Here is a 142,991-nt window from a genome sequence, read left to right as displayed (position 1 = left end):
GGAGACCGCTCTGCATTATGATCGGGTGGTCACCACCTTGGTCGCCGGCTTTCACACCCAGCCGAGCCGTCTGGCTACGCCCCAAATGATCGTCTAAGCCTTTCGATTGGTTTGTAACTCGGGTCTAATATCGAAATATTTGGGAGTTAGGACATGTTAAATCCGTGTTCATGAACAAATATACATTATGCAACAAAAACGCTTTACTTACTTTAACTTTTCTAGGCTGATGACAAGGCATACACCTATTCATTGCAATATTTCTAAAATGTAAATAAATCATGGGCAATGGGCATAAAAAACAACAGCGATCCACTAGAAGCTAGTGTGGAAATCCACTGACGTAGGTCGCCTCGTACTGGCGCAGCTCGTAGCTCGTCCAGCAGCGCCAGCGTCTCCCGCACCCGGCCGCCCGCCTTGCCCGCCTGCACCATCAGCCGCTGGAAATGGCTGCGCTGCCGCTCCAACATTAGCTTGACCGCCTGGTCGGCCCGGCAGATGCGCGCCGTCCGACGCACGCAGTGTACGTCTTCAACAGCGCCGGGATGTCGTACGACACGACCGCGTCCACGGCGTCCACGTCAATACCGCGCACTATAGCCTCGAGCACACCAGCGCGGCCATCTCACCTAGCGCGCGCCGCCGCTGGTACGCCGGCACTACCCCACAGAACTCAGTCACGCGCGCGCCCAGCACAGACAGCGGTAGCTCCAGCTGGTGCGCCACCTCGTTCCAGTTGACCAACACGAGCGAGCGTCGCCAGTCGGGCTGTCGGAGCAAATGGTGCATCACCAGCGGCTTCAGCGGCTGCGGCGCCACCACGTTGAACGACTCGCTCAGCTCGGCCGGCGTGGTGAACCTGCCGACGAACTAACCGGGCAGTGCGACGGCGGCGGCCGCCGTGCCGGCCGCCAGCAGTCGCGGCTGGAACAGCGACATTCGCTCCAGCTTCTCCGGCCTCCGGGTTCTGTGACAGGGTGGCCAAGAACGGCAGCTTCTGCAGCGGCAGGTGAGGCGCGCAGACGGCGGCGGCCGTCAGCCGGCCGGCGATGCAGGGCGGCGGGCCGTGGCCGCCGCCACCTGCTCCACCGCTTTCAGCCAGCCCGTCTCGGCCATCTCGATCACCCGGTCGGCTTCGTCGATCACCAGGTAGCGCAGGTGCGCTAGCGAGAAGCCCTCGGAGCTGGTTATGTGATCCATCAGCCAGCCGGGAGTGCTCACCACAATCAGCCAGGGAGACCGGGCCGCGCGGCCCCACCGCCACCAGATGGCGCCCCCTCGTGCCACTGTGTCTCCACCAAGCAGCCGGACGCAGAGCGGCGTGTCGGCGTTGTACTGGCGGAACACGGCGGGCACCTGAGCGGGCAGCGTCTGTGTGGGTAGCACAGCTAGCGCGCGCACCCGGCGGCCGGCGCCGCGCCTGCACTACCGGCAGCACAAACGCCAGCGTCGTACCGCGGCCGGCCGGCGCCGAGACGCAGAGGTCGGCCGGTGGCAGCGGCGACTCTGTGGCCGCCAGCAGCTTGGGCAGCACGGTCACCTGCACCAAGAACACCTGTTCGATGCCCTCGGCGGCCAGCCGGGCGCGCAGCTCGGGGCAGAGCGCCGGCAGATTGGCCGGCGCCGGCCGCCGGTCGCCAATCGGCTGCGGGTGCGCCAGCCAGTCGGGCAGCGCACGCGGTGCACGGCCTGTCGGCTCGAGCGCTCCACCTCGTCCAGCACGGTGAAATCGTCAGCGGCGGCGTCTCCGTCCGACTCGGAGGTGTCCTCACTGTCGTTATTGGCGACGGCGGCTGCCGCTGTGCGCTCAGTCGGCCATCACAGCAACACTCGCCGATGATTAGCGTCATCGAAACCGTCGGACGACGGTGGATTCACCACCGTTTTTGCAGCAGAGACTGGAAAAACCTCAGCAATAAACAAGGGAAACCTCACAACATGCCACAGCCTGCAATTGTGCAAATTGTCATTATATTTCTCACATGACAGAAAATATTTGTTGCTTTATTCTAGGAACTGGCATGAAAAACATAAGCTAAATCAAGCTAAGTGAATTATTATTGTATTTCAACATGAGACTGGGAAAAATCCTTGTCACTGTCAACATGACCAGTGTAACGGACGGGCTGCATGAACATTTCGGCGCATGATCTGAAAACTCTGTGTGCAGAAAGTTCAGCGCTGAGGTGAACAAATAACATTTTGGCCGCAATTTGCCTGGTGCCTTCACAATTTTCCAAAACTAACTCACAATACTTACAGCCAGTTTTAACATGATCCCTGCATGACTCAAGCATGCAAGATACACATGCATTCAATATCAGCACAGTGCACACACAACAGTTATGGATTCATTTACATTTTACAACATTACTATTATTTTCTTTCCCTTCAATATTGGCAGCATGACTTGCTGAGTTCAGTGGCACAATATTATGACAGCAAGCTTGTTCGGGTTCGCAACTATACAAACTTTGCACGTTTTGCTTCAAAAACAAGCCTTTATACATTTCTTTCATGCTATTCAATTTCTTTTTAAAAATTTATTGTCATTTATCTTGAAAATCTTGCCAATTCGGTCTTAGCAATGTCAATGCACCTTCCCTATTCCACACAGCTCAAGCAAGTTCCACCCAAAAGTAGTAGTGGTATCAGTAGCTGGCGCCTTGCCATGTCAAATGTAGCTGAATATGTGAAAACAGTGACATATTTATTTAAAATCTTGAGTCCAATGAGCCTACCCTCTCTGCCTCTCCTTCCAGCATTTCTTCAAGCACCTTCAATTTTCGAAAATGACCTTCCATCATTATTTTCCACTTCCGTCCGAGCAATGAACTTGTAAGCTGACCACTAGTTGCCTCTATCATCTTGCTGTTGGGTGCTTGTAGCAAAAAGATAATATTAAACGAAAAAACTAACACCACAACACCAAACACCCGTCTTGTTGGTTTCTTTTGGTCCTGCCTGGTGACAAAGGCTCTTTCTTTACGCAATATCATCAGTATTCCTCTTCTAATCTTGAAGCCCAGATGCTTTACAAATTGGCCATGAATGATACTAAATTATTATATCAACTGAGAAGCGCAAATCACGATAGTTCGTAACAAATGAGGCCAATTATTCCAACACGACATCAAAAAAATAGACGGGGTCGCCTGTCTATTTTTTTGGGCTGTTTTTCTACATATAATGGCGCAGATAAACACTCCATTAATGCCGCATTTGCCGTTGGTGAAACTCGTTGGCTATTTTTCTGGCTGATACTTTTTCACGCCGGCGGATATTTTTTCGCCTGGTTGGTGAAACTCGTCGGCTGGTTTTTGACAGAAAAATTGCGCCGGGCTGCTATTTTTCTGTTGGTAAAACTGGCCTCTGGTCTGGTTGACATGTGACCCAGTCAAGGCCACCGCCTGGGCCGGAGCCAGGGGACGTCATTCTTTGTTCCGGCAGCAGCCGTCACAATGGCAGCCGCTCCAGGTTGGCGTGTCGTCCCCCGGGGAGGGGGAGGAGAGACACGGGGCGGGGGGAGGGATGATCGGGAGGCTACCGATACGCCCAGGTCAATGTGGCTGTGGTTCCAGGGAGACTGGGGGTTTGCCATAGCTGGTCGTGATAAAGGTCGTATCAGTGGCGATTTGAAGGAGATTGGTGGGCACAGAAACACGAAATATTGGTATATTCTTTAAAATCTGTATGGAGAGAAGAAAAAACAGAGAGATGGGTAGAACCTGTTATAAATTACCATAGCATTTTGATTCGTAACACATGGTTTGGAACTCGTAATCTCGGTTGATTCCCTGGAGTAACGGAACCTTATATCACACTCCACGAGCCCCCGCACGCTGATACATTACCGACGTTTAATCATTTGTCCACAGAGTGCCGGTTGACCTTTCGCCGCTCCTTCGGCTGCTCGTCGGTAACGGAGCCAAAGTTCCCGGGACCGGGCGTGAGGCTTCATCCGCCACGCATTCAGATTAGGGGCGCACTAACTTTGCGCGCCCGATGGCGACTCGGTGGGCGCAAACGGTGCCGGCTAGCGGACAGATGAGGGACCGCAGATTGGGTGTGACAAGTTAGCCGGCGCCGCTCGGTCACTGGTGGGCAGGTCATTGACCCGTGAACCCACTCCTGATTTCTTGACGAACACTATAGGCAGGACCTTGAAGCTCATGGAAACTTTGCCAATTTTTTTTTACATATAATTGCTATGAACAATGATTATCTCGGTGTTTGATAGGCACTTGTTTCTAAATGATGCATGTTTGCATGTTTGCTTTCAATCCCTTCCTTTTACATTCAGATATGTACTTTGCATGTTTTAGGTACATTTGTGGTTTGAATGCATAGATTACCTTCACCCGAGAGAAATGTTAGTTCTGGGTTGAAAGCGCTTTGAACAGTAGGTATGTACAAACTATACTGTTGGACTGCAGCTGGCACTTTAACACAAAGCACAACAGCATCTGGACATGACAGCCGCAAACAAAAGGGCTGTGTGGTTGTGCAAGATAGCTAAAATAATGGTAGCTTGAAAGCACCGAATTACAACATACACATTTATTTGCCAAGGAAGCGTAAGTGTTTCTTATGCCTCAGGGAAGGGTCTCGAAAAAAACATTTTCTGATCCATAAGGCAACGTTAATTTTAGTTAACACGTAACTGTCTTTTTGTTTCTACCAAGGTCAGGATAACACGGCCCGTGACTATAGACTGTCATCTCCAAACGCGGAAAAGCTAACACTTTATAATTTCGAAACATTGTCTCTTCTTTATTGTTCTGAATTCTGAATTCTGGTTGACTCGTGCGATGGCCACAAATTAGATAGTTCTATGGCCTAGCGTGCGCCACGTCAATTAACTGCACAAAGTCTAGCATTCGCGAGTCGCAATGGCAAACAACTGCTCTCAATTAGCTTGTGCCTCGCTGCTTCCTGCAGATCAGATCATTAAAACTGTTGGAGTGCGCAGCTCTAACAAGCTGGTTTCACGATTGTGTTGCAAATTGTCTGCTCTTTTCAGCAGTATCATTAGTGTGCAGTCACCGAATAAACTTTCCCCGGTTGTTACAGCGCTCGACCTAAGCTGGTTGACCCCCTGGCGTTCACGCAACCCTTCAAAGTTTAATCAGGCTTCTTGCGGTCGCCACGGCGCGTGGCATACGAAGATGCCGGGTCGATGGGCGAGCCCGGCCGGCTCAGGGGTGGCCGCTGCTGCGCCTCTCTCCTTCTCCATTGCTCTCTTCTTCTCCCTCTGTCTCCCATTCTCAGCGCCATACGGCACTGTTCGACGACCAACTGGGAGCTTTGGAGACATCATCCAGCAGAGCAGACATTCAGCGATACAGAGCGAGCCGATCACCGTCACAGTTCACAAAAAGACCCGCACCAATATCACTTCCAAATTGAAACTCTAAATTGAAACCAATGGCCCACAGAATCGGGGAAGAAAAAGCCCGCACGAAGAATGAAGGTGGAACACGTCGCAACAATTGCTTCTATCGAAACACTTCGCTAGTTGAAAAAAAATGTGTTCTGGGCAAAATTGTAATGAAACAAGCAGTCATTACAATGTCCAACCATCCAGGGGCGGCGCCACGGGTTTTCGATAGGGGGGGACGGGGACCGAAAATCGAAAATCCCAAAAGTAGATACTGATCGTGTATGAAAAAAAAAACGAGGCACGTAACGCCGCGAAACTTGGCAAGGCCCAAAACACATCGAATGGTGCATCCCGCTTCCAAACTTATCCTAGGACACCTAAGATCGATCACCTTTTCAAGCATCCTTGCCTCTAAATCAAAATTTGCAGTCTTGCCAACTCAAAGCTGGTTTCCTACAAGCTGCGAATTGCTTAGGTATGAGTAGCAGTGCCAGCTATTCTTACGTTTCGTACTTTCAAATTTTCGATCTTACGTCTGGTCAGCTTCAGGGCTTCACCATCATATAGTCATGGAGGAAAAGTGGGAATGTCTTCTGCTCTGACAAGTGCGCCAAAACTGCAATATAATTTCAGAATCATGACATCACCACCTGATCCATATGCAACGGGCAGGGTGCAGCTAATGGCTAGCCGTCAGTGGTCATGTCATCGGTGGTCACTCAAAAGGCCATGCTAGGTCATGGAAGGTCACCAGCCGTTATTTGATCACACTTTCTGATGGATTTTACTTGCCAAGAACTTCGCGGGAAAAACGAGCGCATGCACCGTTGAAAAAATTGAGTGAAAGGGTCTCAGGTCCGGCGACCTCTGCAGGTGAAATGCCCCAGGGTAGGATTCCGGTCCTTGTTGATTAACTTCGTCAAAAATGGCAGTAGAGCTGTGATGTCGGCACCATTGTGTTCGTCATGATCGAGCTGGCACGACCTGCATCGTTCTCATATTCATTCTCCAATCGTAACAACTACAGCAGGGATTGGCAAATGGCGGGGCACCCCCTTTGGGAGGTAATGAAGGTCTCTGGAAACCTCATCCCACATCTCTTTAGCATTAGTGGCTCTTCTTATGGAACAGGTTTCTTGACTGGTCTGTTTCACCCCAGAATTCAAAGACTAGTCAAGGTAAAACCGAGCGCACCACAGTGAGCACAATTTGATAAGCTGGTGTATCTCAATTTTCATGTAGAACCTTTCACGTATCACGGACCTAAAACCCTTTCGTGCACTCATGCAAAAGCAACTGTCATGTTTCAACAGCTGGTAATAGCATTTTCACAGCCGCTGACGTAAGAAGGGGAGGGATGGGGGGCTCGATTAGACCCCCAGCCGTTCGGCCGCCGACCGAACTTAGGTTTGCAGAAAAAAAAACGAGTGCTATCGAACCCCTTGACGAGAGGGAGCCGATGCTATATCCAATTAGTCTTGGGCTACTGCGTGCTTTTTTGGTCCTGCCTGTGATCTATCCGAACACTTCTCCCCACAAGTGCTGGGGTTAAATGGCATAGATTTCAAATGGTTCCTGTGGTAGAACTGCCATGCTTGAATTTGACTAATTAGGAATGGAAATTTTTCATATAGTAACGGAAATCTATGGAATTTCAGTGAACTTGGTTTTATCGGCAATGGGGTCTGGCAGTGGGGTGGGGAGATGATAAGTAATAACCCTGCCTGGCGCCCCAAAAAGGGGGCACGATCCCCGAGGCCCTGCCGATCACCTTATAACTACAGGCATCACAGCTCCACACCTTTTGCAGATGGCCAGGACCCCCTGCGATGCATCCCAACAGCAATCTTTATTCAGAACCTGCCTTGATAAACCAACGATGCATTAAATGCGACGGATAGCTCTATAATGCATTGTTATCAACTACTGAGCGGGCCTCGCCGATAGGGGGGTACTGTACCCCCCTAACTTTCGATAGCGGGGGACCTGTCCCCCCCGTCCCCCCCGGTGGCGCCGCCCATGCAACCATCTCTAGGCTAGGTACCGATTAGTATGCCGAACACAGCAGAAGTGTGCTCGGTCTGTGCGTTCCGTGCAGCTCCAATGACCATGCGGTTTACCAACTAAATCAATGATTTACAAGATCATGGAAGGCACGCTGCCGCCAGCAGGCTATATAAAAGTCAGTTACTGCTTATCCAGGCCGGGCAGTGGGTACTGGTTTCCAGGCTTATCCTTCAGGATTTCCAGCGAAAAGTTATAGCCGCTTTTCCTCAAAGACAAGTTTTTGCATTTATGTTCGACTGTCAGACACTTAAAAGCATGACAAAGAGCTATGACACGCTGGCAAATAAACTGAACTTACCTACAGTTTTGTAGCGAATTGATATATTTTCTAAGCAAACGCGCTCAACACATCACCCAATAATCCACATTACTTTCATTCACTTCACTCTTCACGAAAACTCTTCACAACCTCCAAAATCGCCATCAATGCCCCAATAGGTCAGACCATCCTAGCGCAAGATAATATCACACTCGCGTGCGGCGTATAACTAGGCACCGCCCAGCACAGTTTTGTTGGACATTTCTGCGTAAAGGTTCAAAGTCTCCACGATATTTGGCTTTCATCAAATTGATAAGTCAAACCACAGACTTCTCTATATATGGACTGTGCGCTGATCCGAGGAAATCAGCATTGGAGGCCCAAAAATAAGTGCACTTTTATCCATCTTTTTACAATGAAAAGGGTGTCAGAATATTTACAAATTTCGATATAGGATAGCCCATACTTTTATCTACCTGTCAGATTACATTTTTTTTGTTGAATTCAAAATAAATAAGAAATAAATGTATATAAATGAGAACATGTTTTCTCGTTCAGTTAGCCATTTGTTCACGCTGGAGGTATATACTTCACAAATGCAGCCGTACTTTGCGCGCATTTTCTTGCTTTTGAATGTTGGTTGCATTGTTGGTTGTCGTTGCTAATTTGTCGGAACTCTATAGTCATTTACGTTGGTTTTGAAAAGGGTTTTGAGAAATAACGATACATTATATAGGGCCACAAGAAGCAGTAAAAATAAGTAAGAAATAGCTCGAAAAAAAATGGTCAAAAAAGGAAAAAATATTATCGATCACTACCTCATCACGACCGGATCAGAAAACGTGTGGTGCGAAGATGTCATTCCGGGTATCAAGCCAGAGTCAGGGCAAGAAAAATGTGAAACGAAACATAATTTCTAGCAAAAAGGCAACTTTTTAACCTCCCGTATAACTAAAAGGAAAAAATGTTCACAGACGAAACCATCAATCGAGATAAGAGATAACGCTGAGGACAATCAGATTTGCAAGTTTACTTTTGCAAACACTGACTCCTGTGAGACTCACACAGCAAGAAGAAAAACAGGACGCTATCGACGGCGCCAGTCTCAGCATACTTCCTATAATGCCTAGTGCCTTATTTTATTCTGGAGAAAAAAAGACTCACTGAAAGGAGCTACAAAGACTTAACTTGACCAGCAGTTAATGTGAAAAGAACAACTCGCCATCGCAGTTCGAAGCTACGCCGTGCTAAAAAATGCCATACCCATGGCAGTAATACGCCACTACATCCAAAAGAAGTAAGCTTATTCAATCAAACAATGAACTTTATCCAGTGTGTCGTATGGTGTTGTAGTTCATTATGGTCTGGATCAAATCATCTCGGAAGAATGCTCGATGAAATGATGGAATTCGTACCCTTCGCATCAATGTTAAACGATGAAGGTTGCCGCTCTTAAATGTTACCGCAAAACTTGCATCGGGATCGGGAAGCTCAAGAATACGCCAGTCTGCGAAGAACGGACGGAAAAATAGCGGTGGAGCAGAAACAAGATGCATAGGACTGATTGGAGTATAAGTAGCTGGGACAAACATCTGTGCCGGTGGTGGCCTGTTATTACAGGAACTTCTACTTTGGATATCTCGGGAAACTGGCAGGTCACCATTTCTAGGCCAGCTGTGGACATTTTTGATGGAGAAGCCAAGAAATGTGCCAAGGGCGAAGAGCATACTGTAACTAACGAGCTACAGAATATGACGGAGGCGCCGGGGGCACTAATCGTTTGGCCGAACGGGGAAGAGCACTCGATCCGCGCCCCGGCAGGTTACCTGTGCTCCAGCTTCCGAGCTGAGATGGTCGCCCTCCGAGCTGCTCTCTCCTAGCTGCTGGAGAACCCGCCGCACGCCGAAGACACCATCGTAGCCTGCACCGACTCGCAGTCCGCCCTCGCCGCCATCCGAGGTGGCTGGGCCGCCCAGCACTCCTCGCTCGGAGTGGACATCTGGAGAGCCCTCTGGGGACGGACAGCTGGAGGCCTGTTGGTCTACCTACAGTGGGTGCTCTCACAATGCAGGTTGGAAGGCAACGAGAGGGCCGACACCATCGCCAAGAAGGCAAACATACTCGACTAAAAACAAATCCTTATAGACGTCCAGAAGGCCCACTGGGCCGCCGCCAGAGTGGCGAGGGCTCGCACCGTCGGGGCCTGGCCAGCCGGCTGGTTCCACCAGCTGACGGGGATCGACTCCCGCCTACCGTTGCCCGCGCCGACCGGCCAGCGGCGGTGGACATCCACCAGCTCCGCGCCGGCCACTGGACAAGCTCCTCCCAATGGCGCCACAGAGTCGGGTTGGCGCCCTCCTGGCTGTCGGGGTGCAACCAGTGCGACGACCGACAATGCAGAGCCGCACTCTACCCGTCTGCTGAGAGGAGGCGGACAGCCCAAGCATGTCCTCCTGCGGTGCCCGGCTCTGATGGGCACCCGACATCGCCTGATGGCGACCATCAACCCCAACATGGAGGAGGTGCGGAGCGGCAGCATCGTGGTGGCCCTGGGGGCCGCCCACAGGTCCCTTCAGAGCTGCTCGGCTACGTCTCCATGGGACGAAGGGACACAATAAAAGCAACAATAGCTACAGCATGACAACGTGATGGGAACGACCGTCACAAGAGCATCATTCAGCAGCGAGTGGAAAACGAGCAGACGGAGGGATACGTTGCAATTGGTGATGCGCATGTGCGAATGTGTGAAAGTGCGACTATGTGTAGATGCGTGGTGCGAAAAAGTGGGTAGCAGAGAAGAACAGTGAAGACACCGTTGCAGCAGACACACATTTTCCCGTAAAGTCCCCCATCGGCATTACCGCCAACCTTTACTACCAGCGCGGTCGGTGCACTGTCGCGCGAGCTTGTAGCCAGCCATGTCAGAGATGTGAACAATCCAGCACACGGGGAAGAAGAAAGGGATGATAGCCACCCTTTTTCGCTGGATTCCGCGGTGAAAATGGACTAACGCCATTTTCAAGCCCACTGGTGCAATGTGAGATGAACTTGACATGAGGACATCAATGGGTGTCGATGAACGTGAAATGATGTTCCAATACAGATTCATATCGACCAGAAGCCTTTCTTATTCTGAGCTACGAGCAATAGATACTACAAAAACAAAATATATTACATAAAATTCAGCCTGTCGACAGGAAACAATAAAAGGGTATTGTGTTACAACATATGGGTTCATATTACGGCTTCAGAAATTTGGGCCTCCAATGCTGATTTCCCAAATCAGCGCACAGTCCATATATGGAGAAGTCTGTGGTCAAACCAATTTCAAAATGTGTACGTGTAGCAGGGTTGTATACGACTCAGTCAATAGCAATCAATTCAATCACGACAAATTTGGGAAACCAATCAAATCAATCAAGTCAGAGCAGTTTTCGGGAATTGATTCAATCGACTCAAACGCGACAATGAAAGGAATCAATCAACTCAATCAAACGACTCAAACCAAGACATACATTAGGTTTTTTGCCCCACCAACTTGGAAAAGTGTCCATAGCAGTCTGGTGTACCTACCTACCTACCTACCTACAGAAGAAACATAAAAAATATTGTCAATTAAAATTATAAATTGCCATGCCATTCAAAGTTTCTATGTAATAAGGAAGGATACCTTGTGATGGACAGGTGGATCATGATATTGAGGTTCAATGGGTAGAATTGGAGCAGAAGTTTCATTTAATGGGTGCAAAATAACCCAGTAGTTGACTCGCCCCTTAACCCAAATCACCACCTTTCACCTAAAAGTTGTCAATTTAATTTTGGCCATATTCCAACTCCATTTACACTAAATATCAGATACCTATTGCAGTTGAAAGTTGGCTGCTCGGATTTTGGCAGTGTTCGTGATTTGGCCATTTACCCTACACCATGTCTATTTCAATGGATTATATATATGCATCAATAACATATTAACCATAGGGAAATAGAAATAAATATCTTACCTGCATGTGACGGTTTTGGTTAGACAGAGACTGACGGGCAGCCTGAAAAATCTTTCCACACAATGTGCATTTGAGACGTGGGATGTTGTCAGATTGGGAAGGAAGATATTTGAAGTATTTAGCGGTCCACGACTCTGGACGTGGCATTGTTAGGTACCTATGTGAAGAATTCAAAACATTTGTGTTTGAATTTTATTGCAATACAATTTGAAACTGTTAGGACTGGGGGATAGGGATGAGGATTAAAAATATATTTAAAAGGAAATGGAGAGGACAGGAACTCTGGAACCACAGTATAAGTTAAGGACAAAGGAAGTGGGAACGAGGAAAATTAAAACCCGAAAACGGCACGGTGCGACTGCATGAAAACGTTTTGCCAATAAGTATGCTAAGCTTTTATAAATCCTTATTCTACGTCTTTTGATTTTTTGGTAAGATGACGTCATTGATTATCATGTAGTATGGTAGATCATCATAAAATAAATCGGTTGTACAACACCAATTTCGTTTTTAGTTATTATTTTATTTGAAATAAAACCACTTAATAATATTCGGTAAAAATTTCAAGGAAAATGAAATATATTAAATATGTTATGCTTAGGCTCTCAGGAGAAAAGGATCAACAAACATTCTGCTGCAAATTAAACAATGCAGCAAATTAGCTATTAATTAGGCACGTAAACGAAAATAGCGAGACGAAAACGGCGCTTTTGTTTCAGTTATTTTTGTAGGGGTTTCAGATATTTATAGAGTTCAGTGGGTTGTTTCTGCTGAGGAGATGTGGAGATGTGAATTATTAATTAATCACACTTTATTAGTATATAGGGCCTTGCACTTTATCATCTCGATTAAAAAAAAATGTTTCCTGCTGAGTGCAGAAAGGTAGGTAGGTGCATCGCCAGGTTCTATCACCAGGATTGGTGCAGTTATTGCAGTTGAAAGTCAAAGTTGGCTGTTCATGTTTAGGCCCTGTTCTTTATTTGGCCATCTACCCCATATTGCAGTTGTGATGACAAGCAGTTTTCAGTGTAGTTTTGTGATCTTTGATGTCATCAATTGCTGTCATTATTTTTCGTCAACTAAAAGTTATTTGAACTTTCCTTCCAATCGACTCAATCATACGAGTCACTAATTTTCAGGAATCAAATCAGTCAACCAGTCGCTAAAGTCAAACGAGTCAGTCAACCAGTCATCTCGAAAAGTCAATCGACTCAATCCAATCAACTCAAAATACGCGTTGAAACAAATCAATCAATTCAATCGACTTGATTGGTATACAACCCTGACGTGTAGGTGCTCACCTACCCAGTATATAGTCATGTGCCCAACGTTGCAGTGAGTGCAATTCGTAAGCGAGTTATCTTCTGCAACGATGATCTTTGGTTAAATACATATACCCTGAGGCTTGAGTCGTGAGTAGCTCAGCGACTTCAAAGCGAGCCTGCATCTCACAAATGCGGCCAGTCTTGCTTGGCGAGAGAGCTATGTCTCGTCTGGACCTTCCAAATATTGTCGCTTAATCTGCGCCCAATAATAGCGCACTCAGAACTGTGTGGTCTCTAATAGCGGCGCAAACAAATCACACGGCGGCGGCCGCGGAGTCCGTTCGGCGCCGGGCACTGCCGCCGTCGTAAACTGAAGAGACCGAGGAAGGCGAGGACGGCCGACGACCGTGGTCAGGATTTGTGGTGGCTGTTGGCGAGTGATGTCTGATCCCCCGGAGAGACCGTCCGCCCATGGTGGCTGTCTGACGGTTACCAGCCAGCGCTGAACTCCGGAAGCAGTGTGGTGGTTACGATCGGGACTGAAGACGTCAGGCTGATGTCCGCTGCTGAGCGGGAGTGTGTCTCATGGCTGTCTGCTGCTTATCGGTCGGATGTCACGCTGTCGACAGAGAGAGACGGCTGACATTTGGCTGTTATATCCGTATTCGCCAGTGCTTACTTACTTTATCAGCTCTGATGGCTGGTTGGCGAATGCCTACAACGCACAAAGCGTAGAGCTGTCTGCCTTTTCTGCCAGTGGGACATTAGGTATTTAAAAATTGTTTTGTAATCTGCATGTGTTTATATAAAGCTTGAACCCCTACCTATTACCGTCACCAGCATGCGCCGTCATTTTGTCAGCTAATTGTCATTTGTCGCCGAGTGCCATAGCGCCGGCGTCTGTCGAATTTCGCGAACAGTCGAGTGTGTGGCTGCACGTGTTGTAGCTGCCGGCCTGAGGCGGTTCCGGTCATCCGGGTGGCACATCAGGGCCGCCCCGTCCACTGCCAGGTCACCATTGTATCGGCGGCACGGCCGAACGCGCACACTGAATCGGCGACCCCGCTGCCCACTGAACGCCACCCTGATAGGCCTTTTTGTTCGCCCCACGAGGTCATCCTAGAGTGATATATGACCAAACGCGCAGCGCTTTAGTGTAAAGTATGACGCACGTTATCTCGTGGCTAAATTTTGGGAGGCATAAGATAGGATTTCCACCTACCTACACGTTAGCTATTTTAGGTGGAACTCAGCTCATATGATAAAGAATATAGACGAGACGGCCAGTGTTCATTGTCAGAAGAAACATCATGTGACCTGTAAAATGAAATTGACGTGCAATGCTATTGAAAGTTAATGATAATGATAGCAATAGCGAATCGACGCAGGACGCTGACAGAAGCATGTGACTCGAAAACTTGCGATCAACCGAAATGGTAGCACAAACGCTTTTAGCTCTAAAGTAGTGGGCAATTCTTGTCGTTCGTGCGTTCCAGTCCACGTCTGGCATTATTCTGGGGATGCGCTCATAATAAAAGGGCATGTAGTACGAGAGCGCCCATTTGTTGACAGGGCGACGAAGTTCCTTGTTATCGGTACGTGACCGGGGAGACAATTCGCCGATATCGTCGTTTTTTGTGGCGGTACAGTGTGATGAGAAATTCCCTATCGTCATTAGGATAGATCATGCTGCAAAAAATGTTTAGGAACGATGAAAAGGCAAACAAATATTACGCCCCATTCGTAATTAAAGCGATGGATTGAAAGCTCTTTTCGGAATACATTCGTATTTCTTACAGCCGAGGCTGACGGTGATATCACGCAAGCTTTTCATGACGAGTGTTAAGGCCTGGCTACACTATGCGTTTTCTGCGTTCGTTTTTTGCGAGTTTGCGTGATTTGCGGAATATCGTTCTAGAAAGAAACGACATTACGTTTTTGTTATATGTTTTTCATATAAACTTTTAATTAACATAAACGTTTTATTAACTTTTATATAAATATTTAAGAAGTTAAATTAATAATAACCTTTTTTCTATAACGATATTACGCAAAACACGCAAACTCGCAAAAAACGCACGCAGAAAACGCATAGTGTAGCCAGGCCTTTAGGCTCGAGCCGGAATTTCAATTTAGAGGTCTCTCTTCTCTTCTCTTAACCAGTTACCATGACGCGTATAACGTGTAAATAGCCCAACCTGCCACTACCTCTGTGCTGTGTCACCCGTGCCTCCCAATTACCCTCATCACCGGGTGTGTCTGTGTGCTCGGCGCCGCCGCCGCCGCTGCCTCCCGTCCGCCGCCCGGCCTCGACCGCCCATGGGAGTCGTGGCTGTGCTGGCGGCGGCTGTGTTACGAGCCGGCCGGGCCGCCAGCAACGTCCCCCAGCCATACGAGCGGCGCCGACACACGGCCGGCGCGTGTCACGGGCCATTTGAGTGGGGCCTCCGGGGGCCGGACGGACGGCGGCGCAGATCGGAGATCGCTCTGCCCCCTCCCCGACCCCTCCCCAGTCCGGGAGGGAATCGGACACCGCCGGCGGGAGGCAGCTGATGACAGATGCCGGCAGGGCGGCGCTGACGAGGACCGGCAGAAACCAGTGGTTTCAGCGGACCTAGACGACGCACTGGGGACGCCGGTGGAGACTTTTTCAACCGATTTTGGCCGGTCTCTACTCAAATGTCCTAACGCCGTGAAGGGCTTCTCTCTCTCTCTCTCTCTCTCTCTCTCTCTCTCTCTCTCTCTCTCTCTCTCTCTCTCTCTCTCTCTCTCTCTCTCTCTCTCTCTCTCTCTCTCTCTCTCTCTCTCTCTCTCTCTCTCTCTCTCTCTCTCTCTCTCTCTCCCGCAGACCGCGCGCCGGTGCTTACATAATTACATGCAGAGCGCTTCGCGACCCTGTAGTTCCTTATCGCGCCACTAGATGTCTCTCATAGTTGACGCCTGTACATGCTGTACCGCAATGCTCGCCCGTCGTGCGGCACAGCATGCGTTTCCAACTCGCGAGGGCAGCGGCGCCCGAATGCTTGATGATCGAAGTTGTATCCATGGACTCGCGACAAAGGACGTTTCTGAGAGACTGACAGAACTTGGTAGCTAGCAGTCAGCTTCCTTTATAGGGGCGTGAGGACCTTTCACTAGGGGTCTCTCTCTCTCTCTCTCTCTCTCTCTCTCTCTCTCTCTCCTCTCTCTCTCTCTCTCTCTCTCTCTCTCTCTCTCACTCTCTCTCTTCAGCGGCTTCTGTCGATTCCAAACAAAGATAAGCAAAACGTGACTACATTGGTAGAAATAAAGTTAATAAACCGTTTCTTTAATCCAGTTGACTGCAAATAACTTGAAAGACAAAATAAATTGATTCAGAAAACATCAATGGTCGTGATTTCCAAATTCCAACTCAAGCTAGTTTTGCAATCCAATGAAGTGTAATTGGAAGCTGTAAAAAGCTGCAATTGGAACAAAGAGTGGTTCCATTCACCAACAAATATAAACACACCAGTACCTAATTACGGAGCGAGCGAAGCGAGCGTAGTCTTTCCTTAGATTAACGGAAATTTCTGAGTATGAGCGGCCGGCCGGCCGGCCGGCCGGCCGGCCGTGGTCACGCTTTTGCGAGGCTTATATCTCAGCAACCACTTGACCGATTTACACGCGGTAATTTTTGTAGGGTAGCTTCATTCCTTCTACCAAGTATTGGACTATTCCCGATGCATGTGGGTGACCCCTTATGCACGTGCCACGTGCAAAACGAAGAGGTGTCACTTTTGTAATTGTTGCAATATCTCGGTAACTACTTGGCCGATTGCGCTGAAAGTTGGCTATAGGTAGGCACCCACTAGGCACTGCATATACATGTGCCAGAGTTGGGGTGCTGCTGCACGTGCGCACGTGCAGGGGTCGTTTCCAGATCTCGAGAACGGCTCGACCGATTGCGCTCAAATTTGGTACACGGTTAGGGACCGGTTAGTAGGGTGCCGTGCACAAGTCAGTTGGGACCCATTTTGCACGTGCGCACGTGCAGGGTGCCGCTTCCAGATCTCGAGAACGGCTGGGCCGATTGTGCCCAAATTTGGCACATCGCTAGAGACCAGTTAGTAGGGTGCAGTGCACAAGTCAGTTGGAGGTACCCCCTCGCAATTTCGCACGTGCAAGGCCCACCCTCTCGCTCGCTCCGTTAGTCGCCCCAAAAGGCGTTATACTGGTACCTATGTTTACAGGTTACACCATAGCAACAAAACATACAGCAACAGCTCTGGGGCCGCTGCGGTACTGTTTTTCTTACGGTGTAAAAATAACGATCCACGTGATCCACGTATATCACACCGATCCATGCGACTGAAAAACTAACGGAAAAGTGCAACAGACGTGGCCGGTGCGACGGGTATATCCCTGGCTGTCGGCCACAGTCGAGTAGTCTAACTTCAACTCGAGCTTCAAGGAAACTCTGCGGGGAGTCCACTTCAAGGAACAGGTAGATCGCAGTGTTAGGAAATGGACCCGGCAACAGTCTTTTCTTGGGTTCACCCTGCTGCGTAATGAACATTTTAGTGGTGCCTACTTTCATCTCTGCCCTGCACCGTCATATCCAACGGTACATTAGGTAATTGAGCTTAAGTGATAGTTTGCGTGTAAAGTAACGCGAGTCCAACAGAAGATAATAAATCAATGTATATGTAGCGGCATGTGTTGTTGTTTTGCCCAGAAACAGAGCCTCTTAGGAACAGTTTTCCTAACCTGAATTTTAGGGATTTAGAAGCGCTTATGGAGGGAAACGTTTTAGATTTAGCAAGGTTTTGTCACATGGTTTTAGATCGGTTCGAGTGTTTTGATCGATGACGTTTTGTTTATTGTGTTATGTTCTAAGCAACCTTTTAGTACGTATAGAAGTCTATGACATGTGTTTTTGGTGGACACGCCTGTCATCTGAGTTTTATCCATATTCATTGTATGTATAATGTTTTTATCAAGTGTCAATAAACTAACTAACTAACTAACTATAGATTAAAAACTGTGAACTAAGTCAACTAATTAGGGGAGACCCGGGAGGTATGGGCCCCCTGGAGGTATGGGCCATCGCCGTTTTGAAGAAGTTTAGCGTATTGTTTGCAATTTGACCGCTTAATCTGGTAGCAGCCATTTCGTTATACAACCCACGTGATTTCCAAAATCTTCCTCAGTCTCCTTTGGCAATGAGCGGTGATAATGCGTTTTTGCCCTCTTCAAGTAAAATCCGGTAGATACAGAAAATTCGTGATTTATGTGAACCAGGCTTGTTTTATAATGTCACACCATCGCTAACATAAAGTTCAAAGCATGCAAATTAACCCGCGCCCTGCTGGGGGTCCTGGATTTCCACGCCCTGCTGGGGGGGGGGGGGGTGTTTGAACACCCCCCCCCCCTTGTAACTCGGCTCCTGGGCCACGTAGCGATACGCGGAAGGCGGCGTTCGAAAGAGCGTAAAAAATAATGACGAAATCACTTCGGTCAATTTTTTGGTCAGGTCAAAGGTCAGGTCACCAGAGGTCATTGAAGGCAAAATTTCGCCGATTTCCAGGTCGAATGTCGAAAATTTCCAAGAAGCCAACGCATAACTCGGGAACCAATAGAGCTACAGCGCCGCGGAAAAGCGCATTCGATAGCCCTATTAACGCCCTTTCTGAGTAATTCTCTCAGATTTGACCTAACGTCAACGGTTTTGCCTGCAGGGGGCAAAAACTGCAAAAATAACCGATTTTTTCGAAAACAGTTTTTCTGCAATAACTTTTGACCCAAGCCTTGTACGAGCTTACTTTTACCGGCATCGTGTTCCTCTCGTCAAGACGCATCGAATGAACTATAACTTGACCTTGAAAGGTCAACTTGAAAATTTGACCTCAGGTCAAGGTCATGACCTGACCGGAAAGGGTCATGTTGCATATCAGTCGATCCGTATCGTCGAGCTGAACACATCTAAGGAGTTTTCATCGCTCTAGCATGCCTCTATCAAAAGTTATTTGCGAAAAACTGTTAGATACCATTCGTGACCTAAGATGACCTCAGGGCATAAACAAGGGTCACGGACACCATTTTCAAGTTCAGTGTGTCTAAACCACTTGTAATTCGGTGTTTGGGAGTGTTTATAATGTCTTTCATCCAAAAGAGGCGCATTTCAATTTTCTCCCATTGACTTATAATGGGGAGGTCGCAAAATTGACCTGACCTTAGGTCATCGATATCAAAATTCTGAGATATACATTTTGTACATGCTATTGCTCTTAGCAATCGCTGAAAGTTTCAAAGCGATCGGTCACTCGGTGTAGCTATGACAGACATTGAAAGTTTTTATGAGGTGAGGTCACTTCAAGTGACCTGGTGACCTGACCTTGAATGACCTTGGTCTGAAATTTTCACAACATGTGTAGAATTGATGTATGATAAGGTGTACCAAAAACGGCGGCGCTCCGCGCCGCCGTTTTTGAGATATTCGCGAAAAACCACAAGGGGGGTGTTCAAACACCCCCCCCCAGCAGGGCGCGGGTTAAGACTGGGTTGACGATATAAACTTTTTTGCAAGATTATTAGCTGAGATGCGGCGCACATTTTGGCGTCCTAACCGGGAGGTTCGGGCCACCCATCCCCGGGAGGTTCGGGCCGGCCCATACCTCCCGGTTCAACTCTGCCATGGGACAATGGTTATCAAATGAATACTTAAACGTGTAACAATTTGATTGAATTCCTCAGTGAAGACAGAATGTGCAGGAATTTTGCACCTTTGCATCAATTAAGCAGCATGATTGATGCACAAGAACATGTTTGTGTAGCCGGGTGTTCGAGCTCCTCCCTACCCCTCCCCTTCCTCGCCGCCCGGCGGGTCGGCCGTTCGCGGCCCGCCGCTCGCCTGCTGCCGGCCGGTCAGTCAGCTGACCGCCCGCGGCTGCCTGTGCTGTGCGGGTTGCCTACCTGCGAGGGGCCGTCCGGCTCCGTGCAGCGCCGGCCGGGATGGGCATTGGACAGTGAGAGTTGGTCGGTGACCTGTGCTAGTCTCCCGTTAGTTTCTGAGGAAGGGGGATGTGAGCTTAGCGGAGATTGTGTTGTATCGGCATTCCCCAATAATTGACCTTCACAGTGGGTGCCAGACTGTCAGTGTCATGCCGCAGACATGGCAGCGAACGACGACGAAGGGATCGTTTTCAAACTCGGATCTCCAGACGGCGATCGAGCGCATCCGGAGAAAGGAGATCAGCATTCGGGAAGCTTCCCGAACGTACAACATCGGACGGCAGACTCTCGACCGGTACCTCCAGGCCACACCGGAGGGAGAAAAGGCTAAGAAGGTGTCGAAGACCTTCTCTAACACGGTCTTCAGCCAAGACGAAGAAAAGAGCCTTTTCGACTACGCGGAAAAGAGTGCGGCCATGCACTTCGGCCTCACCAGTAAGGCCTTGGCCGAGCTCGCCTACGACTACGCTAAGAAGCTGGGAAAGAAGCTTCCCAGCGGCTGGGAGGATAACAAGGCTGCTGGCGAGGAGTGGTGCTTCGCTTTCCGGAGAAGAAGCGGACTCTCCCTCCGGACTCCAGAAAACACGAGCATTGCTCGGTCTCAAGCATTCAACCCAACCAACGTTCAGCGCTTTCATGAGGCCCTCTCCGCTGCACTCCTCAAGCACGATTTCGGCCCTTGCTCAGTCTGGAACCTCGACGAGACAGGAATCACAACTGTCACGAAGGCGCCCAAGCTGCTCAGCCCGACCGGAACCCGTCAGGTAGGAGCCGTTGCAAGCGCTGAGCGGGGAGTTCTCATCACCGTGTGCGCTTGCGTCAGCGCTGCGGGCCGAGCGCTCCCCCCGGTGCTGCTGTATCCGCGAAAACGAGTGCAGCCTCACTGGGCGACCGACGCTCCACCGGGATCACTCATCCTCGCGAACGACTCGGGCTGGATGGACAAGGAGACGTTCCCTAAGGCGCTTTCACACTTCATCAGCCACATGGGCGCCACGGAGCAGAACCCGCAGCTCCTCGTATTCGACAATCACTGCTCCCATGTCACCCTCCAGGTCATCAACATCGCCCGGGGGCACGGAGTTGTGATTGTGACGCTGCCGGCGCACTGCAGCCACCGAATGCAGCCTCTCGATGTGTCGGTGATGGCGCCGTTCAAGACATTCTACTCTGAGGAAATAAACGCCTGGCACCACCGCAACCCAGGCCGGACGATTTCAATCCACGACCTCGCCGCCCCGGTCAACAAGGCCTTCACCCGCGCCTTCTCCATGGTAAATATCACGGCGGGATTCGCAAAGTCCAGCGTCTGGCCTCCGAACCCGACGGGCTTCACCGACGCGGACTTCTTGGCTGCTCTCCCCTCCCGTGCCCCTGCTCCCACGGGGGAGACATCGAACACGGAGCGAGCGGCCCCGTGGTCGGCCGAGCCAGGACCGTCGACGCCGATGGCAGTGACGCCACAAGACATTCGCCCGTTCCCCGTCGCTTGCCCCCGCATGCGAGGGGGCGGAAGAGGGCGCGGCAAACGCTTTCCCGTTATCCTGACGTCCAGTCCGGAAAAGAAGAAGCTCGAGCACGTCACCGCCGCCGCCAAGGCTCGCCCGAAGGCCAAGAAAATTCAGCTGGACGAAGAGAAGCAGAGAGAGGAGCAGACAGCGGAAACGGAAACGAGCGACAGCGACGCCGACGTCGACCCTACTGAGATGGAGGAAGAGAGGGTCGGGCTCCTCAATGACCGCCGAGCCGGTCGCCGAGCTCTCCCCCGCGCAGATAGAAATGGGCGACTTCCTCCTCGTGGCCGTCAGAGGAGCCGGGCGACAGGGCACGGTCACCTCCCGCTACGTCGTTCAGGCCCTTGAGGCCTTCGACGAGGATGACCCGGACTGGATCCGAGTGCACGGGTACCGAGCTCTCAGTCAAACGGTCTTCTAGTCGATAAATGAACTTGCGTTTTTATGAGTTAAGAAAACTGCCATGTGGTCACGGGTTGATGACCTCAAGCAATATAAATTATTGTGTTCATTTAATGATCTCTACTGTACTGTCATGTGGTCAGAGGTTGACCTCAAGCAATCGAAACTGATGTGTTCATTTTATTATCTGTACTGTCATGTGGTCACAGCTTGATCACAGGTGATGACCTTAATCAATAAACCGATGTTTTCATTGAATGTCCTCTTCAATAAGTTATCTTTTGTCGCCCCCGCGTGTGCTCGAAAATTTAACCAAAATTGCATTCGAACATTGAAACATTTTTTGTCTTATGTCAAGGAACGTGATTGATTTTATCAAAATAAATATGTGGCCAAGTGACCTCCATGAAGTGGGTTCTTGGTCGTTTATGCGGTACCTGGGCTCTTGTAAAGCTCAAGGTAGCTCCCAGCTACGAGCATTGTCCTCAATGCCGAGAATAAAATTCGAAACATGACACCGGCCCATACCTCCCGGGCCATGGCCCATACCTCCCGGGGTATTTTGATGAGTCGAAAAAGCGCATGATTTATTTAAAGTTATCTCCAGACAAAATAGTTGATTCCAGATGCCTGATATGGGGTACACTTTACAGGCAAAAGGCAATTCCCCGTACCAAGGGTGAAAAACCAGGTCTAGCCACTAACCACAGGAAGAAAATTGTCATTTCACAAAACCGGCCCATACCTCCCGGGTCTCCCCTACATAGATATGATCATAAACGAAGTAGGCTGAGGCTTACTTTGGTTCTGGTTTTTACTGACATAGCCTAAAAGACACGAGTTTGTATTATGCAATACGTATGTACTGTGTAAGAAATCCACTCCGTATTACGTATAGGTATCTGGTTCTAATCACTTCTGTAAACAGCATTCCCGACGAAAACACGATGAACTGTCATCCATATATTGCAACGTTGGCTGATGGGAAAGACTGGATCTATGGGGCGGCACATGACGGTCCGACGGCCGGGTGTTGACGGATGGCCGCTGTTTGACGGGCCGTCACTGGCGGATGACGGGTCCGTCTGCCGCCCCGCGGCCCGGACTGACTCAATCCGGAGTCACCGTCCCGGCCACCGACACCCACACATACAAACATACATATCCCTCAAACAGCGCGAGCGGTGAGCGCTACAGTCGCCAATCGACGCTCACACGCGCTCACCCACGCTCACACGCGTGAGATTCGCCACACGCTACGCGGCACCGAGGCTGATGACAGTGTCGTGCCATCGAGGTGATAAGCCGACCGAATCGGAAAAGACAATGTGAACGGTCTACATATGCGAGAGTGTAAGGAAGAATGAAATATAACCCCCACTCATAATATGCATCCTTATGAGCCCTTGTACTAGCATTCACACTGAATGGCCACAGTCGTGCGAGCAGGCGGATATCACGGAGTCTATGCGTTGAGCAGATTATCTGAGAATATGTTTGGCATCAGTTACTGCTTCTCATTCTCCGAAGGCTGACGCATCTTGCGTCCAAGCTCGACGGGCGACTCCGCCTCACTCACCGACTCTGACACGCTTTGACTCGAGTCTGGACCGACTCCGACTCTGACGCTGCCACGACTCCACCACCGCACGGCCCCTCCACCGTCAGACAGAGTCAGCCATCTGGCGCGACACCAGGGTGGCGAGTGTGTCGACCCGGTATCCTCCGGGTAACCTCTCCTCCCCGCCCTACACCCGGGACCTGGACATCTTCTCCAGTCGAGGACAGCCGCTCTGCCGGTGTAGCTTCAACCTTACTCTCCCCTGTCGCCGCCTGTGTCCGCGGCGGCGGCTCTGTGTGTCACTTTTTGAAGGGAAGGATGCGCGCCACGAGCCTGCCGAGCGGCTGGTCGCCGTCGTACTGCCGGCTGAGATAGATGAGCCGCAGACCATCCTGGTCGAACGAGTCGAGCACACCCCAGCGGCGGAAGGTGCGCAGCGCGCTGCGGATCGTCTCCGCCGACAGACTCTCACCTGCGGAACGGGGAGAAATGGGAGGTCAGGCCACGGTCAGGTCTCGTCAGGTCTGGTCTGATCTGATCAGGTCAAGTTGGGTTAGGTGAGCACTGAACACTTTAACAGACATTTGTATAACGCAAGAAGGTCACCAACAGACTCACAAGACAATCATCCAGCATAAACAGGCAACTGAATAGCACACAATCCAGCACAAAGTCGCGTACACAGGTAGGATTTGTTGACAGAATAGCTCCTAGCGGATGCAAGACATGGCAAATGTACTAAAAAGGTTAAATGAAGTTAAGCCGCAGATAATTCCTGAAAAGACACGGAGGTCAAAGAGAAACATCATCCAGCCCAGTGCAAATGACGTCGGTAACTTATCAAATCACCTGCTGTTTTACCGCCCCTCCAACACACAACCCGCGGCTGTTGCGTGTCAGAACCAGGCGGTACGGCGGCTGAAACTAACTACGCCGGCCGGCCGGGGAATGGAACTCCCCGGCTGAGCCGTGCAGCCCACCAGCGTTCCCGACTGGTAATCCCGAGATCAGCCCCGACATTTGCCCGGCACCGGTCCGGCTCGGAGCTCAGCTCGCAATTCGACAAATGCTCGGCCGGCCGGGCGCGATTGTTTCACAGTCCCACCTCGGCATACAAATAACGAGCCTATTGCTGGCTGAAACGGGGCCGGACCGGCCCAGAAATAGCGACCTCAGATTGGACTGGGACCGGGCCGGGCCGGGCCGGCCGGGACCCTGAGGCCGGCTGACGTCGCGCACTGACCTTCCCCACCGTCAGGGCACGGTCGAGGTGCGCAGCGCGGGGTACCCACCGCAGTTCCCCGAACTCAGCCGCTGGCACTCGGCCGAACCGCACTGATACGGCGCTTTGAGCTCTGTGCCGCCGGCTCCAGCGGTAAACAGCTCCAAAGTCGGGCGCAAAAAGCCCGCTACAAGCCACTTCATTATGGGGCTGCACGGCGCACCGGTATCGGCGGCCAGGTCGAGTCCGGCGGCCCGGGACAGCCGGCGCCGCACCGCGCCGCCGCCCAGCCGCCGCTGCTGCTCCATTAGAGCGGCTCGAGCCGACCGCTGCGCGCTGAATAACCCAATACGGCGCCGGCGGCTGCATCCGCTGCCGGCGGCGGCCGCGTCTTCGGCGAGCAGCAGCCGCTCCGAGCCGGGACACGGAAACGCACTCGACGGTGCGGTGAATTCGGCGCGCCGCGGCGAGTCCGGTGCACCACAGACGCGCCGCGTCCAAACGAGACCGCCATTGTAACGGGACATTCTCAGAACAGAGCGTGAATGGATTATATAGAAAGTTATTGTTCAGTGAATTAACGGACATCGCAAGCATTGTATTGAATTAACAGGAACAGTGCATAGACGTGCGCTATGGAGAGGAAACCATTAGCGAAGGGGAATATGAAGCTCAATTCTGGCCGCAGCATCTGCAGCTTATCCCGCAGCTGAGTATCCCGCCGTTCAGCGAGTTGAGTATGACTGTTGGGCATCTCTCCTCCCCGACCATTCTCTGTCACCACCGCACGAGTTTTGTAAGCCGCTCGATGGAACACCCACGGCCAACGGCCCCATCCAGACGACACAACGGCAGCCGTATTCATCCACCGGGAAACATAGCAAAGCTCTCTGTCTCCAGCTGCCACTCGCGGAAATTCACCGAGGAAATCCTGGCATCGTCCCACGCCCGACGGCAGTCTTCAAATATCCGGCTCCATCTTTTAGAAAGGTATCCGACCGCCTCAGCAACGTACCGAATAAAAAACTGGAGCAACTTCGGCACCAACTCTTTCGGCTCCATGCCTCACTTCTCATTCGGTTCTGGCTGCTTCCTTTCAAGACAGTCAACACAATGCTAATGAATATCTCGTATAAATACGCGCTATTTGTGTACTGGCCATTGGTGAGCGTCGTTGAGCACATTGCCATTTGGGCGGTGTTATTTCAGCGCGGCGCGGCCCGGGTGCGTCCATCCGGCTCTCTGCCCGAAATCCCCGGATCCGGGCCGCGGCGGCCGGTCGGCCCCTCCGGACCGCCGCGCCGCCACTGGTCGCAACACAGCGCACCCACCCATCTGGCCGGAAAGATAAGCCGGCTTCAAGACATTGCCAGCGGCCGTTTTTCGCCGCCGGCAGAAAAACAGATCCAGTGCGCGGCCGACTCTGGCGGAGACAACATGGCGATGATGGGCCGCAGTAGGACTGAGCCTCACCCGCCAACGCACTGACACACACACCGACAACAAACCGGGGACGAGCCGAGGATGCCTGCAGATGGCCGGCTTACACACACGGCAGCTTTACGAGCGGAACGAAATGAAAAATGAAAAACATGAATGCACATAAAGAGGAACACGACGGATGAGGTAAACACGAGAGGCGCTAACAATGACTTGTGGATTCACTTTCTTGCCGGCCGCTTGAGAAAGTGTTCGCAAATGTAAAATTTGTCGGCGGTTTAGTCTCCGCAGTCCGCAGTCCACATACGGCCGACTCGTCACCGATTTAGCGTCGCAAAAGCATTTTGTAATACCCCTAAAACTGATTTTGCAAAAAGCATAATTAATGCCAATAAGCTAACAAAAATGTAGAGGCAAAGATACACATGGCAAAGATAAATATAAATTTGCGTGCAAACTAGCTTATAATAAACAAGCGTTTATATCAGTGGTATCTCATCAAGCGTTAGACGCGTTTACATAGGGTTTTGTTGCAAGCTTATATCTCCGTCCGTGATGTTGCAAAAGATGCCAATGGTAAAAGATTTACAAAATGATTCCCTCCAAATATTTGAAGACCACTGCAACGAAATTATCGCCAAATTAGCGAGCTAGAGCCTCGTCAAATATGCTATGTAAACCGGGTTACTGATAAACGCTACCCGCAAGTAACACATAATATCGAGGTCCCTAGACTCTGGCGTCCTGGCACAGGCGCCATGACCGCTGCTCGGTCTGCCCCGGCACCATCGCAGGCCCGCTGAAATCGGCCCCACTCCGTACGGGCCAGCGGGCCATTTCGATTCCGCCCGACTGTCAGATGGCCAGGCCGGTTTAACGCCACGGCCGCCGCGCGCCGCACCGCTTCACAGAAGAGCCTCCAATTTGTCGTGTGAGTTATGTTTACATGATACCAGTCGGCCAAAATATGAGTTATGTAACGGAACGAAAAGTTTGGCGGTACATTATGTATACGGGCAGGTTTTCAGACTCAGGAGTTATGAAATGTATTTAAAAAATAGCGCAGGAAAATAAGGTTACGGATCGTCCAACAGCAGCTCAATAGGCGGGGAAAACAACATGCATAGATCAATACTACTGAAAGCATTCGATATTACAAGGTCCAGATCATTCTCTGAGGCAAGGCATATTCAGCTAGTGGGTAAATACAAGCGAGCATTATAATGTACGTACTGTGCACTTTAGTAATATTGGATCTCCATTCACTGATGTAAGATGACACCAGGCACAAAATCATACAAAAGCCAAATGACACTGCACAATGCACATGTGCACAAGTTACAGTTAAAGGCGACTCTATCCTCGGCATTGACCGACAACGCTTCAACATGCCACAGTCATTCCCAGAGAGACAGCCTGTTGTGCCTGTTGTGTCGCGACTGTGCTCGATGTCACCTGAAGGTGCATGTTTAACTATTGCCACGCCTGGACAACAGAACAGTCAATATCACTGTAACTTATGGGCAATTTAGTCTCGATATGTGACAACACTCGACAAATCAATAACATGTAAAACGTTTAAGTACTGTTTTTCCTCAGTCAATGTGCTCGCCGCAGCTATTCACAATCAATTTACTTTCCGAACTGCATCTGTGCTGTGCCACATGAACACTGTAGAGCGCAGTTATAAATAGCACCAGTTAACCACCCAATCGACTCGGGCCGGATGTTCAAACGCTATCCCTCCTCCAACTAGATCAAACTACAAGGAATCGAATTAATCATCCACTCAGCAGGGAATCGCCGATATTGGAGCTGGTCAACTCCAGTCGTAATTGGATAAGTGACGCACTCGGCGTGTGTGATTTTGCGCACAACTCTGAGCGAAGGTCATTAGACAGCCTTCCCCTCCTCCACATCCATCCAAATTAGACAGAAATTGGCTAACGAGGAACATGGCTGATCTTCCACTGGGATCTCGTATTGAAACACCGCACGTTTGATTTAGAACAGCCAAACATACCGACATCAAAACGGTTCGGAATGAGCTCGATCGGCGGCACCCCAGGGAGGGCGTTCCCCGGATGATCGGCCTGATTGACAGCCGGCGACCTCCTGATGCGGCCAGCCCGGGAGAGCGGCGATACATCGCCGTGGACCCAGTCGTCCGCAGGATCGTATGCATGCGTCCAAATATTTGTCTAGTCAGTAATTGCTTACGCTTCGAGTGGCCATCGGCAGCTATTTCAAGCTGCTACGAGCATGATAGGCTCGGCATTGCCGGTCACAAACAAAGCTTATCCCCTCGGTAGCTCAGCATGAAGTTATATCCAAGATCATGCCGACACTAAATCTATTGAAGCCGAGTATTTTTAGCTGACCGAGGCGGGCCCGGCTGGCAGGGTGACGTGCCGCCTGACGGACAGTCGCCAGAGTGTGACGTCACGTCAGCCGGGTGACGCCACGTCACTCCGGTCGCGCCGGAGATGCCAGGCGGCTCTGAACGGGGGCGGCCGGCGCAGCGCGTCAGTTTTTAGTCAGCCGCCGACGACGACGATGATGGAGCACCGCTGAAGGCGGCCGCATGGATTTTCTGCCCAGCTTCTGGAGACACGGGGACGGGTCGAGAGCGAGAAGAGAAGGGGAGAGTCGAGGGGAGGAGGATGGCGACAGCGCGCACCGTTCCGTCGAGCAGCGGTGTATTTTCGGAGTCCCTGAAGGTGGCACGTCCTGCCGCGACCCGCGAGGTGACTGAAGACCGCAGGGCAGTCTCTCCCAGTCCTCCCACATAAAAGGAGGCGTCTACTGGATCGACCGCGGTCGTAAATCATCAAACTCACTGACCGGGCACCCCGAGGTAGCCGGGTCGAGGGTCAGTCGGGAATAGCAACTACCAAGGTGCAGAGTCGACGGATTTTATTAGCGGCTCCGACTCCGTCAATAACTTGACTCTGACTGACTGCGACTCCGACTAGGCAGCCCTGGCAGCAATAACCAATCCAGGATACTGGCCCATCGGTGAGAAGGAAACACCTGCTGGATAAAGGAGACCGATCACCCCGGCCGGAGACCCGCCCGACCGGGTGGGAGAGCCGATCGCCCGGGCCCGAGAGCCGCTCGCCCCGCTCTCTCAGGTCGGAGAGCCTCCCGCCCGCTCGCCGCGGCGACCTGTGGCGACCCGAGCAGCCTCCTCTGCCGGCCTTGGCTCGCCATCTGCATTACAATGCGCCGGTCACTGCGGAGGCGGCAATATTGCGACAGGGCTGGGCGGCGGGCCGTCACCGGGCGCGGACCGGAAGGTCGCCCCCGCCGCCGCCGCCCCACGATGGCCCGCTGGCGTGTCAGTGTCGGTCGGCCGCCAATCTGGTCCCGATCACCACCGCGGGCCTCCGGTGATCGCGACGCTCGACGACGGCACGCCACCGCCGGCAGCGAGCCGCACGCACTCCGCGCCGCCGGCGACACAAACAGACTGAGTGCCCGGGTAGGAGCGAGCATTGCGTGATGGGTGAGTGGAGCACAGCTGAGGACTGGAGTGGGTGGCAGCGGAGTGGATGACATTGTATATGATTCGGCGTCTGTTAATTTGTGAAACACAAGCTGGATGGTAGAGCTGAATTGGGATTAACTGGATCATAATCACGCGCAATAATCTTGTTTGATTCAAGCATAAACCTCCGCGAGTTTAGAGTTACTCGGCGCTACAGCGACATGCATTTCTCATTTCCTCATACACTGCAGACGCAGCCCAGCAGCCGATGTCTCAAACATTCCTCATGTCGCGACCCTTCGTGACTCTTGTCGTCTAGACAGAATACAGACACCGGTGATAGGTGAAAAAATAACCACCTCTGCCGCCGCTGTCGCCGACTCCGATCCCAGTCCACTCGTGGTCAGCCAGACGGGGAAACACACGACTGGTGCACAGCGGTCACGTACCGACGCTCCCGGAACCGACCGACTGATTGAGTGCCCCTAGTCCGTGACACGTAGTCGGTGCGACACAGCGACACCCATCACTGTCCGCCACCGCCGCGATCCGACCACAGACAGTACGGGCGCGCCGGTCCTGGGGGACGTGTGTCTAGTCCATGTGGCCGGCCGGCCGCGGGCCTGGTAACATACGGCCACCGGCGGCCGCTGAGACAGCCGGTCTCTGTCCGCAGTGAGACACCGCCGCCGGCGCCGCAACGCTGCCGCAGCGCTCTGAAACCAACTCGCTAATGACGAGCGATGTCGAGACATCAGGACCCCCGCTGAGGGGGAGGGACGGAGGGGGAGTGTTTCCTTGCCGGGCGCTGCTCGGTATCTCTCACCGCGAGAGACGTGACTCGAGTGGAGCCGACCGAATGACGACGGTGAACAGCGGGCCGGAGAGATATGGAGACGGGAGGGAGAGAAAGAGACAGGGATACGGAGAGAGAGGGAGGGAGGGATATGGAGGGAGAGAGGGAGGGAGGGAGAGGGGGAAGGAGAGAGAGAGGAAGAGAGAGAGAGAGAGAGAGAGAGAGAGAGAGAGAGAGAGAGAGAGAGAGAGAGAGAGAGAGAGAGAGAGAGAGAGAGAGAGAGAGGAGAGAGATATGAGGTCGCCGTGGAGCGAGCCATCAGTGGACAATACCGCAATACCGCAAATAAGGCGATGCCTCTAATACAGTACGAGACTATTCACTATTACGAGGAAACTTTCAAGGATAAAACGCAAAGTCAGTCTGCTATTTCCGAATAGCAGCATTTCAGTATCGATAATTCCCGAACTCGAAAGAGGATCTGTCACGCGAGGTCAATGAGTCCAAATGAAAGACTAGCCTGCAGTCCACACGGCCTCCCGAGTCCCGCCACAAATTCAAGCAAGGAAACTCTCCATCAAAACTCCGGCAGGCCATACGTAAATCAAGCTCATTAACCTGTTTATCAGAGCCGGTATCAGGTGACAGCCACGTCGAGAGCAACGGTCGGCAACAGCGACGGTACCGACACCGACACCGGTGGCAGGGGAGCGGCCGCCGCGGCGCTACCCTGGGGATATTCGGCAGTCCGATCTGTGACCGGCCACGGCGCGGCGGCCGGACCCACTCGGACGGAAACTCGCCCGGCAGAGACACTCGTCTCCAGAGCGCCACCAATCTTTATTTATGAGCCTTTTACGGGAGATTGTTTTCGCTGGGTGTACATCAACAGGCGATGAAAGCATGAAGCCGCTGCGTATGATAGTGCTCCCGCGGCCAAAACACGACTCTGAATGACGCTATCCGTATGATAAGTGGCCAAAAGAAAACAGAATCAGCTTATCAGATGATGGGATACGTATGCTGTGACGTCAGCCCTCCGATATTGACGCAAGCCGAGACCGTAATTCCAAGATGCATATGATAAAAATTATATATTGGAAAATGTAAACAAGAAATGAATAATGCTACTTATAAAAAACACCGAACTCATGATAATAATTCACATCAGAAACATTTTGATTTAAGAAAGAGAAAGACGGGGAAGAAAAAGTGGAGAGAGAGAGAGTGAGAGAGAGAGAGAGTGAGAGAGAGTAAGAGAGAGTGAGAGAGAGTAAGAGAGAGAGACGGAGGGAGGGAGGGAGGGAGGGAGGGAGGGAGGGAGGGAGGGAGGGAGAGCAAGAGCGAGAGGGAGAGCAAGAGCGAGAGCGAGAGCGAGAGCGAGAGCGAGAGCGAGAGAGAGAGAGAGAGCGAGAGAGAGAGAGAGAGAGAGAGAGAGAGAGAGAGAGAGAGACGGAGGGAGGGAGGGAGGGAGGGAGGGAGGGAGAGCAAGAGCGAGAGGGAGAGCAAGAGCGAGAGCGAGAGCGAGAGCGAGAGCGAGAGCGAGAGCGAGAGAGAGAGAGAGAGAGAGAGAGAGAGAGAGAGAGAGAGAGAGAGAGAGAGAGAGAGAGAGAGAGAGAGAGAGAGAGAGAGAGAGAGAGAGAGGAGACGCTTTCATTTCGGTTTTAATTTCTACTTAACGCCTAGCAACGACCAAAAACCTCACAAACAGCATCTTAACTACAAAGTTCAGTGCCGGCAGTAATGGCCCCAATCTTGCACAGTCAAACACCGATTCTAGTAGGGCCAACTTCTTAACAACTTTTTATCAGACCCTTGCAAACTTATCAAACCTCCGGAGGCAACATAACGACAATGTGCTTCAGAGCACTGAATCAATTTAAAAACACATCATTAAGATATTCGAAATTCCAGTTGGCTGCACCGTTAACTTCACAGTACCAAGCCTAACCTCCATCAAAGCGCTGGAACGATACAATCCGTAATACTCGTACGTTGCAATTCCATCAATGAATAATCCCATTCCATCAAGGAGCAGTGTCAATCACCATAATTGTAAATGACTGCACAATTAAGGTCCGATCGATTTCCACTTAGCCGGTCCCAAAATGCTCAGTCCTGCCCACTGGGGCAAGCCCTGACCATCGGACTCGCGCCCCGCGCCTATGCCGGCGGCTATTAGGCTAGCGGGGCGCTCAGACGCACTTCAGAGACCGCCGGGCGCCGAGACTGTTTGCCAGTCAACTCAGCGGCGGAAATCAAACCGAATTCGCGCTTTGTACGTGACACTTTTGCAGTCAGGAATACGTCAAACTGCACCCGAGAAATGTGCAAATGAGGAGGCAATGAAACGCGTCGTGCATCAATGCTCACAAACGAATAAATAGGAACAAAATGGAGGCAGAAGAAGGATATTCTATTGTGCTATTATTCGAAAAATATACGAAGAACGAGACGAAATCAACGATAGCAGGATGCAATACCTAAGATGGGAGCTGCAATTGTGATAAAATACAAGACGTGATATTCAACGCACGACAGCTGATCATAGACTAGATCACATAAATGGCTTCATAGAAACCGTGCGCTTTTATGTGACGTATAGCATTAAAAAAAAAAACGCAGTTCAAACTATGACATCTTAATGTCCTTTTGTATCAGATACATAGCAGTTTGACTCCTAAAACCCTTGGCCGGTATTTCGTTCTGGAGAAGTAACATGAAATACAAATCCTGGCAATGAAGGTAAAACCCATTTGAAACCACAGCCATCTTTTTGATATTATGGCATACCATACATAGCGAATGACGATCTTTTTTTTTTGCCTGAATAATTTATGAAAAATGTTCACTCAATGGAAAAGCAAAACTCGTCCATCAGACAATTGTACTACCACATGGTAGGCATGCTTATAACATTGGTTAAACTACCAAACACAGGCGAAAGCGTGTCTCTAACCAAATTATCGTCTGTTGTAGCTGGCGTTGGAGCATCTTACGCTGGGCTGCGCCACCTACCCTGCACTACACACCCCTTAACCATCTGAGTTTGAGAAGTCTTTTAACGCTCTGGGCTGTCCAACCGGCGTCATGATGAATTTTCCTCCACCCTGGACAAACGATCTCTCCCCACCACCCTCCCATGTTATTACGAACAACTACCATTGATTCACCCACGGGTAAGACCTTCCACTCCTGCCCTCCCCGCTGCACTCACCATAAGCCAGCATGCCGAGCATCAGTTTGTTCTTGATCTCGTAGAGCACATCGAGTACAAAGTCCTGTTCGGCCAGCTCCTGGCCGACCAGCCGGTGCAGACAGCAGGCGGTGATGTAGTACGTGTCGATCACAGGCGCCACCTGGGACTGCAGGAACAGCAGCTGTTCGCGACTGTCGGCAGTCAGCTGTACCTGAGGGGGTGGGTGGAAGGGTGGTGTCACACAAAGCATGGAGAGTGTAATAGAGGGGAAAACATACAGACGCTGGGCCTACCATACCATTGGGAAACATGGGGATTCGTCAGGATGAAGAAACGGGGTCATCCGACGCGTTGAAGCCTATCAGAGATAGCGGTAAGACAGACAGAGAGAATGAGACAGCCATGTAGAAGTCACCCCAGGTGAATATGTTTCCCCTGACGTTTGTATAATTATCGGAAAAACGAAAACCGATACGACCAAAGACTTTTCAGGTACGATGTTACCCCAGGTTGAGCCACGTTGGTTTAGACCGCATATGCCGGCTCTGTTCGTAACTAAACACAGCTAGCTGTTGACTGACCATGTAGAATGTCTCGTTGGCCGGGTGACCGAAGTCGGTGTCGCCGTCGCTATAATCACTCTCGCTGTCCGCCTGCTCAGTCTGGTCTCTGAAGCGGGCGAACGCTCGGCTGGCCCACTCCTCAGACTCGTTGGCCGGCTTATCCTGTTGGGGCGATGGGTTGGTGTGAACTTTGCCCAGATAGCTGTTACACTCACCAGGACTGAACGGAACATGCAGTGGTTAGCTGAGATCAAGAGTCATCATAGAAAAAGTTAAGAAAAATAGACAAAGAACACGTTGTGCGAGGTGAAATCCGTTACCCTTACACCACCATTTATCTTTCACTGAACAGCCAGCTGCAGCTTATATATGAATGTATTTTTGGTGTAATGCATTCTTCAATGCATGAATTTCATTCACGCCTTGGAAATAGACCTAGTCTGCAATCTATTCATTTACACATTATCTGTACATACACGGGATGCCTAGCTACAAACTTCACACTACTTCCTTCGGTCCATTCGTCAGTTCATCTGTCCTTCCTCTCTCTCACCTGTACGCTGACCAGCACCTCGGCGCTGGTGAGCCGGTTGAACGGCTCTGTCAGCGCGTCCTCGATGGGCCGACAGGGCGGCGCCAGCAGCAGCTCGTCACTCAGCAGGTCGGCCAGGTGGGCAGCAGCCGTCAGCAGCTGGTGCTGGCCGACCTCACAGTCGCGGGTCGGGCCGGCGTCGACCAGCGCGGCCAGGTCGACCGTTAGCAGGGAGAGGAGGGAGGCGGCCAGCACGGCGTCCACTCCCAGCGGCTGGCTGGCGCCGTGCGAGTAGTAGGCCAGCTCCAGCACGTTGGGCAGGATGGTCACAGGACGGACAAACGTGACCTCGAGGGGAGGCCGGTCCGGGCCGCCCGACATCTGCAGACGCTCCTCGGTGACCAGACCGGGGCCCAGCAGAGACACCTGACGGCGGGAGTGGGTAATTAGAACCGAACGACGGCGCTAGTGAATGAGAAGGCCTGGACTCAACGTCTCGGAAAAAAAAAAATAAGAGAGGACAAACAGGTGTCACATGTTCCGATAGGCGATACGCATTACCCAACCATATTCTGCTGGATATTCATTGAAACTGACATCAACAGACGCATAGCCTTATTTCCTTTTTAACAACAATGAAAGTCACGGAATTTTGTTTTGTCCCTTGCTTGTCCCGTCCCAAAGTCCACCGCAATCCGTTGCTCGTTGTCGCCACTTACCGCCGATCGGACCACGTCGCCCGTCTCGCCGGTGAAGCCGACGTCGACTCGCCGCGTGCGCAGGTCGTCGCGGGTCTTGCCGAACGCGTTGGTGAGCGCGCTGAGGGTACAGCCGCTGCGGAACCGGTGGAGGAGCAGCAGAGCCACCAGCTGGGTACTCATCACGGCGCAGCAGCTGGCCGCGTCTGCAGAGGGAGGGAGAGGGAGGGGCACATAGCGGGTCAGTAATGGACGCGACAGTTGGGGAAAGAAATGTCTCACATAATACCGAAACCGTACCAAACTAGCTACCCTACCTCATCGTCACGTAACAATATTAGGTCAAACATGAAATGGGATGAGAGCATCTTATATAAATATCCATCACATGTTATGATAATGACGAAGGTGACAAGACTACAGCGCTAGGCTGTAACTGACGCGGGGTAGACATTGACTCATCTCTATACACCCCGCCACGTCACACCGCCCCGTCGCATCCCTGCATGAATCTCCTCACCAGCCAGTGCGAACCTCTCGTCACCTACTCCTCACCATAGAGAACGTGCTGGGCCAGCGCGCTGACAGCAGACCGCTGCTGGAGGTCCACCTGGTCCAGACCGAACAGCGAGCTACCTGACGAGTTAGAGTCGGGAGACGACGAGAGAGGCACAGAGTCCAGCAGCGGCGGCGCCGGCCGCGGGTACCGGCCCGTTGACAGAAACTCCTGAGGGCCGAGAGACGAGGGACCGGTCAGCGTGGCAGTTATCAAGATTCCTTTACTACTCAGGTTGGTTCACTAGGGAAATAAAGGCGCCGTGGTGACGTCATCAGAGGAAATCCTTCACGTTCAAATGAAGGGGTCATTCGAATTGCTGATTTTGGCTCGATAATAGTCCTATTTTTTAGTTTCAGCCCCATTTATCGTAATGAGGCGAACTCATTGTTACATTGGTACAGCTTTTGATGCATGTTTTTTTTTTCTCCAGCTCACTCGAAAGATGATGCAATTCGAATGCATGCCTATGGGTTAAGGGAGATTCTACCGCCGTGGTAACGTCACGGTAAAGGGATTCTGGAGCTCGTGAACGGGGGCTGGCAGTTACATATAAGGTGGCAAGGAAGGTTTTTCCTCAATTACTTGCAGCCTGCTTGATATTTAGCCTTGAAAACATAAAACTGGCTATATAGTTCCACAACATAGCAATAGAATTTCTGATGCAAACTATCCTCAAATATGTATTCATTTTAAACATTGTTTACCAACGTCTATGAATCTTGGAAGATGTCTTGACACCTCTTCTCTTATTGGCGACTGCATATCATAGATCATTTGCGTGTACTGCCAGGTCCTACCAGTCTCTAGTCTGCATCCAACACCCCCGCCGCGGCCAACTCACCGACAGTTTGAACGGCTGCGCCAGGTCGAGCCGCACGGAGCCGTGCCGCCCGCGCAGCACGGCCCAGATGGCGCGCACGGCCGCCGCCACCGACTCGCCCTGCTTCGGACGGCCCAGCTGCTCGCCGATGAAGTTGCCGTCGATGATGCGGTCGTAGCTGACGCCGACCGGCACCAGCAGGGCGTCGTCGATACGCTGCTGATTGAACGCGTGGACTACGACACTGAGGAGGCCGGCTGTGGGCGAGAGAGGTGGGAGTTGTTCGGTGAGAGCACAGACAGATATAGGCAACGACAACTACAGGATTTTAATGCATCACAAAAAATCAGTTTTATCAGCATGATATCCGTTACAGGGTAGGTCACACGGTATCATGGATGAGATAATAATGGATTGGTGTCTTCGCAGTTTTTGGCGACATTGAGCTCAGGCCTGCCATCTAGCGGGAGAATTATCGCAAGTTAGGAGCAAGCCGAGTGAACGCCGCTGATTAGCATTGTGACACACGGGAGTGTCGTGTAGTAGCAGGCTTGTTTTGCAATTTTTCAAAAGGTTATGTCCTTATATGTCAGCAAAAGCGAAGAAATCAGTAGATTTATGTGCAGGGTCAGTAATAAGATAAGCAGTTCCATGTTATTTCATTATTAAATCGTGAAACAGGGAGTTATTGGAGGCTTCGCCAGCACGTGTCGTTTTCGCTATTTTTCACATGAGTCTTTACTTGGCCTAAATCAAACAAATTGTCCGATCAAAGAACAAAATGAACGTAAGTACTATAGTCACCGTGCTATCTATAAGTCTAATGAAAAAGTTAAACGGAATTGCTAACGTCATTGCCGCTCAATATGTCATTCAAGACGCTCTATGAAAAGGACCCAACCAGTGCTGCGTAGTCGATGAAATATCAGTGACTTTGGCTCCAACTCCGACTCCGGTATCCAAATATCGACTCCGACTCCTTCGGGCAGAACTGTCGATTCACACAGACTCCGACTCTGACTCCGATTCTGCAGCCCTGGTAAGTCTGTGGAGTCGATGACTTTTCGGTGATGTTCGACTCATACTCCGACTACAGCTTTTAATAATCAACCGACTCCGAGTCGGAACAGAACCGCTGGCTCTGACTACAACTCCGCAGCCCTGGCCCAAGATAGCCGCCTAAAACAACTTTGATGTGTGATCTTCTTCGTACATTGTGAATGTTATTTTAAACAAGGAGTGGAAAAGGGAGACGAAGCCTTCACAAACAAGGATCTCCTGTTGCGGATCAATCAGCTGCTGGAACAGAAAGGCATAAACACCACGCATCTCATTTCATCGTTTTCCTAACGACTCCAATGTAAGCACTGATCAATGCAGTGCGAGCATCGACGTGACATTTGTGTACCAAGTTTGAGTGTTATCCGCCCAGCCGTTCTTGAGATATGGAAGCGGCACCCCGCACGTGCGCACGTGCAGTAGCACCCCCATAGTGACACATGGAAATGTATTGGCCACTGGGTGCCTAACTATTGACGAAGTTTTACTGTAATGGGCCCAGCCATTGCGGAGTTACTTTATGTGGAACAATTTCGACACCCCTAAGTTGGCACGTGACACGTGCCGTAACATTAACTAAGATGAAGAAAATCGGGCGAAATTCGGAGAAGAAGAAATAAGCCTACCAAATGTGTATGACATATTGTCAAACTGCTGTATACCATTGTGAGTAAATGGCCATATAAAAGCTCGTACAAGCCGATGGGACTGGGCGTTTCAATACACACCGTCTTACACATTTTATTTTCGTTATTACCTAAAGGCTGCTTGACGTTTTTGGCTTTCAAGCATTTAGGACATTTTTTGTCGTCTCAGGTCCAGTAAGATTACCTCCAACTCGTGGGAATATGCACTTCGAGCCAACTAACACACCACACCCACGTGTGTCATAATGCTGAGAGATGGCGTTCACTCGGCTTGCTCCTAACTTACGATAATTTTCTCGCTAGATGGCAGGCCTGATCCCAATGTCGCGGATCCCAATGTTAATTTCCACGAGACACCAATCCAGTGTTATATCATCCATGACGGTATCGAGTAATCGTAAGAATCGACGTGGCAAGAGTCGTAGCCCTTGAAAGCAGAAAAGAGCACAAGAGTCAGCATCAATAGCATCAATAATTCATACATGCTAGTGCTACTGAGAAGCTGATGAGACAGCCGCTATGCCGGACCCTACCTTTTGGCGGTCGGGGCCTGCCGTTCCTGGACCGTCCTCCTTCGATGAAGAACTCCATGTTGTAGCCCCGCGCCAGCGCCACCTCCATGTAGTTCTGCAGGATGGCGCGGTACAGCAGGTCCTTCCGACCGGACGCCGTGTCCAGGCGGCGCTTCACGAAGAAGGCGCCGAGCCGGGAGAGCAGCGGGCCGAACAGCGGGATCCGCAGGTTATCCCCGGCGGCCACCAGCGGCGCCTGGATGCCGTAGTTGGTGCAGACGAAGCTGAGCAGGATGTAGTCCAGGTGCGACTTGTGCAGCGGCAGGAAGATGACGGGTGTGCCCGGGCTGGCCCGCTGCGCCTGTTTGACCGCCTCCAGCTGACCCTTGTGGACGAGCACGGAGCCGAGCATACAGCGCAGCAGATGCAGCAGCGCCCACGTACTGAACCTGCCGGCCAGGGAGGGGGTGATGCTGGATGAGGGGCAGAAAAATCAGGTGGCAGGGTGTAGGGAACGTCGAAAGAGGAGATGAAAGGGACGTCACGGGGAGAGACTAGGTCAGACGAGGAAATGGAAGGAACTTGTCTTATCCAAGAGCATTGAAATAATTGAGGTTCAGTTTTCATAGAAATATTCACCTGCACACACTTGTCTTATGATTCACTTGGGTTACTTATCATTTTCGTAGGATAAAGCGCCTGACAAATTGTCTGAAACTACCATGAAAGCCCATTTGTGAAGGAAATAGTTAATGACCACTCCTACCTGAGTAGGACGATGCTGATAGTACCTACCTCAGCATGACGGTGCTGATAGTGGTGCGCATCCCGGTCAGGATAGCCTCAGCGCGCGCGTACAGGACGCGCCGCACCAGCTGATCCGCCTCGGGCGACTCTGTCAGTCCGCGCGACTCCAGTTCCATCTCCACTGACTGCTCCAGGGCCAGCTGGACGGCGTCAGTGTCCAGTACGGCCTGGAAACGTGGACAGTGGGGGTCAGTGTCCACTGTCCAGCACAGGGAGCAGATCGAGACAGGAAGGTCAATTTCCAGCACAGTCAGGGACATGGATATAGGGGACACACGGGGATACTGTCAGCGGTACACGCTAAAAAGGAGAAACGTCATGGTACTGGTATTGGCGCTGAGGATACGAGTCGTACAGTCTGGTTTCAATGGACATTAGACATTCACAAAAAAGAGGAGCGAAGAACAGGAAAAAATAAGAAACCGGACACAGTATGTCGCATCAAATACCGTATCGCACAGGTTACTCGCATTTCTAGGTTATCGACTTTCCCGCTTCGTCGTCTTACTATCCAACAACGCTGGTCGCCTCACCTGGTTGCTGATGTCGGCCTTTGGCTGGCGGATCTCCCGAGTGGCCGTGTGACTGATGAAGCAGAACGTCCGCACTAGGAAGCTGCGGTCCGGGTCCATCGTGTTCACCCGCAGCAGGTTACGGATGCCTAGCTGCATCACCTGGGGGTCCAGGTGTGCCTTCTGCGCGGGCACGGGGGGGGGGGGTTCTGTCAGACACAAGCACGGGGTAGGGAGGTGGTCTTAGTTAGGCGCTGGGGAGAAGGCACAGGGTGGGGAGGTGGTCTCTGTCAGACACAGGGGGAATGCTGGTACGAACAGCGTGACAACAACAGACAGCTGCAAGATAAGTACAATAAGTTATTCATACTCATAACTCAGTCAGTCAGTCCTGAAAACAGACGGTCCTTCATTAGTTGATTACGGAAGCAGTTGTCACATTGACCATAGACTGATATAGGTAGCATAGCAGCAGAATGCTGCACAAACACAAACCGTAGGAGCAATGTAGGGGCGATGCAAGCAGCCTGAGACCAGCCATTATCGCATCACTGCACCCGACACCGTGAAAGCTGATAAACCCATCGCACCACTTCAGCCTTATAATCTAATCGTCAGTCGCCAGTGACCAGTTACCACTCAACACATCTGCCTGGGATCATAACGTCCAAATCTGTCACTCACATCACCGGTCATCGTAGATCACAGTCAGTCACGTCAGCGGTCACAACCCGTCACATAACTGGTAAGCCACAGCACGTCATATCACTGGTCACAACCCGTCACACCATCGGTAACAACTAACAACCCATCACAGCAACGTTCACATGACAATCCACAGCACGTCAGATCACTGGTCACAACCCGTTACATCATCGGTCACCGTAGGCTCAATTCGTCACATTTTCGGTCACAATCCCTCATATCACTTAGCACAGTCCACTACATCACAATCACATCCCCACACACCTTGTGTCTTAGGCAGCGCGGAGTCCCCATAACTACCCTGTGTATATCCGACCGTCCGCCGGCACCAACTCGACCCTTCTGAGGTCTCGTAAGGGAAGGGGAGGGGATAGAAGGGGAGGGGCGCCCTTCACCTGCCCCGGGGTGGCGCGATTGGCGGTTGGCCAGACCCCGCCCCCGTCCCGAGTCTGACGTCACTCGGCCCCCACCGGCAGCCGACGAGAGGTCGTCGCGCGGCTTCACTGAGACTCGCTCGTAGGAATGAAGGAGAGACGGAGACAGGGCTAAATTGTTAAATCCAGAAAGATGAAACTTATAAATGAAGAAGTATTTTCCAAGGCGATTTCAATGTCGTAAAATGTGACTAGATCACGGTACTAAAGCAAATAACCCCAAAGAAAACGTAGGTATCTATTCGGTCCGGTTGTCACAAGTAGGGCCTTGACAACACCCACCCACAACATTCCGAGCCCGACACTCACGGCACCGACTCTGTCACTGGCACCGCGGGATCACGAGACAACACCGGCTGCCAGGGAAGTCATTACGGTCCCACAGCCTTGACTAGGGAGGTGAAGGTCGCGTGTTGTCCTATCGTGTTTTATTAACGTTTCTAGGCTGTCACGCAGTCAGAGGAAGTCGGCGGTACCCGGCACAGGCAGGCAGAGAGACCAACAGACCCCACGCAACACTAAACGACACCAGTCGACACCAACCGACACTAACAGACACCTGCCGACAATATCAAACATCAACCGACATCAACCGACATAAGTCGGCACTCGGCACCAACCGACAATGACATCAACCGACACATTACATACCAGCGGACGGCAGAGATCAACCGATACTAGCAGACACCAATCATACCAGCCGACATCGACAGTTCATGGTTAATGTGACGAGAATTCCTAGAAACAAATGTCCCTTTCATCACCGGCGTCGGTCAAGGCACGGGGTCACCAGGTCATGACGTTAAAATTGTCCCGACGCCCGACAACGCCAACAGCCGTCATCACAGATCAGACGATAGGCCGCAGCCGAGCAAATAATTATGGTGACGTTTTCATTTCCTATCCTTGTCAATAACACTATATTAGCACGCCATATTCTCATTCACAGCCGACATTTGACGGAACGGTTCATATGTCGCATTCTTGACTAGGATGAAAAAATGCACAATATTTAATATTTATCATTTCTGCACATACATACATTAGACAATGCGCGACATACGCACTACGCAGTGATGATAGGACAGCGTGACCCGTACCTTTGAGTGTGGCGTGCATCTGGGACAGCAGCCGCCCATGTAGGGACGGTCGCCGCCGCCGTCGCGGCCTCCCAGCTGGATCATGGGCGTCACTTTGAACGGCGCGAGGGTGCTGCCACCCGAGCGGGCCTGCCGGGGGAGAGGGGGAGTCAGAGGTTCTGGCGGGGTTCCCAGAGGCGGCAATAAGACGGGGGAGAGTCACAAGGGAAGACAAAAGGGTAATCGCTCAGGACAATCACTAGGGGTAGGGGACAGTCATACAGCGAATGACTGTGTCACGAATCAGGCTTGTTAGTAACGCCCTGCCCCAGACAGGCAGCGCGGACTGAGACAATGAAGCCACGGGGAGCCATAATGCTCAGTTTAAAGCAGCGGTTTGCCAACTGAGTGATGTGCACACAAAGATACTAAGGCTGAAACCAGGGAATCAGTAAAATGCCTAGGTTCGCGTGTTAGCAAGTGGAAGCCTCGGGCAGCTAAAACTAACTTAGTCTCAGCAAAATAGCCTACCTAAAAATTGTGGTCGCACAATGTTGAACAAACGTTGTTTGGTCTAACTTTGGGCCGTGTGGGTAACTTTGTTCCACGAGGAAAAAAATGGCTAAATTTTAATCAGCTTAATACCCATGCGCGAGAAATGGCATTTTTGGGCCGGAACCAATGAAGTAGTCAATGATAAACCCAGGGACACAAAAAAATACGTCATCATGTCGATTTTGGATTTTCTAGATTTTTTTTTGGTGAAGCTCCTTTTTTTCACCCAATATTAAGGTTTAGGTAGGTCCCTGTATGGGGCTCAGATGCTACCAGCCGAATCGATTTTTGCAATTTGCCTGAATAGGACATCATGTGAACTTTGCATTCGACTATTGGTAATTTATTTTCCTCAAACATTTTTTTAAAATTTGGGGGTGGTCAATGTTTATACATATTTTTTGCCGTTAATTCAATAACTTTGGGCCACCCGCAGGAAGGGTAAATCCAGGGGTGATTTAAAGTTCCGACACCATATGATGAAGAGGGTCGTCGTGTCGTTCGTTGTGTTCCGTGCCTTTTATTGTGTGTGGTTCGTCGTGTCGTTGGTTGTGCGTAAATGTCCCAGCGGGATACGTAAGCGATCTACAGTCATGATGGTGTGCATCATCCCGTGACTATGTTTGTACAATGTACAAGTTTGCTGTTCCTTTTTTAAAAGCCCCTAAGTGGACCAATGTATCCATAACGACCGCTAACATTGATACTTTTGGCTTTTCCATTGTTTTATTGATGCATTTATTCATATGGTACAAAGTTATTTTTGTGCGGGTAACATTGTGCCACTCTAATTTCAAAAAAATAAATCATATGTCATTATCCAAAAAAAATTAAGAGTGACTATAGGTGACCAGCAGGGATGTCACTGCCTTACTGCACAATTTCCTGAACATTTAACAAAATAATTTGGAAGTAATACGAAGAAAAGTCAAAAACTGGTACAAAGTTAGGCCAAACAACGGCCTATAACAAAATAGAGCACCGGGAACGGCTAAAGCGGTAATACTAAGCCTAGATCATGTAAAAATAACAATTATCCTGCTATCATCGACCTGTACAAACCCGATACAACATTCACCTATACGGTAGCTGATACCCATTCAAGGTCCAAAACAGCCGCAACTACGCCCCCCCCCCCCCCGCCGTGGACTGACCCGGGGCACCGAACACGGACACAGAGCACGGCCGCCACGCGCAAAACTAGGCCCCGGAGTCGACTGCGACCCATATTCACGCCCCCCGCTATCATTCTTATCTTGAAACACGCGCCAGTGACAGTTTACGCTGCAAAGTACCAGCACGTGCACTGCGATAACTGGCAACAGATAACTAGCGTAAAATGCTGGCAGACAAAATCTACATTCGGTAATGAAACCAAAACAACGAGCCTTTCTTGTATCGCGCATTAGTGTTCCCGGACAAATTATTGCATTATAGATGTTTCCGTCAACGGATAAAAGACCCCTGATATAATGTCGCATCAATAGTCCAGCTGGAGGGGGGGGGGGAGGATCGCTGTATGAATTCGGCGAGCGATACAGGTCGCATCCTCTATCCAAGTAGGAATGTCATACCTATCCTAAATCTAACACCACATCTTGTCCAGATTTCTAGAATTTTAGAACGAATTTGTAACTCTAATTTTGGGCGGCATAGATCCGAATTTGCTTGACAGCCTAACAGCCACGTCTATCGTTGCTTACAAGTCACGCCTCACAAATGAATGACTTTAAACGACCAGCCTGCATCTAACCAAGGAGTATGCCACGGCTTCAACTTAATCAATCACGATGTCTTGTCGGTATCGCCCGAAAGCGCGTACGCCGCGCTCTCCTTACCCAGGACGGGGCGGCGGACGGCGGCCCGTCCGCGCGACTGGCGCCGCCCTTCCTGGCCGGGGCGGGCGGCTGCAGTCGCGGCGCTGATACGGTTCCTTGCTGCTGACCTCCGAACAGGGTCATCTCCGTGCGCCGGTCCCAGCGGCTCAGTCAGCGCTCAGCAGAACACCTGTCTGCTGTCCAAGGCCCCGCAACAGGCAGTGCACATGCTGTTAGTACCCAGCCAAAGGGAAAAGCACTCATCGAAGAGACAAACAACTATGTATATTGATATAGACAAGTAGAAAAACACGGAACAAATAGTGCATGGACGCGTTTCGATTATTAAATCTTCATCAGCATGACATAATCACAGAGAAAACAAGATATAGCTATATCTTGTTTTCTCTGTGATTATGTCATGCTGATGAAGATTTAATAATCGAAACGCGTCCATGCACTATTTGTTCCGTGTTTTTTTTTTCACAAACAACTATGCTATGACGCTTTGCTCACTAAGGGTGCTATGTTGCTGAATGAGACTGAAAATAAGTATACCACACTTATTTTTTCATCATATAGGTACAAAGGACTCAGGACTGGACTCATCTCACATCTGTTGAAAGCAACCAAATTATTTTGAAATGCCAGTTTTCATCTGGAATAGAATCAAATAATTCAGAATGACACTCTTTAATCATCTTATCCAGGACCTTGCACTACTTCAGTTCAGCACAGCACCATGTTAAGGCCTGCACACTGCACAGTGAACCCTTACTGATGACATCTAGTTGATATCACCCTCTTCATCAGACTGCAAAGCATGGCAATCTCAACAAGATCCTGCCAGTGCAGAGGCACAGCACCTGTAACCCAGCCCTTGGTGGTAGAGCTTTTGTTACATAATCTATAAAGATGCACTTGTGTGACAAAATTGTAATATAAAGGACAATGTTATCCCTGGCCAACCCTTTTGTGTCTCCAGTGCGCCCTTTTCCGACAAATGCTGCACTTGTGCAGTATTCACTGTTCAACACAGTAGGTCTTGTTTGGGTGCGGGCTGGCACAAATTTGTCAGCCTAGCTGGTGTGTCTTGTTGACCGTTGGCTGTTGCCTGTTCCTATGCCGATGCTTTGAGCTGGTCTGTTCGCAGCCTGGAAGGAAACTGGTGCTTGCATCACACCACTGTTGGAATTTACTGCTCTGTAAACTTCAATTTACCTCCTAAATGGAATCAGCAATGAATGCCTTCTGACATAGGGTCTTCATTACGTCCATAACCTATCGAGCCTATCTTGATCTACTGACTGCTGTTGTGAATTTGCATGGACGTCCAAGTCTGTAGCCTTGTCCTTGTGCGAACCTTAGACAGTATTGGCCTGAGCCAGAAGCTCACAAGTTTCGTGTATTTAATGGGTAAATTACTAAATGTGTGTATAAATTACTAAGGAATAATATTTAGTCATTGACTGACTGCTTACCACATAACCCCCGGCGAAAAAGGCATATGCTTATTACACCCAGCGGAAGGACATGCTTTGAATGTAACGGAAGTTGGCACAGATTCAGCACAGATTCAGCACAGCACAGATTCGGTAGGGGGAAAAAAGGCCCCGGTAGAGGGAAACCTTTATGACCCGTTTTCCCCTAGAAATGACGTCACAAAGAGGTAAAAATGGGTATCAATCGAAAGCTCTCGTTTACCCAGACACAGTCCTGCAGGAAAATTCCACTTTTTCCCCATAGGAAAGTTTTTACGGGAAAATCAAAATTTTGGGTCAATGGGGGGTCCCCCCCGATTTCGTTCAAAATCGGCACACAGGTGCCCCACCACCAGCCGAGAAACTTTCCCCAAAACGGTCCCCGTTGCATTGACGTTTAAGGCCCTTAAAGCCCCGTAAACTCGTAAAAAATCCGTAAATTCGCCCTTGTACGGCCAAAAACGGGGCGCTAAAGTAAAAATGGGTATCAATCGAAAGCTCTCGTTTACCCAGACACAGTCCTGCAGGAAAATTCCACTTTTTCCCCATAGGAAAGTTTTTACGGGAAAATCAAAATTTCGGGTCAATGGGGGGTCCCCCCCGATTTCGTTCAAAATCGGCACACAGGTGCCCCACCACCAGCCGAGAAACTTTCCCCAAAACGGTCCCCGTTGCATTGACGTTTAAGGCCCTTAAAGCCCCGTAAACTCGTAAAAAATCCGTAAATTCGCCCTTGTACGGCCAAAAACGGGGCGCTAGGGTAAAAATGGGTATCAATCGAAAGCTCTCGTTTACCCAGACACAGTCCTGCAGGAAAATTCCACTTTTTCCCCATAGGAAAGTTTTTACGGGAAAATCAAAATTTCGGGTCAATGGGGGGTCTCCCCCGATTTCGTTCAAAATCGGCACACAGGTGCCCCACCACCAGCCGAGAAACTTTCCCCAAAACGGTCCCCGTTGCATTGACGTTTAAGGCCCTTAAAGCCCCGTAAACTCGTAAAAAATCCGTAAATTCGCCCTTGTACGGCCAAAAACGGGGCGCTAAAGTAAAAATGGGTATCAATCGAAAGCTCTCGTTTACCCAGACACAGTCCTGCAGGAAAATTCCACTTTTTCCCCATAGGAAAGTTTTTACGGGAAAATCAAAATTTCGGGTCAATGGGGGGTCCCCCCCGATTTCGTTCAAAATCGGCACACAGGTGCCCCACCACCAGCCGAGAAACTTTCCCCAAAACGGTCCCCGTTGCATTGACGTTTAAGGCCCTTAAAGCCCCGTAAACTCGTAAAAAATCCGTAAATTCGCCCTTGTACGGCCAAAAACGGGGCGCTAGGGTAAAAATGGGTATCAATCGAAAGCTCTCGTTTACCCAGACACAGTCCTGCAGGAAAATTCCACTTTTTCCCCATAGGAAAGTTTTTACGGGAAAATCAAAATTTCGGGTCAATGGGGGGTCCCCCCCGATTTCGTTCAAAATCGGCACACAGGTGCCCCACCACCAGCCGAGAAACTTTCCCCAAAACGGTCCCCGTTGCATTGACGTTTAAGGCCCGTAAAGCCCCCTAGACTCGTAAAATATCCGTAAAATCGCCTTTGTACGGACAAAAAAGTGGTGCTATGGTAAAAATGGGTATCAATCGAAAGCTCTCGTTTACCCAGACACAGTCCTGCAGGAAAATTCCACTTTTTCCCCATAGGAAAGTTTTTACGGGAAAATCAAAATTTTGGGTCAATGGGGGGTCCCCCTGATTTCGTTCAAAATCGGCACACAGGTGCCCCACCACCAGCCGAGAAACTTTCCCCAAAACGGTCCCCGTTGCATTGACGTTTAAGGCCCTTAAAGCCCCGTAAACTCGTAAAAAATCCGTAAATTCGCCCTTGTACGGCCAAAAACGGGGCGCTAGGGTAAAAATGGGTATCAATCGAAAGCTCTCGTTTACCCAGACACAGTCCTGCAGGAAAATTCCACTTTTTCCCCATAGGAAAGTTTTTTACGGGAAAATCAAAATTTCGGGTCAATGGGGGGTCCCCCCCGATTTCGTTCAAAATCGGCACACAGGTGCCCCACCACCAGCCGAGAAACTTTCCCCAAAACAGTCCCCGTTGCATTGACGTTTAAGGCCCGTAAAGCCCCCTAGACTCGTAAAATATCCGTAAAATCGCCTTTGTACGGACAAAAAAGTGGTGCTATGGTAAAAATGGGTATCAATCGAAAGCTCTCGTTTACCCAGACACAGTCCTGCAGGAAAATTCCACTTTTTTCCCATAGGAAAGTTTTTACGGGAAAATCAAAATTTTGGGTCAATGGGGGGTCCCCCCGATTTCGTTCAAAATCGGCACACAGGTGCCCCACCACCAGCCGAGAAACTTTCCCCAAAACGGTCCCCGTTGCATTGACGTTTAAGGCCCTTAAAGCCCCGTAAACTCGTAAAAAATCCGTAAATTCGCCCTTGTACGGCCAAAAACGGGGCGCTAGGGTAAAAATGGGTATCAATCGAAAGCTCTCGTTTACCCAGACACAGTCCTGCAGGAAAATTCCACTTTTTCCCCATAGGAAAGTTTTTACGGGAAAATCAAAATTTCGGGTCAATGGGGGGTCCCCCCGATTTCGTTCAAAATCAGCACACAGGTGCCCCACCACCAGCCGAGAAACTTTCCCCAAAACGGTCCCCGTTGCATTGACGTTTAAGGCCCGTAAAGCCCCCCTAGACTCGTAAAATATCCGTAAAATCGCCTTTGTACGGACAAAAAAGTGGTGCTATGGTAAAAATGGGTATCAATCGAAAGCTCTCGTTTACCCAGACACAGTCCTGCAGGAAAATTCCACTTTTTTCCCATAGGAAAGTTTTTACGGGAAAATCAAAATTTTGGGTCAATGGGGGGTCCCCCCGATTTCGTTCAAAATCGGCACACAGGTGCCCCACCACCAGCCGAGAAACTTTCCCCAAAACGGTCCCCGTTGCATTGACGTTTAAGGCCCTTAAAGCCCCGTAAACTCGTAAAAAATCCGTAAATTCGCCCTTGTACGGCCAAAAACGGGGCGCTAGGGTAAAAATGGGTATCAATCGAAAGCTCTCGTTTACCCAGACACAGTCCTGCAGGAAAATTCCACTTTTTCCCCATAGGAAAGTTTTTATTTTCCCGTAAAAACTTTCCTATGGGGAAAAAGTGAAATTTTCCTGCAGGACTGTGTCTGGGTAAACGAGAGCTTTCGATTGATACCCATTTTTACCATAGCACCACTTTTTTGTCCGTACAAAGGCGATTTTACGGATATTTTACGAGTCTAGGGGGCTTTACGGGCCTTAAACGTCAATGCAACGGGGACCGTTTTGGGGAAAGTTTCTCGGCTGGTGGTGGGGCACCTGTGTGCCGATTTAAAACGAAATCGGGGGGGACCCCCCATTGACCCGAAATTTTGATTTTCCCTTAAAAACTTTCCTATGGGGAAAAAGTGGAATTTTCCTGCAGGACTGTGTCTGGGTAAACGAGAGCTTTCGATTGATACCCATTTTTACCCTAGCGCCCCGTTTTTGGCCGTACAAGGGCGAATTTACGGATTTTTTACGAGTTTACGGGGCTTTAAGGGCCTTAAACGTCAATGCAACGGGGACCGTTTTGGGGAAAATTTCTCGGCTGGTGGTGGGGCACCTGTGTGCCGATTTTGAACGAAATCGGGGGGGACCCCCCATTGACCCGAAATTTTGATTTTCCCGTAAAAACTTTCCTATGGGGAAAAAGTGGAATTTTCCTGCAAGACTGTGTCTGGGTAAACAAGAGCTTTCGATTGATACCCATTTTTACCCTAGCGCCCCGTTTTTGGCCGTACAAGGGCGAATTTACGGATTTTTTACGAGTTTACGGGGCTTTAAGGGCCTTAAACGTCAATGCAACGGGGACCGTTTTGGGGAAAGTTTCTCGGCTGGTGGTGGGGCACCTGTGTGCCGATTTTGAACGAAATCGGGGGGACCCCCATTGACCCAAAATTTTGATTTTCCCGTAAAAACTTTCCTATGGGAAAAAAGTGGAATTTTCCTAAGGGACTGTGTCTGGGTAAACGAGAGCTTTCGATTGATACCCATTTTTACCATAGCACCACTTTTTTGTCCGTACAAAGGCGATTTTACGGATATTTTACGAGTCTAGGGGGCTTTACGGGCCTTAAACGTCAATGCAACGGGGACCGTTTTGGGGAAAGTTTCTCGGCTGGTAGTGGGGCACCTGTGTGCCGATTTTGAACGAAATCGGGGGGGACCCCCATTGACCCAAAATTTTGATTTTCCCGTAAAAACTTTCCTATGGGGAAAAAGTGGAATTTTCCTGCAGGACTGTGTCTGGGTAAACGAGAGCTTTCGATTGATACCCATTTTCACCATAGCGCCCCGTTTTTGGCCGTACAAGGGCGAATTTACGGATTTTTTACGAGTTTACGGGGCTTTAAGGGCCTTAAACGTCAATGCAACGGGGACCGTTTTGGGGAAAGTTTCTCGGCTGGTGGTGGGGCACCTGTGTGCCGATTTTGAACGAAATCGGGGGGGACCCCCCATTGACCCAAAATTTTGATTTTCCCGTAAAAACTTTCCTATGGGAAAAAGTGGAATTTTCCTGCAGGACTGTGTCTGGGTAAACGAGAGCTTTCGATTGATACCCATTTTTACCATAGCACCACTTTTTTGTCCGTACAAAGGCGATTTTACGGATATTTTACGAGTCTAGGGGGCTTTACGGGCCTTAAACGTCAATGCAACGGGGACCGTTTTGGGGAAAGTTTCTCGGCTGGTGGTGGGGCACCTGTGTGCCGATTTTGAACGAAATCGGGGGGGACCCCCCATTGACCCAAAATTTTGATTTTCCCGTAAAAACTTTCCTATGGGGAAAAAGTGGAATTTTCCTGCAGGACTGTGTCTGGGTAAACGAGAGCTTTCGATTGATACCCATTTTAACCATAGCGCCCCGTTTTTGGCCGTACAAGGGCGAATTTACGGATTTTTTACGAGTTTACGGGGCTTTAAGGGCCTTAAACGTCAATGCAACGGGGACCGTTTTGGGGAAAGTTTCTCGGCTGGTGGTGGGGCACCTGTGTGCCGATTTTGAACGAAATCGGGGGGGACCCCCCATTGACCCAAAATTTTGATTTTCCCGTAAAAACTTTCCTATGGGGAAAAAGTGGAATTTTCCTGCAGGACTGTGTCTGGGTAAACGAGAGCTTTCGATTGATACCCATTTTAACCATAGCGCCCCGTTTTTGGCCGTACAAGGGCGAATTTACGGATTTTTTACGAGTTTACGGGGCTTTAAGGGCCTTAAACGTCAATGCAACGGGGACCGTTTTGGGGAAAGTTTCTCGGCTGGTGGTGGGGCACCTGTGTGCCGATTTTGAACGAAATCGGGGGGGACCCCCCATTGACCCAAAATTTTGATTTTCCCGTAAAAACTTTCCTATGGGAAAAAAGTGGAATTTTCCTGCAGGACTGTGTCTGGGTAAACGAGAGCTTTCGATTGATACCCATTTTTACCATAGCACCACTTTTTTGTCCGTACAAAGGCGATTTTACGGATATTTTACGAGTCTAGGGGGCTTTACGGGCCTTAAACGTCAATGCAACGGGGACCGTTTTGGGGAAAGTTTCTCGGCTGGTGGTGGGACACCTGTGTGCCGATTTTGAACGAAATCGGGGGGGACCCCCCATTGACCCAAAATTTTGATTTTCCCTTAAAAACTTTCCTATGGGGAAAAAGTGGAATTTTCCTGCAGGACTGTGTCTGGGTAAACGAGAGCTTTCGATTGATACCCATTTTCACCATAGCGCCCCGTTTTTGGCCGTACAAGGGCGAATTTACGGATTTTTTACGAGTTTACGGGGCTTTAAGGGCCTTAAACGTCAATGCAACGGGGACCGTTTTAGGGAAAGTTTCTCGGCTGGTGGTGGGGCACCTGTGTGCCGATTTTGAACGAAATCGGGGGGGACCCCCCATTGACCCAAAATTTTGATTTTCCCGTAAAAACTTTCCTATGGGAAAAAAGTGGAATTTTCCTGCAGGACTGTGTCTGGGTAAACGAGAGCTTTCGATTGATACCCATTTTTACCATAGCACCACTTTTTTGTCCGTACAAAGGCGATTTTACGGATATTTTACGAGTCTAGGGGGCTTTACGGGCCTTAAACGTCAATGCAACGGGGACCGTTTTGGGGAAAGTTTCTCGGCTGGTGGTGGGGCACCTGTGTGCCGATTTTGAACGAAATCGGGGGGGGGACCCCCCATTGACCCAAAATTTTGATTTTCCCGTAAAAACTTTCCTATGGGGAAAAAGTGGAATTTTCCTGCAGGACTGTGTCTGGGTAAACGAGAGCTTTCGATTGATACCCATTTTAACCATAGCGCCCCGTTTTTGGCCGTACAAGGGCGAATTTACGGATTTTTTACGAGTTTACGGGGCTTTAAGGGCCTTAAACGTCAATGCAACGGGGACCGTTTTGGGGAAAGTTTCTCGGCTGGTGGTGGGGCACCTGTGTGCCGATTTTGAACGAAATCGGGGGGACCCCCCATTGACCCAAAATTTTGATTTTCCTGTAAAAACTTTCCTATGGGAAAAAAGTGGAATTTTCCTGCAGGACTGTGTCTGGGTAAACGAGAGCTTTCGATTGATACCCATTTTTACCATAGCACCACTTTTTTGTCCGTACAAAGGCGATTTTACGGATATTTTACGAGTCTAGGGGGCTTTACGGGCCTTAAACGTCAATGCAACGGGGACCGTTTTGGGGAAAGTTTCTCGGCTGGTGGTGGGGCACCTGTGTGCCGATTTTGAACGAAATCGGGGGGGGGACCCCCCATTGACCCAAAATTTTGATTTTCCCGTAAAAACTTTCCTATGGGGAAAAAGTGGAATTTTCCTGCAGGACTGTGTCTGGGTAAACGAGAGCTTTCGATTGATACCCATTTTCACCATAGCGCCCCGTTTTTGGCCGTACAAGGGCGAATTTACGGATTTTTTACGAGTTTACGGGGCTTTAAGGGCCTTAAACGTCAATGCAACGGGGACCGTTTTGGGGAAAGTTTCTCGGCTGGTGGTGGGGCACCTGTGTGCCGATTTTGAACGAAATCGGGGGGGACCCCCCATTGACCCAAAATTTTGATTTTCCCGTAAAAACTTTCCTATGGGAAAAAAGTGGAATTTTCCTGCAGGACTGTGTCTGGGTAAACGAGAGCTTTCGATTGATACCCATTTTTACCATAGCACCACTTTTTTGTCCGTACAAAGGCGATTTTACGGATATTTTACGAGTCTAGGGGGCTTTACGGGCCTTAAACGTCAATGCAACGGGGACCGTTTTGGGGAAAGTTTCTCGGCTGGTGGTGGGGCACCTGTGTGCCGATTTTGAACGAAATCGGGGGGGACCCCCCATTGACCCAAAATTTTGATTTTCCCGTAAAAACTTTCCTATGGGGAAAAAGTGGAATTTTCCTGCAGGACTGTGTCTGGGTAAACGAGAGCTTTCGATTGATACCCATTTTCACCATAGCGCCCCGTTTTTGGCCGTACAAGGGCGAATTTACGGATTTTTTACGAGTTTACGGGGCTTTAAGGGCCTTAAACGTCAATGCAACGGGGACCGTTTTGGGGAAAGTTTCTCGGCTGGTGGTGGGGCACCTGTGTGCCGATTTTGAACGAAATCGGGGGGGGACCCCCCATTGACCCAAAATTTTGATTTTCCCGTAAAAACTTTCCTATGGGAAAAAAGCGGAATTTTCCTGCGGGACTGTGTCTGGGTAAACGAGAGCTTTCGATTGATACCCATTTTTACCTCTTTGTGACGTCATTTCTAGGGGAAAACGGGTCATAAAGGTTTCCCTCTACCGGGGCCTTTTTTCCCCCTACCGAATCTGTGCTGTGCTGAATCTGTGCTGAATCTGTGCCAACTTCCGTTACATATGCTTTGAGACATATTTTGACGCACTTGCTTCAAAATACATGTTCTTGTATTCGCTCAAGAACAAACTACACCAATCAGGTGTCTTAATAGAAGTCCGTTGTTGGCGGTCCTCAGTTTCGATTGGTAAAATTTGTATGTAGGCAGCTTTTTGGAAAATATAAACACAATCATGCAGGTTGAATGTGGATCGTGGACTTGCTTGCGGGAGGTTCAGATTATTGTGATTTTGATTTGTATGAAATTATCAGTGACTGCGTGACTACTGACTGTTAGTGCCTGGGCATTTAGTGGGCATTTATACAGCTTTTACTCGTCATAAATACGGTTAGTTATTTTACTTTTATTCTGAGATCAGGTATCAGGAGATACATTCCAAAAATGATACTTATATCAATATAAGTATCATTATATTGATATAAGTATCAATATAATGACGCGACGCGAAGCAAGCGGCAAGCCGCTTGCTTCGCGTCGCGAGGATATGGCTTGCGCATAATTGGCCAGTTCGAGTAGTAATGGTTTTGTGTAATAGTGACTTGTAGAAGCCTTGATGTACGCGAAAAGGTGAATGATGCGGTCCAAATGGATAAAATTCAAATAAATGGGTCATTGACCAAACCAATTCAGACTGATAAGCTACCTACTTGGATATGTGGTTCAAATAATTTACTACACATAGGTTATGTTTATAATAACGTTTCAGGCATAGTCACGTTTCAGGCACAGGTACTAAGTTGTGAGTGAATCGCAATTAGCAAATCCAGCTGGACTGAAGTAATTAGGTACAATAGTGAAAATTGGGTAATGACAAAACAATTCGTAAATCAATTCTCACCTGTGCTTTGTGTGGCTCTTAGCGTTACCCACAATCGCCACGAGGAGGCGGCCACAATGAATTGCAGATGGATCTCTTTTTAACAGAAAAGAGACCCCGCAGGTGGTTCAAAGCGTAACCGATGCCTGCGGGTAGAGAAACTGGGCGGTGTCCTGCCGGCTCACAGCACGTCCCGGTAGACGACGTTGGCGGTCCGTCCACCGCTGCCCGGCGGCAGGACGAAGCGCAGGTCCCGCCAGCGGCCGACCCTGGACGCGGCAACATAGAGCTGTCCGTGGCCGAACACGGGCTCTCGCAGAAGGACGGCCACCCGCCGGAGCGTCTGACCTTGCGCTTTGTTGATTGTGAGCGCAAAGGCGGGCCGCACCGGGAACTGGCGCCGCCGCCACTCGAACGGGAAGGCGTCGTCCGGCGGCTGCAGCGTCAGGCGGGGGATGAGAACCCGGCGACCGGCCGCGCTGCCGCAGGCCACGGTCGCCTCCAGGAGCCGGCCGCCGTGGACGGCCACCACCAGGAGCCGGGTGCCGTTACACAGTCCCCTGGCCGGGTCGATGTTTCGGAGCAGGATGACCGGCATGCCGGGCTTCAAAAGCAGGTGATGAGGCGGGAGGCCCGGCACACACAGCCCGTTGAGGTACTCCTGGGGTACCGGCTCCTGCTCCTCCCCGACGGTGTCGTCTGCGCTGAGGCACTCCACGGCCTGGCCCGGGAAGATGTCGGTGACATAACTGTTCACCGAGTCGACGGTGCTGTTAGTGGGCGCCAGCACGGCGCGGGACGCCATGCTGTCGGCGTCGGTCAGGTTGCCGAAGGTCCAGTCGATGACGGCCGGCAACTCGGCTTCCAGCACCAGCGCCGGCGGCAGGGTGACCCGTCCCTCGGCGTCTGTGGGCAGCTCGCCGTTGCCGAGCTGCAGCAGCCAGGTGGAGAACTCCTCCAGCTCGGCCTGTTGGTTCTCCTCCTGCGCCAGCCTGGCGCGCATGTTTTCCCTCAGCCGGTGCACTCTGAAGTGGCGCCACAGCGGCGAGCGACGGAGACTGGCGTCCACGATGCCTGCCTGGTTGGCGTGCCGGACGACAGGCAGAACCTGCCGGAAGTCGCCGCCCAGCACCACCACCTTGCCGCCGAACAGCTGCTCGGACCCCGTCAGGTCGCGCAGCGTCCGGTCGAGGCCCTCGATGTGGTGCCGGTGCGCCATCGGAGCCTCATCCATCACGATGAGGCGCGCTAACCGGATCAGCTGGGCGAGCTCGCTCTGGGCGGGGATGTTAAAGATGGCGGTGTCGTCCGGTCGCAGAGGAGCTTTAAAACGGCTGTGAAAAGTCCTCCCGCTGTCCAGCAGTGTAGCGGCGATACCGCTGAACGCCACGGCAAGTGCCACCAGGCCCTTGGCTCGCACCGCAGAGATGAGCAGATTGAAAGTAAATGTCTTGCCAGTGCCACCTGGCGCGTCCAAGAATAGGGCGAGCGGCTCCTGGCCGTCGACCGCGGCCAGCACCGTGTCCACCGCCTGGCGCTGATCCGGCAGTAGGCCTGGCAGCCGCTGGTCGACGGTGTGCTGAAGGTCGGCTCGGTCGAAGTCGACCTCCTCCCGTATAATGGGAGGCAGGCGCCGCAGCTCCTCGGCCCCCTCCAAGGCGGCGGCCGCTGCTTGGTGTTCAGCTGGCACGGGCGGCAGGCCGAAGTCCTCCAGCGTCTTGCCGGCCCGCTGGAGGGAGTCGCTGATGCGCAGTAGCACCAGTCCCGTCACCGTCTCCGGCGGCAGCTCTGGGTGGCGGCGGGCGAAGTCTTCTCCCATTGCTGCCTGGAACCGGTGGAGGAGGGCTGCGGGATCGGCCGGCGCGCAAAATAGCAGCACCACCACAAACAGCTGCCTGAGCTGGCCGGGGCGCTGGGTGCGGACGGCCTCAGCCAGCGTCTCCGCCCACTCCTGGTCGTCCTGGAGCAGGCCACGCCGCCGACACGCCTCTTGGTGTGTGTCGCACACCTGGCCGTCCACCGTGCGCAGATCGGCGAATGTCGTGGCGCCGGGGACGTGATGCAGCAATACCCGGAGGTAGAATACATCCCCGTGCCTGGGTGTGAGACTCACCACCCGGCCGATGGTGGGCGCCGCCTGCATGTTGCGGCGCCGGTGCCACCGCTTCTGGCCGGCGTCCCAGCGGTACTTCTGGGGGAAGTCCGGGTAGAGCACCCGGAGGCACTCGGGGTCCTCGCCGGCCGACGCCCGGTTGTAGGTCATCCAGGCAGTCAGCTGCGTGTGGCGCGGCTCCCCAGCCACTGCCTGCCGCTCCTCCCCAGGCTGGAAGAAGATCAGCTGATGGTCTTCGAGATGAACCTGTAGCGCCAGCACCGCTGGTGACCGGTCGCTCATCTCGAAGCTGAACAGCCGCCAGCATGCTTCGCTCGCACCAATGGAGCGGAGGTCTCGGAAGGCTGCCACCTCGTCCTGACCGGCCTCGATCAGCTGATCTGCGCGGACCATCTGCCGGTCGGAGCCCTTGTAAATGTACATAAAAATGTACTTAACTCCGTCCACAGAGGAGCACACCTCCACGTTGATGTGACACTCGTAGCGAAGGCTGAGGAGCGGATTGTAGGGCACGACCCACTGGTTCGTCACCATCCTCCCATTGTGCTCCGCCTGCTGGCCGCCGTCCTCGGGGCCGCGCCTCCGGTACTGGGGGTACGTGCGGTCCTCCTGCCAGATGGTCTCGTGGGAGAGCGGTTTCGGGAACCGTTTGGAGCACTGACCGTCTTTCATGCAGGTGGCGGTCGGCCGAGCAGCGCCGCACTCGTTGTGAACCATGCTGGTGAGGACAATCTGCTGCAGACGGGCCGACTGCGGCGATTCGGTGGGGTCCGGCAGCTCCGCCGAGACGATCGTGTCCGCATCGGCGCCGGTCCGAGGCCGGTCCTCCGGCTGCAGGATGAGCAGGAGATGACAGTGAGGCAGGCCTGCAAACAAAAAGAAAATGTCAGACTCACGATTTTGATGCGTTCTAGTGTGACCTGGAATCGCTTGACTGATATTTAAAGATGCGTAGCTTCGGTACGTTAGTATGGTAGAGGGTACGCAAACTGACACGCAGCGGTATTTTGTCGTTTTTAATACACTGCCACGGACTTTATGTTACAAAATGGGTGCCCTCAGATTTAACTTTTAAGTGAATTATATGGCAACGCCAGCGCCTATACTGGCCGGAATGCGACTGGTTGTCGCAGATGATTTGCGTTAATACGACAGAAGCTAGGCAACCCGCCATGGAGCCGTATATTGCTGGATAGTCTAACAATAAGTAAATTTATATTCGCCCTCAGAAGCTAAAGCAACGCGAAGCATTTCAGACTGGTATAGCTCAACCGATTGTCGCAGATGATTTGCGTTAATACGACAGAAGCTATAGGCAACCCGCCATGCAGCCGTGTCTTGCGGGACAGTCTAACAATAAGTGAATTATATGGAAACGCCAGCGCCTGTACTGGCCGGAATAGCTCGACTGGTTGTCGCAGATGATTTGCGTTAATACGACAGAAGCTAGGCAACCCGCCATGCAGCCGTGTATTGCGGGATAGTCTAAAAATAAGTGAATTTATATTCGCCCTCAGAAGCTAAAGCGACGCGAAACATTTCTGACTGGTATAGCTCAACCGATTGTCGCAGATGATTTGCGTTAATACGACAGAAGCTAGGCAACCCGCCATGCAGCCGTGTATTGCGGGATAGTCTAACAATAAGTGAATTTATATTCGCCGTCAAAAGGTAAAACAACGCGAAGCACTATGAACTTTACACGACGAAATCTTTCTCACGTTGACTTCTTCGATCATATTTATTTGGCCGTTAAGGCGTGAGCTTTAAATCGGAATAAATGTGCATATTGGTGGGGTGCGTGTCACGTCCCCCCGCGACTGAGCTCATGTCTGTTCAGGTATTTCTGTCAAAGCCATGTTGTGACTTACCGCGCTTCTGAAACTCGATGACCCACATGAAGGCGCTCGGCTTGCCGAAGACGGCCTGCTTGGTCAGGTCCCCGATGATGCGGCGGAGCTTGAGGTGGAACACTCGCGCCACCAAGTCGGGTCGATCCTCGGGCTTCTGTCCGGGCAACAGGGCGTTTGCGATCTCCGGCCACTTCGGATTACACGTGATGGTAATGAAGAGGGTCGGCTTCCCCTTGGCCCTCACGATGGCCATGGCGTCCATGTAACTGCAAAGTTGAGGAAAAATGTAGATAATATTAGATGGTTGTTTGAAGGTAACATTTACCGTAGAACCAAAAGCATGACTATGGGCAGAAAATAGTCCAAACACAAAGCTGTTGACGGTTGTTTGAAAGTGACATTTGTCGTAGAACCAAAAATATGACCACCTGGCACCTGTAGGCAGATTATAGTCCAAACAAAAATGAATTGGCGAAAACTAACTTATTCGTTAAATGTGAGCACAGGTGTTTGTTCGTTTTTTAACGTTGCTATGCTGACTTGAGTGCATTATGATGCATTCAAGCAAATTTAATATGAGTGGTAATAGTGCAAATAAGACTTCAGCGAATACAAAATAGTTGTTAGTAATTTAAGATTGGTGTTTGTTTGCGTAGCTCACCGTTGCCTCATATGGCGGGGTCCACCGATGAAAGTAGCCGGCAGAACGACTCGTCTGCCGACGACCGGTACACCAGCCTGCTCACGTCCCTCCTCGGGCTGCTCCTGCTGGCCGAGCTCCGCGTCAGCCGCCACGGCGTCACGGACGCTCTGGTAGAGGTCCGCCCGGATCTCGCGCTGGTGAGTGGAGATGTACTTCAGCCGGATGGCCTCGACCTTGGCGTAGGCCATACAGACAAACTCTTGAAACAGGCGACCGGCGCGGTGGAGGCTGTCGTCCTGGTGGGGCCTGATCTGGAGCCGGTACGCGTAAAACTGGAGCGTTGTCACCATTCGCTGCCGCTCCCTGCCGGGCTGCGGCGCCTGAGCAATCGCCGGGTGCCACCCTGTAGTCCCCAGAGGAAACAGGAGGACGAAATGGAGTGGGTCACACGCTCGGTGGCTCTCATCGATGGTCTGCAGCACGCCGGTCCCGCCATCAGCTCGGCGGCGCAGTACCAGGTCGTGCTGTCCGGGCTCCTCTCCCATGAGGACCGCCACCTCGCGCAGTCCCTCGGCGGCGTTGTAGCGGCGCGCGTGCTCGCCGGCGGGTCGGGCTGCAACGCTGATGATCAGCTGCCGGTGTTCCACCTCCTGTGCCAGGACCTCGGCAGCCATGATGAAATCGTGCACCCAGGGGTTGACTTGGCGCAGCATGGCCTGAAGCTGTCCCAGCAGGTCCAGCAGCCGGTGCTGCACGGCGGCAGAGGTCGCTGCCGGCAGGCGCACATGACCGAGTCGAATGGCCGCTTCAGCCTCCGGATCTTCGGCCAGCGGGTCGCTTATGTATATCTGGGCGAAGGAGGGTGGCCGGTCTTCAGGGACTTCCAGCGGCCCAAGTCGGTGGTACAGCCGCCCCTGCACCACCACACACGGTGCGTACCCGCCGGTGCCTGCAGGCGGCGGCACCTCACGCACGGACAAAGACGATAGGGCCAGCGCTGAGTTGAGGTGCCGGACGTACTTCCGGAAGGTGCGCGCCTCTAAGGTGTCATCAGTCCAAAGGCGGCGTAAGACTGGCGGCGGGGCCGGGAGCGGGTCAAGGCGGACCTTGCCGCCTGCACAGCAGAACGTGGCGCGCTCACCCGCCCACCGCAGGGCTCCGCACGACGCACACACTTTCACCATCGCACCGACATCATCGGCCTCCACCACCTGCTCGCCGGACAAAACGTCCGCCGGCCGGCGGGCCGCAAGCGAGGCTGGCCTCGCACGGGCGGCAGCGCGCTGCTGCTGATGGCGCCGGGCGTCTTCAGCACGCTGAGCGTGCCTGGCGTCCTCGTCCTGTTCCTCGCGATGTTGACGGACGCGCGCCGCGGTGGCCTCACGCTCGGCCTGCGTCGCTTCCTCCTCATGCGCCTCGCGCTGCAGGCGGAGGCGCTCAGCGTTGGCCTCCAACTCTGCCCGCCTGGCCTCTTCATCTTGCGCCGCTCGCTGCAGGCGGAGGCGCTCAGCGTTGGCCTCCAACTCCGCCCGCCTTGCCTCTTCATCTTGCGCCGCTCGCTGCTGGCGGAGGCGCTCAGCGTTGGCCTCCAACTCCGCCCGCCTGGCCTCCTCCTCCTGTGCGGCTCGGAACGCGCGCTGCCTCTCGGCGTTGAGCTGTCGCACCCGGTCGTCGTCCGCGCGCTCCCGCTGGCGAGCGGCCTCGGCCTCCCGTACCGCCTCCCTCTGCCGGCGCGCTCGCTGCTGGGCCGCGTTCCGTTCGGCCTCAGCTTGTCGCTCCGCCTCGGCCATACGGGCCCGACGACGGCGCTGGGCCGCTGCGTTAGCGGACACCGCCCGACGCATGACAATCACGTAATCGGGTACATTTACGAAATATGCAACAAAAAACGAACTACTTACAACACTTGAAAACAAAACACTTATTACTCTTTGGATAACTATCCTGGTCTAATCTATCGACTAAAATACGCCAACGTTGTTTACATTCATATTTGCCGCGCTACCAAGACAATCAAGAGTTTTTTTCTAATTCCGACCCCCAACAGACACGATATGGTCTGAGCACAGAATCTGGTAGCATCACGTGACTTGATTAGGACAGTTTATTGATATTTTATTGTGAAGTTACCCAAATACTGCTTGAGTTAGCACTCAAAATACACTTTGAACTTTTAATAATTTTGGTTGGGTGAAAACATTGCAAAACACAAAATTCATCAGAATAGTCATGTGAGTGTTGAGAAATGTCACATGCGCGTCAGATCTGTAATTTGGGCTTATCTCAAAGATCCGATCTACCTGTTTCTTAAAGGCATTTTATTTCATGACGGGAAGAAATATCATTTTCGCAGCGAACAATCTGAGCCTAGGGCACGTGCTCTCTGCTCGGCGCCGGCCGCGGCCCAAAATGCTGCAAAGATGCGCCCGCCACGTGCAAACCGGCGAGCGCACCCCCACCAAAATTTAATACGACAAACAGATGCACGCGTCCGACTTGAGCCCAAAATTCCACCCCCGTAGCCCGCACCGTTCCGGAGCAATAGCTCGCCAAGCGTGACTGACGCGTTACATACATACATACGTACAGACATTTTGATTTTTATATATGTAATATGTCCTGGAAATAAAAGAAAAAACAGTCAAACCTGACCTAACCTTACCTATTTACCTACAACCTACCAACCTACAACGGCATTGGTAGAGCAGACGTCACACGAAGGGTTGCCACTCAAGTCACCGCTGAAAAGTCTCTAGAAGGTCTCTAGGGCTAGTGATTTTAACCTCGCAGCACGCAGGGGCGGCTTCAGGTACGAAATCTAGGGGAGCACAGCCGGTCGGAAAATGCCACGGAGGGTGCAGCCACAGGTGCAGCTACAACAGCTCACTGACTCACTGCAAATGCGAAGGTCACGGGTTCGAATCCCACCATGGCGTTGGCTCAGTGATCGACTTTATAGTACTTTTTCGAGTTTTAGGGGGTCGAGTTCAGCAGCATGAATGGTGCTACAGCCCACTGACTACTTCAAATGCAAAGGTCAGCGGTTCGAATCCCACCATGGCGTTGGCTCAGTGATCGACTTTATCGTACTTTTTCCGAGTTTTAGGGGTCGAGTTCAGCAGCATGAATGGTGCTACAGCCCACTGACACATTGCAAATGCGAAGGTCACGGGATCGAATCCCACCATGGCGTTGACTTAGTGGCCGACTTTATCGTACTTTTTCGAGTTTTAGGGGGTCGAGTTCAGCGGCATGAATGGTGTTACAGCCCACTGACTCACTTCAACTGCAAAGGTCAGCGGTTCGAATCCCACCATGGCGTTGGCTCAGTGATCGACTTTATCGTACTTTTTCCGAGTTTTAGGGGTCGAGTTCAGCAGCATGAATGGTGCTACAGCCCACTGACTCATTGCAAATGCAAAGGTCAGCGGTTCGAATCCCACCATGGCGTTGGCTCAGTGATCGACTTTATCGTACTTTTTCCGAGTTTTAGGGGTCGAGTTCAGCAGCATGAATGGTGCTACAGCCCACTGACTCATTGCAAATGCGAAGGTCACGGGATCGAATCTCACCATGGCGTTGACTTAGTGGCCGACTTTATCGTACTTTTTCGAGTTTTAGGGGGTCGAGTTCAGCGGCATGAATGGTGTTACAGCCCACTGACTCACTTCAAATGCAAAGGTCAGCGGTTCGAATCCCACCATGGCGTTGGCTCAGTGATCGACTTTATCGTACTTTTTCCGAGTTTTAGGGGTCGAGTTCAGCAGCATGAATGGTGCTACAGCCCACTGACTCATTGCAAATGCGAAGGTCACGGGATCGAATCCCACCATGGCGTTGACTTAGTGGCCGACATTATCGTACTTTTTCGAGTTTTAGGGGTCGAGATAGGCATTATGAATGGAGCTACAGCGCAATGACTCACTTCAAATCCAAAGGGGACGGGTTCGAATCACGCCATGGTGTTGACTTAGAGGCCGACTTTATAGTACTTTTTCGAGTTTTAAGGGGTCGAGATAAGCAGTATGAATGGTGCTACAGCCCACTGACTCTTTTCAAGCCCTCCCAGGCGCCATTGTGAGGGCCCTCAGAAACACTGGTGTGGGCACTGAACACAGCTCACTGACTCACTGCAAATGCGAAGGTCACGGGTTCGAATCCCACCATGGCGTTGGCTCAGTGATCGACTTTATCGTACTTTTTCCGAGTTTTAGGGGTCGAGTTCAGCAGCATGAATGGTGCTACAGCCCACTGACTCATTGCAAATGCAAAGGTCATGGGATTGAATCCCACAATGGCGTTGGCTCAGAGATCGACTTTATAGTATTTTTTCGAGTTTTAGGGGGTCGAGTTCAGCGGCATGAATGGTGTTACAGCCCACGGACTCACTACAAATGCAAAGGTCACCAGTTCGAATCCCACCATGACGTTGGCTCAGTGATCGACTTTATTGTACTTTTATGAATGGTACCAGAGGTGGAGATCTCGGGGGGTCGGGGGTCAGGATCCCCCCTGAAAACGAATTACTGCTATGTGAGTCAATGGTACTGCATCCAGCCCGCCTCCATCTGCCCGACCTGGACCCCCCACCCCTGAAATTTGGACAGATCTCCATCCCTGAATGGTACTACAGCTCACTGACTCACTTCAAATGGAAAGGTCATGGGATCAAATCTCACCATGGCGTTCGCTTAGTGGCCGACTTTATCGTACTTTTTCGAGTTCTAGGGGGTCGAGATCACCACTATGAATGGTATTGTAGCCCACTGACTCACTGTAAATACAAAAGTCACGGGTTCGAATCCCAGCATTTCGTTGGCTCAGTGACCAAATTCATCGTACTTTTTCGAGTTTTAGGGGATAGAGATCACCAGTATGAATGGTATTGCAGCCCACTGACTCGCTGGAAATACGAAAGTCACGGGTTCGAATCTCTGCATTTCGTTGGATCAGTGACCAACTTCATCGTACTTTTCCGAGTTTTGGAGATCAGCAGTCAGCACTATGGATGGAGCTACAGCTCAATGACTCACTTCAAATACAAAGGTCAGGGGTTCGAAACCCACTATGGCGTAGGCTCAGCGGCCGACATTAGCCGTTTTCACTACGGGCTATCCGGCGGGTGCACCTGATTTGACCAACTCTGCACCTAATCTCTTTTACAGCAAACATCTTCATTTTATGAATTTATTTCAGTGTTTTAATCGATCATGCTCTCTAATAATACGACAAAGCAGGCATATAAGCTGTTAGTGTAACCCTAGCTCATAGCTGATAGCTACTAAGAGACACACTGAACCTGTTTTGACCAAATCTGCACCTGACCTGCACCAGATGTGCACCAAATGTGTATCAGATGGCCGTCGTGAAAACGGCTATTATCTTTTTTCAAGTTTCAGGGGGTCGAGATCAGCAGTATGAATGGTGCTACAGCTCACTGGCTCACTTCAAATACAAAGGTCACCGGTTCGAATCCCACCATGACGTTGGCTCAGTAGCCGAAACTATCGTATTTTTTAGAGTTTCAAGGGGTCGAGAACAGCAGCATGAATGTTGTTACAGCCCACTGACTCACTTTAAATACAAAAGTCACGGCTTGAATCCCACCTTGGCGTTGGCTCAGTGAACGACTTAATCTTACCTTTTCGAGTTAAAGGGCGTCGGGATTACCATCATGAATGGTGCTACAGCCCACTGACTCACTTCAAATGCAAAGGTCACGGGATCGAATCCCACAATGCGTCGACTTAGTGGCCAACTTCTTAACCCTCGCAAGGCGAGGGGGGTTGATGCACCCCCCCTCCCCCCGAAGATTTTTTTGCAACTAGCGTAAACACGGCGCCCGTAGCGCCGCCAAATTTGGCATACCGCCATGGGCGTCGCCACCACTACGGACACTACGGACAGTGTCCGTACAAGTTTTGGAAGGTCCGAAAACTTATACGGAATGTCCGTACAAGTTGCGACGACCGAGAATGAGCTTTGCAGGAAAAATGGAATGCGTGAAAGCCGATGATACCCAATTTTAAGGTCCTAGGTCATCGGGTGTCCTTCCAGGTCAGGTCAATGACCCGAAAACCGGGAAAATCGGGACCTGTTAGAAAGTCGTAAAGTGTGGCTGCTACGTGGTTTTCCGGGGTGCTGATCACGAATATCGTGTTAGTTTTGATCAGAGATGATGTCTTTAAGCATTTGGACCATGTCGGGTCAGGTCAGGTTAGGTCAACCGGTACGGGTTGTGACGGGTATTCGTAATACGCGTCAACCGCCTCTGACAGCTTCCTAACATGTTACGAAGGCACCAAAACTAATTCGTAAATGTTCAAATGGTTGCTATATTCGAATTCAGTTTCAAAAACTAGTCTAGAAACATGTACAACTCGAAAAAGTGAACCGAGGTCACCCGAGGTCACCAAAGGTCAAAGACCTGACCTGACCTTCAGGTGACCTTGACACCCACCATAATGTATAGGATAGGAGCAACATCAAATCACATGTTTGAACGTTTGAAACCACGAAAAGCTTGCAAACGTGCGGCTAATGCGAGCCGACATACGCCGAATCGCGATTCCGGCCAAACATGGTCTCGGAAAAGAGGTCACAGGTCAAAGGTCATTTGGGTCAGGGTCATGAAATTTTCAGGGTAGGTGCAAAATTGATCTATGCGAGGGTACTGAAAGTGTCGTCGCGATCAGCCGCTTTTTACGCGAGTTATTCGCGAAAAACCTTAGGGGGGTTGCATCAACACCCCCCCCCCCGCCCTGTGCCGGCGAGGGTTAATACTGAATGAAGAGGCCGATGGTAACCCTGCCGAACGTAAACAGGTAATGGACGACCAAAAGCCGATCATCGTGATCAGCGGAGCGTGCTGTGGCAGGTCTCATACAGTCACCTTTCAGCTCACAGTCTCATCTCAAACTGGGCACAATGAATATTTAATTGCCCTTCATCAGGTACTCAAATATGTTTATAAACTATCAAGCAAACATGTGTAGCGACCATACAGCTCCAGAGCCCATCTATGAATTTGCTGCAATAGCCATGTGGTGGAAACTGAAAAGTTCCTGTTATATAGACCTATAGGTACTATACCTACTTAATTAATTACACCGATAATGCTGTTGATATTTGAAAAATGTATATTTTATAGGAATGCTAGCAGTTTTTGAATGAACAACTGTCATTCGTTGGAGGTGAGCTATGGCTAGTTTGACGTGCGAGCCTGGATGTTAGTATAGTCACCATGGATGTTAGGCTGACCCGGGCGGAATCGGCGCCCGCCCTTCCGGGGATTCCCGGCCATTGAAACCAAGGCCGTATAAGAGAGGTAGAATCATCCCGCGATTTCCAATGGACCGGTCGCTAAGCATTAACGTGACGTCAGTGGTGGAGACCGGGCGGCGCCCGGCTCCAAGCTGTACGTCGGGAACAGTATATCTAAAAAGTATGTCCCCTGGTTTGGCGCTCCCACAAGAGGCGAATCGGTAACTTGGCTGAATCCCAGTTGCGGCACCCGGCCGCCAGGGTCGCTGCTGCGCGAGCGGCCTTGACCGCTCGCATGTCATTGGCAGTTCGGTCCCTCCCCATCTATACCGAGGTGGGGAGGGGAGAAGAGGGGAAGAGAGGGGAGGGAGCGGCACTCGTTCGGCACTGGGCAATACCTGGCTGACCCCGCGCTCCCTCGCTGACCTCCGTCCTGCCCTCAGGCGAAGATCGACTTCCTCGGCCCGTAGCGGCCGAGCGGAAAACCGAGCTCGCGGGGCGCGACTCCATTGTCCCAATCTTATAAATGAAATGCTGTCGTATTCACGGCATTAGATAATGTCGTATTCACCTAATTTAGTATTCGTATTCGTATTCGCCTTATTTAGTCATACATTTATTTAGTTCACGTCCCAATTAGATCCGTTCCACTCAAGTGTGGCTATTCCAGAGTCAGGCTCAATATAAAAGAAGAAACAGATCACTGTTGGTCACTTATGCTAAAGTACAGGCACACGCACCGATTCACGCCCATTCGCACTCCGCCATAGACGTGTCATCGAGAGCCGGCGCTGCTGGCAGCCAGCCCAGCTGCGACTGGCGCACGCTGCTTGTTTGTTTTTGTTTTGTTGGGTTCGGCCCTTTCGGTCTGACAAGACCATTTCAGAGCCGGACGAATGATAGGAATCAGGGGGAGACATTGGTCTGGGCAGGCACCCTACAGAGTCGCCGGGGCTGAGCCCGTCCGAATGGACAGACCGACCAGCCCCCCCCCCCCTCGGGAGTAGCGGTGCCGCTCCAAGGGAGCAGCCCGCATGAGATAAAGGTCCAGCCCGGAGTGGGGGGGTTTCGGCGTGGAGGAGAAGGATTTCAGTATCCTGATTCCTGAGGATGGAAACGACGGAACGGAGGAGCACGTTGCTCCGAACCTCCCCTTTACGTAGCCGCGAGAGTAGCATTTTTACGGTAAAACAATTAAGGATCTGTAAGCTTTTTGTCAGCGTGCGAGGCCCTATAACTAGCCACCTTTGTTTTAACATCACGGACGGCACGTTTGCCACCCACACTGAGAAAAATCCTGACTCCGCATGACACCCCCAGGGGGAGTTCACCAAAACGACACCCAAAAACTCCCAGGTGGCACTCCTCATTACACCGCCTCCAAAACTCTCCATTACACCCCAAAACTTCCCTCGAGAAACTCTCTGCAACTCTCCCTACCGTTTTAGAAAACTCTTCATTTCTCTCCTTTACCCTATCAAAACAAACAACATACTCCCTGAAACTCCCTTCCATTACTCTCAATGACTCTCTTACTGCCTCATAATTACTCCCAATTACTCCATTCCATTATTCCCCAAAACTCCGTTTACAGCTTCATGGTATACCTCTAGTCAAACTCACCAAATCAAACCCAATCACCCAATCAAACTCACCCAAACTTCCCATCACTCCACTCCAGCCCCCCCCCCCTCGAAAATAAATATTGGACGAATAGCGTAACCACCCAAAGCTCGTGTACCGAAGCACAGATAAAAAAATATAATTTCAAGAAATGTGTATTCATAGTCCGGGGCGGTGGGAGGCTCAAAAAATTGACAAACGCTTTCAACATTCCGCCGCGGCACGCTCTCCGGGGATCTCACTCCATATGCTACACGGTCGCGAGTTCTGACGTTAAAGATCCAAAAGGCGGCCTACCACAGCAGGAATGCTTGGTCTGGTGGTGCCGCTACCACCTCCTGGGCCTCGACGAATACTGCGTCTTCTTCGTCCGGCTCTCCTTTCACGATGGTGAGATGGATATTTTGCGGGCCTCCGTTGGCTTCCGACGTGTCTTGCGGGATGCGATGCAGGCTCTCCAGCTCATCCCCTGCAAAATGTTAATAACCATGAAATTATAGGTACACTTAACATTGCGTGGAAGGAAATAGAGGAGAAAGAAAAAAGAGAAGGAGGGAAATAATGAAGGAGGGAGGGAGGGAAGGAGGGGAGGGATGAAGGAAGGAAGGAAGGAAGGAAGGAAGGAGGGAAGGAAGGAAGGAAGGAAGGAAGGAAGGAAGGAAGGAAGGAAGGAAGGAAGGAAGGAAGGAAGGAAGGAAAGAAGGAAGGAAGGAAGGAAGGAAGGAAGGAAGGAAGGAAGGAAGGAAGGAAGGAAGGAAGGAAGGAAGGAAGGAAGGAAGGAAGGAAGGAAGGAAGGAAGGAAGGAAGGAAGGAAGGGAGGGAGGGAGGGAGGGAGAGAGGGAGAAAGAAAGGGAGAGAGAGGGGAGGGGAAGGAGGGAGTGAGGAAGGAAGCGAGGAAAGATGGAAGGAAGAAATGAGGGAGGAGACTGAGAGGTAGGCGAACGAGACGAGACACACGCGACCTGACATGTCGAGGGAAATTAGGTATGATATTTGCCAATTCCTAGAAACTCAGAGCATGCTTTTTCCGATCTTTATCTCACTCAGGAACGAAACAAATCGATTACCCTTACAAAGACCATTCCAGCCCATCAAGAACATGGGACAAGAACAAGAACATACCATATGTTCTCATCACAGCATTATAACACTTTGCACTATAAAAGCATGATGAGAAATATAGCTAAGCTTACCTTTAAATCCAAAGTAAGGTCCAATTATCCGTCACTGTAGAGGTCAGGTCCGTCTAAGTCAACACGCTCTTCACTAACACCTCGCCCGCCGCCCCGCACAACGTGCTGTATACTACGCGCAAAAGATGGCGGCCACCGGCAGCCTCGCGACGTATGCTAAAACCGCTTCGTAACTCCCCTTTTACTCCTGTCGGAACGTTCGGGAAAGGGTTTTCGGGAGTAATGGAGAGTTGCGTCACAGAGTTATGGGGTGTCACACATGGAGTCATTTCGCCATCCATTAAGAACTCTTAAAATCTCTTTCGCAAAATGAGGAAGGCTCAAAGTTACCCTAGAACACACTCAATAACTCTGCTGTAAAGGGTGTTATCGATGGTTTTCAGGAGTTATCAGGGGAGCATTTTCAAGAGTTTTGACCCATATGGAGTCAATTTTTTTCTCAGTGCACATGCTGCACACTTGTTTTCATTTGGCCCAATCGCTGTGGAATTTCTCAAACTCCCTGACCGGTCAGTGAGTTTGCAAACTCCCTAGTGAATTTGTAAACTCCCTAGTGAGTTTGCAAACTCACTGATGGGTCAGGGAGTTTGCAAACTCACGGATTTCTCAAACTCCCTGTAACATATATATTTTTTGTATACACTGTGCAATGTGCATACTGCATATTTCTACTATTTGGCGCGGCTGAGCATGACAAACGTAATACCACCGAGCCGCCTTCCCCTGTGACCATTTTGCGAGGTTAATCAAATCCCGACCTTGTTTTTCCCTGGCCATTAATTTTCTAACCTTACGGGTGATTGTTTGAGCGCGGAAGATGCTGAATCTTGGTTAACCCCATACTTATCATATGATAAAAAATGTCAGTGTTAGAAAGTTAATTAACAATTTAATTTAGGATAGTTTAATTAAAGTCGGTATGAATCCGACTTGACAATTTACTAGGTGGGTTTTGCAATTCAAGTCGGTATGAATCCGACTTGACAATTTACTAGGTGGGTTTTGCAATTCAAGTCGGTATGAATCCGACTTGACAATTTACTAGGTGGGTTTTGCAGCGCTATTAGTTTGGCATGTAATTATAAATCACTGCTAATTTCGATCCGGATATAGTTATTCAATGCTGGCCTTTGCGTCCTCAGAAAAGTTGTTTGTAATCATGAATGCTTGCATTGACCCATACTTTCCATTTTTCAGCACCATTATTCGCCGTAGTTGACCAGGTGTTTTTCTTCAGCTCTCCCCTGAATCATTTGGCTTAGACCCATGGCGTATCACCCGTGCATCGCAAGACGCACCTACCACACACAAGTTCACGATCCCCACGAACCCACATCAGCGTCCGTTCGCTTGGTGTGTGACTCCTTGACCTTTGGCCGCGACAACTGCCAGCCCACCGGAGCACCCCTCCCTACACGCGCTGCCCCGCCCGATCCCCCCCCCCCCCCCCGGGTCGTGTCACGAAGGTTCGGGCTTACGCTACTACCGGCCGCTGCGCAGCTGTCACATTGCGCTTGGGAATGTGTGGTTTGGTGCGGATTCAGCCAACTACCGGCTCGCGACACCAGCGCCACGTAGTGGCGACGGTACATTCTTTTTAGACATACTGTACATTTGGCACCGTATAGTTGTAATTGCTGAACGACGAACGTAACGACAACTAATGACTCTTAATAACTTTTTTACTCACCTAAAGCTGATTTCCTTGCCGGTACATTGCCGACCCGAGCCCCAGGGTTGACAATTATGAGATATGGGTCGGATGGGCGACCTGTTGTTGTTGTTGTTGTTGTCTCCCTCCAGCCCTAGGGCGTAGCCAGTCGGCTCTGGAGGGAGACGAAGGCGGCCCTCAGGGTCGCCACCGCGTCGTTGCTGCGCAGGTCCTCGTGGGTCGGGTGTATCGTTCCGAATACACAGAATCGGCTGTTCATCAGGGCGGGGCACCGCATCAGCACGTGTGCCGGGGTGTCCGCCTCTTCGCGGCAGAGCTCGCACCGTGCCGCGGGGCACCTCTTGTTTTCGCACCCGGCGCAGGCATTGGAGGGTTTCTTGCCGATTCGGTGTAGGTATTGTGAGGACCTGGACCAATGTCCGGCGCGCAGCTGATGGACGTCCACAGCGCTTGACCGGTCACCCCCCGGGATCGGCGGGGGGAGACGGGGGCCCTGTAGCTGTTGGTACCAGCCGTCGGGCCAGGCTGCTATTGTCCTCGCGCGCGCCAGCCTTGCCGCTGCTGTCTGGATCGTCCTGGTGTCCAGTGGCGTGGCTGCGTTCTGGTCTAGGGCGGAGGCCTCCCCTGCCAGGGTGTCTGCCCTCTCGTTTCCATGGATCCCGCAGTGCGAGGGGACCCATTGTAGGTGTATGGTTCGTCCTGAAGAGGCCAGAGAGCGAAGGGCTCTCCAGATTTGGATTCCGAGCGGTGTCGTCTGCACCGTCGGTCCCTCGCGAAGGCGCGCGAGTGCCGCCATGGAGTCGGTGCAGAAGATGATGGGGTCCTCCTCGTGTGCAGGGTTGTCTTCTAGGTAATCGGCGGCTGCTTGGAGCGCGATCATCATAGAGATCATAGAGATAGAAAAATTAAATAACTTCAGACGTGTCGCTGATGTATTCTCAGCTTCATCAGATAATATAATGGCCATTCCGTTTCGCCGAGGGATACAGTTATCGTCACCACCAAGCCGCAATTGTCTTTCAACTGCATTAACGTGCGACTAGATTTACCCGACCACTATTTTGGAGATAATCATTAGATAATTCGTATCCCGGTATTGAATAACATAGATCGTACTACGCGGACAAACAAATTCGAACAATACAAAAATCACGTATCGCCGTGACCCGACAACTCAGGTCGCCGTAGGGTCCACATTTCGGTACTGCAGACCTAACCGTTTCTCTTGTTCAGGCTCTCGCCTCCTACTCGCGTTCCCAGCAGGCTTATCCACCGACGCTCCCTTGCCCTCCAGTATTCTACATTTTGCCGCCACACGCGCTCTAACCCTACGACGCGTACGTCGCTCACGTTATGATCTGCTGAGCGGAAATGACTGCTGACAGGGAGAGGGACGGCTGGATTTTCAGCCCGTATGGAGGACAGATGATTTTGGATACGGGTATAAAGACGCCCGCCAGTCTCGCCCACATAGCATACACACTTACATGCGTCACACCAGATGCCATACACAACATTCTCACTTCTGCACCCAATTGTCCTGTCATACGTCGTTACACACCCTGGACTCACGCCTGCCACTCGCTCTACATCTCTGTACATGCGCTTGCAGATCACACACTCCTTTCCACAGCTGTCGATCTTGCGTTCAGTCCCGCTCGATACGGCACCTCTCCATAGGCGGCGGAACGGGGGGGGCACCGGGGCACCGTGCCCCCCCTTGGATTCTGCAAGGGGGGCACCAATAGCAAGGTGCCCCCCCTTAAATTTGATGTATTAGTACCAGGGGCGGATTCGGGAAAACTCGGGAAATTCGGGAAAGGGGAGGTTCATGAATCGAAGTGGTGCCCCTACCTATGCCCAAAATTAAAACCTCAACGGATTTCGGCCACTTAATTTTGGTGGTGCCCTATTTTCATTTTTTTTCTTTATTTTTGGTTAGTCATGTGATGACTGGTGCCCCTGCTAAGCCGCTGGTGCCCCTAGAAAGACTGGTACCTACCTACCCTGCCCCCTGACAAGCCTACGGTGGGCCCTGACATGACTTAGGTGCCCATGGGCCCTGACAGGCCCGTGGTGCCCCTGACAGGCCTGTGGTGTCCTTGCTAGGCCTGTGGTGTCCCTGGGCCTTGGCAGGTTTGTGGTGCCCCTGTTAGAACGTAGGTGCCCTTGACAGGTTTGTGGTGCCTCTGACAATCCTAAATTGCCAACGACAGGCTTGTGGTGCCCTTGACAGGCCCATGGTGCCCTTGCAAAGCCGGTGGTTCCCCTGCGAAGCCGATAGTGTCCCTGACAGGCCTCTGGTGCCCCTGGCAGGTCTGTGGTGCCCCTGGAAGACCTGTAGTGCTTTTGCTAGGCCGATGGTGCTCCTGACAGGCCTGTGGTGCCACTGACAGGCCCGTGGTGCCCCTGCTAGGCCTTTGGCACCCCTGGCGGGCCTGTGGTGCCCCTGTCGGCTGTCAGGCCTGTGGTGCTCCTGGCAGCCATGTGGTGACCCCAGGCCCTAAGTCATGACACATGTGACCTCCACCCTGGGATTCGCCACTGATTAGTACTGCGATGGCTTCTTGGGAATTATACATGTAGGATAAATGGAATTTATCAAACGACAATAAGGAAGAGACAAACACATAGGTACTTGAGGATCAGCTTAAAGTTAACCACACATACGGGCAGGGGTGTAATTTTCCTAAAATGATTGTGGGTGCCCAGCTGTAGGGGCGCCCGGCGCCAGGCCGTTTTGGGGCGCGATAGATATTCTTTATGTGGGAGCCTAAATTAACACCGAATTTGATAACATTGCTAGCCGAATGGCGCTTCAAGTGACGTGTCTGACTAAGCAAATACACGCTTAAAAGTGGAAACTGACCGGAAGGACGTAAAAATATGTAGAGAGGCGCCATCCAGTAGGAGGGGCACCAAATGTGGAGGCGCCAGACGGTTACGACTTACGAGGGCGCCGTGAGACGATGAAAAGGGCGCCATTCTCTTAGGAGGGCGCCGAGTGATTGAAAACGCTATGTGGTCTAGGGGCGCTAAGAGGCCAGAAGGGCACCGCACAGTCAGTAGTGCTACGTTGGTGGGGACGTGGGGGCGCCAGATGGTTACGAGGGCGCCTTGAGATCATGAAAAGGGCGCCATTCTCGTAAAAGGGTGCCGAGTGATTGAAAACGCTATATGTGGTTCAGGGGCGCTGAGAGGCCAGAAGGGCGCCGAATAGTCGAGGGATGCACGGCGAACAGAGACCTAAGGACGCGAGACGGTCAGGAGGGCGCCGTTAGACCATGAGAATGGCGCGGTGCTGTCAAAAGTGCGCCATTCTCCCAGAAGGGCGCCGAGTGATGATTAAAAACGCTATCCATGCTCGGGGTTACATGAGCAGAGTTAATACGCATTACAAACGGACTACAATGGTGAGCGAATAGGAAAATCCGTTCCTGATACGCATTTACTTGCTCATGTAACCCCGGTACATGAACGCGAGACGGTCAGGAGGACGCCGTTAGAGCATGCGAAGGGCACCGTGCTCTCGAAAGGACGCTTGCAGCCTTGTAAAAGACTTGTGGGTGCTTTTTCATCATTGTGGGGGCATAATTCAGGATTGTGGGTGCATATGCCCCCACAAAGAGATATAAAATTAGGTACACCCCTGCATACGGGGGTGAACTGCCATTTTCGTTTAGTAAAAAAAAAATAAAAAAATCATCGTGTCAGGGCTGTGACGAAAAATAAGTGGCCTAAATCCGATGAGAAAACAGGATTTGGGGGTACCCTAGGTTTGGCTCCTTGAGCCATGGTGCCCCCCCTTGTCTCAAATCGTTCCGCCGCCTATGCACCTCTCGTTTTCCTATGAACAAGTATATCGCGTAAATTTTTACCCCGTTTGTAGGCAATCATTGGGTCCATGGAGAAGATCTGGCTCAGTCTTTCGGATCTCTGCAGTAGGTGTCTCTTGCTTTTCAACAGTTTGGTCATGTCTGGAAGGAACTGGGAAAAGGTTATGGCCATGGGAACCCGGCCTGTCTTGTCGTTCTCCGGTGCCTTACTACCTGGTTGCCTACTGCCGATCTTGTCAACCTTGCGCAGCTGTCGCTCTACAAAAGGTGCCGGGTACTGCCGCTCCATCAGTCTCGCCTTCAGGTTCTCCCTGTGTCTCTGGTAGTCCTCCTCTTTCTGACAGATCCGTTTAAGTCTCAGGCCCAGGCCGTATGGGACCGCCTTCTTGGTGTGGGTGGGGTGGTCTGAATTAAAATGGAGATACGACTTCGAATCGGTCGGTTTCTCAAATAGATCTGTCGACAGATATCCCTTCTAACTCAGCTTGACCATTACATCCAGAAATTCTATATCTGATTCAGAGCTGCGGAGATCCACCTGGATTTTAGGATGGATTTGATTGGCGCTGTCATGAAAGTTCTTGAGCTCCTCCTGGCCATGGAGCCACACCCCGAAGATATCGTCTATGTAACGCAGATACAGCATAGGTTTTAAGCGGACCCCTTCTAGAAGTTGTTGTTCCCAACGCCCCATATATGTACAAGCATAATTTTTGCCGAGTCTCGAACCAATGGCCGTGCCATCAGTCTGAATGAACTGGCGGTCGGGAGTGAGATTGAAGTTGTTGCTGTCCAACACGGTCTCGATCATTTCGATTACACTCGCCGTAGGTATAGATGCATCAGTCCGGCTATCTAGTGCCACTCTGCACGCCTCAATCCCGTCAGTCCGTGGCACACTGGGATACAGTTTTTTTTTTACGTCCATGCAGAATAGTAGGGGGGTATGTCCAACCTGGGCCACGATGGGTTGTGCGGTGTCTCGGAGTTTGGAGATGAAGTCGCTCGTATCACGTGCATTTTCCCAGTTCCTTCCAGACATGACCAAACTGTTGAAAAGCAAGAGACACCTACTGCAGAGATCCGAAAGACTGAGCCAGATCTTCTCCATGGACCCAATGATTGCTTACAAACGGGGTAAAAATTTACGCGATATACTTGTTCATAGGAAAACGAGAGGTGCCGTATCGAGCGGGACTGAACGCAAGATCGACAGCTGTGGAAAGGAGTGTGTGATCTGCAAGCGCATGTACAGAGATGTAGAGCGAGTGGCAGGCGTGAGTCTAGGGTGTGTAACGACGTATGACAGGACAATTGGGTGCAGAAGTGAGAATGTTGTGTATGGCATCTGGTGTGACGCATGTAAGTGTGTATGCTATGTGGGCGAGACTGGCGGGCGTCTTTATACCCGTATCCAAAATCATCTGTCCTCCATACGGGCTGAAAATCCAGCCGTCCCTCTCCCTGTCAGCAGTCATTTCCGCTCAGCAGATCATAAAGTGAGCGACGTACGCGTCGTAGGGTTAGAGCGCGTGTGGCGGCAAAATGTAGAATACCGGAGGGCAAGGGAGCGTCGGTGGATAAGCCTGCTGGGAACGCGAGTAGGAGGCGAGAGCCTGAACAAGAGAAACGGTTAGGTCTGCAGTACCGGAATGTGGACCCTACGGTGACCTGAGTTGTCGGGTCACAGCGATACGTGATTTTTGTATTGTTCGAATTTGTTTGTCCGCGTAGTACGATCTATGTTATTCAATACCGGGATACGAATTATCTAATGATTATCTCCAAAATAGTGGTCGGGTAAATCTAGTCGCACGTTAATGCAGTTGAAAGACAATTGCGGCTCGGTGGTGACGATAACTGTAGGGGAAGGCGGGGTAAGACGGCCCAGCGGGGCAAGACGGACCACCAGCCCTCCCGGCTGAACCGCTGCTGGTATCTACTGCTTAACCCTCGCCCGCACATGCCATTTTCCCATCCTAGAACGCACATGGGGGGGGGGTGGTTGCCACCCCCCCGCGCCATTTCGTTCCTGTTGGAGATAGAGCTTAGCGGTAAAGACCAAAAAGATTCTTTGGGAAGAGACGAATCCAATGATACCCAGTTTTACCTTCTCAGGTCAGTCATTGACCTTCCAGGTCAGGTCAAACTAAAAAATGTTGCTGTTTTGGGTCACCGTTGGATATCAAGTGCGCTGCTTATCAAATACCGATGACGATGCTGTTTTCTGGTGCCAAGCCAGCTAGAACCTCTTTGTCACACTACCCGACCAGAATTTTGCTGCTGAGGTCATTTCAGGTCAAGTTAGGTCAAGGTCAATTACATGTGTTTTTATGTCTGTGTGTGTCTGTGTGTATACTGATGTGTGCACCGATTGTTTTTGGGTCCATATTACATGAAATCATGATCTGAGAAGCTTTTACCAAAAGTGCAATCAAAAAACTTCACAAAAAGTAAATTCGGCTTGCCTAAAACGCAATTATCTTAGATGACCTAGGTTGACCTTGACCCTGACCTTGACCCCTGTACATCGTCGAACAACATGTTCCATGATAGGTGGGAGGTAAGACTGGCAAAAAAGACTGGCACATTGGAGCTGAACCCGGCACGCTTTAAGCGAGCAGTCAAGTCGGTGGTGTGCAATAGGGGTGGGGAGGGTGGACGGGGTTAGCATTTTCTGACGTATGAGTGTTGTTTGACTGTGTGCCTGTTTTTACCCCTCAACCATATTTCCCGTTGATCGTTTTATCTTTTGACTTGTGACACAGAATAGCCACAATGAGTGATGTGGAGTTGTCAGCAATTGTCAATACAATACGATCTAATTTCTGAGACCATGGCAGACCGAAATGATTTGCCGTTAATGTTAGCGCAAATAAAATTGCGTTTCCAGACTTCTATTGTGATTACATATAAACGTGCCAACATGTGAACTGGTGGTTGTCCCATGCATCATGATGGGTTTCAAGTTGACTTGTCAGTTGTCGGCCAGGTCAAGGCCATTGACGTTTGGTGACTTCGGGTGACTTTCAAAATTTGCGATTTTAAGGGAATTTTTTAGCCTATTTCGAATCCAGCATTCGTTGAGACATTTGAGAAGTACGTATAGTTGTGGTGCCAATGCAACTTGCTACGAAGCTGTCGCTGGTGGTTTAGGTACACCTGCTATAAACAGGTGGTGCGGGTGGGACGCCTACTACTTGACCCAAACCTACCCAACCCAGCCTAGCTTCATCCTCGCTCTCCTCTAGTTTTTTTTTTCGTGATAGCTCTGAACACGCCAGCAACAGAGAGCTGAAACTAGGCATACCTGACCTTTGATTCAAGCCGAATCTTGTGACACCAACCAGATTTTCAGGTCAGGTCAGGTTACTGACCTAGGACGTCATAAGTGAGCGGTCCTCAGATGCCGCAACTTCGCAACGCCTTCAGTCCCAGAGGAGCTTTTACAGGGGATGAAACTTACAGTACGGGCATCTTCTAGAAGTCTCACAACTTGTACCTCTAGGATTTTTCCTAAAGATCACATGAGGTCAGGTCGGTCACGTGAGCTCACCACTATAAGTCAATTGAGAAAAATGAAAACTGCTATTCTGGCGCCGGGAACGATCTCAAACTATTTCAAGCACACGGATCGTGATTTCATGCACTCCTTGCAAGCGCTTCAATTTTGCATTGTTGACGTTGCGTGACGTCATTTATGACGTCACTTGGGTCATACGTGTTGAGATATTCTGGCTGGTAAGTGGACTGTATGTGTACCTACTATGTCTGAAAAAACGTTGGCCGAATTACGTTATAAAAAAATATGGTATGACGGCCGCTAGGCCGGTCGAGGCCCTCTCCCAGATGCAATATGACACGAGTTAATTGTATTCACCGTGAGCACAACGGTAGAGAAGAACAAGATATACGGTGCCAAAAATTAACAATGCACAACGAGGAACTATAATGCCCAATAATCAAGATTGATATGCCCAGATATGTTCGAGTTATAAGTTTGTGGGGGACAAGTTAATTCGGACGGACACCAGAGTGCAATGGAGTCACCCGCGGATGACTCCGTCTGGTGTGGTGTCGGGGTGCACTGAGTCGGCAGCGAGTCCGAACCCACCCGTCACCAGAGACGCGTCGTCCCGTCAGAGCCCGTGTGCAAGGGTCGGCAATCTAGGCCGTACCTACGGGGTGGCGTTCCGAGCGCGACTGGTCTCCGTCCGGCGCGGCCGCCTCCGAGGTCGGCTGGGCCGCGCCCCGGGCTATCGGCCGGCCGGCACACACCGCCCGGGCCGCCTGACCGCCCGGTCAGTGAGTGACGTCACGAGCGGCGGCCAGAATAGCGGGCGCGCTTACATCTAACAATAAACAACAGGGGCTGAGTCGCTGACAACAAGTAACATTCTCCCCATCTTGAAATGCACGCTGCATTTCAACAACTTTCACACAAACAAAATTAGACATCATCTTCTCATAGGTACTCAAAAGAGAAGTCAGGCACTCCCCATCGTATCACATCCCACTACCACTCGGTTGGTCCGTACGTGAGTCCATCGCCATTCGCCATCACGCGCGCACTGACGTCGGAGTCGCTTACGCCTCTGGTTTAAGCGTCAGCCACACCGGGAATGATCCAGCGTCCGCCACTTTTTCATAGCCGTCCCGATTTAAATGGATGCCGTCTTGCTGGTACCACCGGTCGCAGCCCATAAGGCCATGGCGTTTGCGCCCCATCTTGCGGGTTAAGGCCCGCCCCAGTGGCAAGACACGGGCGACCGGGTCCAGCTGGGCCTCGAGGAGTGTCCGCTCCAGATGATAGGCAGCGGTGGCTTCCCACGTGGTCCCGATGACCTCGCCGGCCAGACGCGGCAGCGGGCCGAGCAGGAGCACGCTGTCCGTGTGGGAGCGGAGGCGCTTCACCAGCACCTCGGCCAGGAGTCCAATGGCGGTCAAGGACTCCGCGGTAAAGCTGGACATTCTCGACAGGCGGCTGTACACATCATTGCCTGTCAGCCACACGATGATTTCACCCCTCTGCTTTCCCATCGCCGTCGTCGCGACTTGCCACACGGCGATGTCGTCTTCTACCCGATCGAAGAGCGACCTCCACGTCTCGCCGCCCCTGGCCCGGTTGAGGACTTGGTCCTTTGGGAAACGAGACGCCAGGCCGGCTCGGTTAGCAATCGAGTCACCGAGGAGAAGGTGCAGCATGTCCGGGCGACGCTGCCGGCCTCGAGGAGAGCGGCTGCGAAGCCGCTCGTGCGGCTCATCAGTACCCTGAGTGGCGAGCCAGTCATCCGCATCCCCATCCACCAGCTCCAGAACTGACATGGCGAAGTGGTCGGAGTCTGATGGCAAACAAACACTCTGTCAGATGTGTGACACAGGTGGGTCAAGCAAACAAAACACTCTGTCAGATGTGCGACACAAGGTGGGTCAAGCAGTGGGCATCAGACAAATTAATCCATGGGCATTTGTAAGGGAAAATCGGTAACGCTAGCCGGCAGCGATGCCGAACTGTATGTGAATGCAACGATGTGAGTCATATAAGTGGGCAATATAAGTTCTGAGAGCGGCATATTTCAAATAGCTGTGATTTACATAAGCGGAGAGCTATCTCCGTCTCGAGTCACTCCTCTCTCACTGCCATTTGCTCAGTGTATGGATTACAACAGCGTCAGCGGCTGACCATTAGGCCGCTGCAGGTAGCTTTAAGAGGAGGTTTTGACCGGTATCCAAGTAGTCATTAAGACTGATACCCGTGCCGTCCTTTTCCGAGCCATCAAAGACTATCCGAAGCTTCCCATTGCGGTGGAGTCCACGATGTGGAAGGTAAAATGCGTGCGAAGGGTCGTTTTCAGTCTTCAACGCTTGGGTCGGCGCGGGGACTATCCCGTCGCCAATCCCAGGCTGGTTTGGGCCTGCTGGTGCTGTTGTAGCCGCCCGGTCACGACTCTTCTCACACACAGTGCCCCAGGATTGACTGTGAGTGTTGGACTCTTCTTCTGAGCCGCCTTGGGACTCAGGTGGACTCACTGTGGGCTCCCCACCGTGACAGTTGTTCCTGGGTGGCACCTCATTGGAACTGTAATCGAATGGTGGTATGGGTTCAATGATAGAACTTGCCAACAAGTCAGTGAGTTGGGTCTCGTACTGGACAACAGCCTCTTCACCTAGTCTGTCCTTCATACGGGATGTGCGCGCCTTTGTAGCGTCAAAGTTGGAGATTGGTCTGGCATCTGACCTCCACGTCAGCCCCATCTGGTACCGTCCTTCTGATTCGTTCCACGTCGGCTTGGGTAGATCAGGTTCTGCGACGGCGTCTTTCTCTGGTATGATTCCGATGGTTTCAAGATCCCACATCTTCTCCATGCAGAGACCATGGAAGGTGTGACGGTCTGACTGGTCTGAGCGGTGGTCTCGGTGGTGGCCGTGCAGCACGTAACCAAAGACAGTGTCGATGGCTCGAAGTCTTTCGTCAAGTTCGATCTGATCCCAGAGGACAACGTCGTACAGTTGGTCAATGCCGATGAGTATGTCGACTGGTCCACTTCTGAAGTCATCAGCCATCTTTTCGGGTAGCTGAAGAGAGTCGGGATAGTCGCTGCTGGATGACAGCGCTGAGCAGAGCCGATCTGTACTGTACAGCTCAAGTTGTACTGGGTCGTCTCCAAATCGGCTTTGCAGGTTGATCTGGACTCGATGGTATGGTCGAGGCTCTTCCAGCTTCTCCTGAAAACCCACACATGCGAATGTGTCAGTTCTCAGGATCGGAAGACCGAGATCCTCTGCCAGAGATGTCCTCACATAAGAGGTGTCTGATCCGCCATCCAATAGCACTCGTGCCAGCCGGTGTCCTTTCGGGCCTGAAGCTTTTACCAGGGCGGTTTGGAAGAACTGATTGTTGTGCCGGCTGATGGCATTGTAGCGACAGCTTCGTGGTGTTGAGTTCAGATCAGTCCTTTGAGCTGAGTCGACTGTTGGGCTGGTTGCAACCATTGATGGCTGAGGAGATGAAGACGGGAATGCATGGGGAGCTATCCCCGTTACACTCTTTGGGATTTGAGGAGGTGGAGACGGGAATGCATAGGGAGCTATCCCCGATGCCGAAGGTGCTGCTGATGTCTCCCGTTCCCCGCGATGTAGAGATGAGTGATGATGCTCCTGACACAGTGGACATCGTCTGCTTTGACAGTCTCGAACTCGATGAGGTCCAAGGCACTGGAAGCAGAGTCCAGCCCTCTTCACGACGCTCCATCGATCCTCTGGTTTCATTCGGTGGTACTGGTCGCATTTTGCAAGGCCATGTTGTCCCTGTCCACACGCTTGGCACCTCCATTTAGGCTTAGTCACCATCTGAACCCGTTGAGAACTCAGCGTGCTAGTAGCTGACTTAGTGGGTGACTGGTGAGAACTTTCTGCATGGTTTGGCTTTCCCCTCTGACATGGGACCTGGGAGGCCTCTTCACGCAAGTTCATCTCCTCGTGGAGGTAGATCATGAAGCGGGAGAACTCTGATGACCCGTCCTCAGTAGGGGCTGTTTTACGAGATCTGGCCCACTGCATCCTCCATGTCTCAGGGATTTTGCCCTTCATCACCGGTAGTAGCAGCTCGCCATAAGAATCGGAGGGCGTGTCGAGGGCGTCCAGTGCTCGAACGTTTGCGGTGAGGTCGTCTATGAGACGCCGCAACCCTCTCAGGTCATCAGGATTGGACACGGCAGGCAGAGCAAGCAAATTTGCCATCAGTGTGTCCTTTCTGATACCGTCCTTTCCGAATCGGTCTCTGAGAATGTCAATAGCTACCTGGTAGTTTTTGTCGGTTGTGGCGAGTCCCTGAATGGACCTGGCGGCTTCTCCCGTCAAGTGTCCTCTCAGAAAGACGAACTTTTCAATGTTGGAATAGCTAGCATTGCGGTGGACCGCAGATGCATAGAGCTCCCAGAATTCAGGCCAGGCAAGCAAGTCGCCGCTGTATTTAGGGAGGTGTAGGTCAAGTTTGAAACTGCCGCGCTGATCCACACTGGGCTGAGGTGTGTCTGTCTTATCCAGTCTTTCCAGACGCCTTTTGGATTTGAAGATCGCTTCTTCAAGCTCAGAAACGTGGCTAGAGTCATCGGGGACCTCATACTGTTGTAAGGCCTCTCCTAGCTCCTCCAGCGTCGATAGCTGTTTCTCGCCTAGGTGTATCAGGTAAGCAAGGTCGTCGGAATCAACATCAGACGCCTGGTACGCGGCTTTCAGCTTATGAAGACCTTTGGTCGCCTTGGCTCGCTCTCTGGACCGATTTTGTTTCAACGTCTCGACCTTTTGTGCCTCCGACATGGCTCCGCTATTCGATATGGTAATGGAAAATGATAACCGAAACAACAAACCTAGACCAAAGGATTTGAAATGCTACGGTATTGGTAATAGGAGAAAACAATAGCCGATAAGACAAAGCTAAACCATAGGATACAGTTATCCGGCCCCAGGAGGACTATGTTGAGATATTCTGGCTGGTAAGTGGACTGTATGTGTACCTACTATGTCTGAAAAAACGTTGGCCGAATTACGTTATAAAAAAATATGGTATGACGGCCGCTAGGCCGGTCGAGGCCCTCTCCCAGATGCAATATGACACGAGTTAATTGTATTCACCGTGAGCACAACGGTAGAGAAGAACAAGATATACGGTGCCAAAAATTAACAATGCACAACGAGGAACTATAATGCCCAATAATCAAGATTGATATGCCCAGATATGTTCGAGTTATAAGTTTGTGGGGGACAAGTTAATTCGGACGGACACCAGAGTGCAATGGAGTCACCCGCGGATGACTCCGTCTGGTGTGGTGTCGGGGTGCACTGAGTCGGCAGCGAGTCCGAACCCACCCGTCACCAGAGACGCGTCGTCCCGTCAGAGCCCGTGTGCAAGGGTCGGCAATCTAGGCCGTACCTACGGGGTGGCGTTCCGAGCGCGACTGGTCTCCGTCCGGCGCGGCCGCCTCCGAGGTCGGCTGGGCCGCGCCCCGGGCTATCGGCCGGCCGGCACACACCGCCCGGGCCGCCTGACCGCCCGGTCAGTGAGTGACGTCACGAGCGGCGGCCAGAATAGCGGGCGCGCTTACATCTAACAATAAACAACAGGGGCTGAGTCGCTGACAACAAGTAACAATACGAGCTTTTCGTCAATAAGTCCCGATCAAACTGAGCTAGCGAGTCGGTCAAGCCACCAATGGACTGAGGAAGGCCTGCCGAATCGAATAATATGCAATATGACCTCCTTTGACCAATTTCGCGACCTAGGGGTCTCTGACCTGACCTTGACCCGAGGTCAACACCTCAAGTTGACCTCACCCGAACAAAAAGTATACCATTCGACGCGCCTGAACAAGGCGAGCACGTTGATGCTAAAATCGCGCTCTGCGACTGTTTTTTAAGAAGTTATTTATCAAAAACTGAACCCGTACCTTGGGCCACTTGACCTGACCTCAGAGGTCACCGGTTGATCTGAGACCTTGAAATCGGGTACTAGTTGCTGCGTCTCCTACCGTCACACACGCTCGTTTTTTTCTGCGACGCTCTAACTCCATCCGGGGCGAAAAACGACGAGGGGGTCGTACCAACCCTCCCCCCGGCCGGCGCGTATGTAGAAAACCAACAGGTCCGGCGGGGTTAACTCTCGCCCTTATTTGTGTTTTGCTAACCGCAAACGCACAGGGCGAGGCTAGGTTATTGGTTGACCTTCCAGGTCAGGTCAGTGACTCAAAAGTCGGGAAAATCGGGACCTGTTAAAACTTTGGAGAGTTAGGTTGGTGGCTGTTGCGAGGTTTTTCGAGGCGCTGATCACGAATTTCATGTTAGCTTTGATCATCGATGATGTCTTGATGTTTTTAGGCCAGGTCGGGTCAGGTCAGGTCAGGTCAACCAGTAGGCGTCTTGCTAGCTGTCCATGGTAGGTGTCAACCACCACTGACAGCTTCGTGACATGGTACGAAGGCGGCAAAATTACTTCGAAAATGTTCAAATGTGTGCTAAATTCGAAATCAGTTCCAAAAACTAGCCGAAAAATAAATGAACCCAGAAGAAGTGAACTAAGGTCATCAAAGGTCAATGACCTTGACGTGACCTTTAGGTGACCTTGACACCCACCATAATGCATGGGACCACAATCATTCCACATGTTTGAACGTTTACAATCACAAAAAGACTGGAAACGAGCAGATAATAGCCGTTTTCACGACGGGCTATCCGGCGAATGCACCTGATTTGACCAAATCTGCACACAAGTTCTTTTGCAGCAAATATCTTCATTTTATGTTTATTTCAGTGTTTTAATCGATGATGCTCTCTGATAATATGACAAAGCAGGCATATAAGCAATTAGTGCAACCCTAGCTGATAGCTACTAAAGAGACACACTGAACCTGATTTGACCAAATTTGCACCTGATCTGTACCAGATGTGCACCAAATGTGTACCAGATGGCCGTCGTGAAAACGGCTAATAGCCGTTTTTACGAAGGGCTTCCTGGCGAATGCCCATCTAATTTGAACAAATCTGCACTAAATGTGCACCTAATCTGTACAAAATGTGTACTTAGATGGCCGTCGTAAAAATACTCCTGAGCTGAATGAATTTTTGTTTTCCTTTTCTTTTTAACTGAACTAGATTGAACAAGATTTTCATTGGACAAGATTGTTGACGGCCCTCCTGTGGAACAAGACTCGATGAATTCTTAAACTCCCTAGTTATTTTGTAACAACCCTAGGTTCGTTGCATACTAACTAGGGAGGTTGCAACGACCCTAGTTTCGTTACAACGTCCCGGAACGAGCAGTTATTTTGTAACGTCCCTAGGGTCGTTGCAAACAAACTGATCGTTCAGGGAGGTTACAACCACCCTAGGGTCGTTGCAAACTAACTGAAATCGCATACTCCCTGTAACATATATATATATATATATATATATATATATATATATATATATATATATATATATATATATATATATATATATATATATATATATATATATATATATATATATATATATATGTTACAGGGAGTTTGAGAAATCCGTGAGTTTGCAAACTCCCTAGTGAGTTTGCAAACTCCCTGACCCATCAGTGAGTTTGCAAACTCACTAGGGAGTTTACAAATTCACTAGGGAGTTTGCAAACTCACTGACCGGTCAGGAAGTTTGAGAAATTTCAGAGTGATTGGGCCAAATGAAAACAAGTGTGCGGCATGTGGGTGGCATACGTGCCGTCCGTGATGTTAAAACAAAGGAGGCTAGCTCTAAGGCCTCGCACGCTGACAAAAAAGCTTATAGATCATATGCACACCATAAATACCTTTTTTATTTTAAACTGCTCAGTGATTTACCCATGCATATACCGCCGCTTTATTTAGTTATACATTTATTTAGTTCACGTCCCAATTAGACCCGTTCCACTCAAGTGTGGCTATTCCAGAATCAGGCTAAATATATCAAAGTAGAAACAGCTCACTGTTGGTCACTTATGCTAAAGTACAGGCACACGCATCAATTCACGCCCATTCCCACTCCGCCATAGACGTGTCATCGAGAGCCGGCGCTGCTGGCAGCCAGCCCAGCTGCGACTAGCGTACGCTGCTTGTTTGCTTTTGTTTTGTTGGGTTAGGCCCTTTCGGTCTGACAAGACCATTTCAGAGTCGGACGAATGATAGGAATTATAGGAGGAGACATTGGTCTGGGCAGACACCCTATATGCAGAGTCGCCGGGGCTGAGCCCGTCCGAATGGACAGACCGACCAACCCCCCAAGCACTCTCTGCACCCGGCTACGGGGTGCGCTCCCTCGGGAGCAGCGGTGCCGCTCCAAGGAGCAGCCCGCATGAGATAAAGGTGCCTGTCCAGCCCGGAGTGGGGGTTTCGGCGTGGACGAGAAGGATTTCAGTATCCTGATTCCTGAGGATGGAAACGACGGAACGGAGGAGCACGTTGCTCCGAACCTCCCCTTTACATAGCCGCGAGTAGCATTTTTTTTCGGTAAAACAATGAAGGACCTGTAAGCTTTTTGTCAGCGTGCGGCGGTTATATAGGCCGTACCACTAGTCGCTTTTGTTTTAACATCACGGACGGCACGTATGCCACCCTCATCTTACACATTTGATTTTATTTGGCCCAATCGCTCTGGAATTTCTCAAACTCCCTGACCGGTCAGTGAGTTTGCAAACTCCCTAGTGAATTTGCAAACTCCCTAGTGAGTTTGCAAACTCCCTGATGGGTCAGGGAGTTTGCAAACTCACGGATTTCTCAAACTCCCTGTAACATATATATATATATATATATATATATATATATATATATATATATATATATATATATATATATATATATATATATATATATATATATATATATATATATATATATATAGGGCCACACACATGCCAATGATGGCCCCACCAGTGTCTCTAAGCACTAAGATCCCGCAACGGTACCTGTGAGGACCCAACACCAGCGCATCTGACTGCCTTTCACTGGCACCTCTGAGCGCGCCACACACATTATTTGTGTACATTAGGCACACTCCTCGGGCATAAATGATACTTTTGCTTCCCAATTTTCCACATTTTCTCATGCAAAGACATCGTACATAGTCCTGTTGATTTGATTCATCGGTTAAACATTAAATATAAGTTATTAGCTGGATCTCCGGTCTGTGATCTCACATCGTATCAGATATAATGACATTTCATGTCCATGTGCCTAAATGAATATGCGAGTATACGTGAAAAAAGGAGTGCTGCTGCCTGCTCCCGCTCCCACACATCCGGGCCGAACGGTGACCGACCCCTGCTTCTAGCCACCCGGGGCCGGTCGGCCGGCCGGCAGTCAGTCGCTGCCCGGGGCTGATTTCCGAGGGACTTGCAAAAATGCTTATTTATTGAATGTTTTACGTAAGGCTAAGATCATTATGTATATGTACTGACTCTGAGTCGCATTTGAATACAACATTCCAGCGCAAATAGTATCTTAAATGTTTAGCTAGCATTGAAATAATTGTTTTACCATGCATTGACAAAAGCTCAAAGTTCAAGCCAACCAAAATATAATCCCGTAGACCTTATTTTTTGGGGAGGGGGCCCTTCAGCATGGAAGGGGTCCCAGTTCGCAGGTCGTGCCCCCCCACCCCCCATTAAAAAATCCTGTGTGCGCGCCTGGCAGGACGCCAATATAAGCGGCCGCCAAAATAACCACTCGAGACGCTGCGCAGAGGCATCTTCTCGTGGTAGCCTCGGCAAGGCCCAGCCTCAGTGCGTGTACAGCGGGAGGGATGAGTAGTGCGTGAGTGATTCTTCTCATTCAGTGACCTGTGTCGTTGTTCGAGAGGTTTCGGTCGTGGTTCGGTTTCGACAATCACCAGGTTTATGTGAATGACTGCGTCTTTTATACGGACGGTCAACAACTGCGCTGTTCTGTCGGTGCCGTTAAGACGTGAGTACCCGTACCAAAGACCTGGAGTTGTTCCTCCCTGTAGTTTATACTGTACAGTATACCTTGTGCCTTACATGTGCAGACAAATCGCATGACATTGCCGTAACCGGTAGTCCTTATAGAATTTCATGCTTAACGCCCGTGGGGTGAAAATTTGCACTCTAATACGATTTCATGCCCTAATACGCTTTCGCAATTTCTCTACTGCGAATATCCGTCAAAATCCTTACTGGTTGACCTGACCTGACCCGACCTGACCTAAATGCATGAGGGCATCATCTATGATCATGACTAAATGATATTCGTGATCAGCACCCCGAAAAACCTCTCAGCAACCACACTTAACGACGTTTTAACAGGTCCCGATTTTCCCGAGTTTTGGGTCATTGACCTGACCTGAAAGGTCAACCAATGACCTAGGACCTCAAAATTGGATGTCATTGCCCATCGGCTTCCTCTCGTCAGGGGCGACACGCTCATTTTTTTTTTCGTGAAGCTCTAGCTCGATCAGAGCCCAAACGGCAAGAGGGGGGGGGGCAACGGCCCCCCCCCCTCCCCGTGTACATTCGCGGTTGGAAAAACACCAATACGGGCGAGGATTAATACGGGCTGGGCAGTATCTATATGGGCCGAGTTTTCAAACGGGCCGTAACATGCATAGTTAGTACATACAAGTAAGGCCGCCTCGACAGCGCGCTCAGCTGACCGCGCGCGTCCGCGCGGTTTTTTTTTTTTTTGGCGGGAGCCGGCACATGTTTTGGCCGAATGCCAGGGTCGCGAGAAGTCTAGATTTTGTGAAGGGGCCGAGGGGGGGGGGGTTCAATCTCACATGACAATCAGGGGGTTGATCAGCTCTCTATCGCCGGAGTGTTCTGAGCCATCGCGAATAAAAACTTATGGGGGGCTTCCCCCCGGCCGCGAGTTTCCTAAGTGTGGAACTATATTTACTCACCCGTCGATTCTCGGGCTCTGATTGGTGACTTTGGTCGGGGGCTGACGCTTATAGCATGACGTCACTCACGTACTCGGCTGGACCAACGGCGCTGCGCAGACGCGCCGAGCCAATTCAGAGGCTCTCAAACTTAATTGTACAGATCCTGTGCATTGAATCGCGAAACTTCGGCGAGTTCGCCTGAGTTTGGAAGCCTCTGCCGGAGAACTGGAAAAGGCCGGATTATTCGCTGGACAGTGGAAAGCGCAGATGGCGATTGACGGTGCCAAAAAGATGATAGGGAGAAAGGAGTTCAGCAGTGAATTATATGCCTGTGCTTGTGCATAGCTGAGTAATTAATTGTAAAATGATTAGGTAGGCTTGGAAGAAATGCAGCGTAGTTTAGCCGAACCAGGGGTATTCTGCCGAGTGGCGAGTTAGGTATGTAAGGCGGAAGGGTCGCAAGTCATTTGTTTCCCTGAATGCACGAATGAAAATGTAAAGCGTAATGTTAAGTTGTTAATTCAGTGTGGTTGGTCATCTGCTCAATCTATTTCTTCTCTGCATAATGCATTCGCCACTAATTCATTTTAAGAGGCACTGGGCTGCGCCGCCTGTTGATTATTCCGAAACACCAGTGAATTCATTTGCTGTCGTCACCGGTCACAACAATACGAATCGTGCAGTCATGCGCTGGGGGTCCGCCAAGTTTGAGTGTGCTGCAGAGTGCAGACTGGGCCGCCGAGAATATAACATTCCCGTCTCCCTGGGCGAGCGGCGCTGCTTCAGTTTTGTTGTGGGGAGGATACCCATGTTTGAAAATTATGTTCGGGAATGATGCGATGTGGAAAAGGTTTGTTGAATAGAGGGCTGTCAAGCAGATGCAGCTTTTCTCATTTGCTTACCGATACAACGCGAAAAAGACGAAAATGTTGCAATTTTTAAGGGCTTTAGTCTAATTAAAGATTAGGGACTTCGTGAATAATGCGTATTGACCGCGACCCAGTTATTTGCCATTGGGTAGGTAGGTACTAGTTAGGTAGGGACCTACTCATTTGTGAACAGAACGTTCCACCACCACTCGCCAGAAATTCAATGAGCATTTGCTTATCCTTAAACGTTTGAGTGCACCTAACAACCTTTACAAATGACGTCCTCCCTTTTAATTGTTTGCGCGAAGATACAAAGCCATAATCAACCAAGCAATGGCAGAATCCATTGAGCAGTGTGTCAGATATGCCCCCCCCCCCCAATTCTCAATCCACATAGCATAGCATACACTAAATGTAGGTACACGCACCTACATATTAGGTATTTGAAGGACTTGATAGCTGATACACACGAAAGAAACGCAATGCGCTAAAATTAAACGCAATTAACTAGCTGCAGCAGAAGTATGGCGTCCGATGCCTCTTCGCCAAGTTAAGACCATGCCAATCTCGGCAAGTTTGCCGCCGCGCCGGCACTGGCCGTGGTGTGACGTCATTCGCTCGGCACGTCGTCTATAGTTCCACACTTAGGTAACTCGCCCCCCGGCCGCCCCTCCTCGGCCGGCGATGGTTAAACAGCATGTCATATTAACCTGTCGTTCTTTTCCGTAGTGTCGTGGAACTGTTATTTTGTCATCGAATGGTTGTGGGTTTGAGACGTGGTTGCCGAATATTTACATATGGCGTTCAACTTTTATTAGTTAGCTACCATCTACATAGGCAATAGGCATGTATTAATAGCCTAAAGTAATTGACATTATAGCAAATGGATAGATTTTGAAATAAAATGTTGGCAGCATAAATACTGCCTATTTCGACCGATAACCAGAAAATCGGGAAGCCTTGCAATATAATAAATTCAAGATTGCGGAGTCGGAGTCGTCAGTTTTGCCCGGAGTCGGAGTCGGGGTCGGAGTCACCTTAAAATCCATCAACTACGCAGGCCTGATTACAATAATATATACGTTTGTCAAGGCTATGCCGTGCTTGCCAAGGATGTGCTAGACAGTCGCCATGGCAGCCAGACCCGCTGGCGTAGCATGCCGCTGTCAGCCGTGTAGTGCTATGCAAAGCTCGCGCGCGTCCTTGAAACATCAAGAGAGCGCGCGAAACACTCGCGCGTTTTTCGATGGCGCCGTCGGACAGTAGCGGCGGAACATTTTCAATAAGGGGGGGGGGGGGCACTGCCGACTTTTGGTCCCATTCTTTCTATGCAGCGCCCATAGAGCTAATGTTAAAATGCCAAAATCAAAGGGGGACACGGTGCCCCGTTGTTCTCCCCGTTCCGCCGCCTATGCCGTCGGTACGATAATAATGAAAACCCAAATGAATTAGATGTTCTCAGCGCATTGCATACGCACCACTCCTGAAACCCAGTTCGTTTCAAGTTTTATTAGTGTCGTGCTGCTACTGTTAGTGTCGTGTAGCAAATGCACATATTGAGCTAATACATTAGCGTCGCCACGGGGGCAAGCGGGACAGCTTGCCCCCCCCCCCCCCCAACCTCCGACCGGGCACACCCTGAGATCGATGTAGATCCGATTTATGCTCCTAAAAAAGCCCCACTGAACTCTAAGAACGTCCAACCCTAACTTCCGAGGGACTCAAACCAACCAACCTCTGGGGGCCCTCAGGCCGGCACTTGTGAACACCACTCCGTCCTCCCCCAGTGCTGATTCTGAAGGCTCAGGGGCAGATCTTTGCGGGCTACTTGGACCAAGGGCGGATCCAGCCGGCCGTCTTGGGGGGGGGGGGGGGCAACCGGTTGGGACTAGCCAAACCTAGGGTACCCCCAAATCTAGTTTTCTCACCGGTTTTAGGCCACTTATTTTTCAGCCTCGTCTTTTCATCGAAAAAAAAAAAACGAAACGAAAACATTTGCAAAAAGTAAGATATTTTGTCTCAGCCGAGTCAAGGAAATACGTTTTTGGTAACGTAGAATAAAGGCTTAAATCTTCCACATGAGCTGTCAAGCCAGGTAAAGAGGGGGATTTTTTCTTAAATGTTTTCTTCCCTTTAGTTTTCCTTTGTGACCCACAACCGCTAATTCAGGGAGGGCAAGCTGCCCCGACGGTTCCTAGCCCTATGAAAAGTTGTGGGGCTGCGCCCCCACGGCCCCAGAGTTGTGGGGGCAGGCTGCCCCCACTGACCCCCAGCTCCCGCTCCCATGACCAGGCCCATGGCCCGGCGTCGAGCTCAAATTCAGACTCGGCAATGTTGATGGTGTGTCCGAGTTCAGACAAGCTGAGCTTATGCCGGATTCAGCTAGGACGATTGAAGAGGTATCCTGTTGGGCTAAATGCCGGACAATCTCAAGCTCTAATTTTGCATTTAATGCTTAATTATCCTACTATGTTGAGTGAAAACTACCCATGTGTCATTAAGTATAACTTCAAATAGTGGGTTTAGTTAGTGACATATGGTGGAGAATTAGGGGTTTTAGGGGTGCACATGCACCCCCTAACTGAATAAAGCACCTTCTCAAAATGACGCTTGAAACACTTCAAAAACAAGTACAGGTAAGGGGAAATTGTGTCTTCCTCTGTTAACCCTCGCCCGTATAGGGGGAGGGGTCGAACAGACCCCACCCCCTCGGTTTTTCGCGAATAACTCGCGCAAAAACGGCTAATCGCGACTTTCAGTACCCTCGAGTTTATCAATTTTGCATCTACCCTAAAACTTTAATTACCCTGACCCAAGTGACCTTTGACCTGTGACCTATTTCTCGAGACCATGCTTGGCCGGGATCGCGATTCGGTGTTAGCTCGCATTAGCCGCGCGTTTGCAGTCTTTTCGTGGTTTCAAGCGTTCAAACATGTGATATGATGTTGGTCCCATGCATTTGGATGGGTGTGAAGGTCACCTGAAGGTCAGGTCAGGTCATTGACCTTTGATGACCTCAGTTCACTTTTTCGAGTTTTACATGTTTCTAGGCTAGTTTTTGGAGCTGAACTCGAATTCAGCAACCATTTGAACATTTACGAAGTACTTTTGGTGTCTTCGTAACATGTTACGAAGCTGTCAGAGGCGGTTGACAGTGACACGTACTACGAATACCCGGCAGGACCACTACTGGTTGACCTGACCCGACCTGGCCTAAATGCATGAAGACATCTTCTTGGATCAACACTAACACGATATTCGTGATTAGCACCCCGAAAAAGCTCAGCCACACTTACGACGCTCTAACAGGTCCCAATTTTCCCGACTTTTGGGTCATTGACCTGACCTGGAAGGTCAACCATGAACCAATGACCTACGACCTTAAATTGAAATTGGGTATCATCGTCTTCCTCTCGTCACAGGCAGCACGCTCGTTTTTTTCGCGAATCTCTAGCTCGATCAGCGGCCAAACGGCAATGGGGGCAACGGACATACGTTCGTTCGCGGCTGACAAAACGCCAATACGGGCGAGATTTAAATCCATCCTACCTTCAGGTATGAGACAAGAAAGCTACTGGTTAATAGTGTTAATGAACTATGAAGAAGCTTCAGTTGACGTCTTCGGTCCGGTCTGCACGGTAATCACGTTCACGTAGTTGGCTGATGTAAGGTCGATCCCCCGCTGACGAGTTCTCTCGAGAGAACCACACCGCCTGCGGGTTCACAACGGCCCCTCCCCTTTAACGAGAAAAACGAAATAGTGTTCTAGGAATTCCATAGAAGAAAGGTAAAAAAAAAATCACTGCTGCGCGTGTTGAGTTGACGCGCTCGCTGCCCTCTGTCGACTGGAGCCCTGGCGTGTCCCTCTGTGCTTCCCTCTCGCCCCTGCCTCCCCGCGGCCATGCGCGTCCTCCCGCCGTCCCTCCCCCTCCCATTGTTCCCCCTCTCTCCCCACACTTCGCCGTGCGTCCCTACCCGATCCGTCAACATACCTTACCGTCTCCGCCGTTAAGGTGGCTACTATTAAAAAGCTTCTGAAAGCTCTCAACCTTAAGTTGATTATACTCAGTGTTATGATCATTCCTTAGTTTTCTGACATGAATCACACATTTGGCCATGGCAAACGTTAAAAACACCTTTTTCTTTAAAGAAATGCCCAATGACAATCTTATTATCCAACAAATTTGCAATTAAAGCCAACCAGTACACAATACAGAACACGTGCCTACTCGTATGAATGCGAATAACAATGTGATATCATGTCGATTTCTCCTACATGTTAACCCTCGCCGGCACAGGCCATTTTGACTCTGGTTGGCTGAGTTTTTCACGTTTGCCCCAAGGTCACTCAATCATCAAAGCAATATTTCAATTTTTCAGCATAGGAACTTTGAGAATGTTTATTTTTGTTTTCTTGACTTATGTCTTGGGGGGGGGGGGGGGGCCAAAAGATAGTATGGCCCCCCCTTTGACCGTCTTGGGGGGGGGGGGGCATGGCCCCATTGGCCCCCCCTTGGATCCGCCCCTGACTTGGACAGTCCTTCTGAGGGCCTCCGCCGGCCTCAAGGGCCCATACCGGCCTCTAAGGGTCCCATCGGTGTCCAAGGGCCCGATAGTCTTTTAGAGCCCATTTCAATCATCCAATGTGACAGGTCTATGAAAACCTACACGGATCTTTGAACACGGATCTTCAAAGATTTTTTTTTTTAAGTTGCTCACCTCTTATAGCCCAGCCGAGCTCTTGAGGCAGCACAGGGCTCTTGTAGACCCAAAACCGTTATCTGAGGGGCCACGTGTGCCCCTGAACGGGACTGCGGGGTCGGTGTTGGAGTCGGTCGGAGTCGACAGCTCTGACCGGAATCGGAGTCGATTTTGGTACATGGGGGTCGGAATCGAGTTGAAGACACCGAAAAATCCACCACAGAAACTATGCATACCAGAAATGGATTTTTTTTAGATTGGCGAGCCGATTGCGTGGATAGTTTTCAAGTTCTTCTGGATGATCGGGAGCACCTGCACAGGGGCCCGTTCGAGGGAGGGGTGTCCCACAGACCCACTGGCCTCCGGCCTCCCCATTAAACGGGTCTGTCCTGCTAAAACTGACGTAACAGGTAGGGGAGAGTGGGCCAAAGCGGCCACCCGGGGCAAAGCGGCCACCCATCGTTTTAGCCCTTCATAGCTGGCGTCAGTTCCAATTTATGGTTTCCAATTATACTTCTCTTCACGGTCGTTCGAATGAGCCAGACCGGGGTTTCAGGCCCATCACCATTGTTCTGTGAAACACGGAAACGCATTTCTTGCCAGGTTACCAACTATGTTTACAATTTTTAAATGTTATGTTATTCCATAACCGTTTGGAATTTTTATAAGCGTTCTTGTCCATTCATTGCATGGTTATCGTACATGTATTCTACCAATTTTAATGTTTTTTTTTACCCCACTAATAGCTAAGCTGGAATATTTTTGTCTCGGACGGTATGCGCGGGGCAAAGTGGCCACCCCCGAATTGGCCATAAGTTGTTTCCATCTGGATAAAAAAACATAATTTATGTTCAAATGTGTCGTCATGCATTCATCTTGGCCACTTTTCAGTTGCATGAGTTACCAAATAATGCAATTAAATGTTTTTTTTTCATGAAAATCCTTTCTTTGTTTACCTACAGGTGGAAGATGATAAAGTAAACATCCATCCTCGCTTAACCTTGTCACCATCAAATACCCTAGTCGTAAACGAGGCAACTATTTTGTTTCTCATATTGGGACTTGGGAAGACGCCGGTGGCCACTTTGCCCCAGGGTATGGGGCAAAGTGGCCAATGTGCATAGGTTTAAAGTTTTGTCAATATCTTTCATATGTGAACGCCTTTGGAAATAAAACGCAGTAGAAATAAAAGGCAACTTAATAGGGATCACATTGTTATTTTTTTTTTGTCCCATACCTATTGAATTGTCCACCATGTGAAACATAGTGGAACAGGTATGCAGGAGTGCCCTTCCATGCCCGTGTGACCTGGCTACGTTAAGTACCATAGAACTTCATTCAAGGAGGGGAATTCAGGCACATTAGGTCACATCACTCCCCGCTCTTTTTTCTAGCTATGGACAGCCCGCCACCACAGGTATTAGTAAAAAGGTTACCCCTGGGGACCCAGCAGACAGATAGCATGGCTAGTGACGTCCGCTGAGTACCCAGGGCTGACAATGGTTAGGTAGGATAAGGACAAAAAGAGACGAAATATGAAAAAGCAAACAATGTATGCATAAACAAAACAAAAGAAAAAAACAGCAACAAGAGCTGTTTTTTATAGAGCTGTTATAGAAAGAATCTTTCCAAGTTTAAAAATCAAGCGTTGGCATCGTGAGAAGCGTTAGGGTGGCCGCTTTGCCCCACGCTCCCCTAATGGGTAAAGCGTTCATGTAAGTAGGTATAATATTATTTAGTGGCCGAGAGCCGTGAAGGATGCACGGCTAAATCGTGTTCCCGGCTGTGGCGGGAAGCGGTCACGCGTCGGCGCGCGAGCAGAGCAGAGCAGAGCGCTGGGCAGAGGGTGTGTGTGTGGAGCGCGGCCGGAGGCGCGGCAGGTTCATCTAATATCTGCATCGCCACAGTCTACTTCCCACCAGGCTCGTGTGCAGAGCTGCGAGTGAAATATGAGGAGCACCTTCAGTTCGCCATTGATGAGCTCCGTACCCTGTATGACTGCCCTCGATTTATCATCTGCGGTGATTTCAACAGCTTTCCAGTTGAGTCCCTCTGCCGGCTCAATGGTTTGCATCAAATTGTAACAGCCCCCACGCACGGGGACTCAGTTCTGGACCTCATCCTGACCGATCTGGGTGACTATTATCACGAGCCTGTGATGCTGTCGCCCCTCGGGCGCTCCAAGCACGTCATCGTGCACGCTCGACCGCGCACCATCCAGCCGACACCGAGGGAACGAACGACCGTGCGAATGCTGCCGGACTCGGGAGTTAGAGCATTCGGCAGGTGGATCACAGCACATGACTGGACCCCCGTATATGAGGCGTCTTCCCCCGATGAACAGGTGGCGGTGCTGCAGTCAACGCTCTCCACTGCTCTAGACCGGTTTCTGCCTACCAAGACATTGCCAGTGCGACATCGAGGGAAGCCTCACATCACCGCCACCGTCCGACACGCCATTGCCCAGAAGCACAGAGTTTTCCGACTCGAGGGCATGTCCGACCGGTGGCGACATCTACGAAATAAGGCCACTCATCTGTGCCGCAAAGCCAAGGCGGAATTCTACGACAGGAAAATACGAGGAATGAGGACAGCAAAGCCGGCTACTTGGTACCGTCAAATCAAGAGTCTGACCGGCCGAGTAAAGAACGAACAGCTAAACTTCGCTGAGTATGAGAATGGTGGGGCGCTGGCGGAAGCGGTCAACCAGCACTTCGCATCTATCTCATCCCAGCTGCCGGCACTCAACCTGGAGGAATTCCCTGCCTACCTACCGGCGGACGCACCCCCACCGGTCATCCGACGAGCTGACGTCCAGAGGGAACTGAGCAGCATCCGCTCCAACATCTCCACCACACCGAATGAGCTACCAGCACGGCTGGTCAAGGAGTTTGCCTTCGAATTATCGCAGCCACTCACTCACATCTTCAACTCCTCGCTATCCTCCGGAAAATTTCCGTCTGCTTGGAAGCTATCCTTCATCACCCCCATTCCCAAGGTCAACCCTCCAACCTCTTTCAACGATCTTAGACCCATTTCACTCACCCCGCTCTTCTCCAAAATCTTTGAAGGATTTTTGACAACCTGGATCATGGCTGACATTACCCCATCACTTGACCCACACCAGTTCGGAAACAGGCCAGGCTACTCTACGGTACATTACCTGATCTCGCTATATGACTTCCTGGCTAAGAACACAGACAGCTCTTCAAACGCTGCGGCCATCCTGGCGATCGATTTTTCCAAGGCCTTCGACCTGGTTAGCCATGATGTCGTGCTCAGGAAACTACTGGACCAGCAAGTTCGCCCCTCCATCGTGCCTACAGTAGCCAGCTTCCTCAACGAGCGGAAACAGGTCGTTCGACTTGGTGGCTCGAATCCTGTCTCATCAGAGCTCACTACCACGTGTGGAACGCCCCAAGGGACAAAAATCGCCCCGATTGCATTTTTGGCTCATATAAATGACTGCGCAGTTACCGAAGATCATCGATGGAAGTATGTGGACGACCTCAGTATCGGCATCCTGTCTCCTGCAAGAGATGCAAACATTGTCCTTCAGAAAGCCCAGACGGCCGCATCCACTCTGGAAACATGGTCAGAGAACAATCTCATGAAGATCAACGGAAAAAAGTGTCATATACTCATCTGCAACTTCTCTCACAACACGGATATGGACGGCGCAGTAATCATTAACAACGAACCAGTACCTGTCGTCTCTACCATGAAACTTCTCGGAGTCCATATTACTTCTGACTTAAAGTGGACGGCAAATACAAATCATATCACAAAAAACGCCTCTCGCAGGCTGTTCATGCTCACAGTCCTCCGTCAGTTCCATGCAGATCTGAGCGATATCCGCGCCGTCTACATCAGCTTCATTCGTCCATGTCTGGAATACTGCTCTCAACTGTGGCACACGGGACTGACACAGCAACAAGCACAAGCAATCGAGCAAGTCCAGAAAAGAGCTTGCAAAATCATGATAGGATACGAAAACTACACCGACTACGCCTCTGCCTGCCAGCTCCTCAACCTCGAGACTCTGAGTGAGCGTCGCGATGCTGTCCTCTGCAAGCTGGCGGCCGACATCCTCGCCAACCCCGCCCACCCACTGTACCCGGGCGAGCAGCTGGCAAATGTGAGGCGCCCTCTGCGCCGGCAGCGAAAGTTTGTCGTACCGCGGGCCAAAACTGAGCGGTATAAAAAGTCCACTGTGCCTGTACTCATAGATCTAATGAACAGGATGTGATCCCCACGTAGATATGTTCGGAGCTCTTTTGAAATGCACTGTGTTTTTAATTTTTGTGATGCTTCTCACTTCATGTGGTGCTACCATTGCACAGCTCATGTACGGCCTTTTTACCAGTCGTTGACTGTCACGTGGTCAAATAAACCTTTATGTATGTATGTATGTAAATCAAGATGGACAAGTATCTCAAGCCCCCAGAACTCAACATTGATCCCAAATCGCCATCTGCTGAAGATGAGTGGGATATGTGGATTACAAAGTTTGGGGATTTCTTCAACTCCATCGATCCGGCCCTAAATCCCAACAAGCTCACGCTTCTTCGGGCTCACATGTCATGTGCATGCTATAAGCTCATGCTCATGTGCTCATGCTCATGTGCATGCCCCAAAAGCTCAGTAGATTAAGCGTGGCTTTAAATAAGAGAGCCTCTAAAAGAAAAATATAGGTGAGAAGGAACTTATGGGACACCCTGTATGTGTGCTGACCGGCTCCAAGTCCAACGCGCCGCCGGCCGGCCACCGCCGGCCGGCTCGGCAGTTCGCGGCGAAACGACGACGGCGCGGCTCCGCCGGCGCAACGGCGCCGGCGTCGTACGATTCGATTGACGTGCATTGTATGACGAATAATCAAGAAATATACATTCATTAAAGAACTCTTTTGGTCCTCCGGTTAATGAAACGATACGATCAGATACGCAATTCTTAGTGAACTGGACGATTACACGAACACTTTGGTCTGCCGTGCCGGATCAGAGTGAACGACGACGAAACACACGAACACTCGCCATTACCTATAAGTCAAAGGGGGAAAATCAACCCCCTGTTTTTCCACTAAAACGCGTCGGAATGGCCCCATATACCATACATGACTTCATATACGGTCAACCTTCACTACCTTGAGGCCTGTTCTGCAATTGGGCAGCTGTAAGGTCATTTGACGTCATCAAAGGTCACCATTTTTTGCCAATGACTCCGTACAGGAACGAGATACAGCCACGCGGATGGTCTCATTGTGTTCAGCTCGTCAAGGCACATCGAATGATATACATGATGACCTCGAGGTCACGTGACCTGAGGTCAATCTTTGACCTTGACCTTTCGAGGTCTACATATATATGATTCGATGCGAATTGACGAGAGGATGAAGATGTTGCCCTTAGTTTGCTCCTAGCTTGGCTAATTCGAAAGTTATTTGAGAAAACTTCAGATCTAGCGCCGCAATTTTGACTTTTTTTACCCCTGTCATAGGCGGCGGAACGGGGAGGGCATCGGGGCACCGTGCCCCCTTCGAATTTGGCATTTTAACATTAGCCCTATGGGCGTTGCATGGAAAGAAGGGGACCAAAAGTCGGCAGTGCCCCCCCCCCCTTTAACCCTCGCCCGTACATGCCATTTTCCCATCCTAGAATGCACATGGGGGGGGGTGCCACCCCCCCCCTGCGCCATTTCGTTCCTGTTGGAGATAGAGCTTTGCGGTAAAGACCAAAAAGATTCTTTGGCAAGAGACGAATCCAATGATACCCAGTTTTACCTTCTCAGGTCAGTCATTGACCTTCCAGGTCAGGTCAAACTAAAAAATGTTGCTGTTTTGGGCCACCGCTGGATATCAAGTGCGCTGCTTATCATATACCGATGACTATGCCGTTTTCTGGCGCCAAGCCAGCTATAACCTCTTCGTCACACTACCCGACCAGACTTTTGCTGTTGAGGTCATTTCAGGTCAAGTTAGGTCAAGGTCAATGATATGTGTTTGTATGTCTGTGTGTGTCTGTGTGTGTATACTGATGTTTGCACCGAGTGTTTATTTGTCCATGTTACATGAAATCATGATCTCAGAAGCTCTTACCAAAAATGCAGTCAAAAAACTTCACGAAAAGTAAATTTAGCTTGCCTAAAACGCAATTATTTTAGATGACCTAGGTTGACCTTGACCCTGACTTTGACATATGTACATCGTCGAACAACATGTTCCATGATAGATTGGAGGTAAGAATGGCAAAAAAGGCCGAAATCAAGGTGTCAAAAGCTCACAAGGCCCATAGCCAACGCAAGATGTTGAGAATTGGTCATTTGGGTCATGACATGACCTGAAAAACAAGGTCATATCTCCAAAAACAAAAACCACAGAAGCTTGAAATTTGTAGTGGACATCAAAAAAGGATAGAGGAGCAGCTATACGAAAAATCAGCCTTCTAGCTCTTAAAATGTTGAGTGCAGAGCAGAAAAACTACCTGGGGGGTGGCAACCCCCCCCCCATATGCGGGCGAGGGTTAATTGAGGGTGTTCCGCCGCTACTGCCCATGCCGACGACCACAAGCCGCTTCTGATGGCCCCACATCTTCCTTTGAGGGCATGCGGGGGGGGGGGGGCTATATTTGCCCTTAACCCGGTAGGCGGTGGGCCTCCCAGCCACCTTCCGCGCGGTGGGGGGGGCATTTTTTGCCCCCCCCTCGTATCTCCGAAACTACTGGACGGATCCGGAAAATTCAAACGGCGTTCGATAGCCCTGTCAAATTTGTAGAGGCAAACCAAACTTCATTGACCTCAGGGTCACCGATGACGTCACAGGTCAGGTCAAAGATAAATTGTTTCACCATTCACGGGGCTTCTAGGGAAAGCGCTATAACACCGAGTAAAACGCATTTTGTCGAAAATCAGCGATAAGGCGTCAGTTGTCTAGTACATATGTTGCTATTAGACATAGACCCGGGAACAGGGGGGGGGGGGCAGCGGGGGCGCTTGCCCCCCCCAACTTGGGAGCCGAGGGGGCGGCGCCCCCTCAACATTGAGGTAGCGAGAAAAGGTCTTTCCTCCCTTTTCCGGACTTCTTTCCTTCTTGTTTCCTTTAAACATCTACACATCAACACACGGCATTTTCCTTGCCATCTGAATGGTTTCTGCTGATACAGTATCGATTTGACAACATCTGCTATTGTCATCCCGCTTTGGTTTGGGCCTGACCTTGGCCATAAATTTGGCAGGCCAGATTTTATACTGCACCAGCTTGAGTCAACTTTGAGAAATACATAACGCACATACAACGGTGCGTTATGTGCGGCAACCCCATAGTTGCCGTTATGGGGCCCTCAGAAAAATAAGTGTGGGACCATCACAGGCGGGAAATGCCCCTTATAGAACTGGCCCCTCATAGCCCGGTAAGACCTCTCAGAGGCCGGTAACGGGTCTTTGGAGATGACCGAGGTGCCCTTAAAAGCCGCAAGAGGCCCTCAGAAGCCGGCGTGGGGCTCTTATGGAGATCTTAGTGTGGCTATTTAGGGCCCATGAGGTGCTCTGACCAGCCCCTTATGGGGCCCTTCTGAGTAGAAATATGGCCATCGTTAACCCTCAGCGGTCAAATGGCGCCGCAGGGCCCCTCGGAGCCGAGGGTCCCTTTTTATCCCGATGGGGGGGGGGGGGCACGTGTCCTCTTAGACCCCCTAGCTACGCCACTGTTTCAGATGCATCATGTCAGGCATTTTAGGCTCGCCCCCCCAACTTGAAAATCGTTCCCGGGCCCCTGCTATTAGAGGTCACTGGTCATACCAGGTCAGGTCACAGGTCAGGTCACCAAAGGTCACCAAGGGTCACCACATGAACCCAACTTGACTGAGGTTGTGCGATGCATGTTTTATGGCCAGTTTTTCATTTCCAACTTAATGGTATTGGTTATAAGACCATCAGGTACGATTTAGGTCACTTTCTGGTAAAGGTCAGGTCAAGGTCAGGTCAAAAAGGGTCAAATTTCAAAGTTGATATTTTGGCATAAAATGGGTATTTATTCAATGCAGCTCGTCACGGGTAGTCTAATGGTGGTCTTTGTTTTGCGCTACGAGGTCTAGAATTGCTTAAAATTGAGTTTGAAAATTTGACGTCATCAATTTTGAACAGTTTTTTCGCTATAACTTGGCCAAAAAAGAGGTATTGATCTCAAATTTGGTATGTAGATAGAAGGCGGTAGGGACTATCACATATATTCCGGTTTTTCGAAATTCAAAAAACTTTGGATTTTTCGGCTATTATTTTCAAAAAATCTATTTTTTATTCTTGGGGGACAAAATCCAAAAATTTAAAAATCCGAGATAGCAGTTTTGTAGCCCTCTTTATTCCACACCTTTTTGTGTTTGGAACATTTTTCTGTATCTCTAAAGCTGTAGGCCTGACAGCTCTTCCCGCGAAACCTTTTTTTGTCGAAAATGGCAAAAATGACGTCACTCTGACGTCATTAGCGGCCAACCTATCATAGCCTTTGGAAAAAATTTTTGGTCACCATGTGCGCTAGCTACTCCCGGGAGGGTACTGAAAGTTTGGTGACGATCGGCGAAGCGGTTCTCGAGATATATCGAAAAAACTAAAGGGGGGGGGGGCAAAAAATGCCCCCCCCACCGCCTGGAAGGTTAAGAGGACGCCGTGCCGGCCCCACTGACCTCTGGGCTCTGAGAACCCCTTGCTGACATATGAAGGGCTCACGCTTACCTCTGCTAGTCTGCAAAATACGCGGCGTCGTTGCTATGATAGGAAATGCTCGGGGAGATGCCCTGAAAGCGACGTCATATTAGCCGGCTGGACAACTAAGGAATTTGGCTTTTGCTCCGCCCTCGTGGCTCTCCGGTAGCATTCGCTGTCTGTCACTCCGAGCCATTAGGTAGCCCATACCATACATACTAGGTCAACAACGGTCACGACCCCAAATTTGTACAGCAGACTGTGGCCCACCCAGTGGAGCTAAGGGGCACGTGCGTGAAGATAGCGACGGATTCAGCGTCGGATTCAGAATTCGCTGAAAACACGTTATCAGGTCAAGTAGGACACGCTGACTCCAAAAATAGACATAAAACACATTTCTAAGATCATCTTCAGGGTCAAATTTGAGGTCAAAGGACGGGGTACCCGATAACGTCCCGAATTATGGGGGTAAGAGGACCAAAAGTGGTAGTACATGATAGCTGGTCACCGTGGGCAGCCTCCGTGACCATGACCTTGACCTTTGACCTTCAAGGTCAAATTTGAGGTCAAATGACGGGGTACCGGATAACATCCCGAATTATGGGCTCAAGAAGACCAAAAGTGGTCATACATGATCGCTCGTCACCGTGGGCAGCCTCCGTGAACCTGACCTTGACCTTGACCCTTGACCGTCAAATTTGAGTTCAAACGACGGGGTTGACCTACCTTGAGACGATACCCCTTCCTTGTCTCAAATCGTTCCGCCGCCTGTGGTAACGGAACCTACCCACCCAGTGTAATTGAAAATGTTGCCTCGACTCTCTAATCCTTATCCTAATTACATCCATTTCCCAGCATTCCAAAATGGCAGACCCGGACCTCTTCGAGTTTTTAAAACTGATTGAGACCGAGGAGGCTGCCCTGAACTACTGCCAGAGGCAAGGTTTGATCCCGGCACCCAACGCAGCCGCTGCAGTGCGAAGGGGACCGGCTCGTGACATAGGAGAGCAGTGGGGCATCTGCGGTGCAGTGGGTTTTAACCCAGCTGTGCCTCAATGCACTGGCCGGGTAACCACCATCACGCGCTACTTTAAGAATGGCCCCAAACCGCAATTTCGCTGCGTGAAATGTCGCAAACAGCTGTCACAGCTGCATGGTATGAGGCCTGTGCGGCCTGGTGCCCATGTCGGCACATGGTTTGCCTCGCTCGACGCGCAGGGCAAGCCAAACACCAAAGTGGGGAAAAGGGAGGTACTATGGATCGTGTACTCCATGTCAAAAGGCATGTCCGTGTCCCAATCAATCAAACTGACTGCTCCAACCCTAACGATCGTCAAAGACACCGTCATTGACTGGCGGAACTATGTGCGAGAGCTGTTTGAAGCTGCCCTTCGCCGCTCGCCACCCATGGGCGGCCCAGGAGAAGAGGTTGAGATAGATGAAAGCCTCTTCAGGGGCAAACGTAAATATAACAGGGGCCGTCTGCTCCTGGGTGACCAAGCAGCCGGTGGTGCAGCCGGCGGTGTGCCTGGTGCGGTGGCCGGCGGTGCGGGAGCCGGCGGTGCGGTGGTCGGCGGTGCGGGAGCCGGCGTGGCCGGCGGTGCGGGAGCCGGCGGTGCGGTGGCCGGCGTGGCCGGCGGTGCGGGAGCCGGTGGTGCGGGAGCCGGCGGTGCGGGAGCCGGCGGTGCGGGAGCCGGCGGTGCGGTGGCCGGCGTGGCCGGCGGTGCGGGAGCCGGCGGTGCGGGAGCCGGTGGTGCGGGAGCCGGCGGTGCGGGAGCCGGCGGTGCGGTGGCCGGCGTGGCCGGTGGTGCGGGAGCCGGCGGTGCGGGAGCCGGCGGTGCGGGAGCCGGCGGTGCGGTGGCCGGCGTGGCCGGCGGTGCGGTGGCCGGCGGTGGATTGCGCGGCGGTGGTAACCGCAACTATGGGAGGAGGATCGCTGGACCTTGGGTCTTTGGGATGTTGTGGCGCAGGACAGGAGAGCTGCGCCTCATCCGCGTGGACCGGCGGGACGCGGCCACTCTGCTGCCGCTGATTCAGCGTCACATCGCTCCTGGGACCACCGTGTATTCGGACGAATGGGCTGCTTACCATGGCATAGACGCGATCCCAGGCGGCAACTACATCCACCGGACAGTGAACCACCAGGTAGGCTACTGGACGGGTTAAAATTTGCAGCATCGATACGATATGAGAAATGCCTAGATACAACTAGTGAAATGTTTTTGCGCTACCTTAACCCGCGCCCTGCTGGGGTGGTGTTTGAACATGTTGTGAAAATTTCAGACCAAGGTCATTCAAGGTCAGGTCACCAGGTCACTTGAAGTGACCTCACCTCATAAAAAGTTTCAATGTCTGTCATAGCTACACCGAGTGACCGATCGCTTTGAAACTTTCAGCGATTGCTAAGAGCAATAGCATGTACAAAATGTATATCTCAGAATTTTGATATCGATGACCTAAGGTTAGGTCAATTTTGCGACCTCCCCATTATAAGTCAATGGGAGAAAATTGAAATGCGCCTCCTTTGGACGAAAGACATTATAAACACTCCCAAACACTGAATTACAAGTGGTTTAGACACACTGAACATGAAAATGGTGTCCGTGACCCCTGTTTATGCCCTGAGGTCATCTTAGGTCACGAATGGTATCTAACAGTTTTTCGCAAATAACTTTTGATAGAGGCATGCTAGAGCGATGAAAACGCCTTAGATGTGTTCAGCTCGACGATACGGATCGACTGATATGCAACATGACCCTTTCCGGTCAGGTCATGACCTTTACCTGAGGTCAAATTTTCAAGTTGATCTTTCAAGGTCAAGTTATAGTTCATTCGATGCGTCTTGACGAGAGGAACACGATGCCGGTAAAAGTAAGCTCGTACAAGGCTTGGGTCAAAAGTTATTGCAGAAAAACTGTTTCCGAAAAAATCGGCTATTTTTGCAGTTTTTGCCCCCTGCAGGCAAAACCGTTGACGTTAGGTCAAATCTGAGAGAATTATTCAGAAAGGACGTTAATAGGGCTATCGAATGCGCTTTTTCGCGGCGCTGTAGCTCTATTGGTTCTCGAGTTATGCGTTGGGTTCTTGGAAATTGTCGACATTCGACCTGAAAATCGGCGAAATTTTGCCTTCAATGACCTCTGGTGACCTGACCTTTGACCCGACCAAAAAATTGACCGAAGTGATTTCCTCATTATTTTTGACGCTCTTTCGAACGCCGCCTTCCGCGTATCGCTACGTGGCCCAGGAGCCGAGTTAGAAGGGGGGGGGGTGTTCAAACACCCCCCCAGCAGGGCGTGGAAATCCAGGACCCCCAGCCGGGCGCGGGTTAATGAAACTTGATGATGAAAAGCCACATGTGTTGCATGTTTGCAGAACAACTTCATCAACCCAGCAGACCAGGCGGTGCACACGCAGGGCATCGAAGGAGCATGGTCTCGTGCCAAGCTGGACCTCATGCGACTGAAGAGAGGAACATCGCCTGAGCTGCTTCCCGGCCACCTGGCACGCCTCTGGTGGCAGTCAAGAGATCGCGACGACGTGCGCCCGTTCCTGAACATCCTGCAGCTGATCAGGGAGGCATACCCCCAGTGAACGTTCAAACCTTCGACCGTTCCAACCTGCGACACAAGCCCGAGACTGTAGTGACTAAGCGTGTATACGTGTTTGTGTGCAAGTGTGCTGTGTGTGTGTGTGTGTGTGTGTGTGTGGTGTGTGTGTTGTGTGTGTTGTGCGTGCGTGCGTGCGTGCGTGCGTGCGTGCGTGCGTGCGTGCGTGCGTGCGTGCGTGCGTGCGTGCGTGCGTGCGTATGTGTTTTCGTGACAGAAATGTTCTTTGATATGTTCTAAGTGAGCGGCAGCCTCGATGCCTTTTCTACTGCTCCTGATGTCGTTCTGCTGGACTGTGGACTGTGTGGCAGATTCCGTGGTCCTGAGTATAACCTGAAGACGGCCACCTCCTGATCTGGAGAATAAAATGCATCTCCTACCGCTCAGTACTACTCATCAGTACTACCGCTGTATATTATCTGGGCAAGCCACGATATGTTAAAAAAGCTATGAGAGAAAAATGTTTCCGGATATATTTGAGGCAATATAAAGGCACGTATATCTACAGTATTTGCACTTCAAGTCCGTTCTTTCAAAATTTGTCAGACTTTAATAGAGTAGGAACCTCAATTTTTCAAAGTTATTGTTTTCATGATACTCATATTTTACTCGAATCTATGACAGCTCTGTGGTTTACTAGGAACGGTGCTCCTAGTTCGTCATTTTTATTTTTTTTACGTCCTAGGGTATGAATTTAGAAGGCACTTATTGGCACACTCGAGACAAAAAAGGCAGGTATGCAATGGTGTAACTAATAACTATACATATAACCCTCGCCGTCCGGGGGGGGGGGGTTGCCAACCCCTCCCCATGGGCCAGGTAAAGAAAAGCAACTAGTTGTTTACTACAAAGTTCAGGTAAAGAAAAGCAACTAGACCAATTAAAATCAAATACATACCAATTAAATCATCTACATACCAATTAAGCTCTCCCGCGATGATAAAGTGGGCTATTGAAACAGCGTCCCAATATTGAAACCAGAGCTGCGAAATCAGGGTAAGAGTCAGAGTCGGAGTTGAAATCGACCGGAATCGACCTTTCTAACCAGAGCCAGAATCCGGGCCGATTTGGAGGCATGGGTGAAACTTTGACATCACCATTGGGGTCCCAAACGTCCAAGGGGGCCTCCATTTAGTGGGGGCCTCCAAGCAATTAGGGGCCTCCAATTGCGGAAGTGGTAATTTACGAACCACGCCAGGGCCTCCTCTAAGAAATTTTCATTGGGGGACCAGAGGCTCAGAAGCCAAACCTAGGGTACCAGCATATCAAGTTTTCTCATCGGATTTAGGCCACTTATTTTTCGTCACAGCTCTGATGCCATGATTTTTTTTTATATTGATAAAGAAATGGTAGGTCACCTGACCCTACTGGTGGATCCAGGCCAGCAGGGTGAAATTGCATGTAAATATCCCGCGCAGCGTCCGAAATCGACGAAAATTTCTGGCTTTTCACTTTTGACAATAAAACACAATGCCTTTATTATAGAAAAAAAGAATTTAACGGCACAGCATTGCGCAAGGAATCTAGCCGACCCCAGAAAGTGTGAGGGTTAACCTTCGCCCGCACCTGGGGGGAGGGTTGCCACCCCCAAGTTAGTTTTTCTGCTCTACACTTAACATTTTGAAGCTAGAAACCTGATTTTTTGTATAGCTGCTTTTCTATCTTTTCTCAGCGTCCATTGAAAATTTCAAGTTCTTTTGGGTTTGGAGATATGACCTTGTTCTTCAGGTTATGTCATGTCCTAAATGACGAATACCCAATATCTTGCGTTGGCTATGGGCCTTGTGAGCTTTTGACACCCTGATTTCGGCTTTTTTGCCAGTCTTACCTCCCACCTATCATTGAACCTGTTGTTCTGCGATGTACAGATGTCAGGGTCAGGGTCAAGGTCAGAGTCAGGGCCTAGGTCATCTAAAATTATTGCGCTTTAGGCAAGCTGAATTTACTTTTCGTGAAGTTTCTTTGACTGCATGTTTAGGAAAAGCTTCTCAGTTCATGATCTAATGTACATAATAGGGACACACAAACCGATCTGTGCACACATCAGTACATACACAGACATACACAGACATACAAACACATATCATTGACTTCGACCTAACTTCCCGTGAAATGACCACAGCCAGCAAATTAGTCGGATAGTGTGACAAAGAGCTGTTCTAGCTGGCTTGGCACTAATACGGCAGCGTCATCGGTATATGACGGGTTGGCCCGCTGCTTGTGTAGGTATCTTATTCGACATCACCACATTTTTTACAAGATTTTAAGCCTCGCGGTCAAGAGCAACAGATTCTTTGGGAAGAGACGAATCCAATGATACAAATTTTATCTCATCAGGCCAGTCATTGACCTTCCAGGTCAGGTCAAACGTCGCAGCCCGGATTCAGCCCAGATTCGGGACACCTCCGATCAAGCTGAAACGCGCACACAATGTAGGTCCTGACATTCCCAATCCACAGTCCAATTCATTCGGCGGCACTCCCAGCCGTTTGACCTACAGAGGTCAGCAAAGGTCACGTTGCCCAAATTTGCACAGCAGATTGTGGCCCACCCAGTAGAGCTAGAGCGCTAAAAATGGCACCAATCGACTCGCCAGCATCTAATCTTACTTTCCCAACACTCATTTGACCTCTCAAGGTCATGCGATGACTTAAGGTCATTTGTTGGCCAGGTCTAAAATACACTTGCACAGCAGTTTTCGAGTAGAGGGATTGACCGAATTCCAAATCAACGCACATCATCGGGTAGCCCATAGGCCGTAGTAACTTTCCTTCGAAACCGCTTCTCGATATGTGACCCCGTTTGACCTCGGCAGGTCAAAATGTACAAATAAACGACACTCCATACGTCGCAGCCCGGATTCAGCCCAGATTCGGGACATCTCTGATCAAGCTGAAACTCGCGTACGATGTAGGTCCTGACATGCCCAATCCACAGTCCGAGTCATTCGGCGGCACTCCCAGCCGTTTGACCTACAGAGGTCAGCAAAGGTCACGTGGCCCAAATTTGCACAGCAGATTGTGGCCCACCCCACCCAGTAGAGCTAGAGCGCTAAAAATGGCACCAATCGACTCGCCAGCATCAAATCTTACTTTCCCAACACTCATTTGACCTCTCAAGGTTATGCGATGACCTAAGGTCATTTGTGGGCCAGGTCTAAAATACACTTGCACAGCAGTTTTCGAGTAGAGGAGAGGTCAAATGAGTGTTGGGGAAGTAAGATTAGATGCTGCCGAGTAGATTGGTGCCATATTTAGCGCTCTAGCTCTACTGGGTGGCCCACAATCTGCTGTGCAGATTTGGGCAACGTGACCTTTGCTGACCTCTGTAGGTCAAACGGCTGGGAGTGCCGCCGAATGACTCGGACTGTGGATTAGGCATGTCTGGACCTACATCGTGTGCGAGTTTCAGCTTGATCGGAGATGTCCCGAATCTGGGCTGAATCCGGGCTGCGACGTATGGAGTGTCGTGTATTTGTACATTTTGACCTGCCGAGGTCAAACGGGGTCACATATCGAGAAGCGGTTTCTAAGGAAAGTTACTACGGCTTATGAGCTACCCGATGATGTGCTTTGATTTGAAATTCGGTCAATCCCTCTACTCGAAAACTGCTGTGCAATGTATTTTCGACATAGCCCACAAATGACCTTAGGTCATCGCATGACCTTGAGAGGTCAAATGAGTGTTGAGAAAGTAAGATAAGATGCTGACGAGTCGATTGGTGCCATTTTTAGCGCTCTAGCTCTACTGGGTGGGTCACAATCTGCTGTGCAAATTTGGGCTACGTGACATTTGCTGACCTCTGTAGGTCAAACGGCTGGAGGTGCCGCCGAATGACTCAGACTGTGGATTGGGCATGTCAGGACCTACATCGTGTGCGAGTTTCAGCTTGATCGGAGATGTCCCGAATCTGGGCTGAATCCGGGCTGCGACGTATGGAGTGTCGTTTATTTGTACATTTTGACCTGCCGAGGTCAAACGGGGTCACATATCGAGAAGCGGTTTTGAAGGAAAGTTACTACGGCTTATGGGCTACCCGATGCTGTGCTTTGATTTGGAATTCGGTCAATTCCTCTACTCGAAAACTGCTGTGCAAGTGTATTTTCGACATAGCCCACAAATGACCTTAGGTCATCGCATGACCTTGACAGGTCAAATGAGTGTTGGGAAAGTAAGATTAGATGCTGGCGAGTCGATTGGGGCCATTTTTAGCGCTCTAGCTCTACTGGGTGGGCCATAATCTGCTGTGCAAATTTGGGCCACGTGACCTTTGCTGACCTCTGTAGGTCAAACGGCTAGGAGTGCCGCCGAATGACTCGGAATGTGGATTGGGCATGTCATGGCCTACATTGTGTGCGCGTTTCAGCTTGATCGGAGGTGTCCCGAATCTGGGCTGAATTCGGGGCCAGGCCTTGTATGCATATTGTCCGCACCAAACAGTCTGATCTGTGGCAAACTAACAACCAACTCTTGTGTGTCTTATATGAGTATGAGTTACTATTTAAGACAGCAGTAACGCTACCAAGGGCGGCTGTCACCGTAAGGCCGATATGTGGATAACACCACCATCGGTGGCGGTGCTACCCGCACATTTTTGGAGGACGAAAAATGCAGGACTTGTTTTCGACGTCTGTGAAGTAGCCTAATTTTATAATGGAGCGCTGGAAACTTTGCCAACATGTAGGAAAACATCCCTAACTTCACATGAATGCAAAAGAGCTTCGTTTTTACTACGCATATCAGCTCGGTGAGCAGAAATGCTTAAGGTGGCGGTGCTCCCCCCGCTTCCCCTACACACCGGTTTCTAATTCTCCGAGCACCCCCCACCAACATGCCCACACTGCACCCCACACACTTGTTACACCATACAACACATACTACTACACTGCCCACACCTCCACCATCACCGGCGACACATAACTCAATACATTACTTCACATGGCCTCAACCTGGATCTCCCCACTCTCCTGGGAGACGACCATCCACTTCTCCTCGAAAAACTCTTCGCATTCCTCAATGACGCGCAACTTTTCTACCAACTTTAACCCCCGGCCTGGCCTAGTGCCAGAAACTTCATTCTCTCCTACGTGCTTCTTCGCCATTTTCTCTCCGCCGCGCCATTGATTGTACGTGCTAATGATTGCTTTTCCATTCTTGCTGTTGATGTTGTTCTCGTGATTTTTGTGATTCTCGTTCGATGTTGTTCCCCCACCGCTTCTCATTCTCACTAATTGCTCCGTTGAATCGTCGATCTCGCTTATCGCCTGTGATTTACACGCGGGTTAACGGCGACGGCGGCGAGGCACCGCGAACACTTAGGTGACTCCATATTGCGCGCTCCGATCAGGTCGATTGGGCCGAGATCGTTGAGCTCCTGGTTACCTGAGGGACACCTGGTTATCTGAAGGACTCCTGGTAAAGGACCCCTGGTTACGAGGGCCCCTGGTTAGCTCAGGGGCCCCTGGTTACCCGAGGGGTCTCTGGTTACCTAAGGGACCCGTAGTTATCTGAGGGGCCCCTAGATACCCAAGGGGCCCCTGATCCCCTGGATGGCCCCTGGCCAGTCATCTGAAGAAGCCCTGGTCACCTGAGGGGCCCATGTTTATCCGGGGAGTACCTGGTTATCTGAAGGGCCTCTGCAGTCACATGAAGGTCCTTAGTTGACCGAGGAGCCCCTGGTATAAACGGCCCCTGATTATCAGAGAGTCCCCTGGTCACGGTAACCTGGTGGGCCCCTGATCAATTGAAAAGCCCCTGCAATCACTTGAGAGGCCCCTGATTACCTAAAGGGCCCCTGATCACTTGGATTTAATGGCATAGCTAGGAGGCGAGGGGCACGCGTCCGTTATATGGTTTAGGGTCCCCTTGGGCCCGAGGGGCCCTACGGTGCCAATTGACATCAGAGGGTCCGCGCTGGCCACGCTTCAACTGGAAAGGAGTGAAAGGACACCACGGGGCTTTTGAGAACACGTCATGGGCTCTTATGTAGCCACACTTATCTCCAGAAGGGCCCCACCCCAGGTTCTGAAGGACCTCGCCGGCCTCTGAGGGCCCTTGAAGGCTTATGAGGATCAGCTGTAAGGGCCCCACACTTGTTTGTTATGCCCCCACGGCCCACACCAGTGTTTCTGAGGGCCCTCACAATGGCGCCTGGAAGGGCTTGAAGCGAGTCAGTGGGCTGTAGCACCATTCATACTGCTTATCTCGACCCCTTAAAACTCGAAAAAGTACTATAAAGTCGGCCTCTAAGTCAACACCATGGCGTGATTCGAACCCGTCCCCTTTGGATTTGAAGTGAGTCATTGCGCTGTAGCTCCATTCATAATGCTTATCTCGACCCCTAAAACTCGAAAAAGTACGATAATGTCGGCCACTAAGTCAACGCCATGGTGGGATTCGATCCCGTGACCTTCGCATTTGCAATGAGTCAGTGGGCTGTAGCACCATTCATGCTGCTGAACTCGACCCCTAAAACTCGGAAAAAGTACGATAAAGTCGATCACTGAGCCAACGCCATGGTGGGATTCGAACCGCTGACCTTTGCATTTGAAGTGAGTCAGTGGGCTGTAACACCATTCATGCCGCTGAACTCGACCCCCTAAAACTCGAAAAAGTACGATAAAGTCGGCCACTAAGTCAACGCCATGGTGGGATTCGATCCCGTGACCTTCGCATTTGAAGTGAGTCAGTGGGCTGTAACACCATTCATGCCGCTGAACTCGACCCCCTAAAACTCGAAAAAGTACGATAAAGTCGGCCACTAAGTCAACGCCATGGTGGGATTCGATCCCGTGACCTTCGTATTTGCAATGAGTCAGTGGGCTGTAGCACCATTCATGCTGCTGAACTCGACCCCTAAAACTCGGAAAAAGTACGATAAAGTCGATCACTGAGCCAACGCCATGGTGGGATTCGAACCGCTGACCTTTGCATTTGAAGTGAGTCAGTGGGCTGTAACACCATTCATGCCGCTGAACTCGACCCCCTAAAACTCGAAAAAGTACGATAAAGTCGGCCACTAAGTCAACGCCATGGTGGGATTCGATCCCGTGACCTTCGTATTTGCAATGAGTCAGTGGGCTGTAGCACCATTCATGCTGCTGAACTCGACCCCTAAAACTCGGAAAAAGTACGATAAAGTCGATCACTGAGCCAACGCCATGGTGGGATTCGAACCGCTGACCTTTGCATTTGCAATGAGTCAGTGGGCTGTAGCACCATTCATGCTGCTGAACTCGACCCCTAAAACTCGGAAAAAGTACGATAAAGTCGATCACTGAGCCAACGCCATGGTGGGATTCGAACCGCTGACCTTTGCATTTGAAGTGAGTCAGTGGGCTGTAACACCATTCATGCCGCTGAACTCCACCCCTAAAACTCGGAAAAAGTACGATAAAGTCGATCACTGAGCCAACGCCATGGTGGGATTCGAACCGCTGACCTTTGCATTTGCAATGAGTCAGTGGGCTGTAGCACCATTCATGCTGCTGAACTCGACCCCTAAAACTCGAAAAAGTACGATAAAGTCGGCCACTAAGTCAGCGCCATGGTGGGATTCGAACCCGTGACCTTCGCATTTGCAGTGAGTCAGTGAGCTGTTGTAGCTGCACCTGTGGCTGCACCCTCCGTGGCATTTTCCGACCGGCTGTGCTCCCCTAGATTTCGTACCTGAAGCCGCCCCTGCGTGCTGCGAGGTTAAAATCACTAGCCCTAGAGACCTTCTAGAGACTTTTCAGCGGTGACTTGAGTGGCAACCCTTCGTGTGACGTCTGCTCTACCAATGCCCCTACAACCTACAACCTACAAACCTACCAACAGCGTCACAATTGTCCACTCGGACCTAATATATACTAATACCCATATAATACCTTACCTTATACCTTACCTTATCGGTTATCGGGTAATAAGGCCACTAGGCCTGGAGGTCCCGCTCCCATCGAGCGTGTGTGACAGGTAAAGGCGAGGCTCTTAATGGTAGGGATTCGGGATGTCGTACATCTTGTTCGCCCAGTGTCGGTCCAGTCGTGCCTTGAACTGAGCAACCGATGTGGCAGACACTACTGTGGACGGCAGGGCGTTCCAGTCGTTGACGACTCTTGTGCTGAGGGCGTTTCTTCGTGTCAGGGTGTTCGCTCTGGGCTTGAGCAGTTTCCACTGGTGGCCTCTTGTTTGGTTGGAGGTGCTCTTGTGCAGGAACCGTTCGGGTTCCACTGCCATCTCGCCGTGCAGCAGCTGAAAGACGGTGATCATATCGCCTCTGCGTCGTCGGTAGTACAGCGAGGGGAGGCGAAGATGACGTAGTCGGTCCGGGTACGGGAGATGCCGGATGCTCAGAACCATCCGGGTTGCCCTGCGCTGCACCCGCTCCAGTTTTGCCTGGTCAACTCTGCCAAAGGGTCCCCAGATCAGGTTCCCATACTCCAGAAAAGGTCGGACCATGGATTTGTAGAGCAGAGGGAGAGTGACCTCATTGATGGTAGCGAAGGAGCGCTTCACGACAGCCAGCATCTGGGAGGCTTTCGCGATGGCAGCCGCTGTTTGCTGGTGAAACTTCAGGTCTTCGTCGATGATGATGCCCAGGTCCTTATCCTCCGTAACTCCCTCGATGGCAGAGTCGTTCAGGCGGTAGGTTCTCCCAGGGTTGAGTCTGCCAATGTGCATCACTTTGCATTTTGAAGCATTGAAGGGCAGCAGCCACTTGCTCGACCAGCGGACGAGGGCGTCGATGTCGGCTTGGAACTCGGCGGAGTTTCCAGTCACGTGGCGGTACAATTTGGTATCGTCGGCGAAGAGCTTGATGCAGCCGGAGACCTGACCAGGCATGTCATTCACAAATATATTAAACAAGATCGGCCCGAGCACAGATCCCTGGGGGATTCCGCTGGTCACCGGAGTCCAGTCGGACTTCGCACCTCCGACGACCACCCTCTGTCGGCGATCGAGCAGGAAGGCGGCGATCCAAACTAGCAGTTTTCCCCTGATGCCATAGCCATGTAGCTTCGTGATGAGACGTTGGTGCGGGACAGAATCAAAGGCCTTGGAGAAGTCCAGGTATGCGACATCGATCGGTTCCCCGGCCTCCACAGCAGCGCTCCAGTCCTCCATCACCTCAAGCAGCTGGGTCGAGCAGGATCTCTTCGGGAGAAACCCATGTTGTGCCTTGTGGAGGAGCCCTGCATCAGAAAAGTGCTGAAGGAGGCGGTCGCGAATGATGGATTCCATAACTTTCGATGGGACCGAGGTGAGACTGACTGGCCGGTAGCTCTCTGGTCTCTGGCGGTTCCCCTTCTTGTACATAAAATACATAAAGATAGCGCTCAAGACTCAAGTTCTTGTTCATGTTAATACTTGATGGAACTCAAACCGAAATGGCTTGAAATAGTTCACTTTTTAACATGGGTTTTGAACTGGAATAGCAGTTCCGTAGCTTAGGCTGAGACGAGCATAAATCAGGAGCTTTTACAGCCCAACGATCACCCTAGGCAAAGATATTCTATTTCTCGTCCCGAAAAAGGTGTCTTGCGTTGAGGATGTGTGCCTTGCATATATTTCCATCCAGTATGAAAAGAGCATGGGTCCCGAAAATTCTTCAGAAACTAGAGAGATTATCTACGAGAACTCTAGAGAAATTCTCGTACTGATCAATTAGGACATTCAGGGGAACATTATCAGATCGAGCAGATCGCCCAAATGCCGGTGGCTGCGATAATTTCTCTGTTTCTGAAGAATTTTCGGGACCCATGCTCTTTTTCATACTGGATCGCGTGTGCCTTACAGAAACTGAAAAGTTCTTCCTATATCAAAATATAGAAAAAAAATCTTTTGTTATAAAAAGGTTTTATTTTCTTTGCTGATTATTTTGAACATAAAAAATCATAAATCGTTGCAAAAAAAAATAATTTCGTGAAAGTGAACTATTTCCTTTAATGACTTATTTTGCTCTTAGATTTTATCTACGATGGTTAAGACCAATCATGAAGTGATAATTGATAAAACACGTGTTTTTAAGGCCTGGCTACACTATGAGTTTTCTGTGTGTGTTTTTGTGGGTTCAGGTTGGCGTTTTCGGGTTTTTTGCATAATATTGTTCTAGAAAGTTATAAATAATAAAACTTTAACATTAGCGATATAAAAAGTTAATATGACTTATATTACCTAAATTTAACGTAAAGAAAATCACAAAAATGTAATATCGTTTTTTTTCTAGAACTATATTACGCAAAACACGCAGACCTGCAAAAACTCACGCAGAAAACGCATAGCGTAGCCAGGCCTTTGAACCGGGACGGGTGGCCTGTATGACCCAGGCCTTTACTTTTCAAAGCATTTTGTTCTTTCCACCCAGTCTGTGAAGTAAAAGTGATATTTTATTGGTGAGCTGACAAATTATGAGGTTAGCAAGTTATCGTGTGCAATATCAATATATAGTGGGATGGAAACATGCTGGCGCGCGACTTATCAGAGAATGGTGATTGTGCCTCCATACAATTACAATACCTGGAGTACCATATTTTTTATAGATGAAAAATAGTTAACCGCGCTGAGGCCTGTTTTACCAGCTGATAAATTGCTGGCTGTGCTTGTGGTCATTTTTGCCTGAAGGCCAGACTGGGAAAATATGTGCATTATGCTTGATGCTTTGGGGGCAATAATGCGCAGAAATTTGGTGCAAATTTCAAGCTTTGCTGAATCACGTCGGACGCTGCTTTGCAATTTCGGCGCAAACGCCCATTGTGCTGAATGACGGACATGTCAACAGTAACATATATTTTTCCAATCTGGCCTAAAGGCACCACTGAATGATGAACCACGACAGCAGCATAAAAGAATAGCTGCTGATGTTAAAAATAATATAAGCCAGCATAACTGGTGTATTACATCGTAGTGCAATACGTGCAGACCAAGGAGCCAGTGCCATTAGCTCATGCTTCAAATAGGTATCTCAAATCGTGAAACTATCGCTGTAGGTTTCATGAAGCCCAATGGTCAAAGTTTTACCATGTATCCACTTTCCAGCAACAATGGCCCACCAGCTGTACAGGAACACTACGATTGGGCACTGTCTTCAGGAGAGTCTCGATGAGCTTATGCAGGTATGACATCTGTGGCTAACAGCATTAGAGGTGTGGCTACTGGAGGACAGCTGTGTTTTAACTTGTTCGAAATATTTGAGTCTTGATGTTAGTTGCCTCTTTTTTTTTTAACTACGTGTTTAATCAGAATGAACAAATTGCAGGAGAACTGTAGGAATCCGCCGGTGACAAGCTAGTTGTTTTTTTTTTTTTTATTGACAAGTGTCCTGTGTCTTCAGTACGACCAGCTTCCGCCGGCGCTGGCGATGAAGGTCCTACTGCAGTTTGACAAGGCCATCAGTGCCGCGCTGGCAAATCGGGTCAAATCTCGACTCTCCTTCAAGGTAAGTTTGTTCACCACGCATGCACTATTTTGCCCACATCAAGATTCTTACAGATAGCCCAGACCGCCCAGACCTTCTATTGCAAGTCGTGCAAGAGCCTTTCCTGTCTCTGGTTGATAAGTCTCTTACTAGAAACCAGTGCTGCGGAGCTGATGGATTCCCGGTGACTCCTACTCCGACTCCGATTCTGGCTTTCAAAAACCAACTCCGACTCCGGACAGAACTGTCGACTCCGACCGACTCCAACTCCGACTCCTACTCCGCACACCTGGCAGGGCTGGGCTGCGGATTCAAATTTTCGGTGACTCCGACTCCGACTCCGTCTCCGGTTTCCAAAACCGATTCCGTCTCCGACTCTGGTCAGAACTATCGACTCCGACCGACTCCGACTCCGCAGCCATGCTAGAAACTATTTTCTACATAACTTTCGTGTGACATCTTGTATACATCCCAACTATTGCGTATGAGGACTCACATATCACGGTTCGGGAGGAGGCTCCCAGTCATAAGAGAACATAGGCAACTATGGGGGGGGAGGGGAGAGACTGTTGACATTTACCCGTAGTTTTTTTTTTTCGATAAAAGAAAGCCCATCGCAATGTTTCACAAATGATGCTGGTTGGGTGGAAGCTAACAAAAGTATCGATTAATACCAAATGGGAAATTGAAACAAGGCCAACTGAGTAAACTGACAGCTATTGTGACAAAAGACACTTGATACTTCCTTTTATTATTTTATCAGGCGGGCAAGCTGAACACATACCGTTTCTGTGACAACGTTTGGACTCTTTTGCTGACGGGCGTGGAGTTCAAAGAAGTGCAAGATGTCGCCAAAGCTGACCGTATGAAAATTGTGGCCATGGATGGCCGAGGTAAGCATTGTGAAACCACCGACATGTTAGGTAGTGGCCCACCCTATTTTCATAACCTGTTTTTGAAGTTTTGATTATTTTTATAGTGATTGTCTCGGTGTTAACACTTACCCCAAGTGATAGCCTCTTGTATATGTCAAATATGTTGGAATTGATCATGTTTTTGGTTACAAGTAAATGGGTTGTCAATAGTGGATTATGCAATTATGCTTTGTTTTTTCTATTATGTGTTTGCCATTTTGTATATTCCCCTTTCACTGCTTTTCATTCTGGGTAGGTATTCTATTTCCCAGTATTGCATCATGTTTTATTTCACTGCATGCCTTTTTACTAACGTCAATTAATCATTGCATTTTGTAAAATGTAATGCGTATGTATATGCTGCTCGGCACTCGTTCGTGTTTCGTGAGAGTTACAAGCCGAAGTGTTCCCTACAATAATTGGTGATGCTGGCGTAGAAATTCAAATCTGATAACCGAACATATGCCTGGAGCTGTAGAGAATGCATGGGACTCGTTTGCATAGCTTGGCTTGTTAATTCTGACGGTGCAGAATAATCATCTCCCGCTTGTACTAAAAACTGTCCGCGACATTCATATGCGAGGCATTATGGGCATGAAGCTTCGGCCCGGCCTTTCCTGAAATACCGCGACGAGCACCCCTCACGCGTCACGTATGTACAGGTGCACTCCTATCACAACACATCGGCTCGGCTAATTATCCCCTTCATTTACAATGAATCTAATGTAACTGAGATGAAACGTAGACGAATGAGTCTCAAAGATGTCTTGGTTGCTCTCGAGTTATGAACGTTAACTTTACTGTCGTTGTGCCGTTATGGTCGTTTCGTTACCAGATGTTCTTGCCCGTCCAGTTATATAAAGGTCTATATATCAGATTGTCTAAATTACATATGAGTGGTTAACGCAATTGGTCATTCATCATATCCAAGTCTAGTCATCTGGTTATGATGCAATGTAGGTAGTCCTATGATTCATAAGTGCGCTCGCACTGTATGGCCGTGCATGATCGGTGCTGGGACTGACCGCCTGCCGGTCTATGGTGGCATGCTGCTGTCTGGTGGTTGGCTGCACTATACACACACTCTGTCTTTTTCTCTCCCCGATCCAGCCCAGGTGTAGGCCCGACGGGTGCCTCCATGCCGTTCACAGCCGCCGCAGCCACCAACCACTGACGGCCGACCGCGATCGGCTAGCCTGCCACCTGCCGGCGCCGTCGGCAACTACAACTGCCGGTCCCGGCCGCCTGGGAATGGTCAACAGAGGAGGATTGCGGCCAGATCTTGGTCGCTGACGAAGACACACTGGCGTGGAGGAGACGTCATGTGCGGTCAGAACTGAACTGGGTGACTGACCGAACCGCGCCGGTGCAGCATCGGCGGCCTTCGAGCGTTGGCGACAGAACTGTTGGCCACGTCAGTGCCAGACGGAAAACTGAGCCGTCGGTGGTGAATGGTTTAGGGTTGTCTCTGAGAGGAAGGACACGTGAGGTGTACTGTGAGTGCGTGCTGGTGAGGATTCCCGAGCTGGTTGAAGGGATCGCGAAGTACACCACCCTTTCCAAACGACGTGTGAGTGTGTTTTGATGCGGATGTTGTTAAAGTAATCCAGCGTGTGCAAGTGTTTAGGTCCATTCAGTGGCTGTTCGTATGTGTTGTTCGGCGTTCCGTGGCAGCACGAGAGGGATGGTTGTGCTTGTCTATGCACCCTGTAGCCCTGAGCTTGCAAGTGGTGTGCGGGCCGTGCCCGCCCGTACACCGCCTCCGAAACAGCACGGTGTTGTTCCCTGGGTTTGGAGCGTGATGGTAGCTGACTAGCCGCCGGGCATTCCCGTTCTTCCCTTGGCCTTTCCTCGATCTGGTGGTGTGGCATCTCAGAAAACTTAGTTTTAATGTTGCTCTCAGTGGTCCGTTGTAGAACGCCTTTTCCTTGTAACATGTTGATGGGTGTGAACATGTTAAGCACACAATATATACTTTGTCTTAACTAAATCGTGATGTTTTTGCTTTTGGAACGAATAGCGGTATCGATATTCGCCATGGTGCACGCCTGTTGACGCTTATTGTTATGTATTTAACGATCTTTACACTAAAATTAGTTGATATAGCGAACAACGGTCGGTCATGTGCTCAATAATAGCTTCACGAGCAGTCTCCATCCATTGGTGAACTGAAGGGAACAAGGGAGTGTTACGCGATTCCGCATCCAGTCGAGAGACTTTCAGTACTTGTACTGGATCTGAGGTGCTGTGCTGGTGGCATGACAGATCAGATGAGTCAGCTCTCATTTGCCCCAATGGCTCACTGCCATGACGCTCGTCGCTCAGCCTACCACAGCCCTACGGCAGTCGGCCAGGGTCGCTCACTGTCTGTAACCGTACTGTTCCAGAGCCCAGGGCAGGTGACGTTATTATCGCCAAACCTTTTGGTTTTCATACTCGCCGGTCAAAGGGGACGACCCCCATAGCCGTTTTGCCCCTGATGAAGCTAGAGCCTCGCGGAAAAAAACGAGCGTGGCTTGCGCCGTTACGAGACGCAGCGACTGGCTTCCGATTTAAGGTCTCAGGTCAACCGGTGACCTCTGAGGTCAGGTCAAATGGCGCAAGGCACGAGTTCGGTTTTTAACCCGCGCATGACTGGGGTATTTTCCATAACGCGAGTGACGAGGGGGGCTCTCCAGAGCCCCCCCCCTCCCCTCCTATCTCCGAAACTACTGGGCCGATCGTGAAAATTCAAACGGCGTCTGATAGCCCTGGAAAAACTGTCGAGCGAAATCTATTTTCATTGACCTCGAGGTCACCGATGACGTCACAGGTCAGGTCAAAGTAAAAATTATCGACATTTTTGCTAGTTCACAATTTAGGCTCTGACCGCCGGACCGCCGCACGATAGGACCGCGGCCGGAATTAGCGCGACATTGGTGGATTTGGCGACCTTTCCCAAATTGAGTTAAACTGTATCACGTAGTTCAGAAATGTCCATGGACCACGAATCTGCAAATATTTTTCGTCCATAGTGTACAGCGTCCGCGCCACATCAGCCCAAACACAAAGTTTTGTGCCAAGCATCGTAGACCCGTTTTCGTACGGAGAAAAATAGCAGCTAATGTAGGTAAAAAATATATCTATTAGACGGCTTTATCAATATTTTCGACGTCTAACCTGATAGTTTAGACCATGGGCTACACGATGGAAGAAAAAAACTCATAGCGGAATATATAAATACGCTTCAAATGTTAAGTTTTTTTGGTGCTTTAAAAATTGTGAGTTAATTTTACTGTTATAGATATTCTGGAATGCCGATATAAAAAGTCCCGCTAGGTCCCGCTGTTCTTTTATCAATATGGTGTTTACCAATCAATTGCTCTTCAGAAAATGTATAATTTAGCTGCGTCAGCCTGCAGCAGCGAAAATGAGGGGCATTTTTTACTCCAGGTCGCCGCGGCCGGGAGCCGCGAGTAACAGAACCTCAGGAACCGAACAAGGTTGCCAAGTGCCAACTATATTCAAGTTTTGTCCGGACCTATCCATACCTTCTATCGGAGTTTCTGATACACTTTTCTGACCCGTAATAAATTTGTTATATAGTCATGTAGGCCATCAGATTCCCATCTTCACGGTTTTGGTGGCTACATTATTTGCTTATCGGAATTTCCGGTGCCGTCATGACCTGGCCTGACAGGTGCTGCCGTCTTATCACGTGACCGAGCGGAGTCGGGGTCAGGGCAGGTCAACCGATTAATTAATCAATTAATTAATGAATTAATTAATGATTAATTAATTAAATTAATCAGAAATTGCTTAGAAAGTACACCGATTACCATTTTTATGATTCTACCATCCTTTTCATGTGAAAAGCGGGCACGAAATACGAAAAAGTACCGATGTCGCGCTAATTTTCGCTCCGGTCCCATTGTGCGCCGGTCCGATCAGGCTCATTTTTGGTTTACGCACTGAGCACTCCTTGACAGATGCCTTAGATACCCTGAGGGTACCGAACTTTAACTTCGAATTTTTAAGGTCAAGGCCAGGTCATCCTAGGTCACGAAAATTGTACATCATGTATCGGTCACGTGACGCATGTTTTATGGTCCATTTTACTCGTAGATTTCGAAAATAGTGTCGTCTGTGTCATTTGAGGTCATTGTCAGCTGAATTTACCGGAGGTCAGGTCACTTTCAGGTCAGAAAAGGTCAAATTTTTAAAATGAAATTTTTCAACAAAAAAGGTGCCTATCAGATGCAGTTTGAGCTCAGGAACACGATAGTGCCATTTATGTTGCTGTACGACGTCAAAAACGTACTGAAAAATGGATTTGAAAAAAAAAAACATAAAATTGTAAAATTGTGACAATAATGCGAATAACTTGGCTATTTTTGAAGATATTGGGCTAAAACTTGCAAAGGTAGTTCATCAGTGTGTGTTCTATCACAGCTATTGCGGTTTTTGCGAAAAGTCAAAAACTTTTTGAAAAAATCAAAAAATATATTTTTTGTAATTGTAAATACATATTTTTCAAAATTTTCAAAATTTTGAAAATTCGAGATAGCAGTTTGATAGCTACCTGTATTTGTAGTCCACTCATGCAAAGAAAATGGATCTAGCTTTAAAACTGAGCTCTTGAGAGCGTTTGCCGTAATTCAGTATTTTGCATGAAAATCGGTCGACATGACGTCACTCTGACGTCATTTCCGGCCAAACTATAGTAGCTAGAAAGTTGAAATTTTAACACAAGGTGTCAAATTGATGCCTCTGAGGGTACCGCAAGTTTCGTGTTGATCCGTCAAACGGTTTATAAAATATTGCTGAAAAACGGGAGGGGGCTCTGTAGAGCCCCCCCCCCCCCCCCAGTCATGCGCGGGTTAATAAATAGCTTCGCAAAAAAAAAACTGACGCAGAGCCGCGATTTTGGCATCGTCGTGTTCGACTCGCTCAAGCGCTTCGAATAGTATACTTTTTGTGACTTATAATAGTGAAGTCACGCGACCGACCTGGCCTCATGTGACCTTTAGAAAAATCCGAAATATACACGTTCTGAGACCTATAGAGGCTACTACGTCCTGTAAGTCTCATCCCCTGTGAAAGTTCCTTTGGCACTGAGGTCGATGTGAAGTTGCGACATCTGAAGGCCATGCAGAGGTTAACTTATGACGTCATAGGTCAGTGACCTATAGGCCATATAGGGCTAGTGACCCATGGGTCACAGGTCAGTCATAGATCAGGACAGTGAGTAGTGACATATGACGCCATAAGTAAACCTCTGCACGGCCCTCAGATGTCGCAACTTCGCAATACCCTCAGTGCCAGAGCAGCTTTTGCAGGGAGATGAAACTTACAGGACCTTGTATCCTCCAGAGGTCTCACAACTTGTATATCTATGAATTTTCCTAAAGGTCACGTGACATGGTCAGGTTAGTCACGTGACCTTTTCATTATAAGTCGATGGGGAAAAATGAAAACTGCTATTTGTGCCGGGAATGATCTCAAAATAGTTCAAGCACACGGAATCGTGATTTCATGCAATCCTTGCAAGGTCCGATGCTTCACTTTTGCATTGGTGACCTTGTGTGACGTCATTTATGACATTACTAGGGTCATATGATGATGTCAAATAGGATCCCAAGAGATTTTCGTTAATAACTCACGATCAAATTGAGCTAGCGAGCTGGGAAAGCCGCCAATGGACTCGGGAAGACCTGCCGAATAAAAAACGCGAGTTCACAGCTGAATTTAAACAGAATTCCCAAATAATGACAAAGCACAATGATACCGTGCATTTATGCCGCGCACCTATATAGTATATAGGTCGCTCACGGACGCTTATGTCGGGCACCTCTTCTGAGAAGAGTCGACTGCAGATGGGAGCTTTATATTGTTCGGTATTATTAGCTTGGCCATGCCACAAGGAATCGACTGATGTGTGATGCGAATATGTCAGATGAACAGCACAGAAGAAATTGACGTTTAGCTGAGTCAACTTCTTATTGGGACGCATTGTAGGTACTTTTGTTTCGTTTTTTTTTTTTTTTGTCATCCATGGCAATAAGGAGCACTTTTCTATAACAACCATAGTGATATATTTTGGCCCCGTTACGAGCAAAATTATCTCAATGGAATAACTTCCAGAGTTTGCTTTGCGAGTCAGTCTTCATTTGGCTAGAGCGCTCGAGCCATATCGAGACCGACGGCCCGCGGTCCGGTCCCCATCGCTCAGTATGTGAGTGGGCGGTCCTTCCGTTCGGTGGGGGCGCTGCCGGGCAGCGGTTGGTCGCTCTCCCCTCGCTCCCCTGCGCTCATTGGTGCGTGAGGAGACGGCGCGGCGACTGGCCTGGCCCCGCGGCGGTGTCGCTTCTCCACCGTCCTCTCCTGGGCGACCCAGCTGCCGTCAGAGGAGTCGAGACAGTCGAAGGAGTCGGACTACAGTCGCCATCGTCGCCAATATGAGCCCGAGCCCGCTGTTCCGTCCCTGGGACGGCCACACGAGTCTGACAGGAGTGAGGAGTCCGCGGCCCGCGGCGCCCGACACTCCTAACTCGGAGAGTTCACCAGCCAGTCCCAGGAGTGCACCGGCCAGCCCTGCGTCCATCGGGCTACCTGCCAGCCCCGTGAGTCTGCCCGCCAGTCCTGCCAGCCAGCCTGTCAGCGCTCTTGACAGTCTCACAGCTCGGTCTGCCAGTTCTCGTAGCAGCCCTGTCAACCTGTCTGCCAGCACTTCCAGCAGCCCTGTCGGTCTACCCGCCAGTCCTGTCAGTCTACCTGCCAGCCCCGTCGGTCTACCGGTCAGCCCTCACAGCCTGATCGATTGGCGGCTGTGCGGTGGGTCGGCTGGAGTCGAGCTGCCGCCTCTTCTGTGGCCGTCGGCACTGTCTGCTGGCTGTGACCCGTGGTCGGCCGCTGCTCTAGCTGAGGAGGAGCGCCGACGAGCCGACGCCACCAGACGACGTCTGAAGAAGTTTGGCTGTCCCAAGTGTCCGATGATGTTCTCCAACCGGGGCCAGCTGGCTGGACACTACAGGAAGCACACAGGTGAGAGTCGGGACGGAGTGGAGCGCTGAATAACGAGGGTTTGTTTTGTTGGAGAGAGGACATAATCATTCACAGCGCTTTGATGCCTTTTAACATTAAATTGTTGGATGGAGGACATGGCGTTTACAGCGCTATGATGCCTTTTAATGCTAAAATTGAGTAAGAATTATTCCTTCATTACGTTGCTTACGTACTAACATCATAAGAAATTGATCAAAATGTCCGGCAAAACTAATGTTTTCTCGTTTCTTTTCCCCTCAGGCGAGCGGCCGTTTGAGTGCGAGACGTGCCACAAGCGGTTCACGCGGAATGAGGAGCTTACCCGACACACGCGCATCCACACGGGCGACCGACCGTTCGGCTGTGAGCTCTGCGGCAAACGGTTCGGCCGCAAGGACCACCTCAACAAACACCAGCGGACCCACGCGGCGCCCCTGTACGCCACCGGACTGCCGGCCGCGCTGCTGGGCCTCTCCCCGCTGGAACTCAGCAGCTACCTGCACGGCAGCGTGTTCGGAGCGCCGGTGTTCTGAGGATGTTCAAGCTGATGTTGGAGAGACTGTTCCACGCTTGTCTGGAGTGTTGAAATGGAGAGTGCTTTTAAGATGTGCCGTTATTGATGAACCGAGTAACTCAAATGATACCTGTGATATTTTGCATTGTATGTATGAACCTGTTTTTGTATCGATGGTTTTAATAAACTGCTCATCTTTGTCTATCCGGATTTTATTATGCAGTGTAAACGTGAAAACAGCTTCGGAACTGGGGTCTTGGCGCGCCGTTCTGGTTCCAACTCTGAGTTCCCGGGACTCTTTCTGATACGATTTATAATATGTAGACTGAAGAGCAGTTGTGACCGAAGATCAGTCGACTGTAGACTGAAGAGCAGTCTATTTGGAAATCTTGCAACTTTCCCCGCCTGGATAAAACCAACGTAAAGCGTAATATTGATCATGTAAGATAACGTTGGAGTTTACAAGCTATGCTGGAGTCTATATCGGAGTCTACGTCTACGAGCTTTCGTCAACATTTTCACCATCTGGACATTTTTGTGCAGTAGGCTACATTAGCAGCATTTCAGCTTGTTATCATTTGAGCGTTTATGAATTCTACAGTGAGGCAAACCTTTCTCTATATTGGTAATATTATTAAGTGCTCCAGCGGGGAACATGTATAATATAATTAGATAAATAAAAGAAGTTGACCTTTTCCTCGACACTTAATTACTGTCTCTATATTATTTGTAGCATATACATTTTGTATGCCGCAATGGCCAGCGGTCGCGAATGCGATACAGGATAGAGATTGCAAAAAGTCTCAGCAGGGCTGACTTTTTATTGCTGTAATGCGTAGGTAGGCCACAGAAGTAAAACGTTGTAATCAAAACTCTGCCGCCTATTTGGATTTTCCTATGCGATCCATTATGTTACATGTTCCCATATGGTATGCCCTGTAGGCTGTAAGACGTCCTGCGGAGACCCATGCTTAGACCTAAGACGCTGCTCAAAAGAAGCAAGGACGCAAGTTTTCCTAACATTTTTCTCATTTGGCTATTGGAAATGGTTTGTGTAGGTAAGTGACTTGTTTTGATCGATATGACAAGCATTATGATTTCAAGCGTCATTATAACATGATGCTTTTTATGATGATATTCCAGATGTAAGGGCTTAACCCGCGCACCGACGGGGGGGGCGGATATCCGCCCCCCTGAGGTTTTTCGCGAATAGCGGGAAAACGCGGCGCTACGCGCCGCGAAATTTGGTACGACTATTCCCTCATCAATTTTACACATGGTGTGCAAGTTTGAACCTCTTACCTTTTAAGGTCAGGTCACCAGGTCACTTTGAATGACCCAACCTCAAGTCACTTTTTTGCAACTTTGTCACCGTGCCAGAGCTACAGTAGATGTCGGAGGCATTTGAAAGTCGCAGGCTAGAATTAGGTCATTAGTAGCTACAATTTGTATATCTCGGAATTTTGATATCGGTGACCTAAGGTCAGGTCAATTTCGCGACCTCCCCATTATAAGTCAATGGGGGAAAAATCAACTCCCTATTTTTACCACTAAAACGGGTCGGAATGGCCCCATGTACTATACATGACTTCATATACGATCAACCTTCACTACCTTGATGTCTGTTTTGCTGTTGGGCAGCTGTGAGGTCATGTGACGTCATCAAAGGTCACCAAAGGTTTTTGGCCAATAACTCCGTACAGGAACAAGATACAGCCGCGCGGATGGTCTCATTGTGTTCAGCTCGTCAAGACGCAACGAATGATATACATAATGACCTCGAGGTCACGTGACCTGAGGTCAACCTTTGACCTTGACCTTTCGAGGTCAACATATATATCATTCGATGCGGATTGACGAGAGGATCACGATGCTGCCCTTAGTTTGTTCCTATCTTGACTAATTCGAAAGTTATTCGAGAAAAACTCCCTCCATATCTAGCGCCGCCATTTTGACTTTTTCGACCCCTGTGACGTCATCTTTGACCTGACCTGAAAATGACCTTAGTAAAAATTGTAGATCTTGACCGTGCGTATCCGATGCCGTTTACCGCTTGTCGCTATCTTGCTTCGTTCTCGAGATCTCAGGGGGGGCGGTCATCCGCCCCCCCCCCCGTCGGTGCGAAGTTGGCGCAGACCCCCGTCGGTGCGCGGGTTAAATTTCAACACATAGGTAGGTACGTTTAGGAGTTGACAGTAAGTGTTACATACGTATTGTCACTCAGCCTGTATTTCCATACACTTGTGCAGACGTTGAAACTTGAAAGCGCGTTGGTTGTTGGTGTTGTTTCTATTGATTGAGGTAGTATTGAAACTGGTGTTGAGGTGGGCCGCAACTAGGGGAAGTGGGGGTAACACCGCCCCCTTAAGCATTTCGCCAAAATGAGAGAATCTGTGTGAAGTCTCTTGGTAGTTTTTGTCTTGGTTACAATATTTCAACATTTTCTCACGTGTTTTAGGTACTTATTTTGCATGCTGCTAAAGCGTTTTTATGCATCACGACTTTTAAAAATACCTTGCATATTTGCCGCCTTCAAATTGTGTGGGTAACCCCGCCACCGGTGCTGATGTTAACCCAACCCATCCCTATGAAAGCTTTTCATTGCTCAGAGATCGCGTGCGATGAGTTTCCTGTCGGTAAGTGGCGATTTTCGTAAACAATCGGTGATGGACACCTAAATAGGTATAGGTTCACCAGCTGTTTGCCAGTTTTATACAGCTAGCAGTGCTTGGTCGGGATCCATGAAAAATATAAAGTAAAAAATCAAATAAGCTGCTTATTCCCGAATTAGGAACATCTACGAACATAAATAAACGTGTGTCTTTGGAGTTTAATTACTTATCACGCTACGAACAGAAAACACCGCAACCTCAATTGGGGGAACACCGCCACGGGGTGGCGGTGTTCCCCAATAAGTGATCACAAGCAAAAATCGCCAGCGGCAAGAATGTACTAGAAGGTTCAAGCAAATCTATCTTCCTGGACAAAGCCGATCAGTCATTTTTTCGATGTAATCAAGTAAATCAAAATGAGTCTCTACTTAAAGACATTCAAAAGTGCTCCCAACTCATCGAATTTTTATAAGAGAATGTGCATTTTTCTTTAAATGCCCACATTGAGCTTCCATTACACTGAAACATCGGAACACAAATCAGAAGACGCTTACCTTCGTTCGGTTAATAGGAAATAACGGATTTTTACACTTTCCAATTCATACTTTCGCCGCCAGATGGGGTGGCGGTGTTTCCCACAGTGGCGGTGTTCCCCCCGCTTCCCCTACTTTTTTAAAAAAATAAATTTAGTCCGAACGTCCGAACCTTTTGATAGGAAGGATTCACAAGGACAGAGCCACCGCTAAGCGAAGCTTGTTGACCCTGCCCTACCCTCCGGTCGCGCAATTTCAGTTCTATGGCAGAATTTAGAGTCCAAAGTTTAACGTGCGCACATAGCCGCGCACGGCCGGTCCCCTCACTGACTTCGCCTGGCTACGGCCTGCCATCAACCGCAACCATACCTGTCAGGAGGCCCATAAATGTCGAGCGCCAGTCGCGCTTCGAACCCGGACTGTTATAACCGGGAACGCGTGCTCTCACCACGCGGAGTCCAACGCTCTACCAACTGAGCTACGGGACCGGCTACATATGCGTGGGTGTGTTGTACCGGAATCATTTGCAGGCTATTTCTCACTGTAACGGCGGCACTTCCAGCGGCACTTTCCTCCATTTGGAAATCGGTAGGGGAGACTGGGACAAAGCGGCCACTCTATAATGTTTGTTTCTATGCCAACGCTTCATTTTCAAACTTGCAATGATTCTTCTTATGTCAACATGATCCCTATTAAATTGCCTTTCATTTCAACTTCGTTTCATTTCTAAAGGACTAAGGAGTTCACATATAGGAAATATTAGCAAAACTTTACGTCTATGCATGTTGGCCACTTTGCTCCAAACCCCCGGGGCAAAGTGAACACCTGCGATTTTTTTTTGTCCCGATATGAGAAACAGGATACCTAGTTGCCTCATGCACGACTTTTCATTTTGTTAATGGTAATAAGGTCTAAAAGATAATAGATGTTTATTGTTTATTTTGTCATTTTCCTATCTGTGGCTTAACAATGCAAGGATTCATGGAAAAACAGTGCATTGCATTTTTTGGTAAGTCATTTATAACCAAAAAGTGGCCGAAATAAAGGCATGACGATACATTTAGCTATCATTAAGGAAACAACTTATGGGCTATTGGGGGCTGGCCACTCTGCCCCGTCCACTTTGCCCCGCGCATACCGTCCGAGAGAAAAAAAATCAGCTAGGTAGTAGTGGGCAAAAATAATTAAACATTAGTTGAAGTCATGTACGATAACCTGAACCACACAATGCATGAACAAGAACGCTTAAACAAAATCCCAAACGGTTGTGGTCTTTGGAATAAAATAACATTTAAAAATCGTAAAAATACCTAGTAAGACACCTGGAAAGAAATAATTTAACGTCTTTCACAGAACAATTGCGACGGGCCAGAAGGCCCAGAAGGCCCAGGTGTGGCTCATTCGAACAACCACGAAGAAAACTAACTATAATTGGCAACCAATAACTGGAGTTGACACAGTTGTGAATGGCTAAAATACGGGGTGGCCACTTTGCCCCGGGTGGCCGATTTGCCCCGGTCTGCCCTACATCAAATGTAGGTACCGTTCAGCCTGATCCGTACGTTATTTGGTGACTGCAGACATGATGGCTTGTTTTTGAGCTGTTCCGATTTTATTGATTTTGCTTTTTGAATTGATTTTTCCTATTTTGCTTTTTGAGCTATTCCATTTTATGAAAGGTATATCGTACTTTTTCGTACACCTACTACCTAAATTCGTCAAAAAAGAGCGCCGCCTCTGGGTCTGAAATCCGAATGTCACATAAGATGTCTTTCGGTCCTTGCTCTCACCGACTCCAGGTGATGGACCACCGCCCGTCCTAAAAGGCGGTAAGCGGGAGGCGGACCGGGGAATGTGTGATCGGCCATTGTGCACTAATCCGTGCAGTGCTCTGCTTTATCAGATCAGCGTGCTCTAGCTCGTCAAAACTGCGTGATCAGCTTATAACGATCATCGGCATTGAGCGGCATCCAGAAGCGGCCCGGCGCCGATTCGCCGCGGCTGCTCGCGCGCCGCCGGCCGCGCGGTCACACCACAAAGGGCGCGCCGTGGGCGCCGCGGCTGCCCCCCCGGCGCACCACAATGGCGGCCGCCGGCCGAATTAATCATCTCCGTAACAGGAGAGGCTCGGCTGCTCTCTGCGCCGTATTCGCGCTCGGAAGTCATGTGGAAGTGGATCCGTTTACAAATGACGGCGACGGCGGCGTCGGCGGCTCTTTCAGTGACGCCGGCGGCCGACCATGGGTGCTGTGCGTGCCCCTCGAGCGGTGAGGGGAGTGCGAGGGCCCGAGGGGCCGGCAGGGGGCAGGCAGAGGGCACAGGGGCGAGAGAGGAGGCACCGGAACGAGGGGAGCGGGCCATGATGTGGTGGCGACGGTTATTGAAGAGCTGGGGTGCAGCAAAGGAGGGGGACTCGATATAATGCGATTTTCTGCCTAAACTGTGATAAGCCATAGCTAATGCTATCGAATTGATGTGCAAATGTAAGCTGTAATAAAATTCAAAGCCGCACCGGTATCTAAACTTGAAGCTATGCATTTGATTCATCCTGGAAATGTTCGTCGCTCAAATATTTCCCGAGGGCTTTTGATTAAAATAAAAAACGAGCCATTCATCGCATGTCTTACTTTGTGGCTCACAACGTATCTAAATGTGCTCAAATATTTCCCGAGGGCTTTTGATTAAAATAAAAAACGAGCCATTCATCGCATGTCTTACTTTGTGGCTCACAACGTATCTAAATGTGGTACCAAAAAAGTTTTTTTTATATAAATTTAGTCCGAACTTTTTGATGGGAAGGATTCACAAGGACAGAGCCACCGCTAAGCGAAGCTTGTTGCGATGACCCTGCCCTCTACCCTCCGATCGCGCAATTCCGATTCTATGGCAGAATTTAGAGTCCAAAGTTTAACGTGCGCACAAAGCCGCACAAAGTCACTTCTTGGTCAGAATTGCATAGGGTAGGGTGGGGTAATTTGAACATATTTTACGTCTTCTTTGTCGTACCATATTCCAGCTCAACCCTGGATGAAAAAAAAAAACTGTTTCAGTAGGGCAAATGTCACTTGCTTTCACCATGCAAGCCTTATTTTTGGGCGAGCCGAGCATACCTTGAATAGCATGGCCTCACTTCTCCACCAGGTCACGGTGTGTTCTAACTGCCCCACCGTGGGGTATTTTGAACATACTGCCTTTACGTGCTGCCTTACACACAAAAACGATAATCTCGCCAGCACCTATGTTGTTTGATCCATAAACAAATAGGCAGAACCACAGATAACCACAGTAGGTACTACTGTTATCTGTGGCAGAACAATTCTAAACATACCTACCTTCATTTGAAAAATCAACACAACAACAAAAGTAAAAGTTGAAGAGGATCGATATCTGCAGTCTGCACGCTGCACACCGGTTAGCTGACAGAAGTCGCCTCTCTTCAATTTACAAAACGTCTATCATTTACGTTCGATTCGATAAAGACTCTCCCAACCTTACTACATCTGTTTTAGTGGTCAATCGGAACCTGGACATTCAGAGTTCGGATTTTGCCCAATGTCCAATTCGGAATTGGTTAGACAAAGGTAGCAGAGTGGACAACATTGGACGATGGCCTGCTACGCTATATCATTTTTACAAAGTAATCGTGCATAGCATTGATTGGCGAATGGACAGCTTCGTTAAGCTCTTAATATTATGAACACTTTTCGGCTGATAAAATTACATTATGACCAATTTAGGTGGCAGTTTTAAGTGTTGAATACTGCATACTTTTCAGGCATCTTTGGACAAATAGCTGACTTGAACATTTTTGGACGGAAAATCAGCGAAAGTGCCGGACATCGAACGGATATTAGACATATTGAAAAAACTGGTACCACATCTGCTTCTACTTTGGGTCGAAGATACTGGCAAAAACAGAAACTAGGAGCGTTGTTCTTTCGGAGTTATCCCTGTCTTCATTGAAATTCTCACACTATGTTCAAATTACCCCACGCTAAAAGTTATTTTGCCATATTTAAAAGTAGGTTTCAAAAGCAAATTTCCTGGATTGGACGCACTTTTTAGCTCATTGTACAACAAAAGCCGTTGCGTATTTAGGCGCTAGCAATGTAAGACTTTGCAGTGCAATGAAGTTGCAATGACGTGTTATTGGGCGTTTTTACTTGCGAAATTGATTTTTTACAATGTGCGTCAACACCTCATATCCGTGAAACCTAAAATCCCATTCATATGATAGTCCTTTGAGCTACGATAATTTCCCTCATTTGTCTTATTGTCATGTCACTTATAGTTTTCCCGTAATTTTGTGTTATTCATACTATGTTCAAATTGCCTCACATGTTCAAATTACCCCACACCCAATAAGAAGAAGAAGACCTGAATACGGCCCCTCGGTCCGCACAAAAAAAAAAAAAAAATCATATCACTCGACGCATTTGGACAAATATCGAAACAAAGTCTACTGTGGGTTTTTATTGAAAAGCTGTTGGAGGAAACTATCCTTTCTGCAACAAACAATTTGTTTATATTCGTTGTCTCTTTTACCCTACTAGACGGATTCGCTTTCCTCAGATAAAATAGGACTGTTACGATTCTAAAGAATCATTCGTATACCTAATGAATTCTTGAAAGCTTCACTTCAAATCAGATTTTCGCTTCTGTATATGGGATTTACAATAGAAAATCACAATTCTAAAGAATAGTGATTATCTCTATTGAAAAGTCCCAACCTTCGGATACCCGAAAAATGAGTCAACTGAAGTTTTAATTCCTTGGAACTACATTTGAAAACGTTTCGTTTGTGTTCACAACCACATTCATTCATTATTGGATGATTCATCGCCGTTATCAATTCCTTCCCAAGCAGACATTCTCAAAATTTTGCGTAGTCATTGTTGTCCAAATGGATTAGCTTCGCTCCATCAAAAGTGCCGTTTTCTGTCGGCTCGTTTGGAGTGCCTCCGCCATGGAGGGAGGAGCGTTGCCCCGGGGGCCTATCCGGGGGGCGGGGCGCGGAGGGAGGGAGAACAACCATGTGCTCTTGATCCCCCTCGGCAGGGGCGGAGCGCCACATGGAGGGCGAGGGGAGCGCACAGATGCTGATTATATCCAGCCGTTCAGCCTTTCATGTGGTAATTTGTGGCCGGGGTGGGACGCCAAATGGCCGCTATTCTGATCGCCACTGTGCCGCGCCTATTTAGCGGTTATGGCCGTGATGAGATCGATCTGCATCACGCTCGGAAATGGACACATGGGACTGGTGGTACCGAACTGAGGCCGCAGGACTTTGTTCTGGAGTGGTGGAGATAGTTTTCCCTCGTGAGGTATGATTATGAATCAGGAGCGTGATATTACTCGTGCTATAAATTAAGGACCGTTGCCAACGTGGGTTTAATTGGACGATAATTATGTGCAGTAGTTTAACAGTGGCAGCCCGCAGCAACAAGAAAGCTAGGTGTTTGGCTTCATGTCTGCTCGACTCAGCTTACCAAAATACATACCCAGCCAGCAAGAACAATAATGAGTACCTACTCTTGGGCGCGCCTCAGACCATTTTGGCATGTCGCCTTTCACCAACCGCGCTGTTTTACCTTCCAGATTCAACCAACGACATGCATCCGAATTATGTGCAAACAGCGATCGTCGATTTGAAGTTCGAACGGATATGAGCTCTGAGTGTTACTAAAAAACTATTTCGATTATTGCTAATATAAATAATGAATAGGCTGTATAGTGTATACCCACGAGCTTAAAAGAATTGCTGCTTTAAGTGCAAAATGAATCGCAAAGTGGGCGGGCGGATTTGCAGCCACATGATAAGGCACTAAGGCAGCCTGTAGGTATTCGCAACCTTCGCAACCTTCGCAAGAATTACGTCCTTACCGTCTTCCATCATAAGCTGCTTGCATAAGCTGCTTGAACATTGCAAAGGGTGTATTCAGCCATTTTGGTAAGTGATATGCTAGTACTTACAAGTTCCATCATACAGTGTGGACGATGCAATACCTGTATGGGCTGTTGCGTTAACCCGCGCCCTGCTGGGGGTCCTGGATTTCCACGCCCTGCTGGGGGGGGGGGGTGTTTGAACACCCCCCCTTGTAACTCGGCTCCTGGGCCACGTAGCGACACGCGGAAGGCGGCGTTCGAAAGAGCGTCAAAAATAATGACGAAATCACTTCGGTCAATTTTTTGGTCAGGTCAAAGGTCAGGTCACCAGAGGTCATTGAAGGCAAAATTTCGCCGATTTCCAGGTCGAATGTCGAAAATTTCCAAGAAGCCAACGCATAACTCGGGAACCAATAGAGCTACAGCGCCGCGGAAAAGTGCATTCGATAGCCCTATTAACGCCCTTTCTGAGTAATTCTCTCAGATTTGACCTAACGTCAACGGTTTTGCCTGCAGGGGGCAAAAACTGCAAAAATAGCCGATTTTTTCGAAAACAGTTTTTCTGCAATAACTTTTGACCCAAGCCTTGTACGAGCTTATTTTTACCGGCATCGGGTTCCTCTCGTCAAGACGCATCGAATGAACTATAATTTGACCTTGAAAGGTCAACTTGAAAATTTGACCTCAGGTCAAGGTCATGACCTGACCGGAAAGGGTCATGTTGCATATCAGTCGATCCGTATCGTCGAGCTGAACACATCTAAGGCGTTTTCATCGCTCTAGCATGCCTCTATCAAAAGTTATTTGCGAAAAACTGTTAGATACCATTCGTGACCTAAGATGACCTCAGGGCATAAACAAGGGTCACGGACACCATTTTCAAGTTCAGTGTGTCTAAACCACTTGTAATTCGGTGTTTGGGAGTGTTTATAATGTCTTTCATCCAAAACAGGCGCATTTCAATTTTCTCCCATTGACTTATAATGGGGAGGTCGCAAAATTGACCTGACCTTAGGTCATCGATATCAGAATTCTGAGATATACATGTTGTACATGCTATTGCTCTTAGCAATCGCTGAAAGTTTCAAAGCGATCGGTCACTCGGTGTAGCTATGACAGACATTGAAAATTTTTATGAGGTGAGGTCACTTGAAGTGACCTGGTGACCTGACCTTGAATGACCTTGGTCTGAAATTTTCACAACATGTGTAGAATTGATGTATGATAAGGTGTACCAAAAACGGCGGCGCTCCGCGCCGCCGTTTTTGAGATATTCGCGAAAAACCACAAGGGGGGTGTTCAAACACCCCCCCCCCCAGCAGGGCGCGGGTTAAATACTTCTCCCTACATCTCTCCTCGTAAAGCGATCGAATCTCGCAGATACCACTGCCTTCCCATTCACTGACCCCATCTCTCCTCCCTCAGCCCTACTCCTCCGTCCACCCCCACCTCTCGTATACCGCTGCGCTGACTGGCCGCCTGTCCAGCGGCGGCGGCGGCGGCGGCTCCACAAAGGTGGGCGCTTGTGATCAGGTGACGCCGCTGCCGATTCAAGGCGCCCACTAATCTGTTTGTCGCCGCGCCGAGCGGCACCTCGTCAAAGGAGGTGTGAACAGCGCCGCCGCCGGCCGACGCGCCCCGCGCCGACGCGCACACAATCGTTTCAGCTAGATTAACTTTGACGCCGCCGACTGTAAAACATGCCTGGCTAATATGCGCCACAGCGGCTAGACCGAGTGGCGCTCTATGGATCAAAGGCTCTCAATGGGTGCCGAGGGCAGCCGGGCAGCGGCGGCGGCAGTGCGCTGCGCAGGGGAGGCGGGCGGCGCTCTGGAGAGGCCGAGACGGAGACGGATTGCGCAGCGGTGACGGTCGCGATAGAGGCCACCGCAGTCCCTGGGCTCAGTGGACCGAGGAGGATGAGCGATCAGGTCCCGGTGGCTGCTGAGAGCTGCGGACGGGGGGGGGGGCCGGCTGACGCCGCCCCTGCCCTCAGAGCACAGGTGAGCCGGGGGCGGGCCGTCGGCCACTCGTCGGCCGGCGCCGCTCAAAGAGTTGAGCGCGCCCAGCCACCGAGACGAATGGTGGCCGACATAGTCGGACCTGCCCCCGGCTTTCAGCGGCGACTTTCTCACGCCTGGCGCCGCGAGCCGGGCCGCCTTGGCCGCACTCGGGGCGACTCAGGGGCGGCGGTGGGCGGCGGCGGAGATTGGTCACACAGGAGCTGCTCGGCTGCCGAGCGGCCGGTGACAAAAGTCGCGTTGGTCGCGCCGACACCGAGATCGCCCCCGAGCGTGAGAAACTGTGTCACACCGATCGGTAGGTTGCATGCTGGTGCTGCCTACTCGAACTTGGCTACGTTGGGAGTCAAATATTTTCGTTTTGCACAGAACATTTTCGATATAATACGATATTGAGTTTGCACTGAAGCTCCTGACAACTGTTCAATGGATTTGGATTGAATGCCTGTGAGCTTCAAAGACAATCTGTCGGGCAAAGTCAAATCAGGACAGCCAGCGAAACGTTCTTTTAGCAAACATATTTACTTAAAATTTGCAAACTACCTGAAATTCTATGAGAAAAGTTTCCATATCGTTGAAGCTGCATGACACACGAGGCAATGGATACCGGGTGGAAATTAACGGTGTACCTCATTTTACAGTTGAATAAAACCAAAAATGTTCATCACAGACATAATTGTGTTACATCATTTCAAAGCACATTCTTTGGAGATTTAGTTGCGACCGGTCCAGCATCTTCACGCTCCACGGCCTCACCGCTACAGCGCGTGCTCGAAAAGCCCGCCTTTTCTTGAGTGGCACAGCTGTGCTCGCTTGCCCACTTCACGGATAACTTTGGCGCACGTTTCCCTGCTGATACCTCTGACCTCTTTCTTGATGGCGCGCTTCAGCTCTGTCAGGTTCTGCGGGTCACCCTGATACACTTTCGACTTCAAGTACCCCCACAGGAAGAAGTCCAGCGGTGTCAAGTCGGGGGAGTGAGGGGGCCACGATGACTCTTGCGGCTCGAACGATATCAAAAACTTCCACTCAGGGCATCAGTTTGCTTCAGATTGATCTTTTGAAACGCAACGCCTAATTTATTCCAGTCCGCACAAGAATGCTAGATAATAATTCCGGTCGATAGTTATTATATGTGAGTGCATGTTTACTAGCCTCATATCGCCTCGGTACTGTTGGTTGCGGAAAGGTAATCATTCCGTCCAGCTGTTGCGTCTACCCGGCAGTGCCCGAATTACACTGGCTGGACGGTCGGCTGCTCTCGATTACCGTCAACAATGGCCGCTCACCGGGCGCTGAGAGGTGCCGCTCGGACTGCCTGGCACGCGGCAGACGGCAGGAGGTGGTCGACCCTGCAGCGCACGCGGGACTCCATTGAGACACCAGCTGCGGCCGGGAGTCCGTGCACACAGACAGAGGTGCGAGCCGCCGCCCCGCCGCGCCCGGCACGCCCTCCTTGCCAACCCTTTGATCTTGCCGCCGCCGAGCCGGCCCGCATCCCCGGAACAAAGACTGCTCTAGTTAAACACCAGCGAAAATAGCTCGGTTTTCGACAGCACGCAGGCCAAAGAGGTGGAACGAATGCATTGTGGTCAGAGTGTCGACAGGAATTTGGATTATTTGCGCGCCGAGACGAAATGAACGAGCCGTGACCCCCGCTGGCTGCGCTGTGGGCAGTAGGTGGTGAGAAGGAACGCTCCTAAATCTAGTTCCGTGACACCCCAATTGAAGCCATGGCCGGCACAGGGCGCACATTCCTTCAGGATGAGATGGATTTGGACTTGGACGCCACCAGACGTTTTGCTGTGATAAGAAGCCATCCTTCGTAGTGTCCATTCTGGCAAGTTTAGAAGCTACTTTAAGCAACGCAATAGTTAGAATTGTAAAACGTCTCGTTATGACGTGTGTGCCACTGCGACAGCTAAATCACGATTCAAATTTAAAGCTGCGCAGGCAGCAGCGACGGATAAGCTTCATGACAAATGGCTCTCGCATACGATTTCTTCCTCCTTGTTTGCCTTTTCCTGAAAATATGCCCGCACACAATTTTTTTAATCATAAGATAATAATCGCTGCACGGTAGAGATAGAGCATGCTTGTTGCTGTATTGACTTCATGACAAACCACTCCATATACAAATAATGGCTATTCTTGGCGTCGAGTCCAAAAAGTAAAACACGGACGGATGGGAAAGTTCTAAAATGCACATACGAACATCCATACCACAACCCACGCATCCCTGCACAGTACACATCACACATTGCAAGCTCAACTATTCACCATTCTGCACTCTCAGCCAGGGATGCGGAGCCGGAGCCGGAGCCGGAGCCGGAGCCGCCGGAGCCGTCATATTTTGCCCGGAGCCGGAGCCGGAGCCGGAGCCGTGAAACAATATAGCCCGGAGCCGGAGCCGGAGCCGGAGCCGTCAAAAAAGGGGGCGACTCCGGCTCCTTTTCTTAAGAGGAAACATATATAACAGTAGAACAGGAAACAATTATTTACCTAATTCGGTTTGACAGTACAAGGCGTAAAACAATGTGGTATTCAAAATAGCCTTGTTATACAAATACAGAAGCAGCGTGTACCAATCCCATCGCCTCTTTTCTTCCACCCGTATTTTATTGATCGCGTAGGGGTGTACTGAGTAGAAGCCGGAGCCGGAGCCACCGGAGCCGGAGCCGCCGGAGCCGGATCATTTTACTCGGAGCCGGAGCCGGAGCCGGAGCCGCCTTGACATTTCACCCGGAGCCGGAGCCGGAGCCGGAGCCGATTTTTTTTCTCCGGAGCCGGAGCCGGAGCCGGAGCCGTCTGAAATTTCCACGGCTCCGCATCCCTGCTCTCAGCAGATGGCTACGGTAGTGGGCACTAAACTGACGAGGGCCCAGGTCGCGGAGATCCTGGGGCAAGGCATTGTACTCCGATACAGCCGAGTACAGGAACCGGCGGCGCCCGGACTCGGTACGTATTGCCGGTGTTTCAAGTGAGTCCGTCTGCCTTGTATCACGGCCGTGAATGCTTCCACGAGTCACAATTCTATTTCTCAGCGACTCCGGCTGCCCTGTGTGCATCATACGCTTCAACATGCTCAGTGAGTGATAGCGCCACAGGTTCTCCGCCGACAGCCACTGCAGCTCCCTAATGACATCACTTATATGATCGTATTTCCGCCGACCCGATATCACCCGAGCTCCAAAATTGATCAATTTCTGCAGCCGGGCCCGTTGCATTGCGCCACACACGCCGTATACACTGATGCAATAGCGTACGGAAGACATAACCAGCGCCTGCACCAGCGTAGTCAATGTCTCTCTCGGAAGGGCGTGCCGGCAGTGACTCAGCCCACTCAGAACACCTGTGCACCGGCGCGCCACATCAGTCACATGATCGATGAACGTGAGGCTCTGGTCAAACGTGATACCGAGGTTTTTGACTATGAGGTGGCAAAAGATGAAAATTTTGGGAACCAGACTCGAACCAGACCCGGCTGGACATTTCTGGAACCAGTCGGACCCGGGCTAAGTTGGAATCGGAACCAGTTGGACCCGTTCCCCAAAAGTCAATTAATACAAACTACTTGTAGGTATCATTAGTTGGCAGTTGCATCATGTAAAACAGCCTATTTCCAATTGGGAATACTCATGAGCTACTGTGTGCAAAGAAACATTCACTTAATTCACTTCATATTTTGCAATAATGTGTAGTGTGCAAGATGTATAGTTTATGGTAGGACCCGGTTGGACCCGTCAGAAAATTTCCAGGAACCGGTCTGGACCCATATGGGTCCAGACTGGTTCTTTGGACCGGGTCCTCGGTTCCACGTTTTGCCACCTCTATTTTTGACGGTATAAGACCCGTTAATGTTGGAACCCATGAAGCAAACCGTGATCGGTGGAAGGCTACGAAGACCTTGCTTAGTTCCAATTACAATTAATTGCGTCTTTTCTGCGTTGATTTTCAGTCTGTTTTTGCCAAGCCAAGTTGAGAGGGTAACGGCAATAATTGAGCGAGATCCATGCAATTCATTGAACCGGAAGTTGTTTGAATTATATCACTTTTGATCGCGCGAGCATATTTGATCTATGACCTATGTTTGATCGCTTTCAGGTGGTAAAACAAATTGTGTTATCGAAAATATAAGCACTTCTTGCATTGCTTAATCCTACAAGATGCCACCGTTCAGTAATGGTAAACTTCGGGCCACTTTGGTATCTGCGTGGTTCTCACGCGTGTCAAAAAAAAAGATAATGCCAGTATCAATTCATGCGCCATTTGCCCATTCGCGTGGACATAATTACTAATATACCTACAGGGTGTCCCAGAATTACCCGGACATTGTTAATTAGCGTATAAAATAAGGCAAACATGATTGCGCCTTTTTCTTTTTATCGTCCTATATAGTCAACTAGGGTGGCTGTGAAATAGCACATGCAATAGATACGCTTGTTACAAGATCAGCCGACAATGATTGAAAATGCCAGCCATTGCTGGTCTCAGTTGTTTTACGGCTCTCCCGAAACTGGGTGAAGGCCTGTTT

At 50.1% G+C, this 142,991-nt stretch overlaps 5 protein-coding genes across 24 annotated transcripts; 3 read left to right on the top strand and 2 right to left on the bottom strand.

Moving 5' to 3' along the window:
* Window positions 1-22,813: 22,813 nt before the first annotated feature.
* On the bottom strand, window positions 22,814-115,522 carry LOC122368678 (glycerol-3-phosphate acyltransferase 1, mitochondrial-like). Of its 9 annotated transcripts, XM_043342851.1 has the most exons (14): window positions 46,352-46,364; window positions 45,485-45,528; window positions 44,892-45,067; window positions 42,520-42,648; window positions 40,302-40,463; window positions 39,757-39,935; window positions 38,983-39,410; window positions 36,765-37,000; window positions 35,920-36,091; window positions 35,386-35,570; window positions 34,688-35,092; window positions 34,153-34,296; window positions 33,590-33,782; window positions 22,814-23,896 (listed from the first exon to the last, which is right to left on the bottom strand). In XM_043342851.1, the coding sequence occupies exons 3-14, from the start codon at window positions 45,012-45,014 to the stop codon at window positions 23,724-23,726; spliced, it is 2,529 nt and encodes an 842-aa protein (XP_043198786.1). In that variant the 5' UTR covers window positions 45,015-45,067; window positions 45,485-45,528; window positions 46,352-46,364; the 3' UTR covers window positions 22,814-23,723. The 9 variants fall into 9 exon arrangements, with proteins under 9 accessions (XP_043198786.1, XP_043198793.1, XP_043198792.1 ...); XM_043342858.1 differs by lacking the exons at window positions 45,485-45,528; window positions 46,352-46,364 and adding an exon at window positions 115,445-115,522 and having other exon boundaries at window positions 44,892-45,064; XM_043342857.1 differs by lacking the exon at window positions 45,485-45,528 and having other exon boundaries at window positions 44,892-45,064; window positions 46,352-46,396.
* LOC122368679 (transcription initiation factor IIA subunit 2-like) lies at window positions 54,467-121,858 on the top strand. 12 transcript variants are annotated; one of them, XM_043342871.1, is made up of 6 exons: window positions 117,525-117,592; window positions 117,791-117,952; window positions 118,576-118,652; window positions 118,871-118,975; window positions 119,718-119,847; window positions 120,979-121,858. In XM_043342871.1, the coding sequence occupies exons 3-6, from the start codon at window positions 118,581-118,583 to the stop codon at window positions 120,987-120,989; spliced, it is 318 nt and encodes a 105-aa protein (XP_043198806.1). In that variant the 5' UTR covers window positions 117,525-117,592; window positions 117,791-117,952; window positions 118,576-118,580; the 3' UTR covers window positions 120,990-121,858. The 12 variants fall into 12 exon arrangements, with proteins under 12 accessions (XP_043198802.1, XP_043198808.1, XP_043198805.1 ...); XM_043342867.1 differs by lacking the exons at window positions 117,525-117,592; window positions 117,791-117,952 and adding an exon at window positions 54,467-54,610 and having other exon boundaries at window positions 121,020-121,858; XM_043342873.1 differs by lacking the exons at window positions 117,525-117,592; window positions 117,791-117,952 and adding an exon at window positions 54,467-54,610.
* On the bottom strand, window positions 55,282-61,499 carry LOC122368686. Its single transcript, XM_043342877.1, has 3 exons — window positions 59,728-61,499; window positions 59,085-59,332; window positions 55,282-58,079 (listed from the first exon to the last, which is right to left on the bottom strand). The coding sequence occupies exons 1-3, from the start codon at window positions 61,497-61,499 to the stop codon at window positions 55,282-55,284; spliced, it is 4,818 nt and encodes a 1,605-aa protein (XP_043198812.1).
* Window positions 99,240-107,671, top strand: LOC122368684. Its single transcript, XM_043342876.1, has 4 exons — window positions 99,240-99,398; window positions 104,807-104,889; window positions 105,922-106,096; window positions 107,327-107,671. Exons 1-4 carry the CDS (start codon window positions 99,240-99,242, stop codon window positions 107,543-107,545), a joined length of 636 nt encoding a protein of 211 aa, XP_043198811.1. The 3' UTR covers window positions 107,546-107,671.
* A 3,943-nt stretch (window positions 121,859-125,801) lies between the features above and the next one.
* LOC122368677 (zinc finger protein 467-like) lies at window positions 125,802-127,609 on the top strand. Its single transcript, XM_043342850.1, has 2 exons — window positions 125,802-126,891; window positions 127,153-127,609. The coding sequence occupies exons 1-2, from the start codon at window positions 126,306-126,308 to the stop codon at window positions 127,422-127,424; spliced, it is 858 nt and encodes a 285-aa protein (XP_043198785.1). The 5' UTR covers window positions 125,802-126,305; the 3' UTR covers window positions 127,425-127,609.
* The last annotated feature ends 15,382 nt before the right edge of the window (window positions 127,610-142,991 follow it).

Source organism: Amphibalanus amphitrite, unplaced genomic scaffold, assembly GCF_019059575.1.
Source record: "Amphibalanus amphitrite isolate SeventyFive unplaced genomic scaffold, NRLGWU_Aamphi_draft 000967F_arrow, whole genome shotgun sequence".
NCBI classification, from domain to species: Eukaryota; Metazoa; Arthropoda; class Thecostraca; order Balanomorpha; family Balanidae; genus Amphibalanus; species Amphibalanus amphitrite.
Note: the sequence above shows the minus strand (reverse complement) of the source record. Positions and strands in the feature narration are given on the sequence as shown.

What these genes read in the sequence shown, in the direction of transcription:
- LOC122368678 (XM_043342858.1), bottom strand. Translation starts at nt 45,014, where the DNA reads ATGACCCTGTTCGGAGGTCAGCAGCAAGGAACCGTATCAGCGCCGCGA. An exon ending in AGGCCGACATCAGCAACCAG is followed by an intron (nt 39,936 to 40,301) that starts GTGAGGCGACCA and finishes CCACGTTTCCAG; the next exon opens with GCCGTACTGGACACTGACGC. An exon ending in CAGGCCCCGACCGCCAAAAG is followed by an intron (nt 37,001 to 38,982) that starts GTAGGGTCCGGC and finishes TCTCGCCCACAG; the next exon opens with CCGGCCTCCTCAGTGTCGTA.
- LOC122368686 (XM_043342877.1), bottom strand. Translation starts at nt 61,499, where the DNA reads ATGGCCGAGGCGGAGCGACAAGCTGAGGCCGAACGGAACGCGGCCCAG. An exon ending in CCCCGCCATATGAGGCAACG is followed by an intron (nt 59,333 to 59,727) that starts GTGAGCTACGCA and finishes TCAACTTTGCAG; the next exon opens with TTACATGGACGCCATGGCCA. An exon ending in CATCGAGTTTCAGAAGCGCG is followed by an intron (nt 58,080 to 59,084) that starts GTAAGTCACAAC and finishes TTTTGTTTGCAG; the next exon opens with GCCTGCCTCACTGTCATCTC.
- LOC122368684 (XM_043342876.1), top strand. Translation starts at nt 99,240, where the DNA reads ATGATAGGATACGAAAACTACACCGACTACGCCTCTGCCTGCCAGCTC. An exon ending in CGGGCGAGCAGCTGGCAAAT is followed by an intron (nt 99,399 to 104,806) that starts GTGAGGCGCCCT and finishes TCCATTTCCCAG; the next exon opens with CATTCCAAAATGGCAGACCC. An exon ending in ACCGGACAGTGAACCACCAG is followed by an intron (nt 106,097 to 107,326) that starts GTAGGCTACTGG and finishes GCATGTTTGCAG; the next exon opens with AACAACTTCATCAACCCAGC.
- LOC122368679 (XM_043342861.1), top strand. Translation starts at nt 118,000, where the DNA reads ATGCTGGCGCGCGACTTATCAGAGAATG. An exon ending in GCGCGACTTATCAGAGAATG is followed by an intron (nt 118,028 to 118,575) that starts GTGATTGTGCCT and finishes TCCACTTTCCAG; the next exon opens with CAACAATGGCCCACCAGCTG. An exon ending in GTCTCGATGAGCTTATGCAG is followed by an intron (nt 118,653 to 118,870) that starts GTATGACATCTG and finishes CTGTGTCTTCAG; the next exon opens with TACGACCAGCTTCCGCCGGC.
- LOC122368677 (XM_043342850.1), top strand. Translation starts at nt 126,306, where the DNA reads ATGAGCCCGAGCCCGCTGTTCCGTCCCTGGGACGGCCACACGAGTCTG. An exon ending in ACACTACAGGAAGCACACAG is followed by an intron (nt 126,892 to 127,152) that starts GTGAGAGTCGGG and finishes TTTTCCCCTCAG; the next exon opens with GCGAGCGGCCGTTTGAGTGC.